The following is a 125,231-nucleotide window of genomic DNA, read 5'->3' as shown; positions in this document are numbered from 1 at the left end:
ATAGAAAGCATATTGCCCTGGAAAACCTGGGCATCAACGGCTTTCAAGAGCTATAAAAAGCGCGGAAACTTATTCCAGACCGCACCCAAAATTTTCTTTCGAATGTCATTCTTAAGCAGTGTATGTGTTCCAGAACTTTTCAAGGAATTTCTAGCACAATTCTTCCAACAGAGCTTTCCATGGAGTTTTCAACCGCTCTGATCTCTCTCTCTGCTAAGGCCTAGAAAGCTGTTTCGAAGAGTACATAGAGCATTGAACGGAAAAGCTTTCTATTCTATTCTATTCATAAGAGGAGCCCGACCAGGCAGCACAATGTTCCTATCCCCTTTCTTTCGCAACCAGGTTCAGGGCCTGTTCCTCTCAATAAAGGATAGGACCCTGTTTAGCCTAAGTTGCTTCACCCTTGTCGGTTCCAGATAACTGTTTCCACAGTTATGCAGGTGACAGTTAACTATCCAGTGCACCGTAAGGACGCCGGTAATTTTCCTAATTTGGTTTCCATTCAGTTTTAAATTAGAAAACCCAGGACAACGGGTCCTGTTGGAAAGGACCTGGACAAAGAAATGATGGAGCTTGTAATCCATCGCAATGTCATATTTCGCAAGACCCAGCTTAGGAGGAGTCTTTCAAAAGGATCTTACGAAGTTACCACAGAAGGTCCACCATGATCCTCGTTTAGACCTTCGAATATGGTCCTTATAGCTGCGCTGAGCGATCTTAAGATGGTTACTCCCTTCCCTAGTAATCCCCACGGTTGCACCTCTGGTCGGTCAAGAACCACCACACGTCGGCTTCTTCCTCGACCTCTAAGAGCATCAGTAGTAATCCCTTGGAGGTCAGTAGCGAGGATTTAAGCCCCCTCAGTCGCAACGAAACTGGGTCGCGTTGCTCCGGTGGAGCACTCTCTCTTACCTGGCACAGCCGGAGCACTCGCTTTCATCAAAAATGTGACGTGCGTGACTCCCGCGTCCGCTTAAACGCTCTGCCGCTGAACTGCCTGATAGGATGCGTAGAGGTATACCCACCAGGCTCCACCCTGCGGAAGACCGTCCTCCATAGGCTCGTCCTGCAAGCAGGATGTTGCCTCTGGAGGCGCTTCAAGATGGTGGGCGGGTCATCCGGGAGCCCGTATAACGCAGCCATCACCTTGGTTACTCTAGCGACGTACCTCTGCACTTTCAGAGGCGCCCCATTCCAGAGCCTAATAAGAGGGATGGTCCTCTCCAATCAGTCCAAGGTCAACTGGTAATCGCATTCGGCCACAATGGCATCCTGCCGAGTCCATCTCCGGCTGGGACCTCGGAACAATGACCACCCTGCGCCCCGCCTCAGCGACTTACCCTTAATTTCGTGGTGCACCCGCAACTTTAGGTGCTCCAGAACCTCTGAGCTTTTTCTGGGACTGACTTGAGCCACACCCTGGAGTGCTTCCCTCCGATCTGACGTCGGGTTGCCCCGCTGAGCCCAGACACCGTCTTGGGCTTTGCCACAAGTTCCGCTTGACCCATAAGGCTCTGCCCTCGAGCCGACGCTTCCTGGCCATCGCCGTGTGTGCGCCTATTTTTCTTGCGTATAGGAGCTAGTCCACCACCAGGGCATTAAGCCCTGCGTTGGAACCGTCCCCTCTTTCGGGGAGTCTGCCCCATTCAGGGCCGGCTCAAGACAAAAGTTACACTAAAATTTGCGCCCCTGGCCGCCTCGCTAAAGCCTAAATAATGGGAACTTTTGGAAAGCAGGTTTTAAAAAATATAGAGGTCTATATACTTAAAACACATTGTAACGTAAATTTAATTACGTGATTTATTTATTTACAATTAATTAACAAATATTATTTATCTCTCACATTAACACAATTTATAACAGTGGGAACTATTTATTACTTCGGTGTTGAAATTGGAACTTTCCTGAAACGCAATTCGATTTAAGTACTTATATAGCCAAGTCGAGTATTCTCGAGTGCTCCCGAATGGTCTTGAACATTTTAGAACAAACCACATCACATTTCCCGTAAAGATTACATCACATCCGCCTTTGTTTTTTATTACTAATCTTTCATGGCGCCTCGGGATTTCTGGAATATTCACTACATAATTTCTTACTATATTAGGAATTTTTTCAATTTATGTTAAAACGTGATCGTTTACCCTTAAAAATAGAAAACGCCGTCGGTGTTTTACATCCGTGATTCATTAAATTTGAGTAATTTTGTTCCCCTTCTTGACTGCGGAGAGTTACATCGCTTACGCCTAAAGCCGGCCCTGGCCCCGTTACCGAACCCCGTTTGAGGAGCCTGGCGGGGAGCCCAGAAAGGGTTTGTTTGATTTGAATTCGTCCATACTGGGCAGAGCAGCTTGCCCAGGTCTTGGTTGCCAGCCCCTTCCCGAAGAAAAGGATTCACCACTAAGAGGTCGCCCAGTATCCGAGGAGCACGGCCGTTATCAACACTGCACCCCAAGGCCAGGCAGTTCTCGGCACGGTCGCTAACACCTAGAAAATTGTGGGCTCTTTCCAGACCGCGTTGGGTGCTCATATTGTTGTCATGTAAACATTCTAAACACCTAAAATAATGACGGCATACCCTGTATATGAGACTATTTCAAGCTATTAAGTATATCTGGGGGATTATTTACGAAATAAGCACAGAGTTGGTTCGTTTCGTTTGAATTTTAGAAATTTAGAAATCAGTAATTCTTGTTGGTGTTAGAAGTAAGACACATCTTGTCGTTTGTGATAAGGAGTTCTATCAGGCGAAAATTAACTAACGCACGTGTCTGATCTCTGTTAAGTGATAAGGTGTTTCTCAAGCTTTTAAAGACTCAATGTCAGAGCTTATTAGGCCCTCATCATAACCTTATCGAGGCCGTTTGTGGCTTTTTTTCAATCTGCGCAGAAAATTCACATACTAACTCTTTTTCGAGACATTCTAGAGTCGTTGCATATCCTTTTATCGTTTTTCCGTGCCCTTTCTAGGGCTTTCTAGATTCTTCCCTCTAAAAAGACTCAAATGGGGTCTCTAGAAGGGGCCGAAGAAACTGTCTAATTTTGGCCTTGTAAAATTTTTGTATCAGGATCCCATTATCGCAAGACCCACATTATGCGCTTCCCATAGAAACTTCTTCTATAAAAAGTTATAGAAAATATCGTTATCAGATTCATAGGAAAGCAAGAATGTGAGAAACTTCTTGACAGACACATTTTCACGCATGTTATCCCGATACAGAGCTTCCCGTTTAAAATGGCATGTGGGAAACCAACTGAAAGGCGAATTCGCACTCATGTAGTCTGTTCTCCTGATACAGATATACCTTATGAAATATTGTATCAGGATCTCAGAAATGACAGAAGGTACAAAATTCACATACCCAGTTTTGGTATTAAAAATCACAGAAATTCCACCTCCTGATACAATTTCTTCCTGTATCAGGCTCAAACGCAATTAGACGATCTAGAATTCAGCTTTTCACGCAACTCTATACAAATGTATCATGTTGTCTCAGAATTAAGGCACTGCACGAATATGTACAATTTACTACAGACATTGCCATCATTCTGTTCTCCTGATATTTTTATCTAAATCATTGGTCCGTCAGGATAACAGTATTTCAAGAAACAAATACACATTCATGCATTCTGTTCTCCTGATACAAGGTTTTTGTCCTTTAAACCAGTCGTGTCAGTTCATGTTTTCCGGTTTTTAAGAACCCTAAAGTGCTTTAAAAACCTTAAAAAGCAATCTTTAAGAGTATAACCTTTAAGGAGCACATTCTTATAGTCTGACAGAATCTCAAAATCACGGGATGTAATCCCTTTAGTAAGATCTTCTTTTATGTTCTCCCGATATCGATTTTTCTTTGAACCATTGTTGCATTAAGATCTCAGAAATGCGAGGAGGTGTAAATTTTATTGGAACCTTCGTCTGCTACAAATTTGTGAAACACTGTTGTCAGGATCCCGAGGAAATTTGCACTAAAAATTGTTGTATCAGGGTCACAGAAACCGATTTTTTTCTTAAATAATCTGTATTAAAATTTAACAATAAATTACAATATTATACTAAGATCATATACTATTTTTGAACTTAAGGCAGATGATGCTAATTGCAAGGAACAGTAAGCTCAGCACAGTCATATACGCAAACCCGTAATAAACCTGGGGCTCGGCTAGACCCCAGCCGCGTTGAAGGATGCTCATCATGCTTTGAGCAGCAACCGTCAGAGGAAAAAACGAGGCAAACACGCGCAAGACACTATGCATCGCCTCAATAGGCCAAACAATTCCCGACAGCAGCACCAGCGGCGTTGAGAGTCCCGTGACGATGTGAACGGCCGCGGTCTCGTCCTCCAAAATGCTAGAGAGCGCGAAACCTGAAACCTTGAATCACGATCGGTCGGGCAGCTTGAGGCTCTTACCGAAACTCATACCGCAAATTCCAGTGAGGAGGCTGAGCGTGAAGACCAGCACAACCGATCCTGTTAGCGTCAATCCGAAGACGGCGAACCCGCAGACCAGCAGCAGCAGGATCTGGCAGACCACGACCATGCCGTCGCAGACCAGGTGCGACACGAGCAATTCGACACCATTCACGCCCATAATCAGGGACCGCTCCAAGATTCCTTCGTTGCGCTCAATGAGCAGTGAGCAGGCGGACATCGCCGCCGAAAATGTGAAGATCAACCTGAAATGTGCGCGGTTGTTCCTCGTCTCACTGACATCTTTGATACTCACGTGAGCATTATTCCCGGACCGGAAAAGTTGGTATAGTCATCGATTGTGGTTCCGTAAATTGGTTTCCTCCACTGAAATATCAAGAACTTAGTGATACCTACGGGCTACGGTACAATAATTTTCGTTTCTTCATTGGAAGAGTGTTCCCCTCCTTTAGAAGAAAACGACTCGACTATAACATTTTTAAAGCGTCCGTAGCTCAATTGGATACGTCCCAGCTTTCTATTTCAGGTATCGTGGGTTCGAATCCCAAAGCCAATAAAATATGTTCTCCAGGAAGCCTACGCCGGTCCAAAGTGGCTGATCCAAAGTAACATCCAAGATGGTGTGCTCAAAATGGCATCCAAGATGGCGGGCTAACTGCCAAACCACTCGAGCCAAAAATGTCAAAAATAGCCCTTGTCAAACAGCCCAAAATACCCCGGGTCAACTGCAGAAGTACCCCGGGGCCAACTGCCAAAAATTGACCCGGCCCAACTACCGAAGGATTTTTCCATGGTTCCTAGAATTTTCCCAGGTCCAAGTACCCCAATACCTACTAAAGTGTTTTCCAACAACTGCAACAGAAAACAGGAATGGGCAGAAAACTAGGAACGCTAGAGATAGAGACAGAACACAAGAAACTGGATGCGCAAACACTTGTAAGAGTGATAGGTACAGTTTTGGAATTTTTGAAAGGGTTGAACAGTTTAGACATTACATACCATTGAAGGTCTACAGGGTGTTCAAACCAAAAGTTTGAATTTTTCAGTAAATTGTACGACTGGTGGACTGGTGATAGTTCGAAGAATAAGCGATCTATTTTTCTGCGTATTTAAATTCTATGGTTCAAATGGTTTTTTTTTCGAGACGATGGGAGATTACGCAACTCTAAGATCACCAATTTGCATTAAAAAAATACTTCCCGTCTGGGGTTCTTAAGGATAGCCTAGTTTTTCTTGCACACTGGAAGGACAGCGATCCTGATTGGCTTTTAAAGGAACATGGTTGACTTAATTATTAGACGTCATATGGGTTAATGAAAAAATAGGAAGGGATGGTTCCGGTAAGTTGGAGAAGGTATTCGGTTCTGGACCAACAGTTGGTGTTGCATGTATTTTGATGAACTTCATTCAAAATTTCAACGGAAACTGAGACAGAAAAGTGGATATGAAGAATTACAAATTTAGTAATGAAATCTTGGAGCACGGGAACAGGACATTGGAAACAGGAATGTAGAAATTCGGGAATCCGCTCAAAAAAGTGGGTAGAGAAATTGGTAGAGAACTGAAAACAAATGAAACTGAATGAATGAAATAGACACGGTGAAACCTGGAACGGAAAACTAGAAATAGGAACGTGAAATCAAGAATCTCGGTAGAGGAATTAGAGAGCGGGTAACTATATACCAAGGGACTGGTAGGAGCCCGGAAACGAGATACTGTTACGTAGAATTAGAAAATGGGCACACTGGACTTTGGATACTGAAGATTGGGGAGCGGGAAGGGTAAGCTGGAGACAGGAAGTGTAAACAAAAATAGAGAATGGGCACACTGAAAGATGCACACTGGTGATTTTAGAACGCCAATAGGGCATTGGAATCAAGGAAGTAAAAAACAAGAATGTAGAGAGGAATTTGCGAGCGGGTAACGGGTAAAAAATGAAACCAGGTAACGGAAACAACTTGCTGTAAGGAAGAAATAAGGAACGGGCGCACTGGAACATTCACACTGATGATGAACGCGAATAGGGCACTGGAAACAAAACAAAAACAATAAAATGGAGAGGGATTTACGAGCGGGAAACTGGAAACATATAAAACAAGGGACCGGAAAGAAATTGCTGGGAAGTAGAAATAGAGAATGGGCACACTGGTACGTGCACACTCAACATTGGGGAACGCGAATAAGGAACTGGAATCAAGAAAGCGAAAACAAAAAAGGGGAAATAGGAATTTGCGAGGGGTTAAACTAGAAACAAATGGAACAGTATACTGGAAACGAATTGCTGTAAGGTAGAAATAGAGAATGGGCACACTGGAACATGCACACTGACGATTGGGTAACGCGAATATGGAACTGGAAGCTAGAAAGTGAAAACAAAAAAGTGGAGAGATGAATTTGCGACCGGGCAACTGGAAACATAATATGGAAGAGGAGACTGGAAACAAACTGCTGTAACGTAGAAATGGTGAATGGATACACTGGAACATGCCCACTGATGATTTGGGAACGAAAATAGGGCACTGGAAACAAGAAAGCAAAACCAAGAAACTGGAGAGAGGGATTTGCGAGCGAGCAACTGGAAATAAATGTAACATGATACTGGAAACGACTTACTGTAAGGTGGAAATAGTGAGAGCACATTGAGACATGCACACTGATGGTTTGGGACTGCAAATAGGGCACTGGAAACAAGAAAACAAAAACAAGAAACTGAAGAGAGAGATTTGCGAGTGGGCAACTGGAAATAAATGGAACAGGAGACTGGAACCAAGCCGCTGTAAGGTAAAAATAGTGAATGGACACACTGGAACATGCACACTGATGATTTAGGAACGGGAATAAGGCACTGGAAACAAGAAAGCAAAAACAAGAAACTGGAGAGAGGGATTTGCGAGCGGGCAACTGGAAATAAAAGGAACATGATACTAGAAACGAATTACTGTAAAGTGGAAATAGTGAGAGCACATTGCAACATGCACACTGATGGTTTGGGAACGCAAATAGAGCACTGAAAACAAGAAAGCAAAAACAAGAAGCTGGAGAGATGGTTTTGCGAGCGGGCAACTGGAAATAAATGGAACAGGGGACTGGAACCGAGCTGCTGTAAGGTAGAAATAGTGAATGGACACACTGGAACACGCACACTGATGATTTAGGAACGGGAATAAGGCACTGGAAACAAGAAAGCAAAAACAAGAAACTGAGGAGAGGGATTTGCGAGCGGGCAACTGGAAATAAAAGGAACAGGATACTGGAAACGAATTACTGTAAGGTGGAAATAGTGAGAGCCCATTGCAACATGTACACTGATGGTTTGGGAAGGCAAATAGAGACTGGAAACAAGAAAGCAAAAACAAGAAGCTGAAGAGAGGGATTTGCGAGTGGGCAACTGGAAATAAATGGAACAGGAGACTGGAACCAAGCCGCTGTAAGGTAAAAATAGTGAATGGACACACTGGAACATGCACACTGATGATTTAGGAACGGGAATAAGGCACTGGAAACAAGAAAGCAAAAACAAGAAACTGGGGAGAGGGATTTGCGAGCGGGCAACTGGAAATAAAAGGAACAGGATACTGGAAACGAATTACTGTAAAGTGGAAATAGTGAGAGCACATTGCAACATGCACACTGATGGTTTGGGAACGCAAATAGAGCACTGAAAACAAGAAAGCAAAAACAAGAAGCTGGAGAGATGGTTTTGCGAGCGGGCAACTGGAAATAAATGGAACAGGGGACTGGAACCGAGCTGCTGTAAGGTAGAAATAGTGAAAGGACACACTGGAACATGCACACTGATGATATAAAAACGTGAATAGGGCACTGGAAACAAGACTGCAAAAACCAGAAACTGGAGAGAGGGAATTTCGAACTGGAAACTGGAACTAGGTACATGATACTGGAAGTGAAATACTGTACATAGGAATAGAAAATAGGCACACTGGAGCATGGATACTGAAAACGAGTAAACAGAGAAAAATGAGAATAAATGGGATAATATGAAGTTGGACTTGAACATTATGGACTAAAAGAGACTATAAGATTGGAAGCTAAAGACAAGTATGTGGAAGACATGGCCAAAGACTTAGGGAGCGGGAAACATCAAATTGAAGAAACAGGAAACATAAAGTTTAAAATTGGTAAGAATGGGAATTGGAAGCACAGAATTTACACAGAAAAGGGAAAATATTTTAAATAAAATTATAAAACAAAGGATGGACACAAAATACAAATCTAGAAACAGAAAACCGTAAACCAAAACCTGGACCGGTAGATACTGAACCAAAATATGAGAAGGTAGCTCGAAGACGTGTAACTGTAGAAAGAACACAGAAAAACGAGAAATCCGAAAAGAAACAATGTACAAGGAAACCGGAAGTAAAGTAGTTACAAAAACGGAACCTGGAGAACAAGTGCAGGAAGCCAGGAACCAGTAGCTGGAGACGATATACAGAAGATTGGGCGCTGGGTGCTAGACTGGAAAGTACAACCAAGAACACTGACCCCAAAAGTAGAGCCTCGAAGTTGTACACGAATTTGGAACCTGGAACGGGGTTCTCTGATACTCACCAAAATCGGTACGGAAAATGCCTTGCCGGTTTCGTGGCAGGACAGGGAATAATCGCCCAACAACTCATTCAGTGAGTCATACGTCGACTTTTTGATAAAATCTCGAATGACGCTCACTGAAACACTGCACGTCGTGAACTTCGAAGGGTTCGAGTTTACAAACCTGCGGCGTCGTTCACAATTCTGATGGTTGAGTAATTTACGTCCCAAATCTTCGGTCTGGCCAAGTTCTCCATTCGTGACTTAAGCGCCGCGCTGTAATTTCGGCTAATTATTACGGAGGCGTAGGTCTTTCCGTGGCGTAGAAGCTCGCCGGCTTCCTCTTCCGAATCAAGGTACACCTGGAAATGGAGAATTGAAGAAGAAGAAGATCATCTGAGACTGAACTCACCAGACGGACGGACCTCGTTTGCAAGTAGGTCAAATAATGGCAGCTCAAGATCGCGCTGTCGCAGTGGAGATTTCCGCACTCGGTCAGGTTGGTCTCGTGATTAACGACCGATATGTCAAAATCGTAAGGTCGATGGCCGTAGCTGACGCAAAAGAGCGCTATAATTAGAGCTGGCAGTAACACGATACTCGCCATGAGAGGAACGTTTCGGATCATCCACAGGAGGTTCTTCCACAAGATGGCCTTGAGGTGATTGTGGCTTTGATACACGTGGTGAATTCTTCTTCGTGAATGAAAGTCGGGTTTTTTCCTGGGGCTGCCAAACCTAAATCGCGGTGTGGAAACGTCGCAAAGCCCGTGCGTTCTCCAGCAGCTTGCGTCGGTCTGCAAACGGCTTAGCTTCAGGAAAGCGTCCTCGAGAGTGCGCGCCTCCAACCCTTCCAGTAGGGTACCCGGCGACTCCTCCGCGACGATGTAGCCTTCTCGCATCAATCCAATCTAAAACAACCCAGTTAGACACGCATCTCCACCTGAAACTCGTACAATGTTAGCCTGGCGCATCTCCTCGATGTAGTGCGTGGTTATCACGACGGTCACCCTCTGACTCTTGGTAATGTACACCAGGTGATTCCAGATGATTTCCCTCAAGATGGGGTCCAAACCTACCGTCGGCTCATCGAGCACCAGCAGCTCGGCGTCGTGCAAAAGCGCGACGGCGAACGACACGCGCCTCTGCTGCCCCCCGCTCAAGTTCTTCAGCTTCTCATCCAGATCGGGTATCACCAGGAGATCGGCAAGAAAGTCGAGCCTCTGCGAAATCTCGTCGGTACGCATGCCGGCGATCCATCCGAAGTACTTCATCGTCTCGCGTATCGAGAACTCCCTGTACAGCGCTATCTCCTTCAAGGGGAAGAATGAGAGGCGACAACGGTCGGTCTTCTTACCTGTGGCATGTAGGCTACACCTTGCTGTACGGTTGGAGGTCCCTCCAGAATGGTAACGGTCCCCGAATCCAGCTTAAGGAGACCGACTAGGCAGCTTATTAGCGTGGTCTTTCCGCAGCCACTTGATCCGAGCAGCCCGTATCTGCGAATGCGAGTTATTTACAAGGCGAGAAGGATCGGGATACTTACATGACTCCCTGTGGGACCACCATGTCCAACTTGTCCAACACCACCAGCGGTTTTCGTTTACTTCCGTAAGATTTGCAGGCCTGTTGCACGTAGATCGCCGGAGGCTTTGCTTTCGCGGCGGCCATTTGACTAAAAGCAGCCAGGATTGGTAATACCTCAAGCCTTGTGCGGGATAAAGCGTTAAAAAAAGTTGGCATAAGACGCTTTACAACGTTTTAAGTGTTTAAATACGTTTACGCATTGCGGCAATTTCATGGTAGTTTGTAACAGGTGATCGATTGTTTGTTAATTTTACAAATTTGGGCGAAAAGAGAACGGATCTAATATGCGAGAAAATGAAGCGCGTTAAGATAAATGTAAGACGAGTGTTCAAGCAGATAACAGTCGAAACGATAGTGTTGCCTGTTTTTAAAGCCGGGCTGACGGAGAATAAAGGACAGTATTTCTGCTATACGTTCACATGTATAAAAAAAATTGGGGTCGCTTCATCACTGGATATCGACGATTACATAAGTACAAATTTGGTGGGAGAATGGCATTCTTCACTAAATTTTTCAGGCAAGCCTACGCACGAAAACTTACAGATAGCGTGACATGAAATTCTTCTCCAAGCTTTCAATCAATCGCGTCAAATTGCATTTATAATTAAAAGTTCGAACCGGACTCAATTTAACAAATTGTTACCACGAAAGCGTTCAGGTCAAAGGTGCAAAATGCTTCATTGCGCCATATTGGGAGTGGCTAGTTACGTTAAAAAAAACAGTTTATCAATCAAACCTATATTTCATTTTCCTTATTTTTCCTTTATTTTCACGGTCAATTGCCGAATTTTTGTAGTGTCATATTCCATTTTCAAGGTTGTCAATATTAAATGATCTTCATTTTCAAGAGCATCAGCGATCAACGACGCCTTTATGTGATGTCATGTTATATTTTCAAGGTTATCAAATTCCAAAACTTGCAACCTTGGATGACCTTGAAAATAAAAGCTTACACTTCAACAAGGGACCTTGGATGACCTTGAAAGTGGAATTTGAGAACGCAAAAGTAGATCATTGACCTCTGATAACCTTAAAAATAAACCTTAAACCCCAACAATTGGGTCCTGATGACTCAAAAATAAAATATGACACCACAAAAAAGGTAATTGACCTCTATTAACCTTGAACCTTGAAGGATGGGACCATTAACCTTTGACGACTGTCTCCAAAATTGGGGTCCTTGATCTCTAATAACATTAGAAGAAAAATTGAGGTCATTGAACTCTAATATCCTTGAAAATTAACCATGACACTACAAAAATAGGATCATTAACCTCCGATGGCCTTGAAAATGGAGTATTACACAACAAAAATGGGTCATTAATCCTTGACTTTGACCTTGAAATTAAAAAGTCTTTGAGAGTAAAACGTGACTGTAAAAAATGGGTTTGATGGCGTTTGGTAGCCTTGAATGTGAAATTGACTTCAGATGACCTTGAAATCGAATAGCCTTGAGGATCACCTTGACCTACGTACCAAGGTCACCTCCACGTGGCACGCGAATTTCACGTTGACCTACATCGAGGCTATATGTTTCCGAAAACAGCACAGAAAGGTCTAGTAGAGCCTTACAGAACACTGAAGAAATGTGTATGAACCTGAAAAGGTTCAAAAAAGGGTTAGAAAGCACCAGAAATATATGAGCTTCAATTGTCCTGAAATTGTTCTTCGACGTTCTGGTTTTCGTAGTCACTCGAGGGCTTTTCATTGTAGGTTTTGGTCCTCTCTGGAGCTTAAGGAATCTCCCTATGACTTATTCGGGGATAGAAAAGTCTAAAATGTTCTAGAAAAGCACTCAAAGCTTCGGTGAAGCCTGGAAAAGACATGAAAAATTCGTGAAGCATAGAAAGCTTTGAAAAGTGCCGCTTCCCTCTTCAAAAATGTAACATACCGGGGATAATATTCAAAATAGTTTCAAATGATCCAAAAAAAATTCAAAAAACTTGATTTGAACGTTTGAACGATCTGTTAATCTGCATTTAAAAATGAAAGTTTTGGAAATATCAGCAAAGGACAAGCACGATTCAGTGATCGGAAATATTTGTTCTTGGCGTTAAATGCATTGAACGATACTTAAAAACCACATAATAATTAAGACATATAATAAAATGCGTAAACCAACTTAAATAATTGGTGTATAATTAAATTCCGGCTCGAAGGACCATGCGTGCGACTCGCACTCATTATATTGTACGTGATCTCAATCCAAATTAGCCGAGCGCGTCTGTATTCGGTAACGTTAATGTTTTTTCTCATTAATTTTTTATGTATTTTTATGTATGTTTATATTATTTACATAATAATCACATAGCTAAGTAGTATCATTGGATACGATCTCATAATTTTTTACGTTTTTTTACTACTCTCTTCCCTTTATAATTAAATCCTGAATCCGACCTCTTTCATTACGGACCTCTTTTGCAGACATCTTAAGAACCGAAGGTCACATTAGGGTCAATGGATGGAATTGGATTTCAATATGCTAACACTAGAACCTTGACGACACAAAATCAAAAATACCAAAGTATTGTAGCGAATATTCCAGAAATACCGATAGACATCGAGGCGCCATAAAGGATTAGCCATCGGCGATAAAGAGCAAAGGCGGATGTGTCACAATCTTTCCGGGAAATATGACGTGTTTTGTTCTAGAATGATCGAGACTATCAAGAACCCTCGAGTTTGCTATATAAGCAAATCGAATTTGCGTTTCAGTTCAGTTCCAATTTCGACACCGAAATAATAAATTATAAATTGTGTACATGTGAGTGATAAATAATATTTTTGTGGTTATAAATCAATTCATTTCAAGACTGTTATAAATGTATTTTTACTGATGTGTAAATAAATAAATCACGTAATTAAATTTAGAGGTTAGGAATTATTCTACAGCGATTAATGTATTACACAGCTATTATTTTGTCCACAACGTATTTAATGACACTGAGTAATACCTTCTTAACGCGAGCTGTCAAATTTCCACGGCCTTCTCCCAATCAAAACGTGGGCGTGGTACACTTCATGGTATTCTAATGAAAGGTCTAATCGAAATACATTGCTTTTGTATAAACTACAATTGTCCCGCGAGATTCTTTTTCGAGATCAGTGGGTGACAGAATCCGAGGGGGGGGGGGGATTAGTTTTATCTTTCATGGTATTCTAATTAAAGGTCTCAACGAAAGGAACGGCTTTCTACAAACTACCGCCCATTTTCGGACCCCTTATCAAAAGAAGGGGTGGGTGGAAGGGGGGGGGGGTAAAGGAACTGGTTTTATCCTTCATGGTACTCTAATGAAAGATCTCAACAAAAGGAATTAATTTCTAACAACCATAGTGCAAATATCTGCATATAGTGTCGGAGGATTTTGAATGCCCAGGATGCCTTTAAATTTTTATGTGTAAAGAGCCTCCTCCCCATCAATAGATACCAAGAAAGTATATATTATAACCCAACCATTTATTTCGCTATTTCGGTTTAAAAAAATGCGCTTGATCTGCACAAGATTTGTGCACAATTTATAATTATTTTTTCGTTCATACACTATTCTGAGGGGGTTTCCAGAAAATTGCTTATGTAATTGACATTACTTGGCGCAATTTATTTAAAATACTTAGGGTTGTAAAATTAATAAATCTTGTCGACTTCGAAAAGGGGGGCGGTGCAGGGGTTGCATAATTAAGGTGACAAATTGTTTTAAAAAAAATTTAAAAAAAACACACAATTGATATGATTATACAACGCTAAAATAGAAACTCACTTGTGTAATTCGTGTAACCCTCAAAGTCACAAAACTAACCTACAAGCTGAATGCTAATGAAGCTCTACTTAAACATTAACTAAATAATGTTCTAATCACATTCGGTTTAATTGCAAACTTCAACTACATTCGTCGGAATTTTTACAGGTTGATTTAGCCGATGGTCGTGATTGATGGGGTTGAGGTGGGGAACGATTCTCCTACAAGATTAAAGGTAGGTACCCGTTTTGTGCGAATTATTTCGGATTTCCGGTTTGTTTCTTTAATTCTGATTCTAGGCTTACAAGATCAAGTTCGCGAGAAAAGCTGCGCCTTGACTGATTGATTGACATTTGTAACCGTCGACGTAAACAATTGGGGCGGCCTTGTTCGGATCGAGGCACGCAATAAAATTTAAATAATTAAAATTAATTAATGTCGCACGGTATAGGCGCGATGTTAATCTTCTTAATCACCCCCCGAAGCAAAGTGTTAAATCTTTAGGACAGATTGACATTAGTCAAAAGTTCTATATGAAAATTGAAATTTCGCAAAACGCATTAAATAAACTTGCATTTTTTATCTCCTCTTGTTTCTGGAGTCCTGATACAAGTCGTTGAAAATTCGTTTTCGGACAACGAATTCATCAACAACAAATCATTTTTGTATTTGATCCTGATACAACTTTAAAAGGGAACGTTGTGTAAGGCATACATAATAACATGACAAGACGGTCTTCTGGTTTCCTGATAGAATTTTTAGAACTGGTTGGGTGAGAAAACCGAAGAATTGTATAAAGAAAATACAGGGGGGGGGGGTACGCGAAGTTTGTTCGAAAATGTAAGGAGAACATAATACATTGCTCTTTGTGTAAATCTTATACGCTAACTTCTAAAAAAGAAATGCCTATCAGGAGAGCATGATATATGAGAAAGTTGCTTACCACTAATTGTACACCTCTTCGCATTACTGGGATAGGTACTAATACTTCGAAGAACAAATTTAACTCCTCTCTTCTTATCCTTCTAGAAAGAAATTTGTATTAGGAGAACATAATACTATGTTTTTGTACTCTTTATTTATGCATATGCCTTCTCTCAACATTACACTACCTGTTATCACAGTAGAGCAATTTCTCAAAGATTAGGAAAGCATGCTATGAGAAAAGGTGTCGGTAAATAATGTTGATTTCTACGATTCTTGTGAAACAATTCTGAATGTGTATCAGATCATAAAATATGTACCAATAAATTTCACAGCTTCTCGCGTTCGTGTTTTTGAAAAAGGTGACCGAAAATTTCTGTAGGATTTGGACTTTTTGTAACATTTGGAAATAAAGAAAGATCCAAAGAATTTGTAGGACTTGACACTGGACGAGGAGGTGTTTTTCCATGACTATTAGTAATATTTCAACGCCTTATTATGGTTTAATCTTTTAGTAATCTACAACAATTTCTTAATAGAAAGTTCGTGTATGAGCAACACAAACACTGTCTTACATATTATGTTCTCCTGACACAAAAGTTCTTCTTGAGCATAAAAAAGCCCTTCTCTGCTAGCCACAATTTCTTATTAAAACCCAGCCTATTAAGAACAAAATCGCCTCTTGACTTACTAAATTCTCCTGATACAAGCGTTGTAAATGTTTAAGTGAAAATGAGGTCTTTTGTCCTCAAAAGACTTCCGTATCCATTACGTTATCCTGGTAACAAAAAAATCTACTTTTTCTCATAATAACCCTGTGTACTAGGAGCAAAAACACCTCCTGGCCACACTCCTGATATATTGCTTAATGTGTTGGATTGTGTTTCCAGCATGGAAAAGTTCTCATCTATTATGTTGTCCTGACAGCCCGAGAAAATGGACAATAAAAAAAGATCTCTTCATCAACCCTAGAAGGATTAAACTCATTAAACTCCTTGTTCTCCTGAAAATTTTTAATATTAACCGAAAATAAATTCTTGTTTTGATCATAGAAAGTTGTCCTAAAAGAACCTCCTTGTCGATTATACGCATAGTGATAACCACATGAACCTTGCGCGTTTTGAAACTTATTCTGTGCTCCTGATACAAAGATCAGGAGGTCATAATACGTAATAAAGCGTTTGTCATAAAATTCTGCACCCTTTTCCGTCTTTGTCATTTTCTGAAACAAAAATGACATGATTGTTATATGGAGCAGTTTCTAAGCTATCAACTTATATCAGGAGTACATGACGCAGAGGAAGCTGTTCCTGCAATCCTAATGTAATTTTCTTTAATGAAAAGTTTATATCATGAAAACACAATGCCCCAGATGTTAAGAAATTGCGTACCGATTTGCGTCTCTCCAATACCAATACAACAAACAAGGAAAGCATAATATGACAGGTATTATCAACAGATTTTTCATCTGCTTATGTGTGCTATGGACAAACTTTTATAATAACGGCGAACTTTTTATCGGGACAATATATCACAACAAAAATATCTCTTATTAAATTTAGCGTGTTATTGCGTCTCTGTAATCCTAATAAGTCACTTTAAAAGAGAAATTTTTATCAAGAGATTTTTCGCCCTCTTACATTTCTGTAATCTTGATCCCCAACGATTTTAAATAGGCATTCGAGAACATATAATGCATTGGAAGGTGTTTGTTTCTTCCATCTCTGTGATTCTGATAACAGCGATTTTTATCAGAATGGAAAATTGCGCTTAGGTTGCACCCAGTTTGGCATCTCTGACACAACAATCTTACACTGAAAATGGTGTTAGGGCAAAGTCCAAAAGCGACATTTTTATCAGGAGAATATTATATGAAAGAAGAGGTATGTCAATAATTCTTATTGTGTTTCTGGGACTCTGTAACATTTTCTAAACGTGAAATTTTGCATCGGAAGCGCGTAATACATAAGAATGTGCCTGTTACGTTTCTGTGACCTTGTAATAACATTCCCACATTTGCCTCAGGAAAACATCATGCGTGTGTGTTTTCGTGAGAAATTGTGTCACAATAACATAGCAGATGCGAACAATAAATAATGTACGTTGTGCTAATAGTACATGAGCTTGCATGAATAAATTGTACCGTAAGGACATACTACACGTGGAAGTGCTTTTCAAAGAATTTTGCACCTGTTTGTGGTTCTGTGCTCCTGATACAAGGTTTTCTAAAGAGAAATTTCTGTCATGGGACATAATGCAGTTTGTCAGGAAATACCGTACTATCTGTACCTGAGCAGAAGTACTGGAAGTTGAATTGCATTCTGCTCTCCCGATATAAGCCATTTGTATACATGGTTGACCAATATAGTGACTCACATTTTATGAGTCTCAGTGTCATAAGCGTGGACCATGTACGTACTACTGATACCAACATACGTTTCAATATCAAGAAAGCAGGACTCCACTAACATGTATCTTGAATGGTCTCTCTGTGATTTTAGCATCAGGAGAACAGAGCTAACGGAAAATTTTGATTAATTCCCTCTCCTGGCAGCCGTCTCTAGGCACGGTGCGGTGTTAAGTGAATGAAACTGTAGCAAGATATGTACTCGCGCTTCATGTTATTCTGATAAAATCTCATTTCTAGAAAATTAGTGTATACATAATTATATACCGTGAAACCAGACTCATAAACACCTTAGTCTCCTGATGCAAACCCATCTCCAGGAATGGCAAACTATTTAGTTTGTCTTTTATAGTCAGGAGGAGTATCAAATCAGCAGCTTAAAATTGTTTTATATTATGTTCTCCTAGGATTGGTTTTGTGTCAGAATCGAACAGTATTCACTATCACGTCATTATCCCAGCATTCCAACTCGTTTTTAGTTAGAACAAGGCGCCTTGAATTATGCTTTCCTGGTACGATCTCTAGGAATGGTTTTAGCATCAAGAAAGCAGAGCTAAAAGAAGATTGGGATTATTTGGGATACACTTACCGTTCGTCATGTTTCCCTGAGAGCAATTTGATTGCAAGCATTTTGTATTTACTACTTACGTTTTGGTTTCCTTTCGTAAACCACCTCTAGGCATGATTTAAATGTCAGGTGAAGATCTGTAACAAGATAAACCCATAGTCTAGTCTCCTGATAATCATTTATCTCTGGAAATGTGTGGATTCCATTAGATTACCAACTCGTTTCTAATAAATTTATTACTCTCTGTACCAGGAGAATAAGACGGAAATTCTTCTTGTATTCTGCTCTCCCGATCTAAGCCATCACTAGACATGGATTATTGTCGATGAATGAAATGTGTGGGCATGCCGAGCTAGTTCTCCACTTTCTCCCGATACCAACTTATTTCCACGAACGTAGCGTCCATACAGATATAAAGGAACATTGTCTTACGCCTTTATGTTTCTTGTTTTCCTGATCCAACGCATGGTTTTTTATTAGGGAATCTGATCTCTGGGAATATTATCCCTTAACTCCTAATGCGCATTGAGCTCTAAAATAACTGCAGAATAAAACCAAAATCTTATGTCTACGTATTCTCATGTTTTCCTGATACCAATTCAATTATAAGGATTTTCTGTCTGCATCAGAAGAAAGAACTGGAAACCCAAATCTTCCCTGCATTCTGTTTTTCGGATAGAATAGGCATAGGTTAGTGTCTCGATGTTGTAGCATGTTCTCATGGCACCAACCTATATCTAAGTGTAAATAAAAAATAATATCTTGGAAGTGTTTTAGGAGAGCAGAGATTCTGTTTTTTCTGATACTGAAAGCTTGCATGCTTGGTAAGCATGGTTTAGTGACCAGCGGGTAGAACGATATAGATTCACTACTCATGTTGTCCTGATAACATCTTTGTGATGGTGAAATTTCAAAGGGATCGATGTACCATATATCAGGAGCACATAGCGCAAGAGAAGCTGTTTATCATTTATCTTTATACCTCCTTGCGTTTCTGTAATCCTAATGAGGCGTTTTTAAGGGAAAGTTCATAAGAACGAAACACATGGGATGTGTTTCTGTGATACTAATACAACGAAATGTAAGGAAATCATAATTTAAAAGGCGTTTGTCAACCGATTTTGCACGTCCTTACACTTTTATGATGCACAAACAAACTTTTAAAAAGCGATATTGATATAAGGAGTATACCGCTTAATAAATCAGGAGATTATGATACATGAGAAGGCCTTTTTTATACAACAATTTTAAATAGGTGAACTTACACCATCTGCGATCCTGATAGTAAGTGACAGGGGGCAGGAAAAGTAGTCAGGAAAGGTGGTATTGGTGATAGTGGTAGTGGTAGCAACGAGAAGGGAAACGTCCACTGGCTACTACACTAAGATATCATAGGGATCCCATCTCCCAGAATTCGGTTATCGATTGGTTTGACGCGACCTTCGAGAAGGTTATGCTGTTTTCATTTACTCGTTTACAAGAATCTGGGAAAAAAACTGTTATGGTACGCAACACGCACAAGAGTTTTACGTAAGAACTTGGCACCGGGAGGTTTGAGTGGTATGTAATACTCCTCAGTAAACGAAAACCATTGCCATCATGAAATGCTTCGAATATCTATAAGTACGAATAAAAACGTCGTGAACTGTTTGTTTCATAGGTCGATTTCTTCAAGATTCCTGTTAGGTTACATTAGTCCTATCTTTTCTTGGAAAATGCTACAATCCAGTCTCTCTCCGATTATCCCGCACCGCACACTGTTATCGAAAACGTACCCGTTGTTATCGGCAGACATACTTTCGTTCAGGTTTGCTATGAAGCGGTACACGTAGAAATTTCCCCTTTAAATCACAAAGCGACCTCCAGTTACATCCTCAGGCGAATTGGTATCAGGAATTAATTAACGGCTATTGAGTAACTAATCACAATCTCCCTATAGCTCTGCTCTCCTGACACTAAAACCAGTGAGCTGTACCAGGGCATCATAATACAAGGGAAGGCCCTAATCTTAGAGAAAAGTTGGTGTCAATGAGACGCGATCAATTAATGAAAATCCATCTAAGACCCTTGACTCAAACCCATTCCTAGAGATGCTACTTATCAGGAGAACATAATACAAAAAACGCTGTGTAGGTATTTGTCAAATAATTTAATTCTGCCTTTAGAGATGGTGTTCTATCAAGAGACTAAAATAAAGGAACATTCATGTTTTTGTTCTTTTACCTTTACACAGACATTACATTTTTAGAAATGAGTTATCAGGAGGTGAGTTCAATTTTCCTCTTCTGACAGTATATTATACGCTAAAAAAGCAGGTTTTATCAAGAGTTAATGATACACTAGTGGGTGTATTGGTTGATTGATGTAAATCTTCGCCTTCTGGAGTCTTAAACCATTCATAGAAATCAGGAGCGCATAATGTAAGGTAGACTTAAAATTCCGTCTGTATTCTTCGGATAGAGATACCAATTTCTTACGAATCAGTTTAAGGAAGCACGATTGGCTATCTTCCTGATACAGAACCATTCTTAGAGATAGTTATATCAGGAGGAGAGCAAAGTACAATAAAGGTTTAAGTTATCGGTTTTATACTGCTGATACAGGCAGTATTTCTTAGAAATGAAGAGTTTTTTACAGAAAACTATAGTAAAAGAAGGCTTCAGAGAGCAACTTTACAGAAACGAGTTTTATCAGGAAAACATAAGATCAGTGTACACATTAAATTCAATCTACATCTTTTTAAGTGCCGATCCTTCATGCTTTTGAGAACTTTAAGAAACTTAAAAAAAACGTGTATGGTTCTCTATGGCTTTAAGTTTTTAAAAGCCTTCAAAGGTCTTTTAAAACGCTTAATAGACATTTAATCTTTAAGGATCTTAGTTTTTAAGAGTGTGGCTTTTAGTGCTTAACAGACTTTTTAGATTTCGTGGGTCTTTAAGGCCGTTCAATAGTTTGTGGCGTTCAGAAAAAATCTAAGAGAACTGTACATTGTAGAAACTCAAGGGTACCTAAGATTTACTTTGGTCCGTCCTTAAAGCTAGAAATATACCAGATGGTTATAGGTACTGAAGTGATCCGACCTTAATAAATTAATATTGGTATAAGATCTACATTTTAACATAATCTATATTAATATTTCTAAAGGAGTGTTGCAAGACCTTTCCTAAATATTAATATGGCGATATTTATTTGACTTGAATACGTAACTCATTGTATAAACAGAAATGCTTGAGCTCGTTCACTTTTCACATAGTTTCCAGGAAGTGATAAATAAAAACAGAAATGGATAAGTACTAAACTTGTAAAGTAAGCGCTCGGGCGGGTAGTCAATAAGATTCAATGAAATTAATTGAGTCGAGCTATTAAACATGGGCGAATCGAGAACACGCAATTGTAATGTTACAGAGGTGCAATACTGTTCTCGCCGTACATTAAATAAATTCAATATGTATATTAATTTGCAAGTAACCATAATTCTATATAAACCGGTGTGTGGTCTGATATGAATGCAACAGAAGGAGGCGTTGGTCAGAGACGAACTTAATAAGTTACGAGTTACAGATTTGTGTACGTGCTTTATTATTAATGAAAATTAAGCCGCGCGAAACTATGCGTTCGGCTGTCAATTATTTGTAATTGGAAACGGAATTGAGTTTGCTAATTACGCAAGCTGCTAGTAAATTAAATTACCTTAACTAGAAGGATTAATTAATTCCTCGAATAATTTGACTCATATTTTAATTTTATCACTTCATGAATATACATTGAAGTCTATCAAAGGAGGTTACACTGGTTTCGCTTGGTATTATAATGTTTCCTGCTGCTGACAGTAAGGCCAAATAGTGCCTTAAATTGTGGTTATGTAGAAACTATGCCTATTATAATAAAGACATTATTATTCTGTTTAGTGGGCCATTAAAGCTCCAACGTTGGTTCTGGAAACCGCAGGACATTTCCGTTTCCGTGGCCAATCGGTGCCGAGTACTGCCAATTATGCGTTCGCTCGTAGTAGACCGAAAATTAAAGGCTAGGCCAACGAAAAGAATAATATCAGTACATACTACATTTAATTCATTGTTATTTTTCCCCGTAAATTAACGAAAACGTCCTGCTAACACTTTTCAACGTTTAAAAATATATCGTGCTCGCTTTTCAAAGAAAGGCTTTTTGGATCAAACGTGATCGGTAGCTTCGTTCTCTCGTTGAGCGTAAATCGAAACTGGTTCAACATGGCTACCACGGCCACCTTCACCTGCATTAATCCAAATCGCATCCCTAAAAGGCGAAGTATTAGTGAAGGGGTCTTGTGGGAGCGATGCCTTTTACCTAGACAATTTCTCGGTCCCTCGCCGAACGGCATCCAAGCGCAAGAGGGACGAGCCGCTTTATTTTCGGGCGAGAATCTTTCCGGGTCGAACTTGTAGGGCTCGGGGTAGTATTCGGGATCGTAGTGGACTCCAAGAAGGGGTATTCGTATTTGGGTGCCCTTTTCCACCGTTAGATTTGTACCCGGCAGTCTGTAGGTTTGCGTGCACTGTCTTACGAGTAACCCGCCGGGTGGGTACATTCTTAGCGCCTCTAAGAGTAAAGCGTTACCCCAAGCTGTTACCCTCCAGTCTCTTACCTGAAACGCATTGATCGAGATAAGGCATCTGCATGATGGCGTTGTAGGTAATCTTCGAGTCGTTCTTCTTCAGCACCTCGCGAATTTCGGCCCGAAGCGTTTCCTGCGCGTGCGGATTTCTGCTCAGCTCAAAGAAGCAGAAGGTCATGGCGGTCGTAGCCGTATCGAATCCGGCGCTGAAGAACCCAAAGCACTGGGCGGCCATTTCGTTGATTGTCATCTCGCTTTCGCCTGGTACGTTCCTCCCTCGGTTTCTCAACTCGATCAGCAGCTGAATAAGGTCCTTGTTCGTGACGTTATTGGCCTCCCTGTAAGTCGCAACGTCCCCCACGAGTTTTACAAAGAAGTCGCCCACGTCTTTGGGTATAAACCTAGCGTTGAGACGAAACATCAGACCAGGGCAGATCCTCATTAGTGCATCCTTCAGTACTCCGAACAAATCTCTTCGAAAGGCGTTCATGGCGTGCTTTCTAAATTCGGAATCCTGCTGACTTAAGCCGTTGCATTCCACCCCAAAGCCAGCCGTGCCTATGGTATCCATGGCGAATCTGGCGAAGGTGTCCTTAACATCAACCGGCCGTTTGTCTCTGATGCATTGTGCCATAAGCTCGCCTAACTTTTTCGTGTGATTTTCAAAAGTCTCAAACATCATCCTCATGTTATCCGAAGTGTATGCCTCCGATACCTTCACCCTGACGTTCCTCCATTTTTGGCCTTTCAAATTGAAGGTCATCCCACTTAAGGGGTCGGCCTCTTCGTTGACATACATCGGCCGGTCGGTGAAAGACGCGAAATCCTTCACCAACACTCGCCTGATTAAGTCATTGTCGGTTATGACCAAGACTGGCAACGTCGAGAAGTAAAAACCGCCATATTTCAACTTCTTCATCTTATGCTCGTTGTAGAAATCCGCATACATCACGTGCAGAGATTTCTTCTGGGTCATGTAACTTTTGGCGTGGCCATAAGGAAAGGTCACAGGCGGAACCTTGACGCCCCTCTTCTGCCAATAAGACCATGCGTTTTTGAAGTACAAAACCAACCCCGCTACCACTGCAAGAAGAACTGCCAATAGGATCACTAGCACCATCTTTTCTCATCGACGATCAGCGTACCGTTATACTTTAAATGTGCGTGTACGAAAGTCACTTTTTGACCCACTAATAAATGGATTTTTATGAACTAACAAGTTTACCAATCTTCTATCTCTCAGCTTGCGACAAAGGTCAAGTTATGCAGATTGTAATAGCTTAATCTATATTTGTGCTTGAACAACAACCAAAAATTATAATCTTTATTACCACTTACATCACTTTTCATGCTATCGTCTTCCAAAATAATGTTTCCAAAGGTCTTCTACACTGTACCTTTAAAAATCCAAATAAATCCTCAAAGGTTTTCAAGAATCTACCAATAGTTTCATAGGAGCTTTGGGAGGCTGTAATTGGATTTTAACACCTTGGAAGGTCCTGAATTCCCGTTAAGTGTGTTTAGGACACTCGCCTTTTTTTGGATCCTTAAAAGACGCGAAAAGTGGACAAGAGCCTTCCAATTACCGTTACAGTCCCTAAATTCTTTCCTATTTTAAGAGCCGAGCCATCAGGAACTTTTGTGAGTCTTTGAGAATCACAATGGACCTTTAGGAATCTTTTGGGCGCTTTGAAAGCCGTAGTCAACCGCCATTAAGAGTCTCCCAAAGGTTTTAAATGCCTCTTGGCTTCCACAAGACCCCTTCACTAACACTTCGCCTTTTAGGGATTTGGATTAATGCAGGTGAAGGTGGCCGTATGGTAGCCATGTTGAACCAGTTTCGATTTACGCTCAACGAGAGAACGAAGCTACCGATTACGTTTGATCCAAAAAGACTTTCTTTGAAAAGCGAGCACGATATATTTTTAAACGTTGAAAAGTGTTAGCAGGACGTTTTCGTTAATTTACGGGGAAAAATAACAATGAATTAAATGTAGTATGTACTGATATTATTCTTTTCGTTGACCTAGCCTTTAATTTTCGGTCTACTACGAGCGAACGCATAATTGGCAGTACTCGGCACCGATTGGCCACGGAAACGGAAATGTCCTGCGGTTTCCAGAACCAACGTTGGAGCTTTAATGGCCCACTAGACAGAATAATAATATTATAATAGGCATAGTTTCTACATAACCACAATTTAAGGCACTATTTGGCCTTACTGTCAGCAGCAGGAAACATTATAATACCAAGCGAAACCAGTGTAACCTCCTTTGATAGACTTCAATGTATATTCATGAAGTGATAAAATTAAAATATGAGTCAATTATTCGAGGAATTAATTAATCCTTCTAGTTAAGGTAATTTAATTTACTAGCAGCTTGCGTAATTAGCAAACTCAATTCCGTTTCCAATTACAAATAATTGACAGCCGAACGCATAGTTTCGCGCGGCTTAATTTTCATTAATAATAAAGCACGTACACAAATCTGTAACTACTAACTTATTAAGTTCGTCTCTGACCAACGCCTCCATCTGTTGCATTCATGTCAGACCACAAACCGGTTTATATAGAATTATGGTTACTTGCAAAATAATATACATATTGAATTTATTTAATGTACGGCGAGAACAGTATTCACCTCTGTAACATTACAATTGCGTGTTTTCGATTCGCACATGTTTAATAGCTCTACTCAATTAATTTCATTGAATCTTATTGACTACCCGCCCGAGCGCTTACTTTACAAGTTTAGTATCCATTTCGGTTTTTATTTACCACTTCCTGGAAACTATGTGAAAAGTGAACGAGCTCAAGCATTTCTGTTTATACAATGAGTTACGTATTCAAGTCAAATAAATATCGCCATATTAATATTTAGGAAATGTCTTGCAACACTCCTTTAGAAATATTAATATAGATTATGTTAAAATTTAGATCTTATACCAATATTAATTTATTAAGGTCGGATCACTTCAGTACCTATAACCATCTGGTATATTTCTAGCTTTAAGGACGGACCAAAGTAAATCTTAGGTACCCTTGAGTTTCTACAATGTACAGTTCTCTTAGATTATTGCTGAACGCCACAAACTATTAAACGGCCTTAAAGACCCACGAAATCTAAAAAGTCTGTTAAGCACTAAAAGCCACACTCTTAAAAACTAAGATCCTTGAAGATTAAATGTCTATTAAGTGTTTTAAAAGACATTTGAAGGCTTTTAAAAACTTAAAGCCATAGAGAACCATACACGTTTTTTTTAAGTTTCTTAAAGTTCTCAAAAGCATGAAGGATCGGCACTTAAAAAGATGTAGATTGAATTTAATGTGTACACTGATCTTATGTTTTCCTGATACAACTCGTTTCTGTAAAGTTGCTCTCTGAAGCCTTCTTTTACTATAGTTTTCTGTAAAAAACTCTTCATTTCTAAGAAATACTGCCTGTATCAGCATTATAAAACCGATAACTTAAACCTTTATTGTACTTTGCTCTCCTCCTGATATAAGTATCTCTAAGAATGGTTCTGTATGAGGAAGATATAGCCAATCGTGCTTCCTTAAACTGATTCGTAAGAAATTGGTATCTCTATCCGAAGAATACAGACGGAATTTTAAGTCTACCTTACATTATGGGCTCCTGATTTCTATGAATGGTTTAAGACTCCAGAAGGCGAAGATTTACATCAATCAACCAATACACCCACTAGTGTATCATTAACTCTTGATAAAACCTGCTTTTTTAGCGTATAATATACTGTCAGAAGAGGAAAATTGAACTCACCTCCTGATAACTCATTTCTAAAAATGAAATGTCTGTGTAAAGGTAAAAAAACAAAAACATAAATGTTCCTTTATTTTAGTCTCTTGATAGAACACCATCTCTAAAGGCAGAATTAAATTATTTGGCAAATACCTACACAGCGTTTTTTGTATTATGTTCTCCTGATAAGTAGCATCTCTAGGAATGGGTTTGAGTCAAGGGTCTTAGATGGATTTTCATTAATTGATCGCGTCTCATTGACACCAACTTTTCTCTAAGATTAGGGCCTTCCCTTGTATTATGTAGCCCTGGTACAGCCCACTGGTTTTAGTGTCAGGAGAGCAGAGCTATAGATTGTGATTAGTTACTCAATAGCCGTTAATTAATTCCTGATACCAATTCGCCTGAGGATGTAACTGGTGGTCGCTTTGTGATTAAAGGGGAAATTTCTTTTAAAACCTTTCACAGACATTTTAGTCTTAAGAAATGTTTAAAAAAGTCTCATTCTGTATGGGTTTTTGGAAGTCGAAACCTTAGGATCCTTTAAGGGTAAGAGTTCTTCATCTTTCTAAGAGGCGAAAGTTTAAGAGGCCTTCTAAGAATATCCAATAAACTCAAAGGGTTTCCAAATCCTTTGATCACTTCCAAAAGTCATTCCTTTAGAACCGTCTATTAGTATATACGAGCTCCACCTTAACCATATCCCATACTACATCGGGGGGGAGTTCCCCAAACTCACTATGGTTTAGGACGTTTAAAAGACTTTAGAAGTCGGATCTGTGATAAGAGCCTCCTAGGGGATTAGTCTTCAAGAAATATTTTTAAGCCTTTTGAGACCTCATACACGTCAGAAGCCTTTGTTAGTCCTTAAGATCTTTATGATCAATTATGAAGCTTAAATGTTTTCTCCTTAAAGACTTTCAATGGCCTCCATAGTCTCTGAGTGGCCCTAAGGGCATGTAGAAAGCCTGTTGAGGATCCCTGAGAGACTGATAATAATCTTTGAGAGTATCTTATTAGTACGAAACATTTACAATCTTTGATCTCCATAAGTGTGCAAAGATTTGAAAACTCTAACAGCCTTTTATAGGCTTTCAGAGCCTTTATTTAAATTATAGATTTCGAAATTTTCAAAAAGCCTTTAAAATTCTTGATAGGATCTAAGAGTGTTAAAAAACCTTTGAAGGTTTTTAGAAACATCTATCGATTTCCAACAGCCTTTAAGGTCTCCAGTAGCTCCTCAGGGCTCCAAAGGGTCTTCCAGAAAGCGAAACCTTTAAAGGGATTCTGTAAGAGTTATAGTTTTTAAGTCTTAAAGAGACTCCAAAACCATTTTGGAACCTTTAACGACAGGGGCTTTCAAATGTGTTAGTTCGATTGCTAGATTGCTCTTCTCTTGGTACTTTCTCATTTCTAACAACTTATCCATTTTCTCCTCTTCTCTTCCTCTGCCTCTTAGCGGAGTTCCTTGAAACCGTCGACTCTTCTCAAACGCTTCTTCTACTCCGGTTGCATCAAGTTCTCTCTCTTTTTCTCTTTGTACCTCCGTTAGCGTTTGATGCTTCGTCGCTGTCTATTCCTTTTGTTTTCCTTTTCAGGAATTCAGTGCTTATTTTTGATATCCTTAGCGTCAGATCACATGCCGCTCGACCCGTCGGACTCTGACCTTTGTCGTTGTTATCGTTATTGCGTTGGTATTAGGCTAATTTTATCTCATGTGGCGTTGAAAATTTTATTACCGTCTACTTTCGACACTTTCGTCCACTCTTCGCTTGAGTTAGGCAATTGCTAGCTATTTCCAGGGAAATGAAGATTAATTGCGGAGCAAAAATCAAACGTGCGCTCACTACAACTAGACCTTTAAAAGTTACCAATATTCTCAAATAGCGGACGGCAAGAGCTTCCCCATGCCTTTCTTAGGGTCCCTTTCTTTAAGACATGAGCCTTTAAAGGCTTTGTGAAATCTTGGACGGCTTCGATAATCTTAATCAGTCCTTAAGAATCTTGACGAGCTTAAAATACCTTTGGCATTTGAACTTTGGCAATCTTTAAGAATTCCCAGAAGTTTTCAGGAGGGAATTTTGAAACCCTAGGTTGACGCTTCATCTTTAAGAGCCTTTAGAAGACTTACTTTCTAAGATGTTTTAAAATCAAACCTTTAAGGTCATTTAGTGGTGTCTGTGGTAGTCTCTAAGAACCTCCTTATAGTCGCTACAGCCTCAAAGATTCTACAAGAAGCTGCAGAATCTTTTAAACGCTTTAAGGTTAATACATTAATGTTTAAGAGACTTCTTGAGTCTCCATGAATAAAACCCAATAATTTCATATGGTTGCCAAAAGCCTTTAGGACCTTGCAAAAGATCAAGGCTTTAAAGGTTCTAACACAAACCACAAGGCTCTTGGATATTCCCAAAGGCCTAAGGCTTTTAGAAACTCGCGGAAAAGGTTCTTAAAGATTAAGACTGAGGTCTTATCTACAAGACGACCCATTAATCCAAGTAACCTCGTTTGCCCTACAAAAGCCCCCCCCCCCCCCCCCACCTTGAGTGTATTCGACTCCGGAAACTCCACCCTTGGAGAATCCCCTCCCAAGAGTTTCACCAAAAATGTGGCTGCGTATCCATCTGCCTACAAACAGCCTGTACCTCCCCTCCTCTTTAGAAAGGAGGGGAGCCCGTCTGTTTTGCTTCCCGTCCCCTTGCAGCTTGTAAACGTTTGAGTGTGCAATATTTTAGTTTCCAGAGGTCAAGGTTTGCAGCACTCGTTTTTTCTATGATTGGAGCCTATTCACCTCTGGGAGAGGAGGAGGGGGGTTCAAAACTTCGAAAGTCAAGCGATGCAAAATGAAAAAAGTGTTAGCGGACGGAAAGTGGTGGGGGAGGGGACCTTATAAAGCAAATGTTTCCCACGGTCAACGTACGAGTTAGGCTAAGTGGCGACTAGTCGGAGAGGGGCTGACTCTTTCAGCGCTTAGGAAACGGTATGGAAAGAGGGGGGGGGGGGCATAACACAAATAATTGATTGTATTAAAATCAAAGAAAAAAAGAAGTTGGAACGTCACCAAGAATTATTTTCAGAATTTCGGGATGTGTCCAACTGCATCCCTCTACTCATTCCCTCCACTGGTGAAGTCGGTGAGGGGAGGGGGTAGAATAAATTTCGCAGTCAATATACTACCACAGATATACGTACTGAAAGTGCCAAACTAATCATTGTAATAATTCAAGGAACCACAAAGATCTACGTCCCAAATTGGCGCTCTATAACACTAATGCAATGTGTGACTATATACCTAGTGGGGTGGTGGAGAAGGGAGGGCAAACCAAAATAACGATCCATTTCATTTTACTATTGCGCCTCCGCCTCCTTCTTTCTAAAATTCGAAACACGTGAAGAGGGTCACAATACTTTGACGCTGAGCTCCTATGTACAAAACGATCCATCCATCCAAGTAACTTCGTTTACCCTCGAAAAGTGCCCCCCCCCCCCATGAATGTATTCCTAAAACTCACCCTTGGGGAATCCCCTCCCAAAAATTGGGCTGCGTATCCAGATGCATTCAAAAGACCCATCCGACCGCAAACAGCCTATGCCTCCACTCCTCTTTGGAAAGGAAGAGGGTCCGTCTGTTTTGGTTCGCGTCCCCTTACGGCTTGTAAACGTTTGAGACTGCATTTTAAATTTCAGAGGTCGAAGGTCTGCATCACTCGTTTTTTATGGCTGGAGACTATTCACCTCTGGGGGAGGGGGAGGAGGGTTCAAAATGAATTTCGAAAGTCAACAGACGTAACGTAAAAGCGATACGAAATGGAAAAAGGATGATGGCGCCGCGAAGCGTTCTGATCCAACACGGTGTTTCAGAGGACTTTGAAAAGGAAGCGGGATGGGTATGTACAACTATGTTTCAAAAAATAGCGAACACGTTTACTATGTGGGTGGGGGAGGGGGGGGGGTGACTTGCGTTTTAGAGTGTAGTGGTAAACATGTCCGCTCCCCCACCTTCTGAAAAAATGTGATAAACTGGCAACGTACGAGGCTGAGTTGCGACCAGCAGGGGGGGTGGGGGCTGAATTTCGTAGGTGACATACTATGGACACGAAATAGACAAAATTGCATAAACGTGTTACACGGTGTCATTGCTCAACGCGGGATATTTCAGAACAATTACGAAAGTGAATGGGGGGGGGGAGCCATACGCAAATAATTAAGTGGTATTAAAATCAAAGGAAGAGAATGCGATGTACAAGTTATGTTAAAAAACCTGCGAACGCGGCTTTTCTATTTGGGGGGGGGTACACTAGAGTGTAGTGGTGAACATGTCGCAACGTTCGCTCCCCCTGGCAACGTACGAGGCTAAGTTGAGACCAGGAAAGGGGGGAGGAGCTGAATTTCGTAGGCGACATACTGAGCCCACGAAATAATCAAGCACGTAATTGCAAAAACGTGTTGCACGGTGTCATTGCTCAACGCGGAATCTTTCCCCACGTCAGAAAGTGTATGGAGGGGGGAGGGGGCATAACGCAAATAATTAATTGTATTATTAAAATCAAAGAATGGGGGTGGGTATATACAAGTGTGTTTCAAAAAACTGCGAACGTTTACTATGGGGGGGGCTTGCGTTTTAGAGTGTAGTGGTGAACATGTCGCAACATTCGCTCCCCCACATTCTGATAAAATGTGATAAACTGGCAACGTACGAGGCTGCGTTGCGACCAGTAGGGGGGCTGAATTTCGTAGGTGACATACTAAGGATACGAAATAGACAAAATTGCATAAACGTGTTACACTGTGTCATTGCTCAACGCACATAATTGCAAAAACGTGTTGCACGGTGTCATTGCTCAACGCGGAATCTTTCCCCACGTCAGAAAGTGTATGGAGGGGGGAGGGGGCATAACGCAAATAATTGTATTATTAAAATCAAAGAAAGGGAGTGGGTATGTACAAGTGTGTTTCAAAAAACTGCGAACGTTTACTATTTGGGGGGGGGGGGCGCTTGCGTTTTAGAGTGTAGTGGTGAACATGTCGCAACGTTCTCTCCCCCACCCTCTGAAAAAATTTGATAAACTGGCAACGTACGAGGCTAAGTCGCGACCATTAGAAGGTGGGGAGGGGCTGAATTTCGTAGGTGACATACTAAGGCTCAACGCAGAATCTTTCCCCACGTCAGAAAGTGTATGGAGGGGGGAGGGGGCATAACGCAAATAATTAATTGTATTAAAATCAAAGAAAAAGCAATTGAAACTTCACCACGAATTAGTTTCTCGATTTTGCAATGTGGTGGACTGCAGATCTCATTCCTATTCACTGATGAAGTCGGGGGGGGGGGGGGGGGCGCCGCCTCGGTAGCTGACGGAGTTTTGGGTTTTGACACCTGCTACTTCTTCTTTCGACACACGGTGACATCGTGTCCTCGGAAATTACAGAAGAAACATCGTTTCTTCTTCTCGTTGAATGTTTGACGTTCTCTGGTGTTCGTGGACGCTCGGGTTTCGATCGTTTAACGAGGGGCGGGTTAGACGGGGAAAGTACTTATCTATTCCAGATCACAGCTCCAATTCGTGTAAATCGTACGCAAAGGTTTCTCTAAATACAGAAATTCCTACGCACCTACCACTACCACAACTTTCCATACACTTATCCACTTATGGAAGAAATAGGCAGGCGTAATCGTGTTACGTTAGTGTGGGTGCCAAACCATATGAGGGGATAGCCGGTAACGAGGTGGCCCTAAACCGGAACCCTACGGTGGAACACCAACAAGTCTAGATGGAGTGATAATAAGCCAGCTCAGAAAAGTCTATCAATCCGCCCCAGGACTAAGACAATACAAAAAACTGATCAGTTTCCGGGAGACTAAAACCATCAGAAGTTAACTAAGGCCTGGTCACTGGACACCACCCCCTCAGTTACTATCTTAACAAAATCGAGGTAGCTGAGGGTAACACATGTCGCCTCTGCTTCGAGGAGGAAGAAACAGGGCGGGGTTTCGGCCGAGGCTGCTTTACCAACCCAACCCACTATACATTTACAATTATCTATGCCTGAACCCGGATTCGAACCACGGACGCTTAGTACCGCAGTAGAGCTTCCACTCAACTGCGCCACACAGGACGGCGTCTAAAGGATTGAGATCTCAGTATTAAGTTCTACAAGCGCGTCAGATTTCTGTTAAAAAAAGGTAGTTATTTACCTTTAAATTAAATACCATTTGTTTATTTAACGAAAACGTCCCGCTAACACTTTTCAACGTTTAGGAATATATCGTACAGGCTCTTCAAAGAGAGATTTTTTGGATCAAACGTGATCGGCAGCTTCGTCTTCTCGTTGAGCGTAAATCTAAACTGACTCAACATGGCTACCACGGCCACCTTCACCTGCATTAATCCAAATCGCATCCCTAAAAGGCGAAGTGTTAGTGAAGGGGTCTTGGGAGCTACGCCTTTTACCTAGACAGTTTCTTGGTCCCTCGCCGAAAGGCATCCAAGCGCAAGGGTGGCGGGCCGCCTTATTTTCGGGCGAGAATCTTTCCGGGTCGAACTTGTAGGGCTCGGGGTAGTATTCGGGATCGTAGTGGATGCCGAGAAGGGATAGGCGTACTTGGGTGCCCTTTTCGATCGTCAGATTTGTCCCCGGTAGTCTGTAGGTTTGCGTGCACTGCCTTATCAGTACCCCACTGGGCGGGTACATTCTTAGCGCCTCTACGAGTAAAGCGTTACCCCACGCAATTGCCCTTCAGTGTCTTACCTGAAATGCATTGATCGAGATAAGGCATCTGCATGATGGCGTTGTAGGTAATCTTCGAATCGTTCTTCTTCAGTACCTCGCGAATTTCGGCCCGAAGCGTTTCCTGCGCCAGCGGATTTCTACTCAGCTCGAAGAAGCAGAAGGTGAGGGCGGTCGAGGCCGTGTCGAATCCGGCGTTGAAGAACCCAAAGGCGTGAGCGGCCATTTCGTTGATTGTCATCTCGCTTTCACCTGGTACGTTCCTCCCTCGGTTTCTCAACTCGATCAGCAGCTGAATAAGGTCCTTCTTCGTGACTTTATTGGTCTCTCTGTAAGTCGCAACGTCCCCCACGAGTTTGATAAAGAAGTCGCTGACGTCCTTGGGTATAAGCGTAGCTTTGAGACGAAACATCAGACCAGGGCAGATCCTCATGAGGGCATCCTTCAGTACTCCGAACAAATCTCTTTGAAATGCTTTCATGGCGTACTTTCTAAATTCGGAATCCTGCTGACTTAGCCCGTTGCATTCCACCCCAAAGCCAGCCGTGCCTATGGTGTCCATGGTGAACCTGGCGAAGATGTCCTTGATGTCAACCGGCCGTTTGTCTCTGATGCATTGGGCCATAAGCTCGCCTAACTTGTTCGTATGCTTCTCAAAAGTCTCAAACATCATCCTCATGTTATCCGAAGTGTATGTCTCCGATACCTTCACCCTGACGTTCCTCCATCTTTGGCCTTTCAAATTGAAAGTAATCCCACTTAAGGGGTCGGCCTCTTCGTTCACATACATCGGCCGGTCAGTGAAAGACGCGAAATCTTTCACCAACACCCGCCTGATTAAGTCAAGGTCGGTTATAATCAACACTGGCGTCGTCGAAAAGTAAAAACCGCCATATTTCAAATTCTTCATCTTATGATCGTTGTAGAAATCCTCGTACATCACGTGCAGGGACTTCTTTTGGGTCATGTAACTTTTGGCGTGACCATACGGGAACGTCACAGGTAGAACCTCGACGCCCCTCTTCTGCCAATACGACCATACATTTTTGAAGTACAAAACCAACCACACCACCACGACCAGAAGAACTGCCAAAAGGATCACTAGCAACATCTTTGCTCATCGACGAACAGTGCACTGTTAGTTTAAAGGTACGTGTACAAAAATCAACTTTTTCCCCAGTAACAAATGAATCTTTATCAAACCAGTCCGTGGCTCTTTTATCTCTCAACTTCCGACAAAGGTCAAACTCACCAGATTACGGTTGAGCAAAAATTCAAAGGGCTGTAACATTTGAACTAGTATACCCCAATCTTGGAACTGTTTGAAATTATGGATTCTACAGGCCACATTCTATAAGAAAATTTTTTCCGGGTCGATCTGAGACAATTTTTTCTTCGGGCCTCAAAAAAAGGCAGTGTATAACCTTCCTTTTTTACCAAAAATCGACTACACCAAAATTTCTCGTGAAAACACTTTTTCTTATTCAAATCAAATCAAATCAAATCATTTATTGTCAGAGTACCAAATGTGGCTTTGACATGTCAATAATGCACAATGTAAATAACCTAAATATAAAACAGCAACATTCGAGATATAACTACACATTTTCAATAAATATAAATATGGACGTACACTACACATTAAAATTTTGATTTACATAAAATAATAATAATAATTTAGCTTACGCTTACACTTATCATATAGGTATGTGACACAAGGGTGTAATATAAAAACAAACGACATATGATGGGACGAACATACAAAACTGATACGCATCAAGGCACGAGTTATCATTTGGTGGAATAAATAAAGAGTATATAAAATAAAATCGAAAAATAAAATAAATTGACAGGTTTCATATAAGACTAGATAGATTATCACAGTTGAATTCTTCAATAGCGTAATATGCTTTTTTTAATAGTATTTCTTTTAATTCCTTTTTTAGTTGTAGTCTAGTCAACTCTTTTATTTGCGTTGGAAGATGATTGAAGAGTTTTTGGGAGACGTACACTAGTCCATTTTGTGTCTTGGCTAAACGGCAATAGTTTGGCCTTATGTTAGTTCGGGATCTTGTGAAATGATGATGTATATCACTTTGTAATTTAAATTCATGAAGATTATCTTTCGCATACATAATACTATCTAACAAATATTGTGATGGTAAGGTTAATATTTTTAGGTCAATAAAAGTCATTCGGCAATCATCCCTATATCCAAGACCATTTATTCTTCGTACTGCACGTCGTTGGAGACCAAAAACTCTTCGCGCTGCAGGACAATTTCCCCAGACTAAGATACCATAGCTTAATATGCAATGTATTAGCGAATAATAAGCACTCACTAAAACGTTCCTTGAGACATTATCGGATAAACGTCGTAACACAAATATGTTTTTGCTAATTTTTTTACAAATAAAATCGACATGTACTCCAAAGTTTAAGACCGGATCAATATGTACACCTAAAAATTTTACAGAAGCATTGTTTTGAAATGCATGATGTCTTAGAGTTAGCATCAGGTTTTCCGATTTGGTTTCGTTAAGCTTTAATTGGTTTGGTATAAACCATTCTAACGCCAGAGTTTCAACTTGTTTGTGAACAGACAAAATGTCATTTAACCCTTTGCGTTTTATAGCGAGCGTTGTGTCGTCCGCAAATAAAATACAATCCGCATAGATGTTTATGTAATTAGGGAAGTTATTAAAATAAATCAAAAACAAAAGTGGTCCGAGAATGGACCCCTGGGGAACTCCCCTAATTACAGATAGTTGACTTGACAATACTCCATTGTGGAAGACGTGCTGAAATCTATTAGATAAATAGGAAGAAATTAACTTTAAACTGAAATCGTCAAAATTATACGTTATTTGTAATTTTTGCAACAATGTATTGTGTGATATACAATCAAAAGCCCTGGACAAATCTAAAAACATTGAAATTGTATAGGCACCTTCTTCGAAACAGTTCAAAGTATTATTTTTGGTGCGTGAATACAAAACAATTCGTACGTTTTCGATTAGACCTCTCAATAAAAAATTATGGACAAAAAACAAATTTCGAAAAAAATCCAAAGGGCTGTATCTTTTGAACTAGTAGCCCAATCTTGGAACGGTTTGAAATTATGGATTCTACAGGCCACATTCTATAAGAACATTTTTTCCGGGTCGATCTGAGACAATTTTTCTTCGGGCCTCAAAAAAAGGCAATGTATAACCTTCCTTTTTTACCAAAAATCGACTGCACCAAAATTTCTCGGGAAAACACTTTTTCTTATTAATTTTGGTGCGTAGAATTCAAAACAATTCGTACGTTTTCGATTAGACCTCTCAATAAAAAGTTATGGACAAAAAACAAATTTCGAAAAAAATTCAAAGGGCTGTATCTTTTGAACTAGTAGCCCAATCTTGGAACTGTTTGAAATTATGGATTCTACAGGCCACATTCTATAAGAACATTTTTTTTCCGGGTCGATCTGAGACAATTTTTTTTTCGGGCCTCAAAAAAAGGCAGTGTATAACCTTCCTTTTTTACCAAAAATCGACTGCACCAAAATTTCTCGGGAAAACACTTTTTCTTATTAATTTTGGTGCGTAGAATCCAAAACAATTCGTACTTTTTCGATCAGACTTCTCAATCAAAAGTTATAGACTAGAAACCAATTTCGAAAAAAAATTCAAAGGGCTGTAACTTTTGAACAAGTAGCCCAATCTTGGAACTGTTTGAAATTATGGATTCTACAGGCCACATTCTATAAGAAAATTTTTTTCCGGGTCGATCTGAGACAATTTTTTTTTCGGGCCTCAAAAAAAGGCAGTGTATAACCTTCCTTTTTTACCAAAAATCGACTGCACCAAAATTTCTCGGGAAAACACTTTTTCTTATTAATTTTGGTGCGTAGAATCCAAAACAATTCGTACTTTTTCGATCAGACTTCTCAATCAAAAGTTATAGACTAGAAACCAAATTTCGAAAAAAAATTCAAAGGGCTGTAACTTTTGAACTAGTAGCCCAATCTTGGAACTGTTTGAAATTATGGATTCTACAGGCCACATTCTATAAGAAAAAATTTTTCCGGGTCGATCTGAGACAATTTTTCTTCGGGCCTCAAAAAAAGGCAATGTATAACCTTCCTTTTTTACCAAAAATCGACTGCACCTAAATTTCTCGGGAAAACACTTTTTCTTATTAATTTTGGTGCGTAGAATTCAAAACAATTCGTACGTTTTCGATTAGACCTCTCAATAAAAAGTTATGGACAAAAAATAAATTTCGAAAAAAAATTCAAAGGGCTGTAACTTTTGAACAAGTAGCCCAATCTTGGAACTGTTTGAAATTATGGATTCTACAGGCCACATTCTATAAGAAAATTTTTTTCCGGGTCGATCTGAGACAATTTTTTCTTCGGGCCTCAAAAAAAGGCAGTGTATAACCTTCCTTTTTTACCAAAAATCGACTGCACCAAAATTTCTCGGGAAACACTTTTTCTTATTAATTTTGGTGCGTAGAATACAAAACAATTCGTACGTTTTCGATTAGACCTCTCAATAAAAAGTCATGGACAAAAAATAAATTTCGAAAAAAATTCAAAGGGCTGTAACTTTTGCACCTTCATATATGCATTTACGATTCCTCCATTAATTTTCATAGAACAATCCCCAACCTACATTTTTTTTTAATCTTCTACTACTGGAATCAGCTGCGAATCTTCCGTGAATCTTCAAATCCCCTTAAAATCTTTCGTGAACTTTTCTAGAATCATCCGTGAATCTTCACGGTCCTTATTCAACTTTTCCATGAAAATTCTTCGAATAATCACAAACCCTAAATTTTAGCATAAAGTTTTCTACCACGTAGCTTCCTAAAATGAACTACGAATGTTTCTAGAATCTTCTAGGGTTCTTCTGCTAACTTCCTTCAAATTTTGTTGTAGGCTCCTGGAATCAGATGTGAATCTACTTCCCCAATACGTTTCTTGTTATCACTTGTTATCTATCACCAGATATACTTTTTTTTTGTTCGCTATCAAGCGGTATAAGCGTCAATTGTTAGAGGATCGGATAAAAACAAAAAAAAAACAAATAACAAGCTGCGGATAATACGTTTAATGAATAAACACAACATAAGAGAATGTTGTTAAAACCGATAAAATATCAAATTACCATTTGTGATAATTTAGTTAATTGTTGAAGTAATTTTTGTACATTTTGCTTATTTCTCCGTCTGTCCATCTGGATTGCAATTTCAAAAATAAACGAAATACATTCACAACTTTTAATTTGATACAACTTACATGTTATCTCGCCATAAAGTATAATAGCTATCCATACATTTAATTTCCATAAAACATTTCATTATCCCTGTACGTCCCTTGAAAGAATTTCTCGTATAACTCGTGTATAGAAATGTTACAGTAATTATAGTTGTGAATACATTGAATACCCTGTCGTTTTTAACTTTTTTTTTCTTCTTTATTTGAAAAACTACTTTCTCTAATTGTTCGCTAAGTTTCGATTAAACGAAAATAATTTATAACAGTATAGTAAAAAAAACTGATAGATAAACCATTTTACAAAACAACACTTAGCATAAAATAAAATTTGTTAAAAAACTACCGACGACGAATTCGCCTAATACAGATATATCATTAATTACTAAGCTGTACACTTTCTTCTCTTAGTAGGTAGACATATACAAAAAAGCATATATAAAAATTAAAAAAGTTTAATACTACTAATATATTATCATCTTCAGTGTGCTTTGGTTACTTACGTCTGGGAGAATTGGTAACCGACAATACCGACTTGCTCTGGAAAAGAGAGAGAGATCAATCGATGCGAATGCGCCGCGGGTCGTGGCGTGAAAAAGACGTGCGCCGAAAATAACACAGAACGAAAACTTACCCGCAAAATAATTTTGCAAAAAACTCTTGCAAAATACGTAGAATATTGCACTTTTAGAGGTAACTTAAAACTGAAAGTAAATTAATGAATTAGTGAGAAAATCAGTGAATCGAAAACTCAATAAAAACTTGCGTGATGTGACGATGGAAACATAATAAAAACTGATTCGTAATTGTAAATTTTATTCTATCACATGCAGAAGTAACAAAAAAACAATTGTTTACCGACATGCTTCGACAACCTACATTGCAATACGCCCGCAGTGGGTACTGCAATCTTCTCGTACCAAACCGATGAATCGGCGCAAACGGTACAATATTTTTTTCTTATAAATTTGTACTTAAAATACACTTAAAACATGCAAGGTACATATAACTACCAAGCTGTAGTAATATACGACGGAGCTCAAAATAAATAAAAATAGGCACAACTTCTACATCACATCTACAAACATCTCACAAGGATTTCCCATTGCTATTTTAAAGGATTGTCTACTACCGGCAATATCTTTCGCTTGTGCCGCCACCTGCGTACCGCTGCTCTGATCAGACCCGTTCGAGGATCCGTTGCCGTTGCCGACCGCGATCGGTATCGCGGAACGGGGACCCAGCGAAGTAATATCACTATCGGACGCGCTGCTGTGCGCTCCGCCGTCCTTGAGATGATCGGAGCCGTTAGACGATCCACCTAGAACGATACGCGCCAAAATAATAATAACTTCAGTTCCTTTTTAAGTATTTCGAAAAAGTATGATTTGAAATTTTCCAAAAATAACTTGACCATGTTCCCTATAATGTTAATTGGCTAACGTCAAATTTCAAATATTAAATTTTTGCATATTATTGTGTCAAAATTTCATTTATTTGCAATTTTTAGCTGTCAAATATCATATTTTGACAATTTTTGAGTGCAAAATTAAATTCAATTGTAAATTTTTTTAAATTTTTGGACACAAATATAATAACTCTTCAGGAAACTAAGATTCGGTGTCCTTAGGCCTGACCGTTTTGAGGCAAATTAGTCGAGTAAAGGGGTTTGGAGCCCTTATCAATTACGCCATAATGTTTAGAAAGGGTCTTTATAGCAAAATGTTTCGTGAGAGAACGCAGCACCAGAGTCTTTTTTTCTGGAGGGTATGGAATATCCTCCACTTCAATTTAATTTTTTTTTTAATTTTTAGGTATCAAACATATTCTTGCAAGTTCGGAGGGCCCACTTTTTTGACACTCTTCTGGTGTTATATTTCTTAATCTTCAATGTATTAAATTCTATTCTTTTCGCCAACGCCTTAAGGTCCGGTTTTTCTCCAAATTGGAGGGAGAAAGGACCAAACTTAATTTTCTTGTGATTTTGAGGGACCCACATTTTCAGGTGCCATATTCATTAATCTTAACTGTGTTTGAAGGGTCCAACTGGTACCATATTCCTTAATCTTCAGTGTGCTTGGGCAATGTTCCTTTCTCGAAACTTGGGGAGAGGGAGTCAAATTTAAATTTTTGACAATTTTTGAGTGTCATATTTCTTAATCTTTAATTTTTCATGTTCCATTCTTCTCGGTCAACGCTTAAAAATTGTGCATTCAGATGACATCTGTCATTCTTATTAAAAATGGGACGCGGAGCACGAATTATAATGAAATTCATAACCAAAAACCATATTGGATCTATGAGAACCACGGGAAATGCTTGGAAGTGTTAATTAAATTCAGAAGTGTCAGAAGCTTTACAATGATTTCGACCCTTGTAATGTAAAAAATGTTTTTGACTCACCGCTTCCGCTCAGCACGGACTCCTCGCGATTGTACCCATAAACCGTATGCTCGCTCGCCGTGTAGAACGGCATGGGCATATACTCTAAGGGGTTATACGTTCCACTGTACGGCATGTAATTGGGTACGTTAGGCAGCGGACCGACCGAGTCGGCGTCGCCCTGCACCTTCAAATTCGACATTGCCGAACAGAGATCCCCGAAGATATAGTAGCACTGTTCGGAGAACGTGATCTTGTTCACCGTGTGCCTAATGAATCCGGCTTTGAGAAGGTGCGAGGCGTACTTGCGCGTATCGCGCCTGTCTTGGAAGCCCTCGACGTGACTCATCAGCCAGTCGATTAGGTCCGTGCCTATGAACGCGTTAGGAATCGTTATTTTGAGCCACATGCGATCGCGTATCTCGAGACCGCTGTCGGGCCGCTGCATCGCCTGCACGACCATCGCCATCGCGCTATTTACACTTAAGTGCTCCTCCATATCTGCAACGAAGGTTACGGTTAGGCGGTGAACGAACGGACTGGCGGACTCACGTTCGTTGGCCGGTATCGTGCTAGTAATGGACGCGCTGGAAACCGTCGAACTGCTCGGGGGTCTCACAACTGGATCCCCTCGTACTGCTGCCGTGTGAGCTACCCACGCACCTGAAAAATGTATGCCTACAAGTCACTCTGCAATAATCGGAATTTCTGTACAGTTAAATACAGCAACGCATACATTATTTATAAGAGCGCATAGTTCTCGCGCAAAATATTACCTAATTAATGTACATAATTAAAGATGTTACAAGACGCACAAAGTTTTCAAAACCATGTTTCCTGCGGCAGTGCATACATTACTTATAAAAGCGCATAATACTAGTGAATGAAGGTACAGATGAACGGGGCAAGGGTAGGGGGGGATAAATAAATACGCCCATTGAAAATACATACAGTATAAATTAATGTTAAATAAGGAAACATTAAGGTCAAGGGGCGCAAAATAAAGAGGAGCTTCAAATAAAAAAAAATGATTTATAATAAATTTTATTGGCGCCTAATTTCCACGCATAATTAACGTACAAAACCTAACGCGCACAATTAGCACACATAAACATTTTTTTTTCTAATAAGCATTACCGTACAGTAAGCGCATAATTTTCGCGAGCGAAAAAATAGGCCCAACGTGGCATAATCAACACAATTGCATATCTCAAAAAATAAACTTTATTGGTGTAAAGTGCGAAATGTTCCAAGGCGCATAATTAGCGCACAGACAATTTTCTGCAGTACAGCAGCGCATAACCATATCTAAAGGCGCAAAATAAATGCCCGATTCAATCGCAAAAAAATTAATGTACAATCTCTTTTACTGGCGCATAACTTCCGCGCACAATTACACAGCCAAATGTTCCAAGGCGCACAAAGGCAATAATTTTTCTCATAAGCACACAAAGTACAGTAGCGTTAACGTTACTTTTAAAGGCGCATAATAAATTTCAGTTTGAAAAAATTAATTTATACCCAATCAAATTTATTGAAGCACAATTAAAATGCAAAACTATCCAAGACGCACAATTAGCGCACAAAGCCAATTATTCCTTAGTAAGCATAGCGCATATATTAATTGCAAGGGCGTATAATTCTCACGAATCAAGAAACATTCTGGCAAAGAAGTGCATAATAAATGCGCACATTTAATTTCAAAAATGTACCCATACAATACAATTGCAAAATAGGCGCACAAGATGCGCATAATTAATTTGTATTATATATTATAATATATTATATATATTATATTATATAATACATTATAATATATTATATATGTTATATTATATAATATATTATATATATTATATTATATAATTAATAATTAAAGCGAAGAATCTTCCAAGGCGGAATGTTTTTTGCAATATGCATTACCACGCAGAACAGCAACGAATAAATTAACCAGGGCGCATAATTCTCCCGAATGAAGCAACAGTTCAATGGCGCAAAGGGGGGAATATTAAATTCAAAAAATTAAATTATGCGCATAATTAAAAGTGTCAAATCTTCTCAGGCGCATAAACTTCCGGATTTTTCAAATACATTCCGTCAGCGCATAAATTACCTTTAAGGGCGCAAAATTTTGGCGAACGTAAAAACATTCAATGGCGCATAATTAAGTCTAAGCCGCTAAAAAATTACTGGATTATATACATACCAGGATCTATTGGTCGAACTGGTTCGGTCCTTGGAATAGTGAAGTACCCTTTCGGATTGGGATCCCAGCATTTGGCAACTACTAATTTAATTGGTCTAAAAAAAAATTTGGCGACTTTTAATTACAGTTTGCAGTAAGTACAGCTAAACAAGCATAGTGCCACGCTGGGTCAATATTTTGCGTGCTTCCATAGGAATGCTTCAGCGTTACAAACCGAAAAGAGAATTATTGCGCGTGATTGCTGCGATTTAGTACGAAAATAATAAAAATTATTACAGGGTGCGTCAACAAATTTAACCTCTGGAAACATAGTTAAAATTTTCGCGGAAGAAACTGGCGAAATAAAAGGATCATAAATTGAATTCGGACAATAGTCTAGTCTTGAAGAATGCTAAAATAAAAATTCATACAGGGTGCGTCAACTGATGTAACATCTGGCTACATAGATCCAATGTTCTCAAAAGAATCTGGAGAAATAAAAGTGAAAAGTACGCTAAACTAAATTAAGGTTACATCCTAGTTATAACGAATGCGAAAATAAGATAAATTCATACAGGGTGCGTCAACAGATTTGAGTTCTGGCGATATACTTTCCGTTTTCGCAGAAGAATCTGACGCAATAAAACAGAAAATTATCTTAAATTAAAGTAGACCTATATCCTATATTCCTAATGCAAAAATAATAAAGATTCATACAGGATGCGTCAACAAATTTCACTTCTAACACACATCCTGTGCTTGCAAAAGTAATCTGGAGAAATAAAAGCAAAAAGGACCTTAAATTGGATTAGAGCTATATCCTAGTTTTGAACAATGTGAAAATAATAAAACTTCATACAGGGTGCGTCAACAGATTTAACTGAAACTCGAAAAAAATACAAGCGAAAAAGATTTTATATGCAACGAAAAGTATATAATAATCTTAATGAATATGAAATTAATAAAAAAATGTACAGGGCGCGTTAAAGATTTTACTTCTGGCAAAGTGTTCCTGAAAAAATACAAGCAAAAATGATCTTCAATGCATGCAACAAAACGTTTATTCTAGTCTTAATACAAAAATAGTAAACATTCATACAGGGTGCGTCAACAAGATGTACTTCTAGCAACCTACTAAGTGTTTGGTAAAGAATCAAAGAAATACGTGCGAAAATAGCTTTATATAAACAAAGAATATATTCTAGTCTTGGAGAATACAAAAGTAATCAAAAAATGTACAGGGCGCGTCAAAAAATTTTACTTCCGCCAACATGCTTTAAGTGTTCCTGAATGAAACTGAAAAAACACATGCAAAATTGGCTTTACATGCAACGAAAGGTATACTCTACTCTTGAAAGTAATAAAAACATGCACAGGGCGCGTAAAAAAATTTACTTCCAGCAATATAGTTTAAATGTTCCTGAAAGAATTTGAAAAAATACAAGCAGAAATAGGTTTATATGCAACGGAAACTGTATTCTAGTGTTAAAGAATACAAAAGTAATAAAAACACGTACAGGGTGCGTCAAAAGATTTTACTTCTTGCAAAATGCTTTGTGTTCCTGAAAGAAATTGAAAAAATACGTGCAAAAATGGCATTGTATGCAACGAAAAGAATGTTCTACTTTTGAAAGTAATAAAAACCTGTACAGGGTGGGTAAAAAAATTTACTTCTGGCAATATACTTGTAATGTTCCTGAAAAAATCCAAGCAAAAATAGGTTTATATGCAACGGAAAGTGTTTTCTAGTGTTAAAGAATACAAAAGTCATAAAAACACGTACAGGGTGGGTAAAAAAATTTACTTCTGGCAATATACTTTTAATGGTCCTGAAAAAATACAAGTGAAAATAGCCTTATATGCAACGGAAAGAATATTTTAGTGTTAAAGAATACGAGAGTAATAAAAACATGTACAGGATGCGTTAAAAGAAAAAAAAACAAGCGAAAATGGCATCTTATGATCACTTATAATTGGCAAAAAAAATACTATGTATACACGATGTAACATAAGTAACAAATTTATGGAACACACTTGTTTCATGCAAGGCTCAAAATAAGTTTGTGTACAGGGTGTGTCAAAAAAGTAGGCTACCAGTACAAATCTGACCAATTCCATTAAATTCTCTCTTCTCTTGGTTTAGAAAGGAAAATAGTAAAACTGGTACAGGGTGATTTGAAAAGATTTGCAATGCAGTGTTCCACTTTGAACGTGGTTTTTACAAAATAAAATTTTACCAACTGTCTTAATTCAGTTTTTCTCCGGTTCTGGAAATCTTCTCTTAGTGCTCCTCTACAATTCCAGAAGAGAAGCTTTATATACATTAGATAATAAAAATTTATACAAGGTGAGTCAAAATGTTTGTTGCATACGGGGTGGCATCTTACAAAAGCACACAAAATATTTACTCTTAAAAAACCTACCCTGGCTTTTGCACAACTTCCCTTAACACCCTAACCGCCTCATCGTTTGACATATTCTCAAAGTTAACGTCGTTCACTTGTAAAATCATATCGCCCGGCTCTATTCGACCATCGAGTGCCACGGCGCCCCTAAAATGAAAAATCAAAACCGAGAAGAGCGGGGGTGACATTTCGTACCCCTTCATTATGGAACCGACGTATATTCCGCCGTCACCTCCCTTATTGCTTTGTCCTACTATTGAAATTCCTAAAAAATTGACAGTGTCCATATTCAACGTGACGGTGATGATATTTAGGGACATCGTCGAGTCCGTGATGCTCGAATACGAGCTCGTACGCGACATTGCCTGTAATCGTTGCTTTCGTCGTCTCTGCGGCCTTTTTCTGCTAGCTACGTGTAACCTACTAACACTAGAGCATTCAGATAGGGCTGTGTGTCGGCCGGTCGTTTCCGACTGGAAGCTTGTCGTTTCTAAATCTGAGCTAACTATGGACGACGTTTCGAATAACCTGCAAATGTTAGTTGTTGCAGAAGGGTAAAGAAGGGCGCATGGTTTACCGTGGGAGATGGCCGTTGATTCGCGAATTATACTTGTGGTGCCGTCTGCCCTGTCTCGAGCTTATAATACTTTCGGTATCTGTGCAGACGGAATCGGGCGGAGGTGGGACCATTCGCTGTTCGGACTGGTGTGTTACGCTATCTGTACATTGTGAGCCGCCGTCCGATTGGTTCGAGCCTTCGGCCGAGACCAACTACAACAAAGTTGAGACACTTTCAGAGTGAAGGGGGCGACTTACCCAACTGACAACCCGTCCGTTAAAACACGGCAAGTGTGCGGAATCCTCGACGATCTCCTCCTTGACGACGCTGCAATGTGAAATGTTATAAACGTTGGGAGGGTGTCGAAATTTACCCGAAATCGTCGTCCATGGACTTGAAGAAGAATTTGTAGTTGGGGCGATTGAGTACATTTTTAAAATCGGCGAGAGTCACTTTCTCGGGGGAAATCGCAATTTTCACTAAATAAGGGGTTTCTTCGTCATCGATGTGATAAATTACTTTCGTTTCGTCCATAATTTGTGCAATATTTTGCACAAAATCTTTTATTTGACAGCACCTAAACGAAATCACACAACATGGCCGATGTTATTGAAACAGTTCCATCATCCCCACCCAAAATGGTTCGAGTCTAAGATAATCTTTGTTTTCGCTTTCAAAAATAGTTAGAAGATTTTGCGTCTTGTTATGTGTACAAAATGGACATTGTTCGGCCTAAATTACACCCAAAATTCGTAATCATCGACTGTATTAATTGATTAATGTATTATTCTTTAGGGGAGTCTAGTAAATTAAATCATCCAACAGAGGGAGCACTCATCAGTCAACATACAGGGTATGGGATACTGTGTCTACACTACAGGCACTTTATGTACATGAATGAAGTTAAATTCAAAAAACCGCCCTCTCACTCCAACCTATTCAACGCATCACATCTCACCCCGCACCTTATTTATGTCGCCCCAAATTCTAGCGCTTACTTTACATCTCCTCCACCATACAATTTTTTTATTTATTGTCCTTGTTCTGGGCCCTCAACAGGTTTGCGTCCAATTACAGAGCAACTCACATAATGTTATCATAACTTCATGAATAACGTTTCAGGTTCCAATTGAGGGGCTTTCTGTCTCGGTACCGATTCTTTTCGGTTGAGGTTCCAACCTCTGTTATCGCGCCAGTGTTTAAATTAAGGAAGAGTTCGCTGAAAGAATGTGCAAGTTGACGTTACGTATTTACGTTTGGCAACACTGCTAAGTGCTGAGTTTTGTTATTGAAGGTTAAGTTATATAGTTATTTATTTTGTAAATTATGGCAAATTAAAGGATAAACAATACATATTCAAAAACAAGAATGGTTAAATAATCATCGACTAATTTGTGGGGCCAACAGGAATCTAACCTAAAATGATCTTGTTAAAACTCTCAAGGAAGATGATCTCAAGCAATTTCTACCTGCTCCTGGGCATCCTACTGGGAGTTTGTATATCGTGCTACCTCGACAGTACCTGCCGGCCCTACAGAGACCCAAAACTAAAGGAGGAAACGCTCGATTTACAGCCAGTTACGCGCAAACGGATCTCGCAAAAGATCATCCATTCAAATAAGCCTCCGACCTCCAGCAAAGAGCCCGAGAAACTCGTGCGCCCCCACTACATTTCCACCGAGTTAAGTATACGAGACAAGCTCTTCGTCGGTGTCCTAACATCTGAGGACAAGATCAACACCCAGGCGGTCTACATTAACAAGACCGTCACCCATTTGGTCGACAAGGTGAAGTTCTTCATAACCGTTCACAACAAAATGAGGCACACGTTTAACCTGACCGGAATCGTCGGTTTCACCGACAGCCGTAGCAGGTATCGTCCGTTTCAGATGATCAAGTACGTCGGCGATACGTTCATGCAAGGGTACGACTATTACTTTTTCATGAACGATTTCAATTACCTAAACGTACGCGAGTTGAAGCAGCTCGTCGGGAAGGTGAGCGCCAGTAACGACGTATACTTGGGGACGCCCGTCGACGATGGCAGCTATTGCAATTTGGGTACGTAGAATATCAATTGTGAATCTCGAAGAGCTTTGGTTTAAACTTTGTGTATAGCCTAAGATCCCACAGCAGGTCAACCTTCACCCATTTGTTGACTGAGTGAAACACGTTTTTTTGCAATCTTGGTATGTAAACAAACACATTGCAAATGGGTTGTCTGAAAAAACTTTAGTGGGGATTAAATCGTTCTGATGATGGTACAAGCCTGAAATTTGGTATGAATGTTGTATATAAAAACGCTGGCCACTTAAGAAATTTAATATAGGTAGTCGCCGATTTCCAAGATGGCGGCTCATATTAACTAATAGCGCATTGGTTATATGTATCTTTCAAGCGTGTCATATGAAAACAGTGGCAATTAAAAAAATTCAAGATGGCCGTCGTTTTCCAAGATGGCGGCACCAATCATGCAAATGTAAAAATAACGGCCATTTTGAATTTGTTGCCATCGTTTTCATATAAAGCAATACCCTTATAGGAGCATTCATTATTATCATCATCTGAAAGATACCTGCCCCACTATAAGTTATTAGTAATAAACATTAACAATAGTAAAAAAAAACTTTGGTTTGAGCTGTTCCGTCAAGAATTTGGCACGTGGTTTATTTGATTCCTTTTTATTTATATCGCATTTTTCTTGATACTCCGAATGTTTTGTAAAAACAGATGCCGGAATTTTGATAAGTAATTCGGTGTTGCGGGCGCTACGCGCAAATTTGGACTGGTGCATAAACAACGCGGTCTCGGACGACAGTAGCGAAAATTTAGGTAGGTGCGTTTACTACAGCACAAAGTTGGAGTGCCAGGCTTCGGTGAAGGTAGTACCTTACTCGTAAATTTTGAACCCGATGCTCACTCTCCCTTAGGGCCGTTTTCTGTCGTCCTACAAGCTGAAACACTTCCAGCTGGAGAAACACCTGCAACCGCTCTCTAAACGCAAGGAGTTCAATCGCGCCGTTGTGGTTTACCCTATATTGCAGGCGAAAGATTTTCACATACTTAACGCGTACTTCTCGAGGGTGAGTTGGAATCTTCCTTTACCTCTGCACCTCTACTGCGTTTTAGAGACGTTTGGAAGAGTTGCAATCGGAGATAGCTGATTTATCGAAGGGGTTGAATGGGACGTGGCCGCCGGGGCAGCGAGTCGCGGCGAAGCCTGCGACGAGATTTGACGTTCTTCCCCAGTTGTACTTCAACAGCACGCATTTATTTTTTCCGGACGATTTTACCAACATTCGACCCCATACGACTGCGGACTATTTAGATGTTCAGGTACCAAAACTAGCGACGTTGGGGATTTCACACTTTATTTCAGAAAGTAATTAAAGCAATCACAGACAAAGTCCTCTATGACAATTCCGAGACCTTTCAATATCGTAGGCTGGTGAACGGTTATCGTCGGTTCGACTTGAGTCGCGGAATGGACTATACAATCGATTTGGGCTTCCGAAACCTGCAGACTGGCAAGGAGGTCATCAAACGGTAGGTGGGTCCGAGTTCTCTTCGAAGCTGACCGCTCGTTTCCAGCTTCGAGGTCTGTAAACCGCTGGGTAAGGTCGAGTTTGTACCGGCGCCTTACGTTACCGAAAATGTCCGCGCGACAATATTGCTACCGGTGGAGGAGACGGACGGCGATCTGGCGCAGGAATTCTTAAACAACTACGAGAAGGTTATAATGAGGCGGAGGGATAAGGTGATGTTGATGTTGGTGCTTATGTATCAAAGTAGTTCGCCCAGCAAGGGCAATAGCGATATTTTCGCAACGTTAAAGCAGAGGGCGACGAAATTGTCCAATAAATATCACAGTGACGAGATGAGAATTGTATGGGTTTCCATTCGCTTGCCGGCCGTCAACGGAACTATGACTTTGGGCAATTGTAAAGTGCTCAATTTTGCAATGGTCGATTTGGCCATGAGAAAAATCGGAACGGATGCCCTCGTGCTCGTGTTGGACGTCCACGCCGATTTCACGCCGGAATTTTTAAATCGCGTAAGCCGAGACTTCGGCATTGAGGCCAACAATTCGTAAAAGTAAGTCTATTACAGGTGCGGATGAACACGATTTCCAATTTCCAAGTGTTCAGTCCGATACCCTTCAGACAGTACAACCCGAACGTGACCCACGCTGATGCGCTTGACGTTAAAAAAACCGTCGGCCATTTTGATCGCGACGAATACAAGTACATCGCATTCTACGGAAAAGACTACGTTACCGGTAAGTGACGCCTTTAAGTTCGGCAAGTCACCGTCCCATTGCAGCGCGGAAGAAGGCTCAGGACGAAATTCCGATCGTACGGACGGACAACGATATCGCAAAGATCGTCGGTAATACGCATTCGGGTAATATCTACGAGCTCTTCCTAAAATATTTGGAAAACATTCATTGTATGCGCGCCACCGAAAAGGACTTAAGGGTAAAGTACCACGAGGACATGTCGAATGGTGACCGTTCGAATTTGTTTGTCGGCACCAAGCTGCAGCTGGCGAAGATCATTCTCGATTTTCAAAATGTGATAGATGTCATATATAAGTAATAAAAATGTCATACGTGTAACGAGTGGTTTTATTTCGCGCCAAATTTCATTAAAAAATTCGAAATTTCTTGTCATGATAGTGCAGGTCACCCTGTATATTTCATTATTTGTTCCGGTTAGAAATTTTGTGTTTGGGCATTTCGGTTCGCTCAAGACTATGGTCCGATAGATTTAATTTCGCTCAGATTTAATTTCGTCGTGGGAAGATTGCAAAGTTGATTGACGTCATCATGAGTAATGCGAATTTTGTCGTTCGTTTATCACCCAAGGCGCCGTCTAGACCGAGAATAGGAGCGGATATAGCACCGAGCCGTCAAGGGATAAGGGGTCTTCATTTCGTCAGCAGAAAACCGTGAGATCAGCTTATTCAGCAGTTCCTGGAGGTTGACGACGAAGTTAGAGTGGGTTAAGTCTTCTTTATCTAAACCAATGGGAGAATTTCTAAGGGGAGCCATTTTTGTTTGGGTGTGGTTTTCTCATTTCAATTCTGAAGAAGGGGATCGTTTTGGAGAGACTCGTGGTTAGTACGTCAAGGGGTCAACACGTACCTTGAGTGATCGTTTTTTGGAGAGACTCGCGGTTAGTACGTCAAGGGGTCAACACGTACCTTGAGTGATCGTTTTTTGGGGGTACCTAGCGGTTTGAGCCACCGGTTTATTTCGGTTGCTCGCAGTTGCGTGCTTTTTGCACCCGTTTCGAAGTGTTATTTTCTTTTCGCGTTGATTTTTTGGCGACGAAGACCCAGGTTCCGATCAGGTGATATTTAGGCGAACCCTTGAGCTTCACCCCAGTTTACTTTGGATGCAGTGAATCGCGTTAGGATACGTTGTGATTTCTCGAGGATATATAATTCAAAGTGCTGCCCTAGTCCTCAAGGCGCCGATATTCGGGATCCGCCCCAGGTGGAATTTCCTACTAGTGCCGTACGGTCATTTGTCGAAGGAGCGCTGCGTTTTGGAGAGATATTTGCCCCAAGAAGAGCTGGTGAAATAATAAGTCGAACCACCCAAGAACAAATCGCGGTTTACCGTCGGATAGTGATCATAAAAATTTGTGTTCTGCCGTGCCGCTAACTCAAAAATCCGTCTCCCGCAGGCGAATCAAAGTCAATAAACTCTAAGAGCCGGTGGAAGGAAATAGTAGGGGTCACTGTTTAAATTAAATACACCTGCTGTGTAGAAACTTTGGCAACTAGCCGTCTCCCACTCGCCACGCGAAGGATTTCCTGGACTAAGCTTCAGTTCAAACACTAAACTTTGCTTTCGTTCCGAGGAAGGATAGGCACCGTGGATTTTGTTTCCGTGTGTTAACTTCAAGCCACCCCCTAGGAAGTCACAGAGACCTAAGTGTCAGGTTTCATCACATCCACCCTGTACCAGAGGAAAGAGCAGTTTACAAGATCGGCTGTACAAATGTTGTAAAGGTTAGTCTAATTAAATTTGTAACGTTCTGTAAAATCCCACTTTTTGGTAATGAAGCTATAGTAAAAATTTTGATTTGATTGTTTCCAATGAACGATTACCAAAGAGTAGGATAAATTTTTGTGTTTATTTAAATAAGTCCCAGCCCACGCTGGAGTAAAAAACGATTACCTGTTGTTGAAATTTTCAAACTGTAGAGGATGGCCACCCCTTGAGTAAATTAGTCTCACCTGGTAGGCTTTTTTATTTAGTTTAGTTGTCATTGTTAAGCTATTTTTTTTACAAGGAGGAGAGAAGAACTGCTAGATCCCTGTAATTGGTTTGTATCTCTAATATCATTTAAATATATTATCTATTTGGTTTCAATGTGCCTATGTCTTTAACGAAGAACGAGGGGAAGGAAAGAGAGGAGTAGGAGTTGCGTCAGGAGACTGGTAGGCGGCAGGTTAAGGTTTGTTACGCAGTTTCAAAAGAGTTAAAAGCCCACCGATTTGAGTTAGCCGGAGCATTTATTTTTATCGATTGAGCAGCCTGAGAAGAAGACGGTTTGCCTTGCCGGGCGGAACCGATGGTAATTTTCAAGTCCAGAAGGAACCCCCGTAGCATACGTAAACGATTAAAATCATTGGGGCTCAGCGGACAAGATTGGCGTTTAACAAAGATACCAATTAATCTATTAATAAGTTGAGGTCGCTTAGCCGTTTTCAAATTTAAATTTTGTTCAACATAGGAAAATTTACCGCTTAGGGGGATACTTCAAGGACTTAGGTGCATGTGAACCCTGATATCGTAATCCCGAATCCCAGGGGTATAGTCTTTGGAAAAGACATTGAACTTTTTTTGAACCCTGAATCGTATAAATTGCAGTAGAAAATGTTCCAAATGCGGGTGAAGGTTTTCTATATTTTTGCATATATTTTGCGGGACGTTCTATCGTCTGTTCAGATTTTTTTAGTGCCTTAGGTATCAGAGCTTCTTCCATATAACTTCAAAGAGGCCGCTTGCAAACCCTTCCAGCTTTGGAAAGGTCTGTAGGAATAGGTATAGAATTGGTCCAGGTTTTTCTTCTTGGAAAGCATTTAAGACTTTGTGAAATATTAGAAGGGTCTGAAAAGCGTTTAAAATCTGACTAGAGCGTTTTAGACCGTTCCCATTTCTCTGAAGCTGTTTAGGCTTCAGAAATCCATTTCGATTTAACATAGCTCGTCACAGGACACCCTGTATGTGTCAAATGTACCTGTATAGAGCTACAGGAAGCTGCCGGTAGTAGTTTCTCAAACTCTCAATAGATGGCGAAAGGAGTAAAACTGTCAAAAGTAGGTCAATATTTTACTTTTCCATACGTGTTTTGAAGAAGTGCTCATATGTTATCTAATTTCTAAAAAATTTCTATTTATTCGCCAATTTGCCACGAAGGCATGTAACGAACCGCATATTTTCCAACCATTTTCCGCCACTTCTCAATAGTCCAATTGATAATTTTCAAACCGCAGGCACTTTCAGATAACCCAACCTAACATGGCTTGATAGTTTCTTTTTAAAAAATGGCAGATAAATTAGGCTTAGGAAATGAAGTTAGACAGCTCAAACTGGGTCAAAGCTTCACCAATCCGAAGTCGACAGCCTTTCATACGGTTCGCTGTAAGTATACGGCCGGCGGTTCGTTTCGTAACAGACGTCTGCTTTTAGATGACTTCAAGCCTGCCTCGGTCGATAAGTCGAACAAAATCGCCAACGTCGAGGTCGGGCCTAACCATCAGGTTACCGTCACCGTGCCCCACTTAGGTGAGTAGGCCTCGGGTCGCCCGTTTCTAAGTCGTCGAGTTTTAGATGGTGCCGGTATACCGCAGACCGTTTTTAAGGGCCCCCAAAGGCCGTACCAGAAAGAATGTGTCTTAATTATCGATAGAGTTACGGGTGCAGTTACTTTAGAAAAATTGTCTAGCAATATTCAAGTGAAGAAGACGAGGAGCGAGTCCATACGACCGCCTCTTCCTCAGGGGGCGGAACGAGGCGGCCAAAATAGTGATAAACCGAGTACCTTTAGTGCAAATCGTCCCCAAACGCCTCCCATAGCTCAGCGGACGTCCAACAAGACGCGCGTGACGAGCGGCAGTCGACGTCCTGACCGTCCAATCACACACCTAGTGCCGAAACACTCCCCCCTACACGCTAGCCCGAATTACCCGTCGCCCGGTCACTACAAGTCTCCCAAACGAGACCTACATGTAAATACAGAGTGAGTTCTCGGCAAATACAGTGATCATTTTCAACCACAGAGCCATCTATTATATATCTATTCTATTAAAATGAGTGGTTTCAGTGCAAAGATCTCAGGGGTCTTGTGGGTTTTTTGGTATTTCTTTTCTTAGTACATCAAGTACACTTTTACCACATTTTACGACGTGCTGGAAGGCGCTATTATGGCTACTTTCTCAGTCTGTAAGTTTGTAGTAAAGACAGGCATATCGCATATTGTAAAAAATGAGGTGCGCATGCGCAAACTGCGTAGTGCCATCGTTAGTCATGGAGGTACATAGTTTATTGAAATTTTTACCAAAGATTCTTCTAGTAAAGACAAGCATATCGCATATTGTAAAAGTCAGACGTGCGCAGGCGCAAACAGCGCAATGTCATCTTTATTATTTATGGAGATATTACCTATCAAGACTTGTTAAGCCTTACCAGCAAGAATTGAGTATCCATTGAATAATTGATTGCTCAGTATTGAAATTTTAACCCACGATTCTTCTAGTAAAGACTAGCATATTGCACATTGTAAAAATTAGAAATGCGCGTCATCTTTATTATTTATGGAGATATTTTATTGAAATTTTAACCAAAGATTTTTCTAGTAAAGACAAGCATATCTCATGTTGTTCTAGTAAAGACTAGCATATCGCATGTTGTCAAAATCAGATGTGCGCTATTTATAGAGAAAGTTTTTTGAAATTTTAACCAAAGTTTTTTCTGGGAAAAATAAGCATATCGCATGTTGTCAGAATCACATGTGCGCATGCGCATGTCAGTTTTCTTATTTGTAGAGATATTTGTTTGAAATTTTCACCAAAGATTCTTCTAGTAAAGGCAAACATATTTGCATATTTTAAACATCAGGTGTGATGCGCATGCGGAGGTTTTATTCAAACAAAAACCCTCTCTTCTGGGTGTTTCCTGTAGGGTAGTCTGCCTTGCTCGTATAATTAAATTTACTCCCACCACTATGCCTTAGACATCTTTGTGCTCTCTTTTCAGGCCTCCAAACACGAGCTTATCGGCGAGCCTACCGATTATCGGCGAGGACGACTTCTCGACGCTACCGCCTAGTAATAATCCGCCTCAGTTACCGCCGAGCCAGAAGTCTCCCATATTCCCGTCGGCCGACTACGAGAACGGCGGCGTCAGCGAGATGAGCTGCTCGTCGACGTCGGACTCCGACTCGGACTCGGATCACGATCGGGTCGCCGTACCGCCGCCGCCCAAGGCGCCCGTCGCGAAGACGAACGGTTACTCGAACGGCGTGCAGAACTCCGGCTCGAGCTCGAAACCGTCGATGTCGGCCGATCACTTTTTAAGCGAGGATTTAAACTTGTCCGATTCCGGAAGCGACTGATTGACCCTGAGCATGGATACGGATATGAGTTCATGTATTATTATTTTAAGTTGTATGATATCAAATACACTTAAAGTGTGCGATTTTATAATTATTTGGTTGTGTAAAGAAAAAATAACCCGAGCAAACAGAAACCTTTTTTCTTCCTTTCACACTCCCACTCTGTAAAGAACACACCACCTGCTCCCCCTCTTTATTTCCAAGGTGTGTCAATTATTGAAGCATGAACCTGAGGTTTAACAATATACAAAAATTAACGATGTTCACTATTTGATTTTGTAAGAATAAGCCGTGGTCGAGTCAAAATTTTGCTTTTGGATAATTAACGTAATTTGAATTATTGGTTCACATTGCGAATTAGTTACGGGTTAATATACGATTAACCTGATTAGTGTCAAACGTTAGAATTGCGTTCACAATATTTTATTTGCCGCGCTATTCACTATCCCTTTTGTTTGTGTTGTTATCTGTTACAGAAAAGGCAGAACGCATCCTTCTGAGCTCGCGAGCTGCATTGGTAAGGTTGCATTGGAAACATTCCATGAACATTTTTGTAATTTACAACAACAAAGTTGAGGTTATGTCATACGATACTAAAAGTTATCTCACCCCCACCTTGGTGAGGCTGAGATAAAATACTTAAGACCCCAAAAAACCTCAAAAATATGACAAGAACAAAAATAAAATTACAAATCTCGAGGGGTGGGGGGGCTACAAACAACACAAAGACTGCGTTCGTTGTTTTATGTGCCAAATGGCTTGCGATTCATGTTTCGTAGTTTAAACGTTGAGTTTGCCCTCCAGGTCTATGGAATGGTCGAGAAAATACCCAAGGAGTTTCCGAAAAGCATAATTAAATGCTTTCAAAAGTCTCCACAGCAATCTGCTGTGATGCTGTTCCAAGATGCATTGTAGGTACCGTTTTCGCTTCCTGTTCCTTTTACAGAGCCCTTGGGTCCTGCGTCCTCTTCAGAGTTTTCTAGTTTCTTGTAGAGCAATTGATGTTCGACATGAGAGGCAGTAGTACATAAGTGGCGATCACCCTGTACATCGTTTGTCTGCGCACTTAAGTAGTAAAGACAAAAGATGGCGCTAGCAGAAACCTAACCTAAAAATACTGTTTATTATAAACAATGAACATTCCTCAAAAATGCATTATATGCCTCAACGAGGGTTGCAACTTAATCAGCATATCCGAAAGGGATGAAAGCGACCTCCAGCTCAGCTACAAATTGAACTTCTGCGTACCCGAAGTCGTAATACCCCCCGAACATTTCGAGTGAGCACCCCCCATTTTAACACCCTTTCTCTTCAAGGACTGGATCGAGAGTCACCAGATCTGCTCCAACTGCGTCGTGCACCTCGACACTGCCTATGCCTTTCGGTACCTGTGCCTCGGCTCGCTGGGCAAAGCGGAGACCGTCTTGTGTTACTGCAGTAGGCAACTTTTGAACGCCGAGGTGAAGCAGGAGGAATCTAAGCCGGTGGTGAAAGACGAATTCCTATGCCTGCACTGCGGGCTGCAATTCACACGGAAGCTTCTGCTGATTGCGCATATTCGCACCAAGCACAAGGTGACACCGTGCGGTTACTGCAACGAAGTGCATACGGATAATAAGTGCACTGAGATCGTCTGCGATAAATGCTCGCAAGCTTTCACGACGGAAAACTCGCTGATTATACACGCGAAGAGTTGCACAACATCACAGTCAAATTGCACTGAAGGTAAGGGGCTAAAGAGATTCCGACTTCTTTTAGTCGGAGTATTATGCATAGGTCACATTTTGGAAGTGTAAGAGTCATTATTTAGGTCAGAATTTCCGGGATGTTTCAAAATTTCAGAGTTTTGGTGTGTAAGTCAGAATTACCATGGTAAAATTGGAAATTTACGAAAGAAAGTTGGAGATTCCCACTTTTTGGTGGGAATATCCTGGATAAATCATTATTTTGAAGTTTATGTCATTGTTTATGAACTTACGAGGTAAAGCCGGGGGTTTCGCCATTTTTTTAGTGGTAATATCCTGCATAAGTCATATTTTGGAAGTTTAGATCATTGCTTATGTGAGAATTAGAGAGATGTTTCAGAATTTGGGTGTTTAAGTTGGTTGTGTAAGTCGGAATTACCGTGGTAAAATTGGAACTTATGAGGTGAAGTTGAAGATTCCGACTTTTTTCAGTGGGAATATCCTGCATAAGTCATATTTTGCAAGTTTAAGTCATTGTTTGTGAGAATTACAGAGTTGTTTCCGAATTCCGACGTTTAAGGTGGCGTGTAAGTGGGAATTACCGTGGTCAAATTGGAACTTACGAGGTGAAGTTGAAGATTCCGACTGTTTTCAGTGGGAATATCCTGCATATAAGTCATATTTTGGAAGTTTAAATCATTGTTTATGTGAGAATTACCAAGTTTCAGTATTTCGAGATGCCATATTTTGGAAGTCAGTATTTTGGAGACTAAATATATAAATGACTCAGAATGTGCAAGGTAAAGTCGGAAATTCGATGATGTGACTTTCCGAAACTAGTTCTATTTCAGGTTCAGTCACTACGTCAGTCAGAATTTTTGAGATACGGTCAGAAGTTTCGAGTTCTAGGAGTAAAGTAGGAAATTATGGCTTCCGATAGTAGGAATTTGCGAGGAAAGTCAGAATTCATAATAGGCAAAGTACCGACATATAATTTAGTGCAGGGGTTAAGAGCCAAAATAGGTTTCAACCTTGCATTTTGTGATAACTTTATGAAACTTTCAGAGGATGTTCTAGACACCCTAAGGTTCAATTTCAGCTATGCCGCCACCCCCGCAACCCCGGACGGCACTTGCTATAGCGGGTTTCTTAAGCGCAAGGTAGCATTTCAATACCCGCCCATAAAATGGGTCAAAAATGTATGTCCAGGGTTTGTTTTGTATTTTCTTACATCTAGGAAGGTTGAAGGGAATTGTCAAATACCCAGGGAGAATTTATTTAGGGTATTTTACGTGGTTTGCCTATTTTTAAGGCGCTTTTAACAGTGTGGACTAGGGAATGCAATCCCGCAGCAAAATCACAATCCCGGTATTTGCGGGATTGTTAGATGTTAATCCCGCGGGATCCCGGTAATTTGCGAGATCTCGCAAAACGACGGCACTAAAATTATTGAGCCCTATCTTGAGAACACTCGCCTCCGCAGTCGCGCAATTCGGTGCAGGTCACATCGGACTTGACAAAGCTGCATCTTTCTTACATCCACATTTTACTAAGATTACAAAAGCTTCTGGAACTGGAGGTTTTAAAATCCAGACAGGCTCCCATTCTTGATCTTCACTCGAGTTTCTCCAACCCCAATCACATGGATCCGGAAGTTGCTGTTGCGCCAGGAGGCAATGTCCCCATACATGTCCTGCGAATGTATGTAGATTAAGTTTGTTTGTTGAATATGGATTCAATTGTAAATTCATCTATTCGCCTACTTACCGCCTCTCTTAAGAAAGGTTGCACACAAAGATGCAGCTGTGCCAAGTCCGTCATGCCCTGCACCGAATTGTGCGACTGCGACTTTCAGCATTGTAATGTCTCAATAAATACTTTAGAGCATAGTATAATATTCAATAGAGCAGCCAAAAGAGGTCTCCGTCACGATTTTACTGTCTGCACTGTTAAAAGCGCCTTAAAACTTGGTAAACCACGTAAAATACCCCACATACATTCTCCCTGGGTATTTGACAATTCCATTCAACCTTCCTAGATGTAAGAAAGTACATTATATACATATACATTTTCGACCCATTTTATGGGCGGGCATTGAAATGCTACCTTGCACTTAGGAAACCCGCTATAGCAAGTGCCGTCCGGGGTTGCGGGGGTGGCCCCATAGCTGAAATTGAACCTTAGGGTGTCTAGAACATCCTCTGAAAGTTTCATAAAGTTATCACAAAATGCAAGGTTGAAACCTATAACCCCCGCACTAATTGGAAATTAGGATTTTAAGTCGGGGTCTAGTCGGAAAGTCAGAGATTTCGACTTATTGTAGTGGGAATATCCTGGACAAGTTTATTGTTTAAATGAGAATTTCCGAGTCGGACTATATGACTTCCTATAATAACTTTCGAAATCAGTTAAATTTTTGAAGTTTAGGTCACCATGTATGTCAGAATTTCCGAAAGATAAAGTTGCAATTTCCAAAGTAAAGTCGAAAATTCCTAATGCCTTTGGTTTGGTTCGGTATTTTCGACATTGTGAATTTCCGAGACGCGGTCAAATTTCGGAGCCAGCTCCGCACATTTGTAAAGGTGGTATTGCATTGGGGTAAAAAATCCCCCCTCCCATTTTTTTACGGAAATACACATTTTGAAGCACCAGGAATTAAACAAAACCCGATGATGTTGGTCTGTCTGTCTGTGTGTACTCTCATTTCCGGCTACACGTATTCTTAGAGAAGGAAGAGCTTTTGGGCAGAACGCGCAGCGCAGGAGTGCGGGTGGTATCTACGCTAGCCACAGCAAATTTTTTGTGTACCCTGTCTTTTATCATAAGTGCCTCTTAAATATTAAAATGTTTATTGCTGAATTTCAAGTCGACATTTGCTGTGATGAAAAATTAATCGTTCAATTGTTAGTAATTCGTATAGTTGTTGAAATATCTGCTTGGTTTTAGGCGAGCTAAAAACAAACACGATCAAGGCACCAAAGCGCGGTAGGAAACGGTTGGACCCACTTTCTAACACGTGCAATATTTGTGGTATGATTTTTAACACGCGCTACTTAGCCAAGCGGCACATGCGCAACGTACACGCAACCGAAAAGAACTACCAATGCGAGATTTGCCAGCAGCGATTCGCGAGCCCTGTCTATTTAAACGCTCACAAGCGATATCACTCCGGCGAGCGCCCTCACATTTGCTCATTCTGCGGTAAGGGTTTCATAACCGGTAGCGACCTCTACCACCACGAGAAAATTCACTTAAACAAGCGCGCTTACAAATGCGATAAATGCCCGAAGGCGTTCAACACCTCCTCCGATTTGCACAAGCACAAGCTGTGCGTGCACCAGGACCGTAGTGAGTGGAAGTACGTCTGCACCATCTGCAACCGTCGCTTTCCACTGAAAACCAACCTCGACGCTCACACCAAGACGCACACCGGCGAGCGCAACTTCGCCTGCCACCTCTGCAACCACAAATGCGTAAACCGCTCCGTCCTCCAGCGCCACATCAAATCCCACTCCAACATTAGACTGTTCAAGTGCACCGTCTGCGTCATGGAGTACAAGTACCAGAAATCGCTCGACGTGCACATGGCGAAAGCGCACGGAATCGGCGACGCGAAGATACCCGAACGCGTGAAAAAGTACTTCTGTCACATTTGCCCGAAATCGTACTTCGCCAACAACAAACTACAGAAGCACATACGGACGCACACCGGCGAGAGGCCGTTCTCCTGCCAAATTTGTGATAAACGCTTCATCGACAAGTCGTACATCAAACAGCACCTGAAAACTGCTCATAACGTTAGCTATAATGATCTCGCTGCATGATTAGGCTAAATGTAATTTAAGTCAATTAAATTATTGAATCAATTCTTCCGTTTTGCAAAATCCTGCCCCAGTCACGAATACCCCTGACATTAGGTAGTTGTCCTAATCTCATTCTTTCGCATATATAATCTGAGGGGGGTACTGCAACGGGAGCAAATTAAATGGTCGAGCAATATTATGTACTTGATATTGGGAAGTATACAGGATGTCAAATTAGAGGGTCGATTGAGTTCGAGATACGTTGCGATCTGCAAATTAGCTCCGGAAGTTTATGGCGCCGGTTGGTCCGACGTTCGGAGTAGATTAGGTCGACGTGATCGAAACTGCCGATATATAATTTCATAGTGCAAAATCCCGAGAAAAGCAAGATTTGAACTAGCGTCGGATTGCGAGAAAGTTAACGTAAGTGGTGGGGGTTAAACGAATCTGGGTCATTCTTAATAAAAAATGGCCCATTTCATTAAAATGACGCCATTTGGAGGCGTTCGTTAATGAGGAAAGATAGGTAGGGACTAATCTGGAGGAGAGTTTTTCGAGAGATTCCGTTTTTGGCCGTCGTAAAGTTCAGGTCAGAAAAATTGCAACTGCAAGCGTTACAAATCAATTGTCAACCGATCTAGAATACAACTGTCATATTTTTAGACTTGTCAAGGTTGATTTTACGACCCTGTGGAGATTTACCATGGACGATGATGCACGCAGTAGAATTGCTGAAATCACGACGAGGTAACTAAGTCATCTACTTGTGCTCCCACCGTCAGATTGCGTTTTTAGGTACGTGGTTGATGTAACCGACGACGATTATGATCCTTACGTTCATAGAAATGTGGAACACGCGACAAGGTATAAGATAGTACTATTTTTCAATACTTTTACCATCTTGAAAATGCAGTTACCTTGAAACGCTCGTACACATCCTCAAGGCAAGTCTAGGGACGGGAGTGCTGGCAATGCCCATAGCGTTCAAGTACGCTGGGTTGGTGAACGGTGTTATTGGTGCCATTCTAACTGCCTTTGTTTGCGGTGTTGGCATTCATCGATTCGTAAGTCCCCTACGGATGGTCGCGTAAAAGAACTTTGCTTTTAGTTCGCGTCGCAGTATACCATTTGCAAGAACCTGAAAGTTTCCTACATGCCGTACTCCGTGATCATGAAGGTGGCGCTTCTGAGCGGGCCACGTTGCATGTCGAAAGTGGCAAACTTCTTTGGGTAAAAACGCCCCCGGTGTATTATATGTACAATTAACCTTCTTCGCCAGAACGCTGTCGGATGCTTTATTACTACTCCACCAGACCGGCGTATGCGCAGTATACGTCATCTTTATATCGAACAATCTCAAAGATCTCTTGAAGAGACCGTACACGAACCTCAACGTTCCAGTGGAGTATTACATGTTGTGCCTTCTGCCAGCACTTCTTCTCATTGTGTCGGTACCTAACATGAAGAAAATGGCCCGAATTACCTTACTGTCAAATTGCGCGACGTTAGTGTCCGTGATAATAATTATTGCGGTACTTTCACCGAATTTGCCCGACATTTCATTGCGCCACAAAACGGGAACTGTCTTCGACTCGGCCCTCGCATTTGGTATTATGCTCTTCGCGTTGTCTGCGATGGGTGTTGTAAGTGTACACTTAGGCACTTCTCTATCCTTATCTAGATTCTAACAGTTGAGAAGCACATGAAGGAACCAAAACAAATGGTGGCCTACTTTGGCACGCTTAATGTCTCGTTGGTAGCCATTCTAATAGTGTACACGTTGATTGGTTTCATCGGCTATTGGCAAGTTGGCGATGAAGTCAAGGACATTATTATATTAGATCTTCAAAACTACAATGAAACGTACCGACTGCATATGTAACCACCCCTCAAGCTTCAATCTTTTTATATTCTAGCGCAAGACAGTGTGCGCAATCTCTATATGTGGTCGCGATTTTTGTTTCCTACGGGCTAAGCGCGATGGTGTTCGTTGACGTTTTGTGGGGCAATTACCTGAAGCACTACCTAGCCGAGTCAAGGCATCATGACAAAGGCCAGTGCGCGACAAGAATCCTAGTAGTCTTCGTGAGCAGTAAGTGATTTCCGCCAACGTCTTGCCTTTCTTCCAACCTACCGTTGCAGCCTTCGCCGCGGCCGCCATACCGTTATTTGCTGACATAGTCGCGCTACTGGGATCATTCTCTATGTCTTCGCTCGAGCTTATATTTCCAGCCATCATGGATATTTGTGTGCGCTGGCCCGATAAATTTGGCCGTGGAAAGTGGACTCTAATTGCGGATCTTATTCTCATGGCTATAGGTGTTGGAGGACTCCTCATAGGCGGTTTTAGTGCAATCCGAAGTATAGTAAGGCACTTAAATGAGTTGCGCGGTTAATGTAGCTTATTATTGATTTTACTTTGTCATAACATGGAGTAATAAAAATACAGAGCGCTAGTCTCGGGATAATCCTCAAATCCACTTGCAGCTTCCCGACCCACAATAACCCAAAGCGAAAGGTAAGCGCATTTCCGGTGCCGGACAGAGGAAGAAAAGCCACGATTTTAAAAGTGGGCGAAGTGACGCTGGAATACGATTATACTGGTTATATGCGTGTGAAAACTTAGGGCGCCAGTGAGTCTTGATACATGGCGTAATTAGTTCAAATTCCAGGGGGTTTTGTTTATTTTATAGTCGTTATCAAGCTTTTTTCCGGGTCGATTTGAGACAATTTTTTTTTCAAAATTCCTCAAAAAAAAAAGCAATGTATAACCTTCCTTTTTTACCAAAAATCGACTGCACCAAAATTTCTCGGGAAAACACTTTTTCTCACTAATTTTAGTGCGTAGAATCCAAAACGATTCGTACTTTTTTGATCAGACTACTCAATCAAAAGTTATAGACTAGTAACCAATATCGAAAGAAAATTCAAAGGGCTGTAACTTTTGAACTAGTAGCCCAATCTTGGAACTATTTGAAATTATGGATTCTACAGGCCACATTCTATAAGAAAAATTTTTCCGGGTCGATCTGAAATAAATTTTTTTTCGGGCCTCAAAAAGAGGCAGTGTATAACCTTCCTTTTTTACCAAAAATCGATTGCACCAAAATTTCTCTGGGAAACACTTTTCTCATTAATTTTGGTGCGTAGAATCCAAAACAATTCGTACTTTTTCGATCAGACTTCTCAATCAAAAGTTATAGACTAGAAACAAATTTCGAAAGAAAATTCAAAGGGCTGTAACTTTTGAACTAGTAGCCCAATCTTGGAACTGTTTGAAATTATGGGTTCTACAGGCCACATTCTATAAGAAAATTTTTTTCCGGGTCGATCTGAGACAATTTTTTTTTCGGGGCTCAAAAAAAGACAGTGTATAACCTTCCTTTTTTACCAAAAATCGACTGCACCAAAATTTCTCGGGAAAACACTTTTTCTTATTAATTTTGGTGCGTAGAATCCAAAACAATTGGTACTTTTTCGATCAGACTTCTCAATCAAAAGTTATAGACTAGAAACCAATTTCGAAAGAAAATTCAAATGGCTGTAACTTTGGAACTAGTAGCCCAATCTGGGAACTGTTTGAAATTATGGATTCTACAGGCCACATTCTATAAAAAAAATTTTTCCGGGTCGATCTGAGACAATTTTTTTTTCGGGCCTCAAAAAAAGACAGTGTACAACCTTGCTTTTTTACAAAAAATTGACTGCACCAAAATTTCTCGGGAAAACACTTTTTTTATTAATTTTGGTGTGTAGAATCCAAAACAATTCGTACTCTTTCGATCAGACTTTTCAATCAAAGGTTATAGACTAGAAACCAATTTCGAAAGAAAATTCAAAGGGCTGTAACTTTTGAACTAGTAGCGCAATCTTGGAACTGTTTCAAATTATGGATTCTACAGGCCACATTCTATAAGAAAATTTTTTCCGGGTCTATCTGAGACAATTTTTTTTCGGGCCTCAAAAAAAGGCAGTTCCTTCCTTTTTTACAAAAATTTGACTGCACCAAAATTTCTCGGGAAAACACTTTTTCTTATTAATTTTGGTGCGTAGAATCCAAAACAATTCGTACTCTTTCGATCAGACTTCTCAATCAAAAGTTATAGACTAGAAACCAATTTCGAAAGAAAACTCAAAGGGCTGTAACTTGTGAACTAGTAGCCCAATCTTGGAACTGTTTGAAATTATGGATTCTACAGGCCACATTCTATAAGAAAATTTTTTTTCCGGGTCGATCTGAGACATTTTTTTTTCGGGCCTCAAAAAAAGGCAGTGTATAACCTTCCTTTTTTACCAAAAATCGACTACACCAAAATTTCTCGGGAAAACACTTTTTCTTATTAATTTTGGTGCGTAGAATCCAAACAATTCGTACTTTTTCGATCAGACTTCTCAATCAAAAGTTATAGACTAGAAACCAATTTCGAAAGAAAATTCAAAGGGCTGTAACTTTTGAACTAGTAGCCCAATCTTGGAACTGTTTCAAATTATGGATTCTACAGGCCACATTCTATAAGAAAATTTTTTTCCGGATCGATCTGAGACAATTTTTTTTTCGGGGCTCAAAAAAAGGCATCTGAGACAATTTTTTTTCGGGGCTCAAAAAAAGGCAGTTACCTTCCTTTTTTACCAAAAATCGACTGCACCAAAATTTCTCGGGAAAACACTTTTTCTTATTAATTTTGGTGCGTAGAATCCAAAACAATTCGTACTTTTTCGATCAGACTTCTCAATCAAAAGTTATAGACTAGAAACCAATTTCGAAAAAAACTTCAAAGGGCTGTAACTTTTGAACTAGTAGCCCAATCTTGGAACTGTTTGAAATTATGGATTCTACAGGCCACATTCTATAAGAAAATTTTTTTTCCGGATCGATCTGAGACAATTTTTTTTCGGGCCTCAAAAAAAGACAGTGTACAACCTTCCTTTTTTACCAAAAATCGACTGCACCAAAATTTCTCGGGAAACACCTTTTCTTATTAATTTTGGTGCTTAGAATCCAAAACAATTGGTACTTTTTCGATCAGACTTCTCAATCAAAAGTTATAGACTAGAAACCAATTTCGAAAGAAAATTCAAAGGGCTGTAACTTTGGAACTAGTAGCCCAATCTGGGAACTGTTTGAAATTATGGATTCTACAGGCCACATTCTATAAAAAATTTTTTTTCCGGGTCGATCTGAGACAATTTTTTTTTCGGGCCTCAAAAAAAGAAAGTGTACAACCTTGCTTTTTTACCAAAAATCGACTGTAACTTTAGCGCGTATTCAATTTAGTTTCTATTGGTTGAGAAGGTTGCACGTTCCAGAATTGGTGGAATTTAAAAAATAAAAGTAGTGGGACTTCGGTTGTTGGTAGATCGCCGTGAGCCAATACGTGTGAAGCCACGATAGCGTTTGCGTCGAGTAACTAGAAAAATTGCTACTGCAACGGGAGACCCGCTGAGCCGTTTTGCAACTTTATATATAGGTCAAATATATCTACCGCTTCATTAGAATAGTAGCTTCAATGACGACAACAAAGCGCATTCAGAATTTTTGATTGTGGGGGAACTTAAGTTATCCGCGTCTTTTAATGAGTAGAAGTCAGTGGAATCACGGCCGCAGATTGTGCCGAAAATGTTCTAATAAAGTTAATCGCGACCACCCAGTTCCAATTTCCCGGAAGTTAGGGGAAATTGTTGCATTAACAAAGAACTGGAATTTCAAGCGGGTCGGTGTAATGTTGCATGTGAACAACACGAAGTACGAGATCTCTAAATAACAGTCGGACTGCCGACGAAGAAGTAATTGCAATACATTGTTCCATTCGCAATTGCCATGGCATTGTTTCATGCTAGTGGCTTTTTATAGTAAACTTGAGCGACGGTAAATTAATTTCGTTTTATAGCCGTACAACTAAAAACAGCATAAAATAAAGTACTCTACGCGTGCATTACCCGTTTCAAGCCGTACATAGGGTGAGGGAGGGAATTTGCGCTATTATCAACAAAGACGCACCTTGACATCAGGAAAGCTGAAGCCATGTAGATCCATCTCTTTAATCTGGGTGGAACGTAAGCCAAACTGATCTACATATTTCGGACACTATACATTTTCCTTAAATGTATACATATGGGCTATGTATACTTGAAATTCGTGAGGAAGTACGGATTCGAGATGGATTTAAATGGACCGCTCTCGGACAATGTACAACCGTTGAGTGAAGGATCTAGGTCCTTCACTCAACGGTACAACTGTGTCGTGCGTAATTGGCAGATCAAATAGTTTCATTAAAGACTTACTTAAGGTGACGGAGAAAGGATCGAATGGCAGAACTAACCTGGTGCTGCAATGTTTCTCAACTTTGGATTTAAAAAGATGGTTATTAGCAAGTAGAAATGGCTCCAGAATATCGGGAGAAGACGGCATTTACGATCGGATCGGAATTATGGCAATTTATCAGGTATGCCGTTTGGATTGCGTAACGCACCCGCGACGTTTGAATGTCTGATGGAAAATGTGCTTTCCGATTTCGCTTGATTACGATTTCCGAGTCAACACCGGAACGTCCTTGGTTGCGTCCACGAAAATAAACCCGCTTCGCACGCGCCATCCTGACGTAAGCTAATTACAAACAGATTAGCGCTGATAATTGATGATCTTTAATCAGCTGGGAAAATCCGTGAGAATAGCGAAATTAAGTAAACAATTTTCATTAAGTAATTAGACTTGTTGCTCGAGTATCTCATTATCAATTACTTGCTTTGTTCGTGACTGAACTGCTGAACGTTCAGGTATAGCTATAGTACTCCCTGCTTGATGACCAACGTTTCTTATTTACACAACGCAGATAAAGGTCGTTTGATAAGGAACGTGAGTGTACAAAACTTCACCATCCGATTATTTTAAATAAAGTGCGTCGGTCTCAAAAGTTCGATGGATGACAAAGTGGCGACCGCGGAGAAGAGCTTCAAGCTCTTGTTGCCTCAGGTACCGTTTTCTGTCATTACGACCACCTACACTGACGTTTTTAGACTTTGGCCGCATTTTTTGTCACCTCGCTCCATCTACTGGTGGGGCAGGTGATTGCGTTTTCCGGTATCATAGTACCGCAACTGTTCGAAGATGCCAACGGTACCATTCCCATTACGGAATCTGGAGGTGCCTGGATAGGTAAAATGTTACCAGTTTGTTTGCGTTCATGAAAATTGAGCATATTTCAGCTAGCGCCCCTGTTTTTTCCGGATTTGCGGCGTCGATCGTTGGGGGAATGCTCTCCGACAGCATAGGAAGGCTTAACACTTTGATGTGGGCAGGATTGCCTGGTATCGTCGGGAGCGTACTGATCGCGATGGCCCCAAACTTGTCGATGATCATTTGGGGACGGGCCATTATGGGGATATCGTGGAGTAAGTGATGCTTACCGCAAATACCACAAATTGCAGTCAAAGGTACCAAAATTACTATAATTGTATTTTAATGGGACATCAGTAGGCGATTTTGGAAACTGTTCCCAACAAACGCAATCTGTCTTATTGTCTACTAAACCCACAAGGCAATAACCTTCTATCTTTAACTACCAAAGTATCAAATTCAAATTCCGAGGTTCCTGTTACCGACCTCTGAATATTAAACCAAATGCTCATCCAACCAAAGGAATGATCACTGAAAATAACTGAAAATTTTCCACTCAATGAAACAAACTGACCAATATCCTTTGTTTGTTGGATTGGATTGTTATCAATAAGTACAATGCAAAATCGGTTAATACAAATTGTTCGTAGGTCGATTCCTTTAGGAATATTAAAATTATTTTAAACACGGTTTGATTTTAAACGCAAACCTCCGATACTTTATCTCGAGCACAAACCTCGACCCCTTGAACTTGACGTTACCACAGGCGCAAACCTCGCCAGCAGAGTTACTAGTGACTTTTTCTAGTGAGATTTAGAATCGGCCATATATTACTACTAATAAATTCTATTTGTGAACCTAATAGAAATGCTATATCAGGAGAACATAGCAAATACGTTGAAAAGCGAAATCAGCCAGCCCGACATATTTACTTGCGGAATGTCGCATTTCTGTGACACTGATGAAAGTGTAACAGGAAAACATAATACCTACCCGGATTTAGCAAGATATCAACAAATATTACACCTCTTCTTTCACTTGTGTGATCATCAGACAACACCATCAAAAGAAAAAAAATATATCAGGAGAGGGAATTTATTGACAGACACCTCTCTATGGATTCGGCTCTTTTGTTACCAAATTTCCCTTTTCAAAATCATTATATGAGTGTTACGGGAAAAAAACGTGCAAAGTGTGTAGGATTTATGGACAAATTAACTCGGATTATACTCTCCTGATACCATTTGCTAGATCAGGATCGCAGGAAAGCGACGGAATGCAAAAGTTATTGTCTCAAGAGTTTCTCACTGATTATGTTCTCTGGACACAAATTTCTCGTTTAATAGTTGTATCAGGAACACAGAAAAGCAAGACTCTCTTTTCCATTTTTGTATTAGGATCACAGAAATGCCAGAATTCCTCTGATTTACGTTTCTCTTATCAAACTTGTTGTTCCAGGATCACATAAAACTATTGAGAAAGACAGTTTTTCGGGCACTATCAATTTCTAATGTAAACTCGTACCAATCGTCAATCGAAATACCAAAAACTAAGAAATCCAAGGAACTAACTGCTTGCTCCAGGCCGAGATTCTAACTCACCTCCCCCCTGGCATTTTCCCACAAACATTTCACAATTTTAAACCACTCAACTCTTTTACAGTGTTCGTCCCCGTTGCAGCTCCAGTTTACATCAGCGAAATCAGCCATCCTGACATATTCACTTGCGGATTGTCGCATTTCTGTGATCCTGCTGAAAGTGTAACAGGAAAACCTAATACCTACCCGTATTTAGCAAGATATCAACCAATATTACACCTTTTCTTTCACTGGTGTGATCATCAGACAACACCATCAAAAGAAAAAAATATATCAGGAGAGGGAATTTATTGAGAGTTGACAGACACCTCTTTATGGATTCGGCTCTTTTGTTACCAAATTTCCCTTTTCAAAATCGTTTTATGAGTGTTACGGGAAAAAAACGTCCAAAGTGTGTAGGATTTATGGACAAATTAACTCGGATTATACTCTCCTGATACCATTTGCTAGATCAGGATCGCAGGAAAGCGACGGAATGCAAAAGTTATTGTCTCAAGAGTTTCTCACTGATTATGTTCTCTGGACACAAATTTCTCGTTTAATAGTTGTATCAGGAACACAGAAATGCAAGGCTCTCTTTTCCATTTTTGTATTAGGATCACAGAAATGCGAGAATTCCTCTGATTTTCGTTTCTCTTATCAAACTTGTTGTACCAGGATCACATAAAACTATTGAGAAAGACAGTTTTTCGGGCACTATCAATTTCTAATGTAAACTCGTACCAATCGTCAATCAAAATACCAAAAACTGAGAAATCCAAGGAACTAACTGCTTGCTCCAGGCCCAGATTCTAACTCACCTCCCCCTGGCATTTTCCCCCAAACATTTCACAATTTTAAACCACTCAACTCTTTTACAGTGTTCGTCCCCGTTGCAACTCCAGTTTACATCCGCGAAATCAGCCATCCTGACATATTCACTTGCGGATTGTCGCATTTCTGTGATCCTGCTGAAAGTGTAACAGGAAAACCTAATACCTACCCGTATTTAGCAGGATATCAACCAATATTACACCTCTTCTTTCACTTGTGTGATCATCAGACAACACCATCAAAAGAAAAAAATATATCAGGAGAGGGAATTTATTGACAGACACCTCTTTATGGATTCGGCTCTTTTGTTACCAAATTTCCCTTTTCAAAATCGTTTTATGAGTGTTACGGGAAAGAAACGTCCAAAGTGTGTAGGATTTATGGACAAATTAACTCGGATTATACTCTCCTGATACCATTTGCTAGATCAGGATCGCAGGAAAGCGACGGAATGCAAAATTTATTGTCTCAAGAGTTTCTCACTGATTATGTTCTCTGGACACAAATTTCTCGTTTAATAGTTGTATCAGGAACACCGAAATGCAAGGCTCTCTTTTCCATTTTTGTATTAGGATCACAGAAATGCGAGAATTCCTCTGATTTACGTTTCTCTTGTCAAACTTGTACCAGGATCACATAAAACTATTGAGGAAGACAGTTTTTAATTTATAATGCAAACTCGTACCAATCGTCAATCAAAATACCAAAAACTGAGAAATCCAAGGAACTAACTGCTTGCTCCAGGCCGAGATTCTAACCCACCTCCCCCCTGTCATTTTCCCGCCAACATTTCACAATTTTAAACCACTCAACTCTTTTACAGTGTTCGTGTCCGTTGCGACTCCAGTTTACATCAGCGAAATCAGCCATCCCGACATAAGAGGATTCCTCCTGACCTTCCTCCAGGTCTTTCTCTCGCTTGGTAAGTTTCAGTGTCGGCCGCGTACGTTACCAGATCTTTTGCAGGATCCGTTCTGGTCTACCTCAAGGGTTGGGCGATGTCGTGGCGGATCGTGTCCTGGATAACCATCTTGTACATCGCGGTTCCGGTCGTGTTAATCTTCTTCATGCCAGAGAGTCCCCCGTGGTTGGTCTCGAAGGGACGCAACGATCGCGCCAGGAAGTCATTGGAGTGGTTGCACTCCAACCACCCCAATCTCAAGGAGAAGGTAATTAGCACGAGTCCGCTCTCGAGGATACGGTGGTTGTTTTCAGGTCGAGAAGGATTTGTGCGCGCTTCAAGCCGAACACGAGGAGAAGCTGAAGCAGTCGTCGGAGAAGCTGACGCTAAAGGAGCACCTGAAGATGTACCTCCTTCCGACGTTTTATAAGCCGTTCCTTATTATATGCGGAATTATAACTCTTCAGCAGTTTACGGGAATATACGTGCTTCTCTTCAACAGCGTGATCTTCTTCAAGGTATGGGAAAGCTCACCAGGTGCGCTTGGTGATTGTTCCGTTGCAGGATATCGGGACGGATAAAGATCCGTACTTGGCGTCGGTTTGCATTTGTTCCGTTAAGGTGGTGATGTCCGTCGTGAACACCTGGTTCATGAAGACCTTCAACCGGCGCCCACTTCTCATAACTAGCGCCGTTGGAATGGCGGTCTGCATGGGCCTTTCGGGAATGTTCACGCAGTGGATTCAGGAAGGTGAGGTATCCATCAGTTGCGTACTGTGTCATTAACTCATTTCGCACAGGCTCAACGTACAGCAGCTGGATCCCAGTCTCCTTGGTGCTCCTTTATATTATGTTCGGAGCTATCGGGATAATGTCAGTTCCATTTCTAGTAGCGGGGGAGCTCTTCCCGCTCGCCATACGCGGTATTGCGTACAGTCTTATCATCACAGCTGCCAACGTGATGACATTCGCAGCCCTGCAGGCTTACTTCCCACTTTACCACGCTCTCGGGGGATCTGCAGGTTTACAGTACTTTTTCGGTGCCGTGTCAGTGGCCGTGCTAGTCTTTATATACGTGTTCTTACCGGAAACTCACAAGTTTACATTGACCGAAATTGAAAATCACTTCTGGACGCATTCCACTTACCTTTTCAAGAAGAATAAAGTAGGCCCGTGCACGGACGGCGAACAAGGAAATAGTGCAATTTAATGTGCAGCAACAGCAAAGACGAAGCGATCTTCGTCCTATTTAGGCATTTGACTCTAAGTCATTGCTCGGTTTTACGAAACCTGCACAAACAGAGGTTCGAACCTCCTCCCAAACATTTTTTTAAGCTAAGAATTTAAACAGTAAGATGCACAATACGGTAGATAGTGTCTGTTAATAAATTCTGCCTGTGATCCTGATACAACTGCCTTTACAAGAGAAATCGAGATCAGATGTCAATAAATTCTGCATAGTCTCACTTTTCTGTGATCCTGATTAGAACGTATTTTTTATTTTCTGTAGCCCTAATATACCGATTATTAAATCAATTCTCGATTTTCATTTTTCTGCTACCCTAAAACCAATTTAAAAAGAAAACATTACGTTTAACATGTTTTACATTCCTGTTATCCTGATAGAAGTAGATGATGGTTACATAAGACTCTATTCTACAACGTCTAGTTCATTTTAATTAATTAATGGGCAAGATTTAGAAATGAAAACATTGTATTAGGTGAGCAGTTACGTAAAAAGCACTTTTTGAAGTAAAATTTGTATCAGGGGTACGAAGGAACTGATGGCATATACCTACAGAAGGAGGAATCTGTCCTCAGGACATTTTTTTTACCAGGAGAGCATAATATGTCAGAAGGTGACATGATCTTGCTTTTCTGTGATCCTGTTTTAACAGCGTTTGAGAGGGAAATTTGTATCAAAAAGTATAATACGTGAGAGTGTGCCTGTCAACTAACGTTGCACACCTTTGCATTGTTGCGATCCTGATACAAACATGCAGGTACGTCTGAGAAGTCTTTTTATAGAACACACTACGATAGGAGCTAAGGGCCAATAAATTTTCAATATCTTTTGTGGATGATTCCCACACAACAGTTAAAAGGAAACTTTTTATCAGGAGAACATGATAATTATGCGATACCAACAAATTTTCCTTAATAGCTACATAAGGTGGTATCTATATATAAATTGTTGTCTCCGTTGATGTTATATAAAGGCATTCTCTATTTTGCCCGATCCGGGCTCAAAGGCGGATAATTAAAAATGTTTTATCAGGAGAACATAATATGTAATGTTGTAATCCTAATATCACAATCCGAACACAATAAATTTGTAGAAATTTGAGGACCTAGGAAAGGGAGAAGGTATTTGGCTGGTCTAACGGTTCTGTCAACCTTAAAAATTCTGTGAATCTGATATAACAACTTGAAAAGAAAAATTCGCACCATTCTGCATTTCTTCTGTCCCCATGATGCAAGATTTTCTGAAAGTGGAAAAGATATTTACATTAGGAGAGCATAAGTAGAGATACCTGAACCTTTTAAAAGGAGATCAGGGTGTGAATCCATGCTCCTGTCATCCTGATATAAACAGCTGTTTGTGTTTGAGAAATCCCGACTTACACAAAACCCCGTTCAGATGACGATTTAGATTTCTTTAATTCAAAATAAAAATTTGTATCAGGAGAACGTAATGAATTAATAGGTTGTGATATATGTGTGATCCTTTAAAGAAGAAATTATGTATTAGGAAAACATAATGCCCTGTGTTCTTGATAGAGACACAAAAGAAAAACTTACAACAGAAGAACATAATATGTGAAAAGGTATCTGTCTACAAATTTCGCACCTTTCTTTTCTATTGTGTGTCGAATCCGGGTTCGGGCATTGAGATTTGTAAATGTATGGTGGGTTGGGTTGGTAGAGCAGGTGCAATAGTATTTTACATTATTAGCCAGGTAAGTGAGTTTTTACTGGCGATAGGAGAAGTTGACTGGCGAGCGTTTAAACATGACGTTTACCCCTTTGCGTTTTGTCTTGTTAATCAACGTTTACAACTGAGTAACAAATAAAATCTGTTTATTGAATTATGAGCTCCTGGTCTCCGTTTTTTTAATAAAATGCGCCAAGATTACATAAGTATACGAAAGTGCAACAACTTTTAACGACGTGCTCCTGACACCAATTTCTATTGTTTTAGGAAAACATACGGGCAGGTGAAAATATACGGCCCCTTTTGGAATTATGGTCTCCTGTTAGCAATTTTCTCTCATTAAATATGTCAAGCACATAAGCACAAGGCTGACTGAGGTTATTACATGGACCAGAATCTTTTAAAAATGGTGTAGCAATGGGTCAAAAACCCGAGAATGCCCGGGGATGTACAAAATTTACACTTTCTCGCGTAGAATCTGATATGACATATATTTCAAAAAACGTTCAAATGATGTGCTCCTGTTACATGCAAATTTGTTTCTTAAAGAATACGTTATGATCACGGAATCACGGCGAGATTCAAAAACTATTGATTGACCCCTCCCACGTTATATGTTTTACTGAAGAAGTACTGTATCAAGGTTTCAGAAGCTCAGGGAGATACTGCTACTTGCGTAGATGTAAACATAGGAGCTAAAAAAAGGTAGAAAATAAATTACCTCCTCGTGCTTTTGATATCTTGATGTAAAACATTTTAAAAGAAATTTTGTCAGCGGAGTAACTCCTCTCACTTCTGCCATGCTCTAAGTTCTTTATGATAGAAGCTCCTGATAGTAGTTTTGTTTCATAAGAACAAGACATTGCAAAATCTCCGACTGACGCGTATTATATTATTCAAAGATATCTTCTAAATGACAGTATGTAAAGGCTTGTTAACGCAAAGAGATATTGTTGTGTATACTAAGTCACGCGGACGTTTTATTTGGTATCGGCAGCTATAATAATGATGGGTCACCCTGTATGTGTGCGTTTCAATTTTCTTTAAACGTAAATGTTGTTGTTAATTTGAGATCAATAGTATTTGAATGTGAAGTAATGTTTTGTTGGAGTTATTTCATTTAAATTCGGTCGTTGCGATAAGAAATTTGTTATCGCTGCGTAAGCTAATTAGCTTCAAGATAAGCAGATTTTGCCGATGGTGTTGAATTTCGAAGACGCAAGATCAAGTAGAGGAGAGGCGGAGAGGTAAGAAGGTTTTAAATAGCCGAGGAAGACGTTATTCGTTGCCTTTTATTGGTGGTGGATGTTCGTCGTTTTTTTTTTGTGGACGTTGAATATTTAAGTTGCATTAAAAAAAGGAAGTTTGCGAAGGTGTTAGTCACAATGTTGCGTCTGTAGTGCTTATGTACACGTTTAAAGGAGTTTTTCCACCATCAAAGAGCCAATTTTACATCTCGTCTCGTGGCCGCTATTTACGATAATGTTAATAACAATATATTCAAAATATACGATTTATAATACTTTACGTTTAAGGTAACTAAAGTAGCTCACTAAAGATCACAGCGGCCTAATTTTTCGTGTCTAAAGATTCCACGAGAGTATTGTCTTGTTTACTCGTTTTGGCACAGTTTATATCACACTTTGGCATCGTAATGTAGACGGTGTTGTTGGCAAAGTATTGCTCGATGACCGTCAGCTTTTTGTTCCTCGTTTCCGGCATGAAGACGTACGAGAAGATTAAGCCGGCCACGCACATGGCGGAGAAGAAGTACTGCAACCCGGAGGAGCCGCCGAATGCCTCGTCCAGGGCGTAGTAGCTTTGAAGAACGGCGAACATCAGGAGATGGGCGATCGCCGAGACTATGCTCTGCGAGACTCCCCTGATTGCAAGCGGAAAGACCTCCGACGCGATCATTATCGGCATGAACATGACGCCGATTGCGGCGAAGACGAAATACAACATGAGCATGGTGACCGGCATCCAGGTGTGCGTCGTCGTACCTAGGGCACACAGTCTCACTTCCACCCACGATTCAGTTACTCACCTTGTTGAATCCACGAGGTGAACAGCCCTGACAAGGCGATACTGATCGCCATGCCAATATTACTGATGATCATCAGCAGCCTTCTGTTGCACCGCTTCATTAACCACGTGTACACCACCGACATCACCAAACGCACAGACCCAATGTAGATTGACGCCAGGTACGGATCCATATTTGTACCCATTGCCTGAAACCAAAACCACTAAGCTGATGAGGGTGCAATAAAAACCTACCTGGAAGAAGATGACGCCATTAAAAATAATCATGTGCACCCCCGAGAACTGCTGGAAGAAGAACTGCCCGCACAAGACCAGCAAGGGTTTATACCCGGTGGGCTTCAAGAACATCTTCAGCTTCTTCGTGAATCCACTCCCGCTCATCTGCTCATTCTGTTTCGTCTTCAACAGGTGCTCCTTTTGCAGCGCGGATAGCTGCATCTCGGAATACGTGACGAGTTTGTGCTCCAGCTGCGGCTGGTACTTGTTAAACCACTCCAGCGACTTCTTCGCCTGCTCGTTTCGACCTTTCGACACTAACCACACCGGACTTTCCGGTATGAACATGATCAGAATGATGAAGATGGCCACGTATATAATCGACAACCACGCCACCAATCTCCAGCTAAGAAACCAACCCTTGATCATCACCAGCACCATACCTTCAAGCGCAAGTTGAGTTGGGAGTGGACGGGATGCACGTCGGTGGCCATCTTGGATTTTATTTCGCGAGGTCAATTGAATTGATTCGTGGTTTCGGTCAGGTGGTCCACGACGTATACTGATATTAATATGGCGAGTTAACGCGTCAGTAGACAGTCGAACACTAACAGGAATTAGAGAGGCATTCTTTACAATGCAATTAGGAAGATGATTTCCAAACGCAAGCGAAAAACGAATTAACCTTGCAATTTCAGCTTTCTGTCAGTGCAACTTGATGGTTAATTAGAAAAAAATCAGCTATGTAATTGTATTAAACAGAATATACAGCGCCGCCTGGCCTCGTCCTGTTACGACCCATCCGAGGTAACGCTTCAAATTCATTATATTCGCCGTAGTAACAGGGCGAAATGAGATGGGATAAACTCGGATGGGCAGTGATAGGGCGAGGCGAGGCGGCGCAGCCGCCGAAGCCGAAGCTATGTCCCCTATTGTATTAAAAGGAATTGATCATTAAAGGACATAGATTTGCCGCCGCCTCGTCTCGTTCTGTTACCACCCATCAAGCGCTTTCGTTTCATTAGATTCGCTGTAGTAACAGGACGAAGTGAGGTGGAATTAACTCGGAATAGGGCGAGGTGAGGCGGCGCAGCCGCCGAAGCCGAATCTATGTCCCCTATTGTATTAAAAGGAATACATTAGTTAGAAGACAGATATATCCACTATTGCATTAAAATTAGTATATTAGAGGACATATCTTCGACTTCGGCGGCGATGTCGCCGCCTCTCGCCCTCGCCCTCGCCGCCTCGTCCCATCCTGTTACGACTCCTCCGAGATAACGCTTCAATTCCATAAAATTAGTAACGGGGCGAACTGAGGTGGAATGAACTCGGATTGGTATAGCAACAGGGCGAGGCGAGGCGGCGCAGCCGCCGAAGCCGAAGCTATGTCCCATAAAAGGAATACATCATTAAAAAGGACTTAGATTTGACTTCGCCGCTTCGCCTCGTACCGTTACCACCCATAGACCGGGAGATGGTGACACTTTTTGTGGTGTGATTTGCTACAAGTATGGCGACCATTCAAAGGTTTAATTAAGTACTCAATACGAAAATGGTGCTAACTCTCTGGGAGTGGGGCCGTTATTGCGTGACGATTGTTTAAACATGTCGGAAAATTTAATGATTTTGGACAATTTGCTACACAAAATTCTTTGGATTTTCTGTAGTCGGTGACAAAACAAATGACGGAAACGAAATGCCATACTTTTCCGGTGGGCCTTATAGCCCGCCATACTCATTTGAACGTGTCGATTGTTTGTTTTTTTTTGATTTTTGGGTGATTTGCTACAAGCTCATTTTTTTATGAGCATCAAGTCCTCAACCAGTAATTCACGAAAATCAACCTGCCATACCGCACCGACGGGCCCCGATAGCCGCCATACCGGCACAAAGATGTCATTTTTGTTAATAATTTTGGGCGATTTGCTACAGTATGGCATTTGGATTTTCCGAAAGTTCATGCTCCACATTGACCCATGATATATGTGCCATACTCGTCATGAAGGCTAAAGATGGCGCCATACTCGAAAATCTGTTTTCCTAAAACATCTTTGTGCTATAACTCGAATAAGCAAGGAACCTTGAAAACGATCTTCTCCCGAATTTCAGAAAAATGCTTTTATTATTAAAAATTGGTAAAACAATCCAGTCTGTCCGTCTGTCCGTTACAAACGATATCCCGAAAACGAGTGGATGAAGGTATTTAAAAATAAAATTTGTACGTATGCACTTGGGATAAAAGCAAATCTAACGCCAGTTTCAAAATTTGGTTTTGCGCATGCGCAGTGCCAACTTTCTCATTTATGTAGGGATTCAAATTAAATTAGATACATATACCTATGCACTTAGAATAAATGAAAATGTAACAACAGGTGCAAAATTTAGTTTTGCACATGCTATAGCCATACCCAGGAGCTCGTTTGCTATATTTGTTTAAACATTTACCTATTATTATTTTTATTAATTGATCAAAGTACACTGGGTGTTCAGATACTTATGGCGGGTAGTATAAACTTAACGGCAGCTGCTACCTACTACTTCCGATCCATTGAATGCAATGCAGAACACAACGACCCCGACCGGGACCTCTACAACTTGACTAAGAGGTTCGAGTGGGGCGGAGAATATTAAGCGACATAATATCTCGTGATAAAACAAGATTGGCTTTACTTTAATTACACCTCAAACTGTCACGAAAAATTGGTGCCATACTGTAGAAAATCGCCCAAATTTTCCAAAAATTTTTACATTTTTGAAAAAATATTACACATAATTGGCGCATGCCACAGGTATGGCGTATCGAAATTTCTATTTCTGACTATAAAAATAACTGGTGGAAAAATTTATAGGGTGTAGCAAATCGCCCAAAATTATTAACAAAGATGACATCTTTGTGCCGGTATGGCGGCTATGCGGGCCCGTCGCTGCGGTATGGCAGGTTGATTTTCGTGAATGACTGGTTGAGGACTTGATGCTCATAAAAAAATGAGCTTGTAGCAAATCACCCAAAAAAAAAAAAACAATCGACACGTTCAAATGAGTATGGCGGGCTATAAGGCCCACCGGAAAAGTATGGCATTTCGTTTCCGTCGTTTGTTTTGTCATCGACTATCAGAAAATCCAAAGAATTTTGTGTAGCAAATTGTCCAAAATCATTAAATTTTCCGACATGTTTAAACAATCGTCACGCAATAACGGCCCCACTCCCAGAGAGTTAGCACCATTTTCGTATTGAGGAGTACTTAATTAAACCTTTGAATGGTCGCCATACTTGTAGCAAATCACACCACAAAAAGTGTCACCATCTCCCGGTCTACCATCTGAGATACCGCTTCAGTTTTATTAGATTAGATTAGATGAGGTAGAATTAACTCGGATGGGTAGTAATAGGGGGAGGTAAGGCGGCACAGCCGCCAAAGCCGAAGCTATGTCCCTTATTGTATTAAAAGGAATACATTAGAGGGCTTAACTTCAGTTTCGTCAGCTTCGACGCTTCGCCTCGCCTTAGGCAAAGCTGCCGAAGCTAAGGTGCTATTTCGGATGGGTGGAAACAGGGCGAGACGAGGCGGCGAATCCGTCGAACTCGAAGATATATTCACTATTGCATTAAAAGAAGTACACTAGAGAACCACGTGACCGAACTCGAGAATCAATTTAATTGACCTTGATCGACCCCGCTAATTAAATTAATTTCGCGAACAAAATTCAAGATGGCCACCGAAGTGTTACCCATTCTACTGGCGGGAAACCCCGACGGCGAGCTTACCGATTGACAGGTTGAGCACCAAAGACGCACTCAACGGCCCTCTAACGTCCGCCCGGCTAATCTCCGCGATATAAATCGATCCGGGATTCAAGCCCCAAACTGCAAGCAGACGTGGGTGTTGAAGCAGTCGCTTACCCGAAGACGCTTACCCAAGGCGACACCGGTGAGCATTCGTCCGGCGATCAGCATCGGGACATTGACGGCGGTCGCGATGATTGCAAAGCCCGCGATGCAGGGTATCACCATCAGCTTGAGCAGATTTAGCCTTCCCAGACTGTCCATGATGATTCCGCCGGTGATGGCGCCGATTGGCATGCTCAACATGGCCGAGCTCGCTAAAGGTTGGTAGGATTAAGGGAGAGGATTAAGGGAGGTAAGCTACTCACTGATCCACGCCGATTCCGTTTTGGACACGCGCAGAACGTCTGGGTCCGTACTGTTCTGCGCCTCCATGAGTTGTGGTATCAGGATTGCCGAGTACGCGTAGATGATTCCGACGACGATGTTCGGGAAGATTAGGATGGTGGTGACCAGGATCTGCGGAATCAGCGATTTTAGGGTTTTCGCGTCGTAGTGGCTGATCGAGCGGGTGCTGTTTAGGATCTCCAGCATCTGCGCGTGCTTGCGATCTTCCAAGTTGTCCATGGTGGTGTGTTACTAACTTTTCATTTGGTAGGTACTCAGTTCCGTTGGGTTGCCGCTGCAAAAAATCACTTGATCACTTAGTGCAGAATGGCAATCTCGAAACGTGATACGCGAAATTTGCCTTGGAACACAGACAAAGTGTGCCAAATGCATGTACGATGCTTAAAATTTGAGAGGCAATCCGCTAATATGGCCGATAAAAGTGAGTGCCATTGTTTCGACTTGTACTTTTCCACCATTTCCCAACTGATAACTGAAATTTCATTGTCATTGTCAATAGATGGAGTTGTTCTTCAAAGTGGATTTATGCATAATTTGTCTATAAAAATGATGATTTGTTATCGATTGTAGAAGTTCTCCTATTATTACAAAATCACACGTGGATTCGTCGAGAAACAAAACCCACTCAGTGGCATTAGGACGGCGAGCCTTGGATGAGATGTGAAATAGGTTTAGTCATTGGGCAAAACTTCACAAAACCTTGAGAAGGTCGAATTAAGCATTATCATTGTTATTCATTATCAGATCAAGGTTCTTGGTATTCAAGATGCAAGATACAGCTCCAGGTCATGGTCCGCCTGAACTACCTCTTCGCAGAGGCTTCTCCAACCTTCGCCTTTATCGCTGTACCGTCCATAAATCCCAGAAAAGTTTGAAGCAGTTGAAGTAGCTAATTACGCCAAAGAAGACAATAACTTTTGAAAAATCAGGACGAAAGTCGGGGAACCTTTTATAAACTTAGAGTGAGCAAGTCCTAAGAGCTCTCAAAAACCTCCAGAAATAAAAGCTTTCAGAAACCTTTAAGTTTATCCAAGGGGCTCTAAGAATCCTGAAGGGTATTATGCTGTTCTTGTCTCATTACTTTAAGTGCACGTGAAGATAAAACCCCTCCCTGATTCCAAAGTTATAAATATTTTACCAGGATTGCTATTACCTGACGGGTGTAACTTTTGTGGAACAACAAATATTTCTGTATCTTTGTTTGATTTTGTTTACAGGGTTGGTTAGTTTACGATAAGAAAGATTAGGGACGTTAGGTTTTTTTATGTTAATCCAGTCTGGCGATAAGGAGACTTTTGTATCGCTCCGTGAAAAGATAATGTAATTTGAGTGCGAAATAGGTGTTCTCCGTAGATAACAGTTGTGTCAGTTTATTGAAGACGTGTATGAGTGGGGGAGCGCCGGCCGTTTTTCCTTCGAAGTTGGCCTGTGGTCAAAGGGGGATTTAAGTGGATAATGACAACGGAGCAGGGCCAAAGTGCTGAGGGGAGAAGGAAATGAAGACGTCAAAAAGCGCTTTTGGGTGAATGACAGTCAGTCTTGGTGTTTGAGAAGAAAGTTTAGAGAATATTTTAATTTGTCGCTGTGAAAATGAACCGTTTAGTTCCAGTTAGGCCCAGGTATTCTGTGTCACGTATTCAGGGAAGTCGTTTGAATTCTTTGTCGATCGGCCATTAAACGCATAACTGAGGCCCTTCTATAAGGTTTCCCAAGTTAAAGTGGAGTAAAAAGAGAAAACAAAGGAAAATTCAGAATCAACACTAGCTGGTGTTTGCGTTTTTGTGCATCTATTAAAGAAAATCGAAGCCAGGACCGGATTTTCGGATTAGTTACTCTGTAACGTAATTATGCTTTTTAAATAAAAGTAACTTGTTTCAATCGATCGCATGTGCGTGGTATATTGTTTGTAGGCCCTGAGTGCCTTTCCTTATTTATTTGTTTATATCACATTTGTTTTGTGGGTTTTACAGCCTGAACGGTTAGTGGAAGAAGGTATTACCGGGGGGTCAGGGGGTATGTAATACTTTCTAGTACAAACGCCAGTTTCAGTGTCATTTGGAGGACACCACCATTTCGGAATCCAGACTCTCGGTGGTACGATTTCTGCGGTACGGGGACAGGGATCCCGCATAATCCTTACCCAAGAACTGTCATTCGAGCTTTAAAACCTAAACGGTTTGTGGAGAAAGGTGTCCCCTGAGATCTAAAGGATCTGAAGTAGAATAACTGTAAAAAAGTAGAAGATTCTAAAAACAGTCAGTGGGTATAACCAAACAAATCGCGGCACCCGAAGAAGCTACAGATGCTGCCAAACTTCCAAAAAAACTTCGAAAGAATTAAAGATACCATTTTAGGTATTAGGCGGCGAGCACCAGAAGAAAAAACCAAAAAATCGAAATGGTCAAGAATTTACAAAAATTACATAAAACGAAGGGCCCGCGAGAAAGTCAATAGAAGAAGGGATGTTGGTACAGCCGAAGAAAAAGTTGAAGAAGCCGATGAACGCGGACACTCTTTTAAAAGCAGTTCCGCTATTTCCTAATTGATTGCTGATATGAAAGTTCGCGGCATTGAAAGTCAATGCTGCCAGTAGATGGAGTTGTTTTTCATAGCGCATTTGTGCATAATCGCACGTCAATGAACCCTAAACTGAGTAAAATCATAAACAGTTGCCTTGGTTCCATGGGAAAGACGAACCTTGGAGAGATGAAAGATAGGTTTACACAGTAATTGGACAGAGACAAAAGATTGAGAGATGTCATGGAGTGAACTGCAAGGCCGAGTAAGCAGAATTAAACATCGATACTGGATAATTAGCAATTCCATTTAGCTAATTAACGTGATTATTGTTATTGCCGCACAACAAAAAAACATTATCGTATCAAGGTTCTTGGTATTGTCTAGCTTTTTTCATTTCGCAAAAAAGAAACATTTTGCATAGAGGTTTTGTGAGTATTCTTGGAATCGAAAACCAATATTTTAAAGAATCGAAAAAGTTTCGGTCCATTGTTTTTCAATCGTCAAAACCTTATCAGCTTTAAGAGCCTTCAAGGTTTTTTCGTGTTTTTTTAAGAGTTTTCGAGAGTCTTTTTAAATGGAAGCCCGAAGGCTCACTGAAAGTCTTAAAACATATGACTTTAAAAAATGGCAAGCATTTCAAGGCTACGGGAAGGCAATTCGTTTAGGCTTTTCCAAGCTGTTAGAAGTTTTCTCTTTAAGACTTTTAAACGTATTTGGAGGGTACTTTTAACGACTGTGGATACTCTAAAAGCCAAGGCTCATAGCCTCTAAAGAATCGTATTGAAGGTCTGCTTGAAGCGCTCTCAAACCTTTGAAGGCTCATAAGGGTTTTAAAATTTATGAAACACCCGTTTAGATATTTGCCTGAATAACACCCTAAATGCCTCTTAAATGGGGCACTGCTTGGTTTCCTAAATTTTAAAATTCCGAACCATATAATAACGTCTCTTAGCTCTTCAAGTATCTTAAAGGCCTTTAAAGGCTGCTAAAGGCAATAAATCCATTTAAGTGCTTTTAAAGGCCCTAAGAGCTTTCTTTTGCCGATTCTTGACATCTCTTGAGGGCTATTGAAGACTTCTAAAACCTCTTAAAGACTTTTAGATTTTTCTTGCAGACATTTCGTAAATGATACCTTTCCAAAAACCTTTGGCAGGGTTTGTATGGACCCGTTACCTCTTAACAGCTTACGAATATTTGAAATTCTCCGTTATGTTTAAGATCTGAGCCTTCAAAATCCATTATTCGCTTCAGTCTAAAGGTTTTGTATAGTCTTTAGAAGTTTTGATGAGCCTTTAGTATTTGATTGTTGCCAAAAAAGTCTCTCTTAAAGACGCGCCATGTGCTTTCGCGTGGTTTTTGAAATACCTTCTCTAAGATCCGAGCCTTTTTGAATCTTTGAAATGTTTTAATAGTCTTAAGGTCTTTGGAGGTCTGTATAAGGTTTAGGAAGCTTTGAAGACTCGGTTCACAAAGGTTTTCAAATGTTTTTAAATGTCCTTGAAGTTCCTAAGGTTCAATTAGGATCTTAAAATATATGTCTTGGTGAGTCTTTGAGGCTTTTCAAAGCTCTTAGAAGACTCTTACCAATTCTTCAACCTCCTTAAGGCTCTTAAACACACGTATTCAGTATTTACACCGACTTTGGAAACCTCTAAAGTCCAATGAAAAACACGCAGAACCTCCAGAAGATTGAGGGCAGGGGGAGGGGGGCTTTGGAGGTTCATAAAGGTTTTTAAAGGTTTTTGAAAGCTGTGAAACGCCTGATGACTATTTAGACGTTTGATTGACTAATGCCCTTAAGTACTCTTAAATAGAGCATTATTTGGTTTCCTACAGTCTGAAACGCAAAATTACCTACTAGTTCTTTAAGTTCCATAAAGGCTCAAGAAATCAGCCTTTTTTTGTTGAATTTGCAAAGCTTTTAAGCAATTTTTGGAGTTTTGAAATTTCTTGAAGACCCTATACATGGTTTTTTAAAACCTTTAGTAGATATTTAATATTTAAAATATTTCAAGTGCTTTATGATCCTTTAGAAGCGTTTAAGGTCTTACAATCTTCTAAGTGTTTTTAAATCTTACGAGGCTTTTAGAGTGTTTCTTACGTGCTGAGCCTTTAAAAAGATCTAATGAGCCTTTAAGTTATTTTGAGGAGTTGGAAGTAGTGACCATTAATTTCAAAGGGCTTGCAAAAATCTTTGGGAGGATCCAAGAGTATTGTAGAGGTCACAAAATGATTGTGGAGGCAATTGAAAATTTATTGGGAAGAAGCCTATGACGCTATTAAATGCTCTTAAAAACCAATGAACTTCATAAAACTCATGAAGAGTCTGAAAGCCTTTGAAAGGTCTTCTTAAAGATAAAGGTTTCTAGAAGTGGTCTTAAAGGGTGTTAAAGGTTCAACAACCTAAGAAGTTAAAAAATTTCTTTTGAAAGGCCGTACAATATCTTATCAAGCCTTAGGGTTTCTAGGTCACTGTTATTAAGTTCGAATGGTTTTAAAGGTCCTAAAATCTTCTCAAAAATTCGTGAAATTTAAGCGCTCAGAGCCTTGAAGGCTAACTGGCTAATTAAAAACATCCCCTTAAGCGCTCCTTAATAAGGCCTTGCTAGGTTTTCTAAATTTTGAAAGTGCAAAGGTCTCAAAAAGCCAAATGCTTTTTTTTGGTTCTAGAAAACTCTTGAGGATTTTTGGAAACTTTTGAAACTTCTAGCAGGTTCTTGAAAACACTTGGAGCCTTTAAACAATTTTTGAAGGTTCTTGAATGCCCTTTACAATAGCTCTAGCATTCTATAGAAGGTGCTGAAATACTAATAACAGTTCTCACATGCCCATTGTACCCAAAGTACGTGTTTTCGGGAGGCTTTTCGCGATTTTAGGCCTTTTTTTGGAGATTTTGAAAGTCTTTAAAATATGCCCAAAGACATGCATTTTTGGTGCTTTAGGGGTATTTGCACGTTCTTTAAGAGCATTTAAGAGTTGCTTACAACCTCGATGATTCCTCAAAATGCTCCAGAATCTTCTAAATACTTTTACAGACTCTACGAGATTTTTAGTCTTTAAAGAGTGGTTATGCGCTGAGCCTTTAAAAGATTTCGTCAGCCTTCAAGTGATTTGAAAAGTTTGGAAGTAATTGCCAATTAGTTTAAACAGCCTTTAGGAGTATCCAAGACCGTTGAATACTGTTTTAAGATTACTAAACTTATGAGCCATGTCCCTTAAAGGCTCTTCAAGGTTCTACAGCATAATAAACTTTCCAAAAAATGCTTTCGAAGAAAAGACTAAAAGGATCTAGGAGGCCCTTACCAGGGTTTAAAGGTTCTAATATCATCTAAGTTCTCCTGAAGATTTCGTAAAAGCTGTATGGGAAGATCCTTGGAAACATAAAAACATGATAATTTGACCTTTACACGCTCTAAGTAGCACCCAAAAGATCATTTAGAAGACGCTGGAGGCTGTTGAACAATCTCTAAATGTGTAAGCGTCTCTAGAGCTTTTAAAGACGCTTGTTTTAAAAATTGTCTTGCCAGATCAGCTTGATTTACATTGGACAGCCTTAAGAGCAATCAAATACCTTTAAAGGTTCGGAACTTAAGGCTCTTAAACTCCTTTAAATGCTCTTAAAAGCTCACTAAATCTTCTAAAACATAAGAAGGAAGAACTGCAAAGGTTCAAAAGGCGTTCAAAGACATTTAAAACCTTTAGTGTGTAACAAGCCTTAAGGGTTTTGTTCTCTAAACTTAAGAATTTCCTACAGTCTCAAATATTCTCTAAGAAGCTTCAGAAGCAGAGTGTTTACGAGGATTTTAGTATTTAAGAACCTTTAGGAAAATCTAAGAGCTTAAAAATTGCGACAATAGTCTCAAAAGGGTTCCAAGAGAGCATCCAAGAGCCTTGTACGTTGTTCTGAGGCTACTAAAAGGGTGTGGATACCACTAAGTAGCTTAGGGAGGAAATGTTTGACAACCTTTGGTGGTTACTAAATATTCTTAATAAGCAATAAACCTTTTAAAGCTCTTAAAAGCTTATGATTGATCTTTAAAAATCTTTAAGGAGCTTTTAAAGGCCCTTAAGCCTAAGAAGTACCCAAAAAATGCTCTTGGTAGTACTTAAGGTTTGCTCATGGCTCTTTAAGTTTGTTTGAAATACTAAAAGCATCCACCGAGGCTTTACGCTTTTCTAAAGGTCTTTGAAGGTTCATGAGGGTCCTTGGAAACATGAAAATGTAGACTATTGAAGATCTTTAAGTACTCTATTAAAAACCTTTAGAGGATCTTAAAGCTCTAAAACACTAAGCGCCTATACCCCAATTAAGACTATTGGTTCTAAAACAATCTTGCGGGCAATTGACTTAAGACGCTTGGAAAAAATTGAAGGCTGATACACATTTCTTAAAAGTTCATCACTTAAAAGCTTTTCAAATTCGTTGGAAAGTCTCCATTAAAGACCTTGCCTTTAAATATTTGAAGTATATTCAGTATTTTTAAAGGCTTTTAACGCCTGTAAATGCTCTCATCTCGCTTTACATTTTTTTGGAAATGCTTGAAAACATTGGAGACTTGTAGGAGACATGCTCATTTGAAAAATCAAGTCAAACATTTTGAGAATTTTGAGAATAGACCAATTACAGTAAAGAAATCACCATTGATTTACATAATTCAGTTACATGGATTCTTGAAATTATCAGCCAGTTATTGAGTTATTGCGCGACTTGCTCTTGATAACATTTTGCCTTCTTTTTTACATGGTAGGCCCTTTTTTTCACGAAACAATTTGAATATACCTTACACCGTACAATTTAGATAGATAACCTCGGGGAGCACAGTACTTCGAGTCAAAAAATCTTAAAAATAAGGGCCCCAACAAAAAATGAATTTTCGAGAACAAAGGACTACTATCGTTGGTCGAAAAAAAAGCAGATTGCGATTAAAAAAATCGAGTCTTACCCCATTGATCGATAAGAGGTTTCACAAACTGGCACTGCCATGTAAACATTAAGATCTCATGTGAACACGGATATATCTGTGCGATGTATTCACAATTATGGGAATAGTTTCACTGATAACACTATCTCTAGAGGATTAAATCAAAAACGGCAAACAAATCGATTTTTTTAAGTATTCCACTTAACCCAATTCAGCTCATTGACACGATTTGCTTTACCGTCTAATCCAATTCTCGCGCCAAAAAGCTTACCTATAAATGGCACTGTTACTTTCACTGTGTCTAATGCGAATTCCTATTATTCAACTGTCTTCAATGTTATTAAGCATAATAAACTTTTTATTTTTTTAAACTTATCGCCGTTTTATAACCCCCACCATCGAAACGGCCCCCACCGAAAAAGTCGCACGCCGCGCCGCCCCCCGCCGTTCGGCAATTAAATTTGATGCGACGCTCCGTTAATAAAACGAGCCTTCATTGAATTAGCAATTAAAAGAAAAGGTTTTCGAGGCACGTGAGACGAAAACAAAGTCCAATCACGTGTCGCAATTACCATTTACATAAACGTCAACGCTTTTAATTCGAAATCTCCTCCGATAATGGTTTTTTGATAGCGCACGCGTTTGGGAATCCACCTTTTTTCGGGTCATTTCCGAAGTGCGAATTGCGCAACGTGGACCGATTAAAGCGAGATTAATGAGAAATGTGGCCAGTTCGACTGAGGTGTCCAATTAAATTAATTGGCCCTGGATAAGTGCCTCAATCTTCGCTTGTGAGATTAACTTTGAGTTTGGCGGCACGCGATTGCCAAAATGTGATTTTAAAGCTTTCCCAGGGGTCCATATCTCACCTGGAGCTTCCAGACCCCTTACCAGGACGCTCTAAATGCGAAAAGATACCGAATACTTTTGGTCCTCTGCGAACGTGTTTAAAGGCTCTGGAAAACCATTTAAGGAGGTTCCTGTGCGCCATTGAGACCTCTGGAACCTTACCAATTTAGGAAAACCACAGGAAAACCTAATTCGGAGTAGCCGACAGGATGCTCGAAACTGATCTAAGGAAATGATTTAATTTATTAGACAAAATCAGTCAATAAAGCTGCAATAAAAATAGGCACTCAGAGCCAAAGTACAAATACCACGCAACAAGCGATTGATGGCAACGATTACTTTTAGTATTAAAAAAATGACGCCCACACAAAAATCAACTGATGTTATTTCGGGAACTTCACTCCGTTGATTGCACTTAAATGTCAATTTAGACACTGGGTTCGTTGTAATTACAAATGGCTCTGTGATGGTGGAAGAAACTCGATTTAACGGGTACTGGGAAATGCTTCACATAAGCGATAAACGCACGATAAACACAATACGCTGACTGATTCAACTTCAATTTAAATATTTATTGTAGATGGGGTAAACTTCCTCTAAAAATTGTGCAACTGGCTGTCTATCAATAATACGTTTGCAAAGTTTGCAAAACGGCCAATAGGCGGCTACGTTTTGACGTCCACCAAAACAAAACAACGATTAACGATTAACACTAAGAAAAGCAACGTTTTCATCTGCTATTTAAATTTTCTTCACTTTCCCAGTTTCCGCAGCTCCTCTATTTAAATTTTCCGCCTGTGTCTTCGTATCGGCGAAACCTGCTTATTTTGAAACTAATTAGCTTACGGAGCGATAACTAATTTCTTATCGCGACGACCGTATTGAAGTGAGATAACTCTAACAAATGTCTCTAATCTTTCTAAATGAACAATCGAGTAAATTAAAATAAAAACTATGCGATTATTTAAACAAAATTGAGCAACAATTTATTCTCTAACAAAATCACATCAAATTCAAACACCATGAAATTGTGTTCAGTCCAAAATTATTATAAAGTTGAAACTCAAACATACAGAGTGTTGGTAACAACTAAAACGCCCGCAAGTCAGCAAAATAAGCCCCATTCCGTTAACAAGCCTTCATGTAATTACCATTATTTGATCAATTCAGTATCAGTCAACAGATGTTGCAATATATTGCTCTTATGTAACCCTTACGCATATTTTATGAAACAAAACTGCAATCAGGAGCCCAGAAAGACGTTTTGATCTGTAGATTTTGCACCTGATCGGATGTTTGTGATTCCCATACGTTTCTTAAGTTTGCCAGGAGCACATGGTAAGTCAGAAGGTATCGTGTTTTGCAACTTCTCGCGTTTCTGTCATCCTGATGCTTCTTTGTGGCTTTGTGACAACGAGACCTTTAAAAAACTTTTGAATCTAGAGGCCACAAAAACGTAGGATTTTGCACCTCCCCGGACGGTTATATGAAAAAGAAATTGATATCAGGAGCACATCGTTAGTAAACCCGTTAGTAATTCGCTTGCCTTTTACTTCTTTGGGATTCTATGATTCACACATTGTGGTAGTGGATCAGGATAACAGAACTTTGAACAGCTCGGATATTCTAGGATGAAGAGGTATGATTCCGTGATCCTATAGATAGCATCCATTAAGTAACAAATTTCTAACAGGAGCACATAATACGAACGTTATCGTGATTTTGTTGTCCTGACATCAAAGCGTACGTAAGCTGTAGGCTTAAAAATTTTGTACATCCTCGGGTTTATGAAATCCTTACACTTTTTTAAAGCTTGAATTGTGTCAGAAGGACATCGTCCTCTGTCTCTAGTCTATGTCAGTAGGCTGTTAATCTTTTCTCGTACCAAACATCTTAACATTTAAGAAATGAATTTGTATCAGGAGAGCATATTACTTCCTTACGTTTTTGTGATCCTCACACGATATTTAGAAAATGGGTACACATAAAAAACAAGATACGTTAGAATGTAACAGGAAACAAGAAGCCATTTAGCGTTTCTGAGCCTATGGCACACCATTTTTAAAATGCCAACCTTGGGCGTATGTACTTGACATATTTTATGAGAGAAAATTGCTAACAGGAGACCATAATGTCAAAAGAGGGTGCAGTTTGTATATTTTACACCTGCCCATACGATTTATTGCGCAAACTTGAAGTGTCAGGGACACATGATATGTAAGAAGGTGTCAGGTTTTCTGTTCCTCGAGTTTCTATAACCCTGATATTTTGCAACGAACTTAAAAGCGTGTCAGTGCCACAGAAAATCAAGGATTTCAACATCCTGTTGATACTTGCCGACAAACAATTTGCTCCTGACACTTTTTTAAAATAATCAGGAGAACAGAATATGTAATGTTATTCTGGCACAGATTGAAAAAGTAAACCTTTATCCAGAGAATACAATACGGTGTGTGTTTCACAAAATTTTCCACATTCTTACCTTTCTGTGATCCTGATGGTTTTTAAAAAGAACAGTGGTATGAGGAGAGCATATTTCATTCATAGATGACAGTCAGTAGAGTATACATATCCTCACACTCCTAAGGGCTTAATACAGCGTATGAGATTTGAGAAAAACACCTCCTGGTACATCTGAGATTCTGGCCAAATATTAATTACGAAAAAGAATCGGCGATTCTGACATAAAGAACATGTATCAGGAGATCATCGTTACGTGAGAAGATGTTTATCAATAAATCGATACCTACATGCATTTATTTCTGCGATCCTGATACACTTTTTAAAATATGAAATTTTAGCATAATAACATACGGAATTAAATTTTTGGGGCATGTCGATTGCTCAACGTAATGATTAGAGCGGTTTATCTAATTCGACTGAGCTGCCCAATTAATTTAATTGGCACTGGATGATGACGCCAATAAGTGTCATAATCTCCTGATGGTGAGATTACCTTTGAGTTCGGCGGCACGCGATTGCGAAAATGTTCCGTAAATCTGTAAAAGCTTATCGGGATTTGAAAGGTTTTATGGGGTGGTTAAACTTCTCCTGGAGCTTTCCAGGGCGAGCTTTCGCCCAGAGCAAACACGTAAGAAGGTGGCAGTCGACGGTTTCTGTTATCCTGATACTTTCTTAAAAAAAATTGTACCAGAAGAAAATAATACGTGAGATGGTTAAAATAATTTTACCGCTTCTCGCGTTTATGCGACGTTGCCATCAAAATATGTGTCAGGGTCACAGAAAAACGAGGAAGGTGCATGTCTGTTTTCAAAAGCGCAGCAAGGTTACACACAAAAATTAAGGAAACAATTCCGGAGAACATGCTGGTAAGGAAACGTCAGGAATCCTGTGTTTTAAACAGAAAAATTTGTATCAGGAGAAAATAATAATGCATAAGAAGTTTGTATCGGGAGGTGTCAGCCAACATATATTGCACCTTCTCGTACTACTGTGATCTGTTATTCTGACGCGGTTCTTTAGGGGAGAAATTTGTAACGGGAGCTCATCATACGTCACGATCCTGATACTTTATTTGAAAGAGAATTTTGTACAAAATGAATATGCCAGAACCACGGAAAAACGAAGAAGTGCAAAACTTATTTACTGCAACCTTATATCATATTTTACCTGCCTAAGCGACCTTGCGTGTCTGTGATACTGATGCCTTAAAAAAATTGGTATCAGGAGCACATCGTATAGATGCAAGGAAGTGTCAGTCCATATGCCTTTTATTTCCTTGTTCTGTGACATACTTTTTTAAATGTTGTATTCAAAAGTGTCAGGATCACAGAAACTTGAGGACATACAATTTGGTCCTGTAGTCTGTATCGGGAGAACAGAATACGTCCTCGCCATCTGTGACTATAAGATTTTTTTTAATCAGGCGAGCATGAAAAGTGCCAAGATCACGTATTATGTTCACCTGGTAGAAACTCCTCTTGATAAAAAAGTATCAGAACGACAGAAGCAGTTTCATTACCGCTGAACTTACTGTTATAATTAGCATCATCTGAAAGTCATGATGATTACTCCCGACGTCACCAGATTCACGAATGGCGTCAGTATCGAAAAGAAATTATTCGTCTAATTATCAAATGAAGTGACGAGTTCGACGAACCCGACGTACACTCGAACGCAAGTTTGTTTCGATAATAAAATTAATAGATTAATTTGGTTCTGTAACTGTTGACTACCACCACGCTTTGTGTACGTAGCCAATGGTGCAGAAGAGAGAAAGACTTACCGAGCTCTCAACAAGACGGCGTGCCACCTCATTGTAACAATTTGCGTAAAGACTCGTGCAAAAAAATTATGTTTATTGCTTATTTATTAGTGGCACTTGTGGCAACTGTTATTAAATTGCGCTAATTGATGGCTATTGAAGTGTTATATATAGAACGTAATTGCTATTGCAAATTATGTAACTTGGCGTAAATTATCTTCAATTGTTTTCAAGTGACATGTTAAGTGGAGTGCTTGAGTCCACTTAAATAATACATTTTCAATGTGCGATCCACCTGGACAATATCTAAAGAGGAAAATTGTTATATGGGCCATTTTGGACACCCCTGGCGCAAAATAATTCACACACCCTGTATATGAGGTAGCGTTTTAAAGATGCTATTATGTATACGGTAGGTATCCATCATGTGTCTTGATAAGGTTTTGTGCAAAATGGTTTTGAAATTGGAACATAGATTTTGGACAACCCTGGTTGGAAATACACACTTCTTTTTTATTCTCTCTTCTCTATTGTCTATTTCTCTTTTTAAAGACATACCCGTTGGTCACAACTCATGCAAGAGTAAAAGAAAAATTTGTGTCAGGAGCACATCATGCGTAAGAAGATTGCCCCCCCCCCCCACCTGATTTCTATTTTCCATGATTTCGAAAAAAGACATCGTACATAAGAGAGTCAATGGATGGATTGCTTACTTCCGGATATAATCCCCGACCGAATTTACTCTGTGTAAGTTTGCTCGGGTGCACGTTAGGATTTACGACCCTAACGCCGGTTCAAGTTGGTTCTTCGAGCCGGATCAAGTTTTCCATTCCTGCTGGCGGGCCAAGATGTTCATTTAGAGCAGGTTTAAAACGACCGCCAGCAGTAAGGTAATAAATTATCTTAGGGAATAACAAGGAAATCGCAGACCAACACGAAAATGTGTATACTATGTGTATAATCTGGTGGAACAAGTCGCGTTTCTGTAACCCTGGTAAATTTTAAAAGGGGAAGTTTGTATTAGGAGAACTAAAAAAACATACAAGGCTCACAGAGTATCCTTTAGAAACCCTGTCACATGCAGCTACTATCATTTTAAAGAAAAGTGTGTATCAGTAGAACATAACACGCAGAAGATTGTCGTAAGTAGATTTTACACTACATCGCGCTCTTGGAATTCTGACACGTTGTCCAAAAGGGAATTATTAGGTGAACATGATACTTAAGAAGTGGAAAAAATAAATTAATACTTCCTCGTGCACTGAGATCTTGATGCAAGAATTTTTAAAAGGGAAATTTCGTCAGTAGGACACAAAACGCGACAGTTTATAGATTTTCCTACTTCTCGCGTTTCTGTTGTACACTAAAGTAAAAATAAAATTGTAACAGGAGCACATATCACGTACGAACGTGTTTGTCAATTGATTTTAGCCTACTCGCGATTCTGTTCTAATGCGTTTTTTAGATATACGTTAGTACCATACGTACCTTACGTAAGAAGGTGAGTGTTGTACTTCCTCGAGTTTCTGTAACCCTATTACTCTTTTAAGAGAAATATAGATTGTTCCTTTCTTCGAGTTTCACTACGGAGGAACGTGACAGGAGACAAGATACCTCCTTTGACACACAACTTTTTTGTTTGTTTGATCAATGTAACAAGTGTCAGTCAATAGATTTTATGCTTATGTGATCCTGACGCATTTTATAAAAAAAATTTATCAGGACCACGCTTCCTCAATCCAGATAAGAAAATCACAATAATAGATACATTTGTTAACAGGAGGAGATCATATGAACTGTATAAATAAGTTTATATTAGGAGAACCTAATACGTGAGAAGGTTTAATTAATAGAGTTGGCTCCATTTGTGTACCTGAGAAGATTAATAGGCTGTTTTCATCAACTTTTGTTCCACTGAGAAGGTTTGTATCAGGAGTACATGAGTATTATCTAACATATTTTGTCAGTAGCAAACCAAAAATGTTAGTCAAAACATTTTCCACCCCCTTTCGTTTAATTCACTCTAATGCGCTTAAGAAAATAACATTTGTAACAGGAGCGCATCAATAGACTAGGATTGCCCACGATTTTGTTGTTTTGATAGGTTTTGGATATGCGTTGGTATCATATCACATCTCAGGTAAGAACTTCACTTCATTTTCGAATATCTGTAATTTCCACATGGTTCTAAAATAGAAATTTGTGTCAGGAAAACAGAATACCTACAATGTTTAGGTATATAGGCTCTGTCCCGCTCGCGTTTCCGCCCCTCTTGTACATTTTTAAAGGAAAATGTTGCATCAGGCGAACTTAAAAAAGTGTCAGGATCGCAGAAACGCGAGGATATGCAAAACCGATAGACACCTTGTATCAGGAGCGCAGTATGGATGCGAAGATCTTTTCCTAGCGGCGCAAAATCGCGCATAATATGCGCCCAATTTCCGCATAAGTAAAGAATGGTGCAAAGCCTAAAGACAAACATCGTCTAAAAAACCCACACCCATGAGATTTATGCAATATAACGCGGAACTTATGCTGGGAGCGCATAACTAGCGCAAAATGTCACAATAATAAATGAGAAAGTTTAATTAGCGCATAAAATTAAATTGGTTGTGTCTACCTGGTCCTTAGTTTTGGAAATTCGAATGTTATGTTAAGAGACATTCTCCCAATTTGTGTTTCCAATTCGAAATTGTGAACTTTGTTCCTTTTTCGCGGTTCTACATTCTGCAGATTTGTAGGAAGACTTAAATTACATAGTTTCTTTTATCTGTGAAGCATATTTAACGTACCAGTCGAACGAGGGACAAGGTACCTATGTCAGGGGTTCGTTTCCGTTTCCATTTTCAAATGTGTGTGGTACGAATCGATTCTTTTTTGCTCTGTTTTAATTCAGTTACCAACAGGGGTGCGTGACCGCGTAGTTTGATAAACACATTAAAGTGAAAACCGTTGGACTTCTGCCAGTAACTAGGAAGTGGCCAACCTGCCAAAATCTCGGTTGACATTTTAACAAGTGCGTTCTTCGATTCGTCCCCCGACGACGTTTTTTCCACACAATAAAAATCGTTCGCGTGAAATTATCGATAAAGTTCGGTCACGTACTTAACAATAAACAATTTAAACAAACAGCGGCAGTCATCCGAATTGCCTAATCAAAGCGGGCGACGCGATTAGGTGATCGGTGACGTCGAAAAGCAATGGAAAATTCACTTACCTGAAGATCTGCGAATGTTTTCGGCGGAAAGTTGAAAATTCACGCGTTGTTGATCTAAATCTGCTTGGCGCGTCTAAATTTAATTCTAGATTTATTCGTTTGGCGTCGCGTTCGCCATTTAAGTTGGAGCAGATCGAAATGGGAAAACTGCAGCGCGCGGCGGAAAACTGTTCCAAAATATTCGATTCAAGTCAGCACGCCGGAAAGCGACGTGTTTTTGATAGAGAGAAATCAACAGGTGTCGGCAGCACCGTCGGTTATGCAACTTATTGTACACGTCTCTTTTTTTTATTAAACCTCCTCTGCACCGAATCATTTTATTTCGGTTAGTCTTCCACATGGCGCAATTAAAATTTCTACAGGAAGCTTTCCTTTCGGGAATTTTGGGAAAGATACCCTGAGATTTGCGCAAATTATTAAGACAAAATTCTCTGTAATTTTTCTACTGCATTCTGTAGGCCCTTTCCGCTACGAGCTCGACTGTAACTTCAAACAACGAATGACCATTTCCGCGAATCCTAAAGTTGAACTGCTCGAAGGGTAGATTTAGACGCCATATAAATAAGGTAAATTCTACTTTTGTATTTGTATTTTAATACGGACCGTGTCCTAGAAATTTGACGAGCAGAACTAGAAATATTCCCAAAAATGATCATTCAGTTTGCGTGTGACGGAGAAAGCAGGAGAAAGAAAAGCAAAGGTAAGAGTTAGAAAGGCTCGAACGTTTGAAGAAGGCGTGTCATATGTACTACATTTATGGGCTACATTATAATTTTGCAATGGGTACATTCACAGAACGGGAAGGATTCGAATCGACCCCTCCGATACGTAACAGGACCCTCGTTCGGAGTTCGATATACAAAATGAAATACGCATGGTGAATTAATAACAAATTTATTACAACACTAACCGACCTATGATATTGTACTAATGGCGTCCAACATGAGCTCGCGAATCTGAAAAACTCACAAAATTATAATCACTAAACCCTTTGTGCGCGTGCTCACCTGTACATGCGGTGGTGTGCCCAAGACGTAACACACAGAGTCAGCGACATCTTTGTCCCGTAGAAAGCAACCGTTCGCGAGGTTGTCGATGATGTGGTCTTGCAGCTTTAACTCCGCAACCTTGGGGGTATCCACCAAGCCGGGACTGATGCTCTAAAAATTGGCGCGTTTGCCCAAAACGTACAAGTTGCCCCAACCGCCTTACCGTCACTTTGATTTTGCTGCCAACGTAGTTGAGCTCCTGGCGAAGGGCTTCGGTGAGCGCGGTCACGGCGTGCTTGGAGGCGGGGTAGACGTTTGCACCGGGATAATACGTCGAGTTGTGCCCCGCCAGACTGTTTATGTGTACGATGTGCCCCTCGTTCCCATGAGCTCGCATTATCCTAACCGCCTCGTTGGTGACGGTGCACAAACCTATGACGTTTATATCGATGATTGTCGCCCAGTCCGTCGGTCTGCAACTCAAAAGTGATTTCTCCAGCGTAACCGCAGCGTTGTTGATCAAAATCTGAACGGGACCTACATTGTTCGTAATCCATTCGAAAGCGCCCAAAACGTCCTCCTCCTTGGACACGTCAGCCTTAACTGGGTACAGCTTTCCGAGTCTACCTTCGAATTGTCGCGCCTTCTGCTCAATCGGCTCGATGCGCCGAGCGATCCCGATGACCTACTCGCAACGTGGCGCTAAGAGTAACTCGCCAAAGTGTGAACGTACCCTCAGGCCAGAATTCACCAGTGCCTCACTGATTGCCGCACCGATGCCCATACTGGCACCGGTCACCACGGCAACCTTGCCGCGCCAACGTTCCATTTCACCACTAGCCAACTGGTGCGTACGATGCTCTTTGTACCCGCAACATGAGCCAATCTACTGATAGCGGTATCTGTTTTTACACGACAAGGTCAAACACTAGCATTATCACCCAAATGTTCTCGCTAACCGAGCATGCCAATTGGTCGGAAAGGATTGAAGGGCAAAGCAAAAAAGATAGGAACAAAAGAAAACGTGACATAAACATAGAAGAATTGAAGAGGAGGTCCATGAAAGATAGCGCTTGTCGAGACTAAGTCATAACGGGGACGCAAAAGGAATGTGAAAGGGATATGTCCCTTTAAATAGTGCAAGAAAAAAGAAAAGCTAGAAAAGGGTTCCCTCGGTTATCATGTTCTCCTGGTATCCAGAGAAAATTTAGTTACTGTTCCAAGTGCATTTGTAAATATTGGCTCACTATACCTAAGGTAATTTTTTGAATAAATCCACTTCAGAAAAGGACCCAAACGCTTATCATGTGTTCCTGGTAGTCGTAGACTGACGGGTGCTCTAAGTATTAGAAGCACAGATACCTACTCGTTTCTTATACTCTGCTGGTACAAAGGTTTGAGTAAGCGAAGATAATTCGTTGTTCCTCAGGTCAGAAAAAGTTCCTGCAATCATGTTATGATAGCTACTTTACCTATTAGGAGTAGAAAAACCAAATTGCTAATTATATACTCCTGATACATTTTCCTACAGTTTAAGCCAAAGTAAATTGTTGAAATCGTTTCTGCTGGTAGCCAGAGGAGAACTTTTTTGGGGTTTTCTAGATCATGCATCAGAAAACAGCTCCTCGTTACTTATGTTTTCCTGGTAATTGAATTTCTGCAAATTTCAGGGAAAGTAAATCTTTTGGGACTAGAAAAAGAAATAAATCCTCATTCATTCTGTTCTCCTGCTAGGCAGAGAAAGTTTGCGTATACCCTAGGTATTGGGAAAACAGATACTGCTCAATATATTATGCTCCTGTTACAACAGTTTGAGGAACATGTGACAAAGCTTCTTTACTCTGTATATTTCCTGACCCAAAGGTTCCGAAAATTTCAGCGAAATCACATGTAAAAAACGCCCTCCGCGTTTATTATGTTCATCTGGTAGCTATTAGAGTCATTCTGCCTACGGTTAAATTTGCAAATTTCTGAAATGTAAGAGAAAATAAATAAATTGTTGAAAAATTCCTGTTAAGGGCCCTCCCCTTTTATTATGTTCTCGTGATAATGGGAGAAAATGTACGTTTTTCTGAGGGAGTTCTACGCACCAGAAACAGAGTTACCTCTTCGATAATATCCTGATACAAACGTTCCCGCAAATGTTCTTATTGATGCTTTGTAACTGGAATGAATACGTTAATTGAAACGTGGCTCCTGAGAATGGGAAGATCTCATCGATTAGGTATCAAGTTCTCTTGGTGCCCAGAGAAAATTTACATCATTTTTCTGAAGGGTATCTTCTTGAGGATAGAAAAAGAGCTAGTTTGTTATGCTCTCCTGGTAACCAGAAAATTTATTGTACCTCTCAGGAGCAGGCATACCTACTCACTCTTTGCACCCTACTGGAGTTTTTAAGTGAAAACAAGTTGTTGATATGAATGGTTCCTCTTTAAAACCAAAGAAGTTTATTGGTTTATGTTCTCCGGGAAGTTATAACATTTTTTGGAGGGTAGGTGTTCTATGAATTAGAGGTAGAGATACCTACTCGTCCAATATACACTCTTGGTAAAAGAGAGAATATACTGTTGAAGCCCCGCTCTTGAAACTAGAAAAACGGTTTCACATTTATTATGTTCTCCTGGCAACCAAAAAAATGTGTAACCATTTTGTAAAATATACTTCGTGTATTTAAGAGCAGACATGATGTGTGATAGACTGCTCAAATCTCTTGACTCAAAGGTTGCCCATGGTTTTGGCGAATATGAGTTGTCAAAGCGTCTTTAATTTATTAACAATGGAAGACGTTCAACAAATCTGAATAATCAAGAAATTTCAGATGAAGCTACAAAAGCTTGAACTTATGTGCTCCTGGTAGGCAAGGAAAATTCACAATACATTTTTGCCATACTACATATAACACGAGCATAGATACCTCCTTGGGCGTTATATGCTCCTGACGAAAAAGGTGGAGATATACAAAGCGGTTTTCCTAAAGATAATCAAAAGTAAGAATTAGCTCTTCATACAACACTCACCATGTTCTGGTAGATGCCAATGTATTAGGATGCCATAAAGTGACTTTTAAGCGACAACTTGTCTTGAGGCTAGAAAAACCTCCACGTTAATTCTCCTCTCGTGTTAGTTAAGAAAGAGGAAGGGCTATGACTTTTGATGTACTGATCCGGTCTTCAAGAAGCGGGAGGGTTACAATGTTCTGTTGTTGAATTCTCTATGTATTAGGATATGCAAGAATTCTTGGAAGTGCATATAAATCGTTGAAGGGTTCCTGTGGATGCCTGAAAATTTTTCCTTGTTCATTATGTCCTCCTGATTGCTGAAGAAAATCTACAAGCCCTTTCCGATCGATGCTGTTAGTATTAGGAGCACAGATACTTCCTTGAACGTGATTTATAGGTACTCATGTACGCGAAAGTAAATTGGAGGGGGGGGGGGGCACTGAAGTTATTGTATTGGAATTAGGATATTTAATTGTACGGTAATTAAAATTAAATAAATATCACATAAAACGTCTAGCGATAAAAAATACGTAGGTAGCGCTATACTTCCGAGTCTTTGGACATGAGTGCCGTCGTCGTTTCGTCCGCCTCCTCGCACGGACACTCCTTACTGTCGGCGACGTTATTGTTCGAAAGGTCGTGCTTGTCCGCCGAAAAGCTCGGCACGAGACCGCTGTTCGCGTCCTCGATCGCCTTCCTCAGATCGGTCAGTCCGACGACGCCGATCAGCTTGCCGATCGCGGTCACGTACGCGTGATTCACACCGACCATCGAGAAGAGCGAGTGGACCTTAAGCAACGAGGTCCTTTCGACGAGCTGAAACGGAGCGGGGTCGATCGTGCACGTCGAGAACTCGACCGGCAGCTGCATCTGTTCGTCCTCCCACTTGCGCTGGTCCTCGGGCGACATGTCGCAGACCCTCTCCTTTGGCTGAAAACGCGATCGGTTAGTCTAGGACTTGGGGGAGGGGGGAGGGCGTACCAGCTGAACCTTTTTGAAGCTAGAAGTGCTGATTGCAGGTAGTATCTCCGGTTTGCTACTTTCACCCAGGACCGGCTGCGACTCCCCGTTCTCCACGTCCTGGAGTTGGGCCGACTTCTTGAAAATGGCCTCGAAGGCCAGCCGTATTCGGCTTTCCGCACCGGTAACTGTGGTGTAGGGTGTCGCGCCCGGACTGTTCGACATTAGTGGGCTGAAGCCTTTTAGCGTAAACGAGTTGGTCTTCTTCAGAATGGACTTTTTGGGTTGGGATCCGAAGACTGGATGGTAGGTGGGCTGAAATTGGGTTTGGATTGTGAATGATTTTTTTTTGTGGAGGCTTACCTGGTCGACGACATTGAGTTGGTTCTCCGACATTTGCCTGAGTGCTAGCATGTCCGGGGCTGGGGAGACGTGGAAGCGGGACGGTCGTCTTTGGCGCTCCTCCGCTTTTTTCTGCTCCTCGCGCGCCAGGGCTTCACGGTGCCTGATCGCTGCAACCTGCAGTCTACGTTCTCGACCGATCTGCTGCTCGATCAGCTCGATCAGGTGCATTCGCTGAATGGACCCAAGTAACACCATGCTCTCGGGAGTGTCCACGAGTGGAAACCCCTTCAAGCGTCGGTTCTCCTTCAGCATGACCTTCAGCTGCTCGTAACTCATTCCGTGGTAAATGTACTTAACGTCGCGCATCATGAAGTCCTCCACGCAAATGTTGTACATACCGCTGCTGCTCGGCAAGAAATCGGGGAGGTATGGTAGTTTCTTTATAAGAATAATACTGTCGTATATACTGGGGAAGAGCAGGCTGGCGATGGCGTTCGAGATCAGTACGGCGATCATTATGGGGATGATGTGCGTGATTTGGCCGGTCATTTCGAAGACGATGACCGACACTGAGATTGTATGGGTCACTGCGCCACTGAACGCTGCGGCGCCGACGGTTGCGTAACCTCCAGGAACGATTTGGGACGTTCTTCCTCCAAATTGCATACCTGAGTGCAAACAAGGTTGCCAAATGGTACTTAATTTCTACGCTCACCTGTTGAGAACCACATGTGCATCAGTTCCCCCACGATTCTTCCAAGAGCCGCTCCAATTTTGAAGACTGGTATAAAGCTACCACTCGGCACTGGGATTGTTGAGCTTATTATGGAGAAGATGAACTGGAAGGAAGTTAATTAGCTATACACTGCGACCTGGGGGGGCTTTTGGTACCGTGAACACTATGAACCCGCCAAGGCTGACGTACACACCAGAGTATGGTGTTTGCCAGTGTTCGACTATCGCCTGTTCCTCGACCGTTAGCGTCTTCCCTGTCCAAGTAAAATTGCTGAAAAGATTACTGACTTGGTCGTGTGTGTTAAGTTCACCGGCCATGAACTGTCCGCTTCCCAGAGGGAAGGAGACAGTAGAAACTATAAGCGAGACGAAGGCGGGATACAAAAACCGGCTGAAATCGAAAAGCTAGCTTAACGTTTTGCTTACGCCTCCAAAGTCCACTCACTTCTTTTGCAGGAAATTGTTGATAATCTTACTCTTGCGCATGAACATGACGTATCGTCGATGGACCCACACGTAGAAGGCGCCACCAATTCCGCTGACAACCCTGCAACAACAACCGTTTATTTGGAGCCGAACATCCGGAAACCGAGTACCCAATCAAAGCAAACACAAACAGCTCTTGCGGGTCAAAAGGGAAATCCATGGTGAAGTTAGTTTTAAAGAAAGCCGTTACGGTAGCAGCCTGCTCAAACCAAACCGAGAGCAAGCGAAAAACGGTCGCGCCGCAAACCGCCGAGAAAAAGGCGCGCCAGTAATTTCTGACGGCAAAGTAAACGGTTGTTACTTCAATGCTAAATAAAACACCTAAAACACTACGTCTCAGTCTAAACTACGAATTCGCGGCGCGAGAGGGCGCGACTTACCTCCGACCGGTGCGGCGAAGCAGCTCGCGACGCCGACGGCGCACGCCGCCGCCAGCATCTCCGTGTTGCGGCTCTCGTTCTCGTAGATGCCCTGAAAGCCGGTCACGAGCTTGCTGAGCAGCGTCGCGACTATGCTCGCGATGTGCACGAAGGGACCTTCCTTGCCGAGCGGCATGCCGCTGCCGAGCGTCGCCGTCAAGCCGATCACCTTCGCGACCAGCGTTCGAAACGTTAGGTACTCCTTTAGGGCAACGCCGCGCAGTATGGTCTTCATTTCGGGAATGCCGGAACCTAAAATTTCGACATATGCAAGAAACAGCGACACTGGCACTAACTATGCGCTGAGAAAATGCCGCCTTTCGGTAATTATGGGCTTAATTATTTGATTGATTATTCGATCTTTCGTAATAGTGCACAATTTGCGCTTAAATATTGATCAAAAGTCCAATGACAGATGTCTTCGACTACCTGCATGATTAAAGAAGTTAGCGCTATTACCGCATTAACGCAAATGGCGCATAATGGCGCATAATTGATTCTTTAATATTTCGTGAAATAGTGACGTCCATAATATTAGCCATAAGATCGATACAAGGCCCTTTTCTATGATACTAAACAGGTTCACCGACGTAGCTAAAAAGGCGCACAATTGCACCTAATTTTTTTTAAACGCGCAAATTAAAAAAAAATGGCGCATAAGGACGCCCAAATATTATGCCAGAAGATATTAACGTAGCGCTAGTGAGCGATGCAATTTTTATACATTGCTTAAATAGCGCAAAAAAAGGGGCATAATAAATGGATTGTTATATGATGTTGGGCAGTCATGCACTGCCAGACACTTTTTCTTGAAAGGCGCATAATAACGCACAATTGATGCTTAAATACCGCACAAAATCAGTGGCTCAATTACTGAGAAAATTGGGGCCGAGGACCGACCCACAGAAATTTTAGAAAAATGTTTCTTTTAACATGGTTTAACTGAAGTGGCACAAGAAAGCGCAAAATGCTCCTAAAAGGTTACAGACGGAAGGCAACCTTTGTGCTCACGCACGACTTCGTACTTTTGAGATTCTGCCTGCTACTAGTTTCCCGTTACGAGCGCATAGTGAGGAATAGTAGGATTGTACACAACAGCGCATAATATGCGCCTAACAAGTGCAGAAAGTAAAGATATGACCGTCTTCGCGCGCCTTAAACGACTTCCTTGTTAGGGAAACAAATCGAAAATGTGTATAGTAGCGAGTAGTATACTAGAGCATAATGGCGCATAGTATGCGCATACAGACTGCAGAAGGGATGATACGACAATCACCAGACTCACGCACTGCTTCGTCTCTGGATACCTACCAGTTTTGCGTTAGGAAAATTATTAAATTGAAATTGCGCATAAATAAAGAACAGTATGGTGATACAGAACAGCGCATAGTATGTGCCTACAGGGCAAAAAAAGGAGATGACGCTTTCCGTACTACACTTGAGGTTTCTTGCTCTTAAGGATCTTCCTGCTACTAGTTTAGGGTTAGAGAAACAAATAAATCAAAAATGCGCATAATATCGAATGGTGGACTTGTACACAACAGCGCATAGTATGCCCCTAAAAGTTGCAGAGGTGAGGATATTGCGATCTGCACAGTGCCCGTAACGGTAATACTTCTTTGCTAAGGAAAGAAATAAACCGAAAATGCGCATAAATAAGGAATAGTATGATAAAACAAAGCAGCTCATACTATGCGCCTATAGATTGGAGAAAGGAGCATATGCACGCAGGGCTTCATAATCTATGGATTCTCTTGGAACTAGTTTTGCGTTAGAACAATCAAATTGAAACTGCGCATAAATAATGAATAGTATTATAATACGGAACAGCGCATACTATGCGCCTACAGACCGCGGAAGGGAGGACATGACGGTTTTCGCACTGCACGTAGGTTTTCCTGCGACTAAGGATCTTTTTGCTACTAGCTTTGCGTAGATAAATAATTAAATTGCAAATGCGCATAAATATCCAATAGTATAGTGGTACAGAACAGCGCATAGTATGCGCCTACAGGCCGCATGAGAGAGGATGTGGAGATTTTCGTGCTGTTAAGAATCTTCTGGCTACCAGTTTTACGTTAGAAACACAATTAAATTCAAAATTGGCATATTTAACGAATAGTATGATGATACAGAATGGGGCATAGTATGCGCCTACAGGCTGCAGAAGGGATGATACGAGAATCCCCGGACTCATGCACTTCTTTATGTTGTTTAGATTTTCCTGTAACCGCTCCTGCTACAGAAACAAATAAATCGAAAATGCGCATAATAAACGATAGTGAACTAGTACAGAAAGCGCATAGTATGCGCCTGCACGCCGCAGAAAAGAGGATATGATGATTATCGTACCGCATGTACAGATGATCTTATGACTATCAGTTTTACGTTGGAAAAACAATGAAAGTAAAAATGCACAAAAGTAAATAATAGTATGTTGATAAAGGACAGCGCATAGTATGTGGCTACTGGGAAAAAAAAGGATATGACGCTTTTCGTACTACACTCGCGGTTTCTTGCTCTTAAGGATCTTCTTGCTACTAGTTTTAGGGTTGGAAAAACAAATAAATCAAAAATGCGCATAATATCGAATGGTGGACTTGTACACAACAGCGCATAGTATGCCCCTAAAAGTTGCAGGGGTGAGGATATTGCGATCTGTACAGTGCACGTAACGATTCTCCTTGTAATACTTCTTTGCTAAGGAAAGAAATAAACCGAAAATGAGCATAAATAAGGAATAGTATGATAAAACAAAGCAGCTCGTACTATGCGCCTATAGATTGGAGAAAGGAGCATATGCACGCAGGGCTTCATGCTCTATGGATTCTCTTGGAACTAGTTTTGCGTTAGGAGAACAATCAAATTGAAACTGCGCATAAATAATGAGTAGTATTATAATACGGAACAGCGCATACTATGCGCCTACACACCGCGGAAGGGAGGAAATGACGGTTTTCGCACTGCACGTAGGTTTTCCTGCGACTAGGGATCTTCTTTGCGTAGAAAAATAATTAAATTGCTAATGCGCATAAATATCCAATAGTATAGTGGTAGAGAACAGCGCATAGTATGCGCCTACAGGCCGCATGAGAGAGGATGTGGAGATTTTCGTGCTGTTAAGAATCTTCTGGCTACCAGTTTTACGTTAGAAACACAATTAAATTCAAAATTCGCATATTTAACGAATAGTATGATGATACAAAGTAGGGCATAGTATGCGCCTACAGACTGCAAAAGGCATAATACGACAATCCCCGGACTCACGCACTTCTTCGTGCTTTTTAGATTCTTCCTGCAAGCGTTTCCGCTACAGAAACAAATAAATCGAAAATGAGCATAATAAACGATAGTGAACTAGTACAGAAAGCGCATAGTATGCGCCTACAGGCCGCGGAAGAGAGGACATGACGGCTTTCGCACTGCACGTAGGGCTTCCTGCGACTAAGGATCTTCTTGCTACTAGTTTGACATTAGAAAAACCATTAAATTAGAATTGCGCATAAATAGCGAATAGCATCGTGATGCAGATCTGCGCATAGTATGCGCATACATACTGAAGAAGAGATGATTCGACAATTTTCGGACTCCCGAACGGCTTCGTCCTATAATTGCTTCTTTCGTTAGAGAAAACATTTAAAGGAAAATGCGCAAAATAAAAAATAGTGTGATGACACAGACCAGCGCATAATATGCGCCTAAAAGCGGCAGAAGATTTTCGTCATGCTCTTAAGGGCTTTCTTGTTACTAGTTAGAAAAACAATTAAATTGAATATACACATACTTAACGAATGGTAGTATGATACAGAAGAGCGCATAGTATGCGCCTGCAGGCTGCTATAGAGAGGAGAGGTATATTCGTACTGCACACAAGGTTTCGTGCTCTTATGAACCTACTTGCTACTAGTTCTGCGTTAGAAAAACCCATAAATAAAAAGTGCGCTTATATAGAACAGCGCATAGTATGCGCCTAAAAGCTGCAAAAGAGATGATCTAGCAATGCACTAGTATCGAGTAATTTGTGGTGCAACTAATGTACGCACGATTCGTGGCAAGGAGCAAATTTGAACAAGTCGGCACACTATGCGCCTAATTTTGCGTACTTTTCCGCCATGACCTTTTGGCAATTGAGCGATTGACACACTTCCTTCTGGAAGCAGCAACTTTAAACTGGATTTGAAAGGTCGAAATACAAACTTGACACTTGACACTGTTAGCTCTAAGGTCATGATCTGGCCATGATAAGCATGTGATCTGTTGAAAGCTTGATGATTACCTATGGATTGTGGTGCAACCAAGTGCACAAATCCCGCGCTGAATAAGATTAAGCACACCGGTAGCGTTACCCACGCCAAATATTGTAATACTGGATGGTCCGTTATGTCGTGGTATAACCAAGTTCTTGCTGAAGAAAAAGAAGATTATTCGCTGAAGCGTCGACTGATGATGGAAGCGCTACCTTTGCCGCAAACCGCGATTCCTTTATCCATGATGTAGCTGAGCACCGCCATGATGATCCCCAGCAGCGCCAGAAACACCCAGTCCTCGCCCAGCTTCGCGAACGTATGCCTCCACAGGAAGGACAAGGTCTTCGCCAACTTTCCTGAAAGCGTACGTGAAACCAGTCGATGTCGCCCCATGGAGGAAACGTTACCTTGGTACCCTCTCAGCTCCTTTTTCCTCGCCTTCTCCTCCTTCAGTCGCCGTTTCTCGGCCTGCTTTAGCGCCTCTAGTTTTGCAAACTCTCCCAATTGCCGGCTGTACCGGCCATACATCTAAAAAATTAAAGCGCAATTAGCCAGAAACGTAAACAAAACGTAGAATTCATGGTCGGTCAAGTTCACCTCGACCTCAAGATGAAAGAGAAAAAAATATTCGACCGGTCTACCGGGGAATTTTTACGATACGCAACTATTTTCGCGATTTATGCAAAACCTGCGGTGGAATTTCCAGCAATTAACGATGATGTCGACGAAAAGGGTAAGGCAACTGCCTTCGCACGGTTTTTTTCGGAAAGGAGGTCCCGCGGTCCTTAGTTCGAGTTAATTAGGGCGCATGGAAAGGATCATACTCACAATGGCGATCAACATCGCTGGAGCACAAAGCGCAAAATTCGGCGGCACAAACTGGGGCACAATGAATTGTTATGGTGTAAAAGTAGAGCAGTTATCGAGTATATATAGGTAGTCGTATCAAGTACAGGGACGAATAAAGGCATTGAGCAAAAACTCGTGCAAATGGCGGCCATTTTGATCACTACCGTCATGGCTACCTTTATTTTTATGCATTTTTTAGTGTTGTTGAATCCGGGCACGGAAATGGAAGCGTCTACGGTAACGGAAACGGTAACGGAAGTGGAAACGATACCGAAAACGGAAGAGCTGGGGATGATATCGGTTACAGAAACGGAAAAGGCAGAAGGGGCGGAAACCGAAAGCGAAAAGAAGACACAGACAGTAAAGGGGGCGATAGAAAAGTTAGAGGAACAAGACGAAGTCACAGAAAAAAAGATAGAAGAAGGTGGAAAAAACTTCACAGGAACCCGCAAGTGAAGTGGCGGAGGAAGCTACAGAGGAAGCCACTGAAGAAACTGGGGAGGAAGCTGCACACAGACATACAAAAAAAAACTGTAAATGGAATCACAGATAAAGGAGCTACAAAGGAGGATAAAGTGGAAACTGCGGAGGAAGTGGCAGAAGAAAGTACAGAAAGCTGCAAAAAAAGTGCAGAAGATGCGGAATTAACAGCAGAGGACACTGCTGAAGTATAGCGAAAGGAATACAGAGGGCACGACGGAGGACACAAAGGAAACCACAGAAGATGGTCAAAAGTAAAAAGGCCACAAACCAACCTACAAAGGAAAGAAGGAAAAGGTGGTAAGTTAAATCAAAAAGGTATTCAAAAGAGTAGAAGCAGCAACGGAAGAAGAGACTGGAGCATCAGCGGCGAAAACGGAAACGGTCTTGATAACGAAGGCAGATGGAAAGGAGAGGGATTTGAGCAACAACGGAGATGAAGAGGAAACGGGGAAGGAAAATACATCGAAGTACGCTCATGGATGTAGGGAAAGGGAAAGAAAATGGAAATAATAGAAAAACGAAAACAAAAATTGGAACGAACAGAAAAAGATGTGGGGCAGGACAGTAGAAAGAAAAGAAATGAAAATGAAAAAGACAGGGACAGCGAAACAAGAAATGTGAGTCGCAAAAGAAATTGGCGGGACAGAAGCGCTAACAGGAATGGGAAGGAAACGAGAACGGAAACGTAAAATGGAACAGAAAGAAATTAAAGCAAGACAAACGAAAGGAGCGGACTGAAATGGGAGATGTAATGGGTAACGGAAACGAGCACAAACACAAAAGCGACAACGGTAACGGATGGGAGCGGAAGAGGAGAGGGCATAAATATAGGGAGGAAAATAGTCACGGGAAAAGGTATAGAAATTAAGAAAAAGTGAGGGTAAGGATTAGAAACGAAGGTACAGACGCGGGGAAGAACAGGAATTGGAAGACTGAAAAAGTGATTGCCAAAAACGCGACTAAAACGAAAGGGGACAAGAGAACACACGCGCAGAACACAAACCGGGAAATTGAAACGGAAGCAACGACGGAAACGGAGTTGAAAAGAAACAAAAAAGAAGGCGAAAGGTGACCAAAAAACAAAAATAGATAAAAGCGAAAGAGGGGTGAGAGACTGCAATGTATGGATATGGAAATAGGAACGGGAGGGTAGCGGCAGGCAAACACGGAAAAAAACTGTAGAAGAAATCACCGAGGTGCTACAAAAGATGATAAAGAAGAAGCCGCGGAGGAGGTGGTAGAAGAAGGTACAGGAAGAGCTACAGAAAAAGCCGCCAATATAACTGAAAATGGAAAGTTGAATAAAAAAAAATAGTAGAAGCAGCAACGAAGATGAGACTGGAGCAGCAGCGACAGCGGAAACGAAAACGGAAGCGGATCTGGCAACGAAGAGATAAATAAAAGAAAACAGTATCGAAAATGGAAGACAGGGAAAACCGTCACGAAAACGTCAGCGAAACAAGAGATGTGAGTCGTGATGGGGGACGGAAGCGAAAACGAATATGGGAAGGAAACAAGAACGGAGACAGACAGTGGAATAGAAGGAAATGAAAGCAAAACAAATGAAAGGGGAGGAGCGGTAACCGGAACAGAAGGAGACAATGACTGAAATGGATGGGTCATGGAAATGTGTATGGGTGGAAAGCGGTAACAGAAACGAGCACAAACATAAAAGCGATAACGGTAACGGATGGGAGCAGCAAGGAGAGGACTTACAAGCGTGATGGAAATAGTCACGGAAAAGGGAATATAAATTACGGAGAAGCGAAAACAAGAAATGGAACACAGAATATACTGCGGGAGGGATTATGAACTGAAATGGGAAGTGATTGTGATAACCGCCACTAAAACGAAAATGGACAAGAGGTAGAACGAAGGTAGAACGGAACACCAACGGTAACGGAATTTAAGATGGGAGCGTGAAATTAAAACGGAAGCGATGACGAAAGCGGAGTAGACGAGAAACGAAAAAGGAAGCGAACAGTGGAATTGAAAGAAATGAAAGCAAAAATTTAATAAAAACAGAAACTGCAATAGAAATTAAGGGAAAGCGAAAACAATAATCGGAGCGAACACGGAAGGGAGCGTGAGAGAAAAGAGGAATTGAAAAAAAATAAAAATGTAAGTGAAGGTGATTGCGAAAACCGCTACTAAAACGGAAACGGACAAGAGGACCTGGAACCTGGGAGGCAAGGAATTCAAAACACACACGCAAGTAGAACTGAAGTACCCACGAACTACAATTGAAAATTAAATTTGAAGCGGTAACGGAAGCGGAGTAGAAAAGAAACGAAAACGATGACGGAAAGTGCAAAACCAACAAATGAAAACAACGAAGACAAACATCAGCGAAAGAGGAGAGAGAGAAACTGAAATAGAAGCGGTGGTGGGTACAGGAATGTAAGGAAAGCGGCGACGAAAGCGGGAAGAGGCGGAAAAAGAGATGATGTACAGATGTAATAATAGGGAACGGAGTAGAAAAACAAAAAGAATTGAAATTAAGAGAAAGCGAAAACCAGAATTGGAACGAACACTGGAAAATGAAATAAGAAGCGACAACGGAAACACGAATGAAAAAGAAGCGGGAAAGAAAACAGAAATTGAAACACGGAAAAGGTCCTACACGGCACCATGCAATGAATCGGCAACTAGTGCTAAACTTGCTTTGCTTAGGTCCTATGAACTAATGCACAGAGCTGGGCAGAATACTTTCAAAAAGTATTTGAATACTAAATAGTAAATACTTTACACAAATCAAAGGTATTTGAATACTAAATTTTTGGTAAAAAAGGAAGGTTATGTATTCAAATACTATGCGAAGTATTCGAATACTAAATATTTGAAATATTTGTGAAAGTATTTGAGTAACAAATACAAATACTGCTTCCATAAGTGTATTTAATTACAAAGTATTTGAATACTAAAAAGTATTTACAAAATCGAATACTGCCCAGCTCTGCTAATGCACTAATCAGTACTAAAGCTGTGACTTTCTGACTTAGCACTAGCAAACACGAACGACCCACTAGTAACCAGTCACTTAGAGCTATCGAAACCTAGCACTAACCAAGGATCGGGTAGAAATTACCATCCAATTTTCAAAATAGCACTAACATGAAAAAGTTGGCACTAAATTTGTTAGCTAAGGAGCACTGAAGTAACTGGACCACGTGGCAGCACTAAATTCGTAGTGCTAACTATCCATGCATATTGAACCTCATTTGTTGAAACCACCGAGCACTAATCAGTACTAAAGCTGTGACTTAGCACTAGCAAACACGAATGACCCACTAGTAAACATTCACTTAGAGCTATCAAAACCTAGCACTAACCAAGGATCGGGTAGAAATTACCATCCAATTTTCAAAATAGCACTAACATGAAAAAGTTGGCACTAAATTTGTTAGCTAAGGAGCACTGAAGTAACTGGACCACGTGGCAGCACTAAATTCGTAGTGCTAACTATCCATGCATATTGAACCTCATTTGTTGAAACCACCGAGCACTAATCAGTACTAAAGCTGTGACTTAGCACTAGCAAACACGAATGACCCACTAGTAAACATTCACTTAGAGCTATCAAAACCTAGCACTAACCAAGGATCGGGGGGAAATTAATATCCAATTTACAAAATAGCACTAACATGGAAAAGTCGGCACTAAATTTGATGGCTAACGAGCACTGAAGTAACTGGACAACATGGTCTAGCACTAAATTTGTAGTGCTAACTACTAGTGAGTCACGAGATCTTTTTCTCACCTACGTTTGCTAGTGCTACCTACTAGTATTTTGTGCTAGATCCAAGCACTATTTTAAATGCTCGAGGTATTCGTGCACTATTTACAGTAGAACGGTACACTAGTAGCATTTACATGCATAAAATCCTACTTCTAACGCTAAAACTCGCATTAGTGCTCTTCCAAACATTAGTGCTCGTTAGTACAGTCTGGCTGGATTGATGCAATATTAGTGCCGTTTAGTGCCCAATAACAATTTTTCACCGATAAAGAGCTATGGGTGCGAATTGTGCTCACGCAGTACATTTTTGTTCGCATGCACTAATCAGCACGGAAGTGGCGAAAAAAGGGTTCCTTACAAAATTCACATCTTCATCGTCGTCAGGAGGCGGACAGGGGTAGAAGGCCTGCGCCCTTAAATTCTAACGCGCGTACGATTTTGCTGCAAGCAGCTTGCTGAAACTCCTTTAGCCCATTCCTTGTCGATCGCCACGTGATCCCTCCTAACGCCGAAATGCGCAACTCCACGTGCCGTCGATCGTTTTCCCCGCTGTCCGCGTTGTCCGTCAATTCCGATGATACATCAATTGAAATTATAAAAGAAATGTGTGCTTATGGCGAATTTGTCGCTCATGGACGTAAATTTAACAGCTCTTGATTTTTAAAAAATCCCGATGCTGCCATGTTTGAGAAAACAAATTTGCGAAAATAAATTTTATAGTTCTACGGAAAACATGAAATCAAAATTTCTATTCCGCTTTTATAATGCGCGTGTAGCAACTGTATTCCAAAAAATTGTCACCTCCTTACATTCCAAATGATCCTGATACATTCATTTTTACTAAATCAAATTTGTATCAGGAGGACATGATTCGCGAGAATAAATTTTATACATTCCACGACTTGTACGATAAGTTCGTAGCAGACAGTCCTTGTACGTAAAAAAATCTATTTCAACACATTTTCCATCTTTGATTTTTTCATATGATCCTGATACATCAGTTTTTAAAAAAAACAATTCTAAGATCAGAACGAACATGATTCCTGAAGTGAACGGTTCATTTTGATTTTGAAATACTTGAGACAGTTGAACATAATTCGTAAAAACGTGTATTCCAATATTTTATAGGATCCTGATTCATCTACAAACAAAAAAGTTGAGTCAGAAAAAGGCCATTCAGAAAACCAATTTGTATCAGGAAAACATGATCTGTGAGATCGAAGTTAAATTTTCTTTCTTTATAATGAGCTTCTAGCAGCTGGGCATAATACGTTAATTTGCATTCCATTAAATTTGACACTAATGACCCTGATAGATCCATCTTTAGCGAAAGAAATTTGAATCACGCGAACACTATTCGAGAATTTTACAATTTCTTCCGACAGACGGGCGTAAGTGGTAATACGTAAAACAGCCCATTTCAATAAATGTCTCACCCCTTGCACTTGCAGATGATGCCGATACATCTACTTTTAAGAAACCTAATTTGTATCAGGAGTACATGATTTGAGAATTTTACAATTCCTCACTCCTTAACGCTAAATTTGCAACAGATGGACAAAATATGTCAAAAAGAATGTTTCAGATTCCCGATGATCCATTTTTATGAAAACAAATTTGTATCAGGAGGACATGATTCGTGAGAATAAATTCTCTACAGCATTGTGGCAGATGATGGATCTAATACGTATAATATCTATTCCAACAAATTTCCTTGCCCTTCAGATGATCTTGATACATCCATTTTTAAGAAAGACATTCTACCAGGAGAACATGATTCTTGAATTTTGCAATTTCTTTCGTTTTTGAAGAGTTTGAGGCAGATATAAATATCAGGAGCACATGATTCGTGCCTTTCACAATTCCTTCCGTTTCTACGACTCATCAATTAAATAAAAACAAATTTGTATCAGGAAAACAAGATTTGTGAATTTTACAATTTCGCCCTCCTTTACGATAAACTTGCAACAGGTGGGCATAACATCAATATTCTTTTCCAGGTAATCCTAATACATTCATTCCTACGAAAACAAATTTGTATCAGGAAAGCATGACTCGCAAGAATACATTTGATACTCTCTACAACTTGAGAAATGAGTTTGTAGCAGACGGACTTTGTGCGTAAACATCTATTCCAGCACTTTTTCATTTGCTTTTCACATGATCCTACCTCCATTCTTAAGAAAAAAATCAAGCATAGAATGGTTACTGAATGTAACAATTCTTTTCGACTTTGAAATGTTTGAGGCAGATGAACTTAATACGTGGAGATGTGCTGATCCATATATAATCAATTAATATGGTTCATGAATTTTGCAATTTCTTCCGTTTTTGAATAGTTTGCCGCAGATGAACATAATACACAAATATGTGTATTCTAATTAATTTTACACCTCCTCCCTCTTCAGACGACCCTGATACAAGCATTTTTTAAAAAACAAGTTTGTGGCAGATGGGCGTAGTACGTAACCAATAAATGTTACACTTCCTTGCATTCCAGACGATCCATGTGCAAGTAATTTGTATCAGGAAAACATGTTTCGTGGATTTTGTAATCCCTTCCGTTTATATGATCAGGTAACAGATGGACATAACACTCACAAAAAGTGTATTCCAGTAAATTTTACACCGTTTTGGCTGTCAGATAATGCTGATACATCAACATTTAAGTTCACCAGTTTGTATCAGGACGTCATGATAGTAGATGGGACTAAAGTTTAAAATTCTATTCCAACAAATTTTACCCTTTCTACCTTTCTGATTAATTTTTTAGGAAAAATTCGTATCAGGAGCACATGATTCGTAAATGTCACAATTCCTTTCGTTTTTACGATGAGTTTGCATCAGATCGCCTAAAAAAGTGTATTCCAGTAAATTTTACATTGCCTTGCTTTTCAGATGATCCTGATAACTCCATTGTAACAAAATAAATTTGTAGCTATCGTGAGAACATGATCAAACGAATACGTCTCACATTTTGCTCCACTTTTACGACAAGTATGAGGCAAATGGACCTTGATTACACCTCCTTGCTTTCCAAATGATCATAATACAGGTACCATAAACCAATTTGTATTAGAGGAACGTAGACGCTTGATGAATTTTGCACGTTCTAGTAGCGGTTGGGTATAATATGTAAAAAAGCTTCCATTAAATATCACATTCTCCTGCTTTTCAAATGATCCTGATCTAAGAAAACGATTTTACAGACTCATTTACGTTTCTGAGATCCTGGTACAGCAATAAAGAGGCTTTTGAATGAGTGAATAATAAGTAAATTCTGCTGGGTTTTCGCTTCAGGAGCACGATACGCGCGAATGAGTGTTGGTAAGGTTTCACCCCAACTCGCTTTTCTGTAACCCTAATACAACAGATTTTAAAAAGTATACTGTAGCAGAAGGCTATGAGACCTTAGACCATATGCTAATATGTATGATTTAAGTATAGAACGACGCGTCAATAAATTTGGACACGTTGATTTTACGGCAATTTTTTTGGTTTGTACCAGGAGAACAGTATATTGACAAAAAGGCAAATTGTGGACACATATCACAGTAACCTTCCAAAATTATTGGCGTAAACCAAACTAAAATTGAGAGCAACTCGCGGTTTTACCACAAAACAACAGAGTGGGACCAATTAAAATGAACGTCTATGCAAATTTAAAAAAAACGCGCTAGCAATAATAATAAACAATTAAAAAAGCTAACAAAATTGTAATTAGTGTTTTTGGCTGTAAATTCGAACCTGAAAAGTTGCGAACTTCGAATCGTACAGTTGCGAAGGCGGTATCTCTTCGGACATTGTTGAAAACTCGCGGGGGTGCAAAGGGCCACTAAACTAAAATCGAGTGGCGAAAAGCTTTTACTAATCTGCTACCGCAAATAATCTAATCGGGACGTGTAACTAATAAATTTCGCCGATGAGGATGGAAATTCTCTCCTGGGGCCATAAAACGGCAAAAGTTCCAAGGTATGTTTGCGTTGCGGCCGCTTTTAAGTTAACTCTGTGTACCTACCTGCAGCGAGCTGTAAAATTCGTGACGTCCAACCCAATCCAGATTGAAAATCGGAAAAGTACCCCAATTCACAAAAACTTACGACGGCCTTGTCGCGACGTACATTTTCGAACTGCACAAAAAACTTGGCATTTCGTACGTAATTAGCACTTTTAATTAGTTTTATCGTTGGAAATACCCACTGATTTTTGGCCCGTGAGAAAATGCTACAGCGAAGAAAGGGACACCTTGAAACCGCCTGATCTTTACTCACTTTCCAAGTTTTAGGCGATTAAAACAAAATCAATGACCGGACTCATCAAATATAATTTGTTTACAGTATCGAACGAAACCGTGAGAAGATAAACAATGCAAGGTTGTCGAGATATTGAAACTGTTCAAAAAAGTTCTTTTTTCAACACCCCGTATACGGTCGTCTGCAGCAACACCCTGTACGCTAAGTTCTTTTACCATTAATTCCAAGAGCCTTTAAATTAGATCTGTTTCCAGGGCCTATCCTTGGTGGCAAAAGGGCACCTGAAGTCAAAGTAAAAAATCCGAAATGATAAAGAAGCATAGAAAGCGAAGACTATGATGTGAAATCAAAAAGAGAAAGAAGCTGAAAAGGAAATCGAAGGCACCGTGGCTGACAAAGAATGTTGCATAGTTTCGCTTTTTCTGTGACACTAATACAACAGCATCTAAAATATTGCACGAGGACGGCGATGGATCCATAAATTCTCAGCTGTTCTGTGATCCTGATAAAAATTATAAGGGAACTTTGTGTCAAGAGCATTTATACAAAAGAAGCCCTGTCAGTAAATTCTGCGTACTCTCTCAACGTGAAATTCACAGATCACACAATGCTATGTTCTCCTGATACAAATTTGTGTTTATGTTTTACCTTGAAAAACATTGCTTCATGACCAGACAGTAGAAAAAAGGATGCAAAATTTGTAGACAGATATGCTCTCCTGATGCAAGTTTTTGTTTTGAGTCTCTGTATCAGGGTTACAGAAAAGGGAAAATTCGCAAAATAGCAACAAAAAAACCGTCAGTACTACAAAAAACTGACTGCTCTTCTTGTTATTCTTTTTAATGAAGGTTGTGCGGCAAGGAAAAGAGTGTATTATGTTTTCTGAATATATAATTTTTTAAAGGATCACAAAAAAACTGGTTGACATGACACCTTCTCCTAAGGATGACAGGAAACAGAAGATAGATAATTAACTAGCAGCTATCTCCTAGTATAACATGTTCTCCTGCTATAGGAAAATCGCCCACTTATGTTCAATATCTTTTTCACATTCATGGGGACAGAAAAGCGAAAATATGCATAATATCACAAAACAGTTCTTCGCATAAGGTTCGAAAGAAAGTGAGGTTATGCAAAATTTAATTACAATCACCTTATCCTCGTGAATGGCACTTTATTATGTTCTCCCGATACAAACATACCTACAGTTTTTTTCAGGATCACAAAATGTGCTAATATGGAGAATTTATTGACAAAGGGCTTTTCGCCTCGCTTTTCACGTAGTAATTTATGTTCTCCTGTTACAAATTTAGTAGTTAGGTGTCAGTTGCCGTATAACGAATTATGTTCTGCGAGTTGCTGCAATAGGGTTTTAAGAGATCCAAGTGCCATAAGAGTAGGTCTCCTAAGGAGAGATCAATTTTTGCCTTGAGAATTTTATAAAGGAAAACGAGATGATGCAAGATTGATTGTTTAACAGATTCTCACGTAGTATGTTCTCCTGATATAAGAAGGCGGGAGCAAGGATGATTTCTCCTGATACAAACTTATGTTTATGTTTTACCTTGAAAAGTGTTGTTTCATGACCACACAGTAGAAAAAAAGCTGCCAAATTTGTAGATAGATATTATGCTCTCATGATGCAAGTTTTTGTTTTGAGTCTCTGTATCAGGGTTACAGAAAAGGAAAAATTCGCAAAATAGCAAAAAAAACCGCTAGTACTACAAAAAACTGACTGCTCTTCTTGTTCTAATACGTTCCCCAAACATGATTCTTTTTAATGAAGGTTGTACCAAGGTGTCCGGCAAGAAAAACAGTGTATTATGTTTTCCGAATAGATAATGTTTAAAAGGATCACAAAAAAGAGCTATATAAAGAATAGGTTGACATGACAGGGCAGATTTCTCTCCTATTGCTAATGTGTCTCAAGTTTGAACTTTCTGTATCAGGATGACAGGAAACAGAAGATAGATAATTAACTAGCAGCTATCTCCTAGTATATGTTCTTCTGCTACAAAAGGATCGCTCACTTATGTTCTCCTGATATAATATTTCGTGATATAAATATTCTCTTTCAAGTTGTTTTTATCAGGTTGACATAAACTTGCGCCCAAGTAGATATCTTCGCACTATCTTATGTCATATTGTATTAACGCTTTCACGCTTTACACATATGTTCTCCTGATGCAAAATTTTTAATTAACAGCCGTTGGAGAGAATATTGAGAATTTATTGGCACACGTCTCTTTATGCATTTAGATTCCATCAACTCCTTTCGTGTTCTGCTCCTTAAAAAGACTGATGCATGTATGTATTAGGATCACAGAAACGAAAGACATATGTATTATGACCTACTGATGCAAAATAGAAGAACGAATATACATATGCATAATCGCCTCCTTTTTGGAAATTCGTTATATCAGGATCACAGTAAAACGAATAAAAGACATTTATAAAGAATTGCCTTTGCAGCGATGAGCTACTGCGAGATTGTGCAGAATTTGATAGACACCTTTTGACTTTCTCTTAATAAAATTCTGCCTCTTTAAAAGTTGTTACACCAGTATCATAGCTTATTACTTACCGATTTTGCTCTCCTGATACCAGGTTCCCTTTAGGTGTTATTGCTATTTAAATGCTAATGCGTCAAGTTAAAAGGAAAAAGAGAGACTGTATGGAATTTATTAACGTACACCTTTCCTTTGACGGGCGTTGTATCAGTGTGTGTGAATCCAACTGAAGCTGTTCCTTCAAAAGTCTTTTATCAGGATCACAGAAAAGAGAAACTATGCAATATTTTAGAAAGATCTTTTTAAGTCACCCTGTTATAACATATTCTAAAAGGAGAAATTTGTGTCAATAGACCATGGTAAGTGAGATAGTGTTTGCTCTTACGTTTCATCTTGGTGCAACAACAACATCTGAAACAGATGCAGAATTTAATGGCTAAAGTTCTCCGGTTGAACATTTCTGTTTATCACTCTTGACAATAGCATTTAAAATGGCGAAGTCGCTAAAAATGTATAGAAAAATACCTTTCCACGGATTATACAATTTTGTCTTTTGAAAGTTGTCATATCAGTATCACAGAAAAGCATGACCATGTCAAATTTATCGTCTCGGAGGTTTTCACGTATTATGAGAAGGAAGGAGAGAGAGGGAGAAAAGTTGTTTTGAATACATTAAAGGAGAGATTCTGTTATTAATTTGTCGTATTTTCGGTTTTCTATGAAAACCCTGGTATCAGGGGAACATCTGCGCATTTCCTATATTCCTGATATAAAAAGGCGTTGATCAAACTTATTGCATGGTCAAAGTAGGAGAGAAGTTCGAACACACACAAAATCCTTTTCCTACGACGATTGAGACTATTTCTATTGGGAACATTGTATCAGGAGAACATAATAAATTAAGGAGTGCCCGTATTTTCGCCTGTTTGGCTCTTAAAAAACATGTATAAGGAGAACATGTAAAGAAATCCTGCAAAATATCGTAATTCTATTATCTCGTTACATTGCAACAGGAGACCATAAAAATACGTGAGAAGTGGCGGTCAACAAACCTTGTAGGGGCTTTTCTCCTTTACAGATAAAACCAATTAAATAAGCGTTAGATGGTGGTCGCTAATAAATTCTCCATATTCTCGCGTGTAGCAGGAGAACATAAGGTGGTGCGAAGAATAAATTGCGTCTAGTCTAGCTTTTTTTAAGTGTTTGTGTTAGGATCACATAATTTATTAATTTATTAACGGATAGTACTGTGTTCTCCAACATATTTCGTCCTCAGACAGTTTTCTATCAGGATCACAAAAAGTGTAAAAAATTGATTAACAAGAAATCCATCGCCGTATGACAAAAAAAGCGGGACTATGCAGAACTAATCACGCCAGCAATAAAAATGCTCAGGACATTAGTCAGGAGATGCTCTGTACCACTAAAAACTAGCAAGTTATGGGATTCGAACTCACCACCTGTGAGGTTCGAGTCCGAGTCTTAAACCGTTACGCCAAACCGACTAATGTGAATAGATGGGAGGGGAAGCAACACATGGAAAATTTGATGGAAGGGAGAAAATAAAAATGGTTACGGGAGGAAAAGAAAAGAAGGAAAGAGCAAGGGGATAAAGAAAAAGAAGAACTGATGGAAAGGATAGCAAAACTAGAAGAAAAAATGAAGGAAAGGAGAGAGGAAAGATAAGGGAGGAGTAAAGGTGGAAAAGGAAAAGAGAAAGAAAGCACGGACGCATGAATAAAAGAAAACCTACAAGTAGAGACGACAATTGAAGTAGGAGGGAACAAAGTAATTGTCGCGGAACTAACACTGGAAAAGAAGAGGGCAGATGTGAAGGAAGCGGGATACGTACAAAAAAGGGCACAGAGAAAAATTAGAGAGGTGGCGGAGAGAAAACGGGAAAAAGACAATACCGTAAGATGGGGTTATAGGAAATTAATGGTTGAAGACTAAGGATATATGTGAAGTGACAAAGAAAAAGGACTAGTGAGAACAGAGAGGAATGGGCGGGGTTTGTAAGAAGAAATGTACATTAAAAAAAGAAGACAAAGCGGGGGGGGGGCAGACACAAACAACAGAATTAGGGAAGGAGTAACAGAGGATTTCATGCTGTGGGGATGGTAGAATCATGGATAAAAGAAAAGAACTGGGAGAAAAAAGAATGGGATATCGAGTAATTATATATGGAAGAACCAATTTGCGAAGAGGGATAATATAAAGGGAAGAACAAAAAGACGCATACTAGCAGGAGTAGAAGAAGAGATAAAGACGTGGGGTAGGAGTGGATGTAGAAAGGAAGAAAATGACAGAGATGAATGGATACAACAGAGAAGAAATGAAATAGATGGTAGATGAAAGGGATGAGGTGAGGATAATGTCGGGGGAGATTTAAAAGCCAGAGTCAAGAATAAAGAAAATTGGAAAGAGAAATACAATATCAAGAGATAAAGAATGCAACAAAGAGAGAGAGAACTTTTACTGAAATTATCAGAGGGTGGAGAATTTTAAATGCAAATATGGTGGGAGATAAGGACTGGGAATACACATGCATGGGAGGAAGATGGAGGCCGGTAATTAGTTACATACTAGAAAACGAAAAATTACTGGAAGAAGGTAGGGACAAGGACAGAATCGGATCATGAAGGCAAAAAAAGATCATCAAATAAAAAATCACAAGAAACAAGGGAGATACAGTAATAGACATGAGACACTATGGAGACCTATAGAACGAGAGCGTACAAAGAGGGAGGGGCAAGACGAAGGTGAGTATTAAAAAGGCCATAGCGTAGTAACAGGCAAATGAAGGGGAAGGGAGAGATAATAGGAAGGAGTGGTCGGTCAGAACGTGTACCGAAGAAAAAAACAGAGAGAACAATCATGGAGAGTAAAAGAAAAGCAGAGACAGAGGAGGTATTGTGGGAACAGAAGAAAAGTACAACAGAAAATGTAAAGAAAAAAAGATGAAGAAACAAAAAGGATATGAAGGAAAATAAAACCAGTGAAGAACTTTTAAAAGTAGAGAAAGTAAGAGAATTTAAATAGGTGCATAGGTTATTAAATGCAACAAATAAGGGAAGAAGGTGTGGGGAATAAGAGGGAAGAAATTCAAAAACCAGTTCAGAATTAAATTACTTTTGGATGTAATGGTAAGAGGGATGTTGATGTGGGAACGGAGATGTGGGGTTGAAAGGAATGGACACCGAATTGTAGAGGAGGAAACAAAAATGGAGTAGATAAGGATAGCGTCGCGACGCAGGGCGGAGGAAAGGAAAAAAAGGGACAGTGAATTGGCGATAGAATGTTTGTCAACAAGGATGAACGCAATTGAAGATTGGCGGGAACAAAGAGAAAGGTATTGTGAAAGGAGGAGAGAAATAGAGGAAGTCATGGAAGAGGAACTTACAAAACGGACGAAGCAAGAGAGTCGGAAAATCAGTAGCTCGCGAGGAAACAGAAGGTACAAGGAACGGATAAGGGAGGGAAGGAAATACATCACACTGATTGCGAGGTTCAGATGCAGAAATGGGGAGAGAGGAAAGGATAAGTGAAGAAGAAGAAGACAAAAAATGAATACTTTGTGGAAAGAAACAGGGAGATATGGGAATGCAAAGTAGTAGAAAGAACAAGGGAAAGCAGGAGTGAAATAATGGTGGAGGGGGGAAGGAGAGAAGAATTGATTGATTGATTGAACTTGAAACTTCACACCAGAATTGAAGCCTAATCCATTCGATGATCTGAACCTCAATTTGAAATTTGATTTTTTTGATCTTCTTTTTTAAAAATTTTAATATGCGCCTTGCATCGCACTCCAATTTTGATTGTTTTTGCTTCGAGATCAGAAGATTGTATTCAATAACAAAAACTAGTCAATCCAAGGTCGCACCTGGACTTGGTAAACAAAGTTTTGACCCAGTTCTTCGGGTCAGAGGGTCAGATCAAAAAGCTATCAATTGCAAAATTTCCTGTTCCTTCTTTAAACCGAACCCGTTTTCGAAGTGGCAAATTACGAACGACATCTGCCCAAATCGATTTTCCGGGACTAATTCCTCCCACGTCACCACGTCGATATAATATCGTAATGTATGCTAATTATTCGCCATAGTTTACATAAATTGTTAGCGGATCGCCGATAATGAAAACGTTCACGAAATGACGTCAGGGAAATAAACGCTCACAACAAATTAAGAGCTAATCTACCGCTCGATTGCGTAACTTACCACGGTGTTCTGGTACCCCAGCCCATACTGCTCCTTCGGAACCGCCAAGGAGCCCATTATGACGGAATGATGAGAATTACTGGGTTACGGCATAGCAATTTTCCAGTTTGACGATGGGCCGAGTCATTTTCTCGTTAAAGTCCAATTCTGTAAAGAACAAAAGAATTGTGGTTATCGAGCAAGGACAAGTAGGTACTACACCTGAATTCAAGTAAATGGCGCGTTTATGTGATTTTCCCATTACATCACTAGATACTTACAAAACTGGTGAAGATCTTCAGGTCGACCTAGCGGAAAATCTTGGGTGCTAATTGGCGTGCAGGTAGGGAACAAGATTTGGAGGTATTCTGAACTGAACGATGCGGAAAGAGGTACAGCTTGCTGATTGCGTACGAAAGGTGGTTTTATACAAAAATCGCGTTTATGAATAGGTAATCGACAAGTCATGTTTAGATAAGATATTCTAACATCAAAGTCGCCGCCTGATGCGTTCTTGTTCCAAACGCCGAAGATAAGTCGATAAGATTCTCAAAGGTGGAATACCCTTTGAAAAAAATACTTTAGGTGCATTTCTATGCAACAAATCCGGGATAATTTCACATAGGGCCTTTTTAGAACCGCCCTACTGCGAAGTACATCTAAAATTGGTCGAAAAACGACCTCCCTTAGTTCGAATGGAGAAAAAACCTGTTATATTCCACGCCAATGAGCCCTTGGGGGTCTTCTCCACATAAACTTACCATTTGGAATTTTCTTCAGATATCTCCGTGACAAGTCCCACACACTGAACACTCCCTCGTAGTCACTCCACCTATTTTGGTGTTGCATTGTAGCCGATTCCATCCTCCTCTGACTTTCTAAGCGATTTGTGGGGAGATCCTTCTCTTTCCCATTTCAAGGAACGCCGTTAACTTCGGGAATCCTCCTCACATTCTAGTTTGACCGCATTCCCAGTTATGACATGACCTCAATATTCGTTTCCGAGGATATCCGATGAGGATTTTCCGAAGTCCTTTTCTTGACGTTCACTCACCAAGGTCTTTCAGTAACAAAATTGATCCATTCACAGAGCTCTTTCTTTGCCAACAGTTTGAACACAAAGCGTTTGCCTTCTCCGTGTAAAGGTTTTAGTCCTACTGGGAACTTAGTGACCTTTAGCTTTCCTCCAAAGACCATATTTGTGTGAAATGTTTTACTAAATCCTATACTAGTTAAAGAGTGGTACCAAATAGAGGAAGTTCGCTGGTAAAT

At 40.4% G+C, this 125,231-nt stretch overlaps 12 protein-coding genes and 1 long non-coding RNA gene across 30 annotated transcripts in view; 6 read left to right on the top strand and 7 right to left on the bottom strand.

Annotated features, from left to right (window-relative positions):
* Nucleotides 1–4,059: 4,059 nt before the first annotated feature.
* On the bottom strand, nt 4,060–14,433 carry LOC116162405 (ABC transporter G family member 23-like). The gene is made up of 10 exons (XM_031476020.1): nt 14,323–14,433; nt 10,524–10,652; nt 10,335–10,476; nt 9,934–10,290; nt 9,391–9,888; nt 9,163–9,340; nt 9,000–9,115; nt 4,726–4,796; nt 4,410–4,675; nt 4,060–4,364 (listed from the first exon to the last, which is right to left on the bottom strand). The coding sequence occupies exons 2-10, from the start codon at nt 10,646–10,648 to the stop codon at nt 4,060–4,062; spliced, it is 2,058 nt and encodes a 685-aa protein (XP_031331880.1). The 5' UTR covers nt 10,649–10,652; nt 14,323–14,433.
* Nucleotides 14,434–22,250: 7,817 nt separating this feature from the next.
* Nucleotides 22,251–24,008, bottom strand: LOC116162490 (probable cytochrome P450 6a13). The gene is made up of 3 exons (XM_031476115.1): nt 22,825–24,008; nt 22,527–22,778; nt 22,251–22,475 (listed from the first exon to the last, which is right to left on the bottom strand). The coding sequence occupies exons 1-3, from the start codon at nt 23,912–23,914 to the stop codon at nt 22,312–22,314; spliced, it is 1,506 nt and encodes a 501-aa protein (XP_031331975.1). The 5' UTR covers nt 23,915–24,008; the 3' UTR covers nt 22,251–22,311.
* Nucleotides 24,009–32,761: 8,753 nt separating this feature from the next.
* LOC116161608 (probable cytochrome P450 6a13) lies at nt 32,762–34,488 on the bottom strand. The gene is made up of 3 exons (XM_031475009.1): nt 33,303–34,488; nt 33,005–33,256; nt 32,762–32,955 (listed from the first exon to the last, which is right to left on the bottom strand). The coding sequence occupies exons 1-3, from the start codon at nt 34,390–34,392 to the stop codon at nt 32,792–32,794; spliced, it is 1,506 nt and encodes a 501-aa protein (XP_031330869.1). The 5' UTR covers nt 34,393–34,488; the 3' UTR covers nt 32,762–32,791.
* Nucleotides 34,489–38,538: 4,050 nt separating this feature from the next.
* On the bottom strand, nt 38,539–46,709 carry LOC116160942 (segment polarity protein dishevelled homolog DVL-3). 4 transcript variants are annotated; one of them, XR_004143355.1, is made up of 10 exons: nt 46,452–46,709; nt 46,336–46,405; nt 46,097–46,290; nt 45,715–46,047; nt 45,538–45,666; nt 43,136–43,230; nt 40,951–41,592; nt 39,680–39,868; nt 39,182–39,251; nt 38,539–39,087 (listed from the first exon to the last, which is right to left on the bottom strand). XR_004143355.1 is itself a non-coding variant. In XM_031474092.1 (9 exons), exons 1-9 carry the CDS (start codon nt 46,610–46,612, stop codon nt 39,047–39,049), a joined length of 1,854 nt encoding a protein of 617 aa, XP_031329952.1. In that variant the 5' UTR covers nt 46,613–46,709; the 3' UTR covers nt 38,539–39,046. The 4 variants fall into 4 exon arrangements, 3 of the variants coding, with proteins under 3 accessions (XP_031329952.1, XP_031329953.1, XP_031329951.1); XM_031474092.1 differs by lacking the exon at nt 39,182–39,251; XM_031474093.1 differs by lacking the exons at nt 38,539–39,087; nt 39,182–39,251 and having other exon boundaries at nt 39,347–39,868; nt 40,951–41,430; nt 41,482–41,592; nt 46,452–46,707.
* Nucleotides 46,710–47,312: 603 nt separating this feature from the next.
* Nucleotides 47,313–50,696, top strand: LOC116160941 (chondroitin sulfate synthase 2). Its single transcript, XM_031474090.1, has 8 exons — nt 47,313–48,139; nt 48,809–48,960; nt 49,009–49,161; nt 49,208–49,414; nt 49,458–49,624; nt 49,670–50,132; nt 50,189–50,357; nt 50,402–50,696. Exons 1-8 carry the CDS (start codon nt 47,500–47,502, stop codon nt 50,674–50,676), a joined length of 2,226 nt encoding a protein of 741 aa, XP_031329950.1. The 5' UTR covers nt 47,313–47,499; the 3' UTR covers nt 50,677–50,696.
* Nucleotides 50,697–53,407: 2,711 nt separating this feature from the next.
* Nucleotides 53,408–55,804, top strand: LOC116162022 (ell-associated factor Eaf). Its single transcript, XM_031475539.1, has 4 exons — nt 53,408–53,738; nt 53,787–53,882; nt 53,928–54,336; nt 55,353–55,804. Exons 1-4 carry the CDS (start codon nt 53,642–53,644, stop codon nt 55,708–55,710), a joined length of 960 nt encoding a protein of 319 aa, XP_031331399.1. The 5' UTR covers nt 53,408–53,641; the 3' UTR covers nt 55,711–55,804.
* A 982-nt stretch (nt 55,805–56,786) lies between these two features.
* On the top strand, nt 56,787–61,261 carry LOC116162174 (zinc finger protein 585B-like). The gene is made up of 3 exons (XM_031475721.1): nt 56,787–56,966; nt 57,027–57,435; nt 60,342–61,261. Exons 1-3 carry the CDS (start codon nt 56,844–56,846, stop codon nt 61,217–61,219), a joined length of 1,410 nt encoding a protein of 469 aa, XP_031331581.1. The 5' UTR covers nt 56,787–56,843; the 3' UTR covers nt 61,220–61,261.
* Nucleotides 61,262–61,513: 252 nt separating this feature from the next.
* LOC116161843 (proton-coupled amino acid transporter-like protein CG1139) lies at nt 61,514–63,656 on the top strand. The gene is made up of 8 exons (XM_031475316.1): nt 61,514–61,945; nt 61,994–62,062; nt 62,112–62,262; nt 62,307–62,428; nt 62,478–62,841; nt 62,880–63,061; nt 63,115–63,290; nt 63,341–63,656. The coding sequence occupies exons 1-8, from the start codon at nt 61,902–61,904 to the stop codon at nt 63,592–63,594; spliced, it is 1,362 nt and encodes a 453-aa protein (XP_031331176.1). The 5' UTR covers nt 61,514–61,901; the 3' UTR covers nt 63,595–63,656.
* A 3,911-nt stretch (nt 63,657–67,567) lies between these two features.
* LOC116161509 (facilitated trehalose transporter Tret1-2 homolog) lies at nt 67,568–73,160 on the top strand. The gene is made up of 9 exons (XM_031474869.1): nt 67,568–67,972; nt 68,029–68,168; nt 68,213–68,351; nt 68,402–68,587; nt 71,547–71,645; nt 71,690–71,892; nt 71,939–72,142; nt 72,189–72,375; nt 72,425–73,160. Exons 2-9 carry the CDS (start codon nt 68,115–68,117, stop codon nt 72,832–72,834), a joined length of 1,482 nt encoding a protein of 493 aa, XP_031330729.1. The 5' UTR covers nt 67,568–67,972; nt 68,029–68,114; the 3' UTR covers nt 72,835–73,160.
* Nucleotides 73,161–76,041: 2,881 nt separating this feature from the next.
* Nucleotides 76,042–96,928, bottom strand: LOC116161191 (facilitated trehalose transporter Tret1-2 homolog). Of its 6 annotated transcripts, none has more exons than XM_031474448.1 (7): nt 96,750–96,928; nt 80,977–81,303; nt 80,740–80,925; nt 80,591–80,689; nt 76,840–77,264; nt 76,607–76,793; nt 76,042–76,562 (listed from the first exon to the last, which is right to left on the bottom strand). In XM_031474448.1, exons 2-7 carry the CDS (start codon nt 81,233–81,235, stop codon nt 76,129–76,131), a joined length of 1,590 nt encoding a protein of 529 aa, XP_031330308.1. In that variant the 5' UTR covers nt 81,236–81,303; nt 96,750–96,928; the 3' UTR covers nt 76,042–76,128. The 6 variants fall into 6 exon arrangements, with proteins under 6 accessions (XP_031330308.1, XP_031330304.1, XP_031330306.1 ...); XM_031474444.1 differs by having other exon boundaries at nt 80,977–81,290; XM_031474446.1 differs by lacking the exon at nt 96,750–96,928 and adding an exon at nt 93,554–93,645 and having other exon boundaries at nt 80,977–81,290.
* Nucleotides 96,929–97,626: 698 nt separating this feature from the next.
* Nucleotides 97,627–99,489, bottom strand: LOC116161464 (farnesol dehydrogenase-like). Its single transcript, XM_031474819.1, has 4 exons — nt 98,472–99,489; nt 97,962–98,423; nt 97,757–97,909; nt 97,627–97,705 (listed from the first exon to the last, which is right to left on the bottom strand). The coding sequence occupies exons 1-4, from the start codon at nt 98,565–98,567 to the stop codon at nt 97,664–97,666; spliced, it is 753 nt and encodes a 250-aa protein (XP_031330679.1). The 5' UTR covers nt 98,568–99,489; the 3' UTR covers nt 97,627–97,663.
* Nucleotides 99,490–101,190: 1,701 nt separating this feature from the next.
* LOC116161463 (chloride channel protein 2) overlaps nt 101,191–125,231 on the bottom strand; it is a 27,889-nt gene continuing 3,848 nt past the window's right edge. For 2 of the 10 annotated variants that reach the window (XM_031474809.1, XM_031474808.1), the window contains exons 2-11: nt 123,981–124,127; nt 108,142–108,457; nt 107,959–108,087; nt 103,644–103,934; nt 103,374–103,584; nt 103,223–103,324; nt 102,934–103,168; nt 102,758–102,881; nt 101,719–102,710; nt 101,191–101,667 (exon numbers count right to left, since the gene is read on the bottom strand). In XM_031474809.1, the coding sequence (XP_031330669.1) occupies nt 101,278–101,667; nt 101,719–102,710; nt 102,758–102,881; nt 102,934–103,168; nt 103,223–103,324; nt 103,374–103,584; nt 103,644–103,934; nt 107,959–108,087; nt 108,142–108,457; nt 123,981–124,037 (2,847 nt within the window). In that variant the 5' untranslated portion in view covers nt 124,038–124,127 and the 3' untranslated portion in view covers nt 101,191–101,277. Of the gene's footprint in view, nt 101,668–101,718; nt 102,711–102,757; nt 102,882–102,933; nt 103,169–103,222; nt 103,325–103,373; nt 103,585–103,643; nt 103,935–107,958; nt 108,088–108,141; nt 108,458–113,358; nt 113,430–116,747; nt 116,825–117,018; nt 117,341–123,980; nt 124,128–124,240; nt 124,441–125,231 lie in introns of those variants that run through there. The other 8 variants (XM_031474817.1, XM_031474814.1, XM_031474813.1 and 5 more) reach the window with 8 other exon arrangements.
* On the top strand, nt 116,850–117,927 carry LOC116161465. Its single transcript, XR_004143398.1, has 4 exons — nt 116,850–116,972; nt 117,025–117,153; nt 117,338–117,449; nt 117,508–117,927. It is a non-coding gene; the product is annotated as an uncharacterized LOC116161465 (long non-coding RNA).

The sequence above is a fragment of the Photinus pyralis genome, unplaced genomic scaffold (genome assembly GCF_008802855.1).
Source record: "Photinus pyralis isolate 1611_PpyrPB1 unplaced genomic scaffold, Ppyr1.3 Ppyr1.4_LG10, whole genome shotgun sequence".
Taxonomy (NCBI): domain Eukaryota; kingdom Metazoa; phylum Arthropoda; class Insecta; order Coleoptera; family Lampyridae; genus Photinus; species Photinus pyralis.
The sequence above is the reverse complement of the archived record's forward strand: the minus strand, read 5'-3'. Positions and strand labels throughout refer to the sequence as shown.

What these genes read in the sequence shown, in the direction of transcription:
- LOC116162405 (XM_031476020.1), bottom strand. Translation starts at nt 10,648, where the DNA reads ATGGCCGCCGCGAAAGCAAAGCCTCCGGCGATCTACGTGCAACAGGCC. An exon ending in AAACGAGGTCCGTCCGTCTG is followed by an intron (nt 9,341 to 9,390) that starts GTGAGTTCAGTC and finishes CTCCATTTCCAG; the next exon opens with GTGTACCTTGATTCGGAAGA. An exon ending in GGTCCGGGAATAATGCTCAC is followed by an intron (nt 4,676 to 4,725) that starts GTGAGTATCAAA and finishes CGCACATTTCAG; the next exon opens with GTTGATCTTCACATTTTCGG.
- LOC116162490 (XM_031476115.1), bottom strand. Translation starts at nt 23,914, where the DNA reads ATGGTGCTAGTGATCCTATTGGCAGTTCTTCTTGCAGTGGTAGCGGGG. An exon ending in TCTCGATCAATGCGTTTCAG is followed by an intron (nt 22,779 to 22,824) that starts GTAAGAGACTGG and finishes CTTTACTCTTAG; the next exon opens with AGGCGCTAAGAATGTACCCA. An exon ending in GGGACCGAGAAATTGTCTAG is followed by an intron (nt 22,476 to 22,526) that starts GTAAAAGGCATC and finishes TTCGCCTTTTAG; the next exon opens with GGATGCGATTTGGATTAATG.
- LOC116161608 (XM_031475009.1), bottom strand. Translation starts at nt 34,392, where the DNA reads ATGTTGCTAGTGATCCTTTTGGCAGTTCTTCTGGTCGTGGTGGTGTGG. An exon ending in TCTCGATCAATGCATTTCAG is followed by an intron (nt 33,257 to 33,302) that starts GTAAGACACTGA and finishes CTTTACTCGTAG; the next exon opens with AGGCGCTAAGAATGTACCCG. An exon ending in GGGACCAAGAAACTGTCTAG is followed by an intron (nt 32,956 to 33,004) that starts GTAAAAGGCGTA and finishes TTCGCCTTTTAG; the next exon opens with GGATGCGATTTGGATTAATG.
- LOC116160942 (XM_031474091.1), bottom strand. Translation starts at nt 46,612, where the DNA reads ATGGACGAAACGAAAGTAATTTATCACATCGATGACGAAGAAACCCCT. An exon ending in TCCATGGACGACGATTTCGG is followed by an intron (nt 46,406 to 46,451) that starts GTAAATTTCGAC and finishes TTCACATTGCAG; the next exon opens with CGTCGTCAAGGAGGAGATCG. An exon ending in GTCCGTGCTGAGCGGAAGCG is followed by an intron (nt 39,869 to 40,950) that starts GTGAGTCAAAAA and finishes GTATCGTTCTAG; the next exon opens with GTGGATCGTCTAACGGCTCC.
- LOC116160941 (XM_031474090.1), top strand. Translation starts at nt 47,500, where the DNA reads ATGATCTTGTTAAAACTCTCAAGGAAGATGATCTCAAGCAATTTCTAC. An exon ending in TGGCAGCTATTGCAATTTGG is followed by an intron (nt 48,140 to 48,808) that starts GTACGTAGAATA and finishes TTGTAAAAACAG; the next exon opens with ATGCCGGAATTTTGATAAGT. An exon ending in CGGAAAAGACTACGTTACCG is followed by an intron (nt 50,358 to 50,401) that starts GTAAGTGACGCC and finishes GTCCCATTGCAG; the next exon opens with CGCGGAAGAAGGCTCAGGAC.
- LOC116162022 (XM_031475539.1), top strand. Translation starts at nt 53,642, where the DNA reads ATGGCAGATAAATTAGGCTTAGGAAATGAAGTTAGACAGCTCAAACTG. An exon ending in AGCCTTTCATACGGTTCGCT is followed by an intron (nt 53,739 to 53,786) that starts GTAAGTATACGG and finishes GTCTGCTTTTAG; the next exon opens with ATGACTTCAAGCCTGCCTCG. An exon ending in GACCTACATGTAAATACAGA is followed by an intron (nt 54,337 to 55,352) that starts GTGAGTTCTCGG and finishes CTCTCTTTTCAG; the next exon opens with GCCTCCAAACACGAGCTTAT.
- LOC116162174 (XM_031475721.1), top strand. Translation starts at nt 56,844, where the DNA reads ATGAACATTCCTCAAAAATGCATTATATGCCTCAACGAGGGTTGCAAC. An exon ending in ACTTCTGCGTACCCGAAGTC is followed by an intron (nt 56,967 to 57,026) that starts GTAATACCCCCC and finishes TTTCTCTTCAAG; the next exon opens with GACTGGATCGAGAGTCACCA. An exon ending in ACAGTCAAATTGCACTGAAG is followed by an intron (nt 57,436 to 60,341) that starts GTAAGGGGCTAA and finishes GCTTGGTTTTAG; the next exon opens with GCGAGCTAAAAACAAACACG.
- LOC116161843 (XM_031475316.1), top strand. Translation starts at nt 61,902, where the DNA reads ATGGACGATGATGCACGCAGTAGAATTGCTGAAATCACGACGAG. An exon ending in CGTTGTCTGCGATGGGTGTT is followed by an intron (nt 62,842 to 62,879) that starts GTAAGTGTACAC and finishes ATCCTTATCTAG; the next exon opens with ATTCTAACAGTTGAGAAGCA. An exon ending in CCTAGTAGTCTTCGTGAGCA is followed by an intron (nt 63,291 to 63,340) that starts GTAAGTGATTTC and finishes CTACCGTTGCAG; the next exon opens with CCTTCGCCGCGGCCGCCATA.
- LOC116161509 (XM_031474869.1), top strand. Translation starts at nt 68,115, where the DNA reads ATGGATGACAAAGTGGCGACCGCGGAGAAGAGCTTCAAGCTCTTGTTG. An exon ending in CCAGGTCTTTCTCTCGCTTG is followed by an intron (nt 71,646 to 71,689) that starts GTAAGTTTCAGT and finishes GATCTTTTGCAG; the next exon opens with GATCCGTTCTGGTCTACCTC. An exon ending in ACCCCAATCTCAAGGAGAAG is followed by an intron (nt 71,893 to 71,938) that starts GTAATTAGCACG and finishes GGTTGTTTTCAG; the next exon opens with GTCGAGAAGGATTTGTGCGC.
- LOC116161191 (XM_031474448.1), bottom strand. Translation starts at nt 81,235, where the DNA reads ATGGACAACTTGGAAGATCGCAAGCACGCGCAGATGCTGGAGATCCTA. An exon ending in GGTGCTCAACCTGTCAATCG is followed by an intron (nt 77,265 to 80,590) that starts GTAAGCTCGCCG and finishes TTGCGCTTGAAG; the next exon opens with GTATGGTGCTGGTGATGATC. An exon ending in ATGGCGTCATCTTCTTCCAG is followed by an intron (nt 76,794 to 76,839) that starts GTAGGTTTTTAT and finishes TTTTGGTTTCAG; the next exon opens with GCAATGGGTACAAATATGGA.
- LOC116161464 (XM_031474819.1), bottom strand. Translation starts at nt 98,567, where the DNA reads ATGGAACGTTGGCGCGGCAAGGTTGCCGTGGTGACCGGTGCCAGTATG. An exon ending in TGGTGAATTCTGGCCTGAGG is followed by an intron (nt 98,424 to 98,471) that starts GTACGTTCACAC and finishes CGTTGCGAGTAG; the next exon opens with GTCATCGGGATCGCTCGGCG. An exon ending in GCAGCAAAATCAAAGTGACG is followed by an intron (nt 97,910 to 97,961) that starts GTAAGGCGGTTG and finishes GCCAATTTTTAG; the next exon opens with AGCATCAGTCCCGGCTTGGT.